The following is a 111,826-nucleotide window of genomic DNA, read 5'->3' as shown; positions in this document are numbered from 1 at the left end:
GTTTATTTATTTTCCAGTTTTATCCCAGAGAAGACCTGTGAGTTGTTTAAAGGTGCTGACACACCAAACCGACATCAAAGAACTAGTGGCGATAAAAGCCAACTGTCGCGTCGTCTACGTCGCCTCACGTCGCCCTGTGTCAGTTGCATTTGAACACACTACACGGACTACATCCGACGGCCAAGTAGCACGTACGTTCTGCGCCTGCGTGAGAGAGCGGAGTGAGAGAGTGGTACATCCTGTCAGCCGAGGGGTTTCCTATCTGTGCAGCCGAGCAGCACCTCCACGGACTATTACATCCAGGCGGTCGGTGTTTCCTCCGCGAGCTCCACTTCACTCAGCTGCCCGATAAACCCGCTGCTTCTTCCCACTTTAACCTGAATAACAAACCAGGGCTCGGTGCTCCGGTTGGATCCAAACGGAGAGCCGGGGCTAGCTCAGAGACTAGCGGAGGCTAACTGGCTGTGCTTCCCTCCGGTCATGCTGCGGCTAACGCTCCGCTAGCCGCTCCCAGCTAGCTCCGGTTTGTTATTCAGGTTAAAGTGGGAAGAAGCAGCGGGTCTGTGGGGCAGCTGAGTGAAGTGGAGCCTGAGGAGGAAGCACCGGTTAGCCCCGGTTTCACTACAGGCAGATTCACTCGCTACAGGGGCGAGGAAATAAAACCTGAACAGCCAATCAGAGTGATCTCTCTCACCGACAAGCTCCGACTTTGGTCGACGGCTGACTGTCGGCTTGGTGTGTCAGGGCCTTTAGTGACATGGACAAGGGAATGTAAATCCAATTGATTTTAACACTGTAACTGCAGTGTCGTCCATCAAATGTGTGATGTTAGATAGTTTAATAAGCTGTGTGGTCAATGTTGTAACTTCTTTACCTCCTGTTAAAGTAAACAAGTAGAGTAAGTTTACTGTGGTATCAAGGTGATTCACATGCAACTGATTTTTGTTGCGATATCTTCTTGACATTTATGAAATTAGGATTTTGACCATCAGAATATAATTTACCTGACTTTAGATTTATGAAGCACACTGTGAACTCTACGTGCAAAACTTGAGTCTCACCCATCAGTGTAAAGTGCAACATAACCTGTGAGCAATGGTGTGATGTTTTATGTGTTTTCACTTCCTTCTATAGGAAGGCCGTCAGATTTCATTGTGCTTGTGCAATAATTATGAAGATCAGTCTGTCAGTCTGTCTAAACTTTTAAAGAGTGGATCTGTCTGCCTGTTTGCTCATTATATCTGTAAGTCATGTTTTTTAGTTTTTACTTTTACAGACGTTCGCCCACGATGATCAAAAAAACCTTTAAATAGTAAAAAGTTTTCAAACCCTTCAATCATGAACCACGCTGTCAATCATTCAACACAGATATGTACATTCATTTAAATGCAGCTCAGATGTACTTACGGAGCAGAGGAGATGTTCGCTTCATTCTCCATCCTCGTCATGTAACAACAGTTCTCAGAAGTTTTCTGTCGAAACACATAACCCTGCCCACTTCCTCTCTGTATGTAACCTCTCTGGCTGTGTGGTTTTCTCTGAGACAGTCAGCAAGAAAACAGGTCAGTTAGTTTGGTTTATTAGCACAGAGGATCTGGTAAAACACAATAACGAAAAACACTTTGACGAGGAAGATGAGCTCAAAACACTCCAGGAGGGTTGTTGGCACCTGAACACTGAGTGTCATAATGTTAAAGCCCTGTTAACACCAGTTGAATACTGATGTTTGATCAGTGACTTCCAGCACCAGGCACCAATGAAAATAGCCGTCCGTTCACATCAGCATGATTCGCTGCTGGTCAGCGTTATTGTGTAACAGCACCCAGCAGCGTCAACAATGTAAGTTAAGCAGGCAAACATCTGAGTAGGGTCGGCAGGAGGGACTTTCGCCCAGGAAGCCGGTGTTCACTTCCTGTAAAACTGTAAAGCCAGACCCTGTTCTTTTGTCCTAAACATAACCACGTGTGTGTTTTGGCTAACGTAACTACATGCGTGTGTTGGCTAAATGTAACCACGTGTGTGTGTGTTGGCTAAACTTAAACACGTGTGTGTGTCGGCTAAACATAACCACGTTTGTGTTTTGGCTAAACGTAACCACGTGTGCGTGTCGGCTAAACGTAACCACGTGTGTGTTTTGGCTAAACGTAACCACGTGTGTGTGTCGGCTAAACGTAACCACGTGTGTGTGTCGGCTAAACGTAACCACATGTGCGTGTTGGCTAAACGTAACCATGTGTGTGTGTTGCCTAAACTTAAACACGTGTGTGTGTTGGCTAAACGTAACTACGTGTGCGTGTCGGCTAAACGTAACTACGTGTGTGTTGGCTAAATGTAACCACGTGTGTGTGTCGGCTAAACATAAACACGTGTGTGTGTTGGCTGAACGTAAACACGTGTGTGTGTTGGCTAAATGTAACCACGTGTGTGTGTTGGCTAAACGTAACCATGTGTGTGTGTTGGCTAAACGTAACCACGTGTGCGTGTCAGCTAAATGTAACCACGTGTGTGTGTCAGCTAAACGTATCCACGTGTGCGTGTCGGCTAAACGTAACCACGTGTGTGTGTTGCCTAAAGTTAAACACGTGTGTGTGTTGGCTAAACTTAAACACGTGTGTGTGTCGGCTAAACGTAACCACGTGTGTGTGTTGGCTAAACGTAACCACATGTGCGTGTTGGCTAAACGTAACCACGTGTGTGTGTTGCCTAAACGTAACCACGTGTGTGTGTTGGCTAAACGTAAGCACGTGTGTGTTTTGCCTAAACTTAAACACGTGTGTGTGTTGGCTAAACTTAAACACGTGTGTGTGTTGCCTAAACTTAAACACGTGTGTGTGTTGGCTAAATGTAACCACGTGTGTGTCGGCTAAACGTATCCACGTGTGTGTGTTGGCTAAACATAACCATGTGTGTGTGTTGGCTAAACGTAACCACGTGTGCGTGTCGGCTAAACGTAACTACGTGTGTGTCTCAGCTAAACGTAACCACATGTGCATGTCGGCTAAACGTAAACACGTGTGTGTGTCGGCTAAACGTAAACACGTGTGTGTGTTGGCTAAACGTAAACACGTGTGTGTGTTGGCTAAATGTAACCACGTGTGCGTGTTGGCTAAACGTAACCACGTGTGCGTGTCGGCTAAATGTAACCACGTGTGTGTGTCGGCTAAACGTATCCACGTGTTTGTGTCGGCTAAACATAACCATGTGTGTGTGTTGGCTAAACGTAACCATGTGTGTGTTTTGGCTAAATGTAACCACGTGTGTGTGTTGGCTAAACATAACCATGTGTGTGTTTTGGCTAAATGTAACCACGTGTGTGTGTTGGCTAAACGTAACCATGTGTGTGTTTTGGCTAAATGTAACCACGTGTGTGTGTTGGCTAAACATAACCATGTGTGTGTTTTGGCTAAATGTAACCACGTGTGTGTGTCGGCTAAACATAACCACGTGTGTGTGTTGGCTAAACGTATCCACGTGTGTGTGTGTCGGCTAAACGTAACCACGTGTGTGTGTTGGCTAAACGTAAGCACGTGTGTGTTTTGGCTAAACGTAACCACGTGTGTGTGTCGGCTAAACGTAACCACGTGTGTGTGTTGTCTAAACGTAAACACGTGTGTGTGATGGCTAAACGTAACCACGTGTGTGTGTTGGCTAAACATAACCACGTGTGCGTGTCGGCTAAACGTAACCACGTGTGTGTGTAGGCTAAACGTAACCACGTGTGCGTGTCAGCTAAACGTAACCACGTGTGTGTTTTGGTTAAACGTAACCACGTGTGTGTTTTGGTTAAACGTAACCACGTGTGTGTGTCGGCTAAACGTAACCACGTGTGTGTTTTGGTTGAACGTAACCACGTGTGTGTGTCGGCTAAACTTAACCACGTGTGTGTGTTGAAGGAGAAAAATGTCAATCCACAGTGTTGTACCAACGTAGTGCTTTTATTTTGAAAGAGACTGTATCAAACTGTACATTTCCTGTGAAAACAGAAGTGTATTTTGAAAACAGACAATGCATGTAACAGGCTGAAGTTGACACGGCGTCCCAGAACGTCAACAACCAACACACCCAGGGTACCCTGGACGTGGATAACTCCGTGGAATGTCTTCATTGCATCTTGCCGGTAAAGAGGCTGAAACTAGTGCGTTCACCTGGGTGTTGTGTTGCCATCAATGCAGGTCAGAGCTGGAGGCGATAACAACCCGTGACCACTGCAGAGTCATTAGACCCAGGTGTGAATGCTGAATCCAATTAGCAGTGATGGAAACACAACACCTGGATGAATGCATTAATTTTAACCCCTTAACTGGTGAGGTGCCATTATGCGCCTCCACAAAATACCGTCTGTTTCCTCTGAAGCGGCGCTCAGACGTCGATCCAGATTAGTCTGCAGAGAGTTTCAAAGAGAGACTGAATACGTAAGTGAGATATAAAAAGAAGTAACTACCATAAGTTTCAATCAGTGAAAACTCTGCAGCTCAGTCGCTGGCTCAAACTAACAGCTGGTCCACAGAGCCCTCTGCTGGACACACAGCATAACTTTCTCTCCACTGTGATAATAATTCATTCAAATAATGAATGTGTCCCTCTTCAAACCACACATAGAATCTGTGACACAAGTTTGGATCAAATGGTTCTGGGTGAAACCTGTTTGTCTGCTGAGGCTCATGTTGTTTCACAGCAGTTTATTACAGTTCATTTCAGATCCAGTGCTGCAGGTCTGACACATTCATGTGTTCACATACAGTGGATCCCCTTTGGACTAAAATCCCCTGCTTATATATCAATAATATGATGATATAGAGTCATCTGTAGAAGAACAGGACTGTGTGTCAGTGTTGCTCTGTAGCTGTAGGAGCTGTGAATGGAAACACATCAACATACACTAACATCACCCGGATGTGTCCATCACCAGGATGAGGACAAAACCAAACCGGAGGCCAGCTCCTGATCCCCACTGTTTCAGGACGCAGACGCAGAACAGGAGATGTTGAAGATGTTGCAGGTGTGTTAATGGAAACACACTGACCTTTATAAAAGCGTAAAAAGAGGGCGCCATCTGGTGAGCTCAGAAAATAAAGACAGTGGTTCATGAGGCTTCGTTTGGCTGTCACTAAATATAGGCTGCTGAATGTGTTGTATTATTGCAGCTAGGTAGAGCAGTGTAAAGTTAATAAGAGACGATCTTCTGATGTCACTAAGACGCCCACACAGTTTATTCAGTCACAGCTCGGCCCTTGAGCAGAGTTCATAAGGTCGGAGGTGGGTAATAAGGTCCTGACCATTAACTCAGAGAAACAGTGCTTTGAACACGTGGTTGGAGCGGAATTTTTCGCTCGGAACGTTGTGCGGAAGTGTAGCAACCCGAGGACCCCGAGTTGACGTGGCATGACGTTACAGCAATGGCCCCCTTCCCTACCAGTGAGTCAAAATACATCTCAAAGACGTCTTTAAGCAAATTGTCCACTGCTACATGTAATTTGAATATTCCTTGTATAATTACACGTAGAATTAGTAACAGTGCCAACACCGTACGTTAGCAAAACATCTTTGACCTCTTAATTTAGCCAGCAAGGCTAACAACGAGCGAAAATCTGCTTGCGGGCATACATGTTTGCTTACGTCCAAGGTCCGACGTGAGGCGATCAACACAATTTTTCCGGAAGTAGGGGCTTTTCATGTCAGGTCCTCTGAAACCTCTGAGCCCTCTGTGTGTTAACGTCTGCAGCCTGTATGTGCTGTACACCTTCTGTCACCGCCTCCTGCTGCAGCCTCCTGATCGTATCCAGGCTCGGAAAGTGGATAAGATGAGCACATACATGCAGGTCAAATGTTTCAGGGAAAATTCAAATTCTGTCACTCATCAACCCGACACTCAGAGATGGGCAAAAATACATCAAAATGTATTTTGATACAAAACACAAAATACCCCTCAAATAAACGTATCAAAATAAAATACATGTATTTTGTATTTTCAAAAACAGAAAATACTTTTTTCTTTTTCTTTGTAGCAGTAACCCGCAGCTCTACAGGTCACTCTGTCTGTCGGTTGGTCGGTTGGTCCACAAAACTTTTTGTGAATAACTCAAAAAGTCCTTGACCAAAAATGCTCAACATTTGCAACTAGAGACCATGAGTAACTATACCAGAAAGAACGATCACTATTCGTCCATAGGTGGCACTATACTAACCGATTCAAATCTTTTCATGAATAACTCAAAAAGTCCTTGACCATAAATGCTCAACATTTGCATACTGCAACTAGAGACCATGAGTAATGCACTAACCTAGACAGTTAGCATAAGCATCGCTAGCTTGATATAACTATCATCCCCATGTATTTATACAATAGGCTATGTAGCCAGACCCAGACATAAATCATGCATCAAGCCAGTTGACATCTGTCACACTCAGATAAAATATTTACCTTGACAGACAGTCTGTTGAACTTGGAAGACGTGAGCAGCAAGGTAGTCTACTGGTAGTGTGGGTCCATCCACGTGAGCAACATGCCTGGCAAGTCTAGTCTAGCTGTGCTGTGAACTGTCACTATTGGAAATATACTCCTTAACCGTGTGTTAACACGTGATGTGGTAGCTGGGCATCCATCCACAGTGGGACTCTGATTAAGGAGTTGACACGGAGGCAGAGAGCGGTTTGTTAACTTTATGCAGGCACTTCAGAGAATGGTACAACGGTACATGGACATATGCGTATGTGTGGTCTCTGAAATACAAACAGAAATACATATATATATATATAACCATGTATGGTTTCATAAATGCCTGTGATTTACTAAACTTAACTAAATAATAACTTAATGTACTCCACAGACACATTAATCATACATTCATCACATCTTCTGACATCATTTCGAGGCAGTAGGTTAGCTTAACAGGCCCTAACAAGCAGAAACGTTAGCTTGCTAAACACAAAGAAATTATCTCCAGCCATGTCAATATTCCTAGCACAAAACAACAACAAGGACACGTGAAGCATAAATAACTGAAAGGAAATACATTATAAGAGGTGCTTACATCCGTCACGAACGCACACCGTATGTAAGTAAGTAAAAAATATTGTTACATCCAATATTATAAGAATGTGTAGCCTATTATTTTTGTTTTTTGATTCGTGGAGAAAGTATTTTGAGTATTTTAAATACAAAATTACTCCACTCAAAAGTATTTAGTTACAGATTACATTTGCTTTTATCAAATACAAATTACAAAATACTCAAATAGGTATTTTAAATACAAGTAATAGAAATGCTGCCCATCCCTGCCGGCCTCAGGAGTGATCAGCACTCAGCCTCAGTGTGACTGAGTGGAAGTGTGAAAGTGTTTCTGCTGACAGACTCTCTGACTTTAATTGTATTGATAAAGGTCGATCAGGGAAACAACAGATAGTTTCTAATAAATAAATAAGTCATTTCTTTCTTTTCTTGTTCAGGTTTTGAATCAGAACAAATCAAATATCAAACCTGTCAGTGACACGCTGAGTTTATTTTGTATCAGATCAGTCTGATCAGCTGTCCAATCAATAATTGATATCCAATCAGGGAGGTGAGTCGGTCGGAAAGCCTCCTCTCTCCTTGACTCCTCAGAATGCATGACGTCCTACAAAATGCTCCTCCTCCTCCTCCTCTTCCTCTTCTCCATGCACAGATCCGTGCAGCTGTGTGTGCGGGTGAAGTCAGTCAGGGGAAGGATCGACTCTCTGCTCTCATCATGGCGCAACTTGCGACTTTGTTAGTGTGTACATGGATGTTTTCTCTGTCTGCAGCAGGTGAGCTGTGTGTGTGTGTGTGTGTGTGTGTGTGTGTTATAATATCTTGTGATGGCAGCAGTCAGGATGTGTTTCTGTTCACAGCTTCATTTTCTTTTATCAAAGCTGTTTCAGATTCTTTTTGCGACGTTTTTTTTTATTTCGACGAATTCTTGTAAACAATAGTTTGTTTTGTAAATAATGACGTCACCAACCGTGAGTGATGTTTGAGCGTGAGAACGATCTTGTGTACAGTAGCGTCAGACAGACATGTCACCACCCTGTGCCTGTCTCTCTGTCTCTCTGTCTGTCTGTCTGTCTGTCTGTCTTCACACTGCTCCTTTATGTGATCTCAGCTCGGACACAAGACTCGAGGCTGTGTCAGGACCAGCTGCACACGTCACTGTGCAGAATGCTTTACTTCCTGCAGTTATAGTCCACTTAATCATATTCCAGCATGTAATTTATTTCTGCGCTCAAATAAACGATTGGAGAAAAGTCTAATCAAACACTGACAGAAGAAATTAATGCAAGGTGTTATGACATCATCAGATCAAATCCTGACTGTAGTGTAAGCAGTAATGTTCACACTGAGTGCAGAGGGTGAGTTTCCAGTCAAACTTATTTATGTAACATCAAGAGCGTTCATAGAGCAGTGTGCAGAAGGGATTCAGGAGAAGGCAATGCTCTTTTCACCTCGCCAAAATGTAGCGTAACTTCAGAGCGTTACTTGCCCTCCTGCACATCATGGCTGCTACCAGACGATGCCTCAGCTCCTCTGCTGCAGGATGATGTCAGCACCTTCACTGTGGCTTTAAAGCTGAGTGTGATACAGCAGGTTTGATTGGCTGTAAAGACTCCAGCTCCAGATCTGCTGCTTCATCCCTTTGTGTGTGTGTGTGTGTGTGTGTGTGTGTGTGTGTGTGTGTGTGTGTGTGCCCTCAAATTACTGTTTGCAATGAGGACTCGTGGCAGATGGCTCAGACGCCAGAGACACGCCTGTGTTTCAGGGTGTGACAGCTGCACCCTGGGAACACTTTGAGAAGACAGCCACACCACGTGTCATGTGACGAGGACCAGCCAATCACAGCCCACAGGTCTCTTTCCTCCCTCAGTAAATATCAGTGTGTGATCAATATGGAGGAGGAGCTGATCATGTCAGTGCAGAGCTGTCAGAGCGTCTCATCTGTCCCACAGACACACAGGAAGTAGATCAGCTCAGACCTCAGGGTTTCAGGTAAACAGGCTGTGATACTGTGACCGTTAAGGTTGCTTAGCAACCGGTTGCTTAGCAACCTGTTGCTGTGCTCTTGAAAGCTGGCCCAGAGACACAAGAGAAGCTCCCAGTGTCTGACCTCATGTTTTCCAGGTGGTTAAAGACGCAGCATGTGTGAGGGTCGTCTCCACATGACGCATCTCTGTCACTGCGGTCAAGTGAGCGCGGTGTTCCAGCTCCTGGACATGTTTACATTCAGACAATATCCAAATGTTTTTCCATCTATCCATCCGTCTACCCACAGAGCTACAATGTAAGAGGAAGTGTAAGAGAACAAATTAACGAATAAAAACCTTTCATACATGCAGCACAAAGGTCTTTACACTTCAACTGTGTCATGATCCTGTTTGTCTTGTCTTTATATCCTCTGGACTTTGATTTGGAGTTTTCTGTCTGTGTTTCATGTTTAAACTGCTTCCTGTTTTATTTTGTATTCTCTCCTCATGTGTCGTGTCTGGTTTCACTTCCTGTCTTTGTGTGTTTTCTGTCACACCTGTTTCGTTAGTCCCTCCCTGTTCCCAGAGTCTTCCCTTCACACCTGTTGTGTATTAGTCTTGTCCTCTCAGCCGTTGTTGTCAGCCAATCCCCACCTCCGTCCTGTTGCCCGTGTCCTCCTCCTCCAGCTGCGTCTCCTCTTGGGATTAGTTTCCTGTGTATAATGGTGCGTTTGTTTTGTACTCGGAGGTCGGAAATTCCAATCCATGTTGTTTTCCGACTTGTCCACCGTCGTCAACTAGAATGCAAAAACTGGAGGTGATGTCATTCCGACTTCAGACCTCCGAGTACAAAACGAACGCAGCATATACCTGTGTGTGTCCTGTTGTTCTTTTGTCAGTTTGTCTGTCTTGATCCTGGGTGTGTTCTGTGGTCGTCCCTGTTCGTCGTGTTTTTCCTGGTTGGTTTTCAGTTTGTTTTTTTTGTTCTTTTGCCTTTTGTTTGAGTGTTTTGTTTGAGTGCCTGTTCCTGTGCGTATTCTTTTGTAAAGCGTCTTTGAGTACCTAGAAAAGCGCTATATAAAACCGATTTATTATTATTATTATTATTATTATCATTATCATTATTATTATCATTATTATTATTATCATTATTATTATTATTATTGTCCTGCTTTCATTTGGACTTTTAGCTGCCTGCCTGTGCTGGATGTTTTCAATCGGCTACATTAAAGCTTGCTTTTTGTCAGACACTCAGACTGTCTGTTTGGGTCCTCCTCTGCACTGACACGTGACAAACTGATTCATAAATCCAGTGAGAGTTTAAAAGAGGTGCAGCAGCATGAAGCGTAAAAAGAGTTTCAGTCACTGACAAAGGCTGCGTTCTTGATCTTCTTCCAATAAACCAGCAGCAGATGATCTCAGTGTTCTTGGAGGCAAACAGTGAACAAGGGAGTTAGTGATGTAGTATGGTCCCAGCCCATGTAGGGCTTTGTATACAAGGAGGAGGAACTTAACATCTAAATGTAACAGCTCAGACTGGCCTCATGTGCTCTCTCTGCTCTTCTGGTTCACAATCGAGCTGCAGAGGTTTCAATCAGCTGACGTCTCTCAGTGGTGTTTTTGGGAGGCCAGTAAAAAGTGCGTAAATGTCCCGCAGGACGTTGCTAATGAAAAATTGTCCTGAACGCGTCGTGCTGTGTCAAATGTCCTCGAAACAGCCAGCCAGGCACAGAAAGGTTGATCCCTTTGTATTGTGGCTAAAACACATCAAACAGACAGCAGATGTTGGAGAGGTGAACACACTAGGAAAAAACAGCACCACCTAGTGGACAGAAAGAGCAACTGATTTTATTATTCTAGGACCAAAAGTTGGATTAAAATGTGTATTTGCAAAAAGTAATGAGGTATAAAGATGGATACTTGACCAATAGAACATCACCATGCAAAATATCACAAAACTATTCTGTATTGATTTTGTTCCTCACCCCTAGCTATGCAGTGTGAATGCACTTAGCGCACTCGTGCACTCAGAATATCGAGTGTTTAGTACAGACGGATGAGATTTGAACCAAATCCCGGTTCGCGTCACAGATTTAACATGAGAACATGAGATGTGTAAAACAGTGTGTGTGTGAATGTGTCGTGTGTGAAATGCTGATGTTGTTTCTGAACAAACTGTGGAGCTGATTCCTCTGGATTTCTCCTCTTCTTGTTCAGACCAGCAGGTCACAGCGACGCCCTCAGGAGACGCCACGCTCCCATGTCAGGCTCCCGCAGATACTCCCACTGACCTCAAACTGTTGAAGTGGAGCAGACCTGATGTGAGTTCAGGTTATGTCTACTTTCACAGAGACGGGCGCTTGTTGAAAGAATACCAGCACTCGTCCTATCGTGGTCGAGTGGAGCTGAGCGATCCAGAGATGAGGAACAGAGACGTTTCTGTTGTTCTGAGGAACATCAGCAACAGCGACGCTGGAAAGTACGAGTGTCTTGTTTCAATTAAATCCGAACAAACAAGCAGACAATACGTGAGGCTGACAGTCACAGATGAAGGTGAGTTTGTGTTTGTCAAGACTAAGTCATGTGATCAAAGTGCAGGAGATGACGTCTGACGTGAGACTGAAATGAATTCTGCTCTTCACCTGTTGGTGCTCTGCAGGTCACAAAGGAGACACTCCTGCAGGAAACAAGCGTGCAAGGATTGGGAAAGTAAAAAACACAGCTGGTGGAGGAAACAAGAATGGATATGTTGGACTGGCGCTCTGTGTAGTATCAGCACTGGTTTTATGATCTTTATGTACGTATACAAAGATCATTAAACCATCATGGTGTTCCTAAAACCTGTGGGGAGCACTGACTGGAGACGTAACAGGTAACAGATGTTTGTCGAGACGTCCGACAGTCCGTCTGTGAACACTTTAAGAGCTCGGCCAGCAGGAACTGTCCTCAAACCAGGTTTTAAACCATGAAACATGATCTTTTCCAAACCATAACTTAACGTTTTTTTGTGCCTAACGCTAACCACTCTTTAACCACAGCGCTGAAATGTAAAGGTTTAATATATCTGCTATGTGTAGCATACAAATGGAACATGTCCACGGCTGCAGAAACATGTAATGGCAACGCTTCTTTTGGCTGACACGGACCTGCACTTCCTCCTACAATGTAAAACAGTCAGTGAAATAAGGAACCGTTATTTTAAGAAGCTCAGATCTGTGCGTGTAAATATATACATATATATATATATATATATATATATATATCTTCTACCAGAGGCCTGGGAGTTTGAGGGTTGTGTGCAGTGTGTCAGGTGTTCCTTGGGGTCACAGCTCCCAGTGCTCCCATTAGCTCTGGCACCACTGTTGCCTTTACTCCCCACATCTTTTCCAGCTCCTCTTTCAGCCCTCGGTATTTTTCCTTCTTCCTGATGTTGCTGTCGTCTCTCACCGCCTTCTTCTGTTGTTCGTCCATCAACATGATGTCTGATTGGTCAGCCATCAGCTGTCTGTCCCACAGTATCTGAGCTCACTCATTCTCCACCACCTTAGGAGGTGTCTTCCACTGTGACCTTGGGACTTCCAGCCCACACTCAGTGCAGACCTTGGTCATGGCGTCCCATGTGCGCTCCTCCTGCTTCCGTCTTACCCCCTGCTGTTACGTGCTGAACTGTCTCAGGAGCATCTCTGCTCAGCACCTGGGGTCCTGTCTGCTGTGGTAGACCTCTGCTTCTATTGATCTGGTACTAAGTTCCTGTTCCTGTGCTGTCATGGTTAGTGCCTCTGTGCCGTCTGTCAGTCCGGCCTCTTCTAAACACTACTAGGACTGTTGATGGTACATGGCGTGATGATGGTTCATCCTCCTCTTCTGCTGCCTGAGGTATTCACTTACATGTAGCGTCTCATCTTTGGGCACCATGTTCCTGATATGTTGCTGGATGTTGGTTGTTTCGTCCTGGACGGGGGCTCTGACACTAACCAGTCCTCAACCCCCTCACTACGCTTAGTTTACAACCAGTAATATATTCAGGAAGTAACTGTTTATATTTGTTTGGATTTTATTTCATTTTATTCTGTACTAATTTAAATATTTGTATTTGTGTAAATATATTTGTAGGGTTTGGTGGAAATGAGGCTTTACAATTCAATGTATAAACCTGTTGTTAGAGCCAGAATGTTCTTTATCTAACCAGACGTTAATTGTTATGAACGATGTGTACGTTAGGCGCTGTTGTGCTGGTATCTTGGGCGCAGCATAGGTAGGAAGGTCGCTGTTGCCTTGCCGGGAAATCAAAAGGTTTTGTTTGTCACACTGTTTGGTTTCAATGGAAACAATGGAAATGAACTTTGTGTCACTGAACAGAGTAAAGAGGATTGTGATTCTGCAGTTCACCCTTCAGAGCCTGTACTGACCACACACCACAACAAAACATAGCGCACGGCATCAAACCAAAGCAAGCGCACCAGTCAGGTCACTCCTGACTCAGATATCTCAGTGGCTTGAAGTACGAGCCTTACCTCCTACAATATGTGACTTTATAGTTTTTCATTAATCTTCATGTTGACGTTTTTATGTTCCTAACTAGCTTGAGTCTGTGGTGCAGGCTCAGATGGGCCATCAGGCAATTCAGACTGCAACGAGGTGACCGGTACCATCTGTGCACACGTCATAATCTAGAAGAGTGGCTGTCAAACTTTTCATGCTCAAGGTACAGCAGAGGTCAAGCCAAACTCTCAAGGCTCACCTGTATCTGTGCACAACAGCTTCTATTATGTGTTATCACTCAAAAACCAACACAGGTAGCTTTCATCATACTGTCTACTGACTATCTTCACCTGTGCTTTGTCGTAATTTTCTCTGTACAACAAAGCGATCCATCGTTCCACTCACAGCTGTCTCCTCTCAAATGTTAAAAGCATTAAATTAAATCACATCTTTAGGTAGAGTTTGCCTCTGTATTAGGAAACGGGCGCACACGACATATTGATACAGACGATTAAACACACAGAGAGGTTTGAATGTTTCAACGTTAACGACACTTCACAGACACGGTCTGACTTGTATGTACATTGTATGTTTGCTGGCTGATCCCTTTCATAACTTGTTGAGCATCTGGAATAAACAGTGAATCAGCTCTCAGATGTCTTTATTACTGTGTTGGCTCCATGCAGGTGTGTCTGTGGATTTGGATCATGGCCTAACTTCATGTGTGTCGTTGGAGATCCTGAACATGTCGTGACATGTTTGACACTCAGATGAAATGTTTGAACTGATGTGACCTGTGAGGTTTGATCATCTCAGCAGGTCTGACAGGAACACATCAGACTGTCTCATCTGAATGAATCTGATCAGTTTTGAATGTTTCTGTGTGACGTTCAGTGGACCTGCTGTCTCTCTTCTCTTAACATTTTCTCCTGTGAGTTCAACCACTTCCAGTGAAACCGATCCCCTGTAGGACAAAGTGAAGCTGCTGTGCTGCCCCCTGCTGGCTGACTGACTGTAACAACATGATGCTGGAACAAGTCATCTGGATGAGTCTGGTTACTTCCTGTCAGTGTGACGTCAGAGAGGAGTTGTCTGATGCTCTTAGGAGCTTCTAATACAAAACTGTGTGTTCAAATCTCCTGACTTCAGCTCCACTTCAGGGCAGGAGCACAGAGTGTGTTTGATCTGATAAATATCTGGGACTGTGTTAGACGACTCAACTATTTGTGAAAAAGCTGAAGCTGAGTTTTTATTTTAGAAACAGGAAGTGCTTCTGTTTCTTGGTCTCTGCTACAGCAGTGACTGTGTTGATTATGTGTGGAAGCGTCTGCAGAAGGACTTAAAGTTGCTCTCACTGGTTCCTCTCAGACGTCTCAAAGCTCTGTTTATTTTGTACACTATCATCTATATGCCAGTGTCAGGGTGTGTTGTAGCCGCTCTTACTAACCCTGTAGTTGCCCCTGTTTGTCTGGTTGTTATGGTTCACTTATAGCGTATAGCTTCACTTATATTGGCTTTTCTTTGTAGTCATCTTATCTTGTGTTTCATACTGCTGGTTTTACAGCTGCATGTTTTTAATTTTGTTGTCTGTCTGTGACTTCATGCTGCTGCCTGTCTCGGCCAGGACACTTCTGAAAGAGATTGTTCATGTTAAGAGATCATTCTGGTTAAATAAAACATGACGACGCCCTGTGGTGCTGAAATGTTGTTGTCACTGTTAAAGGCTGAACATCACTCAGTGTGTTTGGGTCACTGAGCATGCTCAGTGCGGTGCTGTGTTGTCAGACGTTTCCTTCTGTTCACCAACACTGCACGCTTCTCTTTTGGTTCATATGAAGACTGTTCATGGAGGTTGTGTGAAGTGACGCTCCGTGGTGACATCAGTACTTGGTGATCTGCTGTTGGTAGAAGGAACTAAATGTTCTCCAATAGTTCTCTCCTCCATGTTGAATCTTTCTTCTCTGTTTTCAGAACTCATCACACAGAAGTGACTTTTTGTTTCCCTTTATAGTTGTTTTTATGTTTTATGTTAGTTTATATCTTTGCTGAAGGACAGATGACTCGTTCAGTGTCTCTGAGGAAGTTTTTCTTCTCTTTCTGTTTGTTTGTCATCTTTGTGGTTGTTTTGTTCCTCTTTGTAGAACGAGTCTACAAAACCACATGATCACATGAGAATAAGACACAGAGAGAAAAGATGCTCATCATTTTGTTTTATTTCATCTAAAGCGATTAAAAACATGACCTTTACATTAACATGAACAACAAAACAACTCATAGCAGAGTCTGAATAAATATCATCTTTACTTTGGACCAATATCACATGAGAAGACTAGAAGAGTTTAAAGAGAGTCAGAGATCCTGAGTTCAACATCATCTACAAGTCAAACTACAACATGTGGGGTTCCACAGGGAAGCGTTCTGGGTCCTCCACTGTTTCTCATCTACCAAGGACCTGAAACATTTTAGCTTCATTTCACATCAGTTCAGAAGTGATGCTCCGTGGTGACAGCAGTGATGACATCATCGTAGTCATCGTCCAATCCCTCCTCAGCCTGGGTGGGCGGGGTTATCACCATGGAGACAGGCAGGTCATTTCCTACAGTCAGAGCAGGTTAGAAAGAGTTCTGTTAGAGACAAGTGTCAGTCATCAACACCAGAGTGATTGATTGATTGATTGATTGATTGATACCTGTGGGCCGTTGTCGATATAAAGACACCATGATGAAAGTGGAGATGCAGTACGGACAGAACACCACCAGGTAATAGAGCACTCTGAACACAAGGTGGAGGTGGTCTGAGTGAGGGGGCGGGGCTGCAGGTGTGGGCGGGGCCAATGTAGGAGGTGGAGCTGTGGTTGTAGGTCTACCTGAAGAGAGAATCCCACCTGGTCAGGTGAATATCTGGATGAATGAACTCCTGAAATCAAAGGTAACCTCCTGACCTGTGACAGTGAGCCAGCTGGGTGGAGACTCTCCATGACCTGTGATGTCACACTTGTAGAGGCCTTCATCAGACCTGGTTACATGGCGGATGGTCATGTGACCTGCAGGCTCAGTCCTGATGAAGGAGCCATCTTTATAGAAAGCAGCTGGGAGGTTGGAGGACGTCTTTGTTTTACAGTGCAGAGTGACATCATGTCCCTCCATCACAGGGAGGACAGGACTCTGCAGGATCACTGATCCACCTCAACACAGAGACAAACTACAGCATTTCATCCATTTACACACAGCTTCATCAACACTGACTCCACAGTCTGATCTTACCAGTGACACTGATGGTGATGCTCTTACTGGTTGCTCCCTCTCTGGACTCACACCAGTAAACTCCACTGTGCTTTGAGAGGATGTAGCTGATGTTACAGACAGAACCAGCTGATCTTCCCCAGTCAGCTCCACATTCAGTTCTGGTGTCTGTGGTTGTGTTCCTCCTCAGAGTCCATCCAGCAGAGCTGTCGTCCTCCTCACAGCTCAGAGAGACAGACTGTCCTTTAAACATCTGAGAGCTGCTGGGACTCACAGTCAGAGAGGCTGCAGGGAGGAGGAGGAGGAGGAGGAGGAGGATAGACACATTAAAAGCTGAAGCCACTGACAGATCTCAGTTTGTGTTTGTGTCCAACATCATGTGATTAATGTAACGTCTAATGTGTCCTTCAGTCCATGTGAGGACACAAACTGGTCCTTTCCTTGCAGACCAAACACTGGACCAATGTGAAGCATCATGTCCAAACACAACTGCAGCTTTTTCTAAATGCAGCATGTTACAGTCTGTGCCCAGAGTTCTGTCTGACAGGAAGAGAAACCTCAGATAAAACTGATCCTGTCAGTGTTGGCCATGGAGCACAAACTCTGAGGTGGTATTTAGACTTTGTGCAGACACAGGAGGAGGACAGACAGACTCCCCATCAACCTCTCAACCTGTGTCTTTGGATCTTTGTCAGTCTGAAGCAGTGTTAATGTCACCGCTGAAAACTGTGACAAAAATGTTTCGTCAACGACCTTTTTCAACAACGGAAAAAAGACGATGACAATCTAAACGTAGATCTATGTTCAATTTCAGAAAACTAATAAACATTATTGTCTCAAGACTAAATCTAAAATAGATGTCACCAGGGCGTAAAATTAAGCGCCAATGGTGGGTAAAAAATGAGTTTGGCGTGTAAAACAAAAACACACACCCGCCAGTGGCCGATGGAAAATTTTGAATTGCATGTGGGTTTTTATGTGCTTCGACCATTTCTGCCAGCTGTGTCCAGGGCCGGTTTTTGCTATGGGCAATGTGGGCAACCGTCCAGGGCGCAATCTATGTGAGGACGCACGGGCGCCCTCACAAAAACAACAACAACAACAACAACAACAACAAAAAACTCGCCAGTTTTCTAGACTACCGCTCATTTCCACGTCAAGTTAGTAGAGTGGGCGCTGGGACGCCCCTATTATCACGTTTCAACCAGCAGCAGAAAGGAAATGCGAATCCTGGAGGTTGTGGGTTGAACGGGGGTCACAGACAGGAACACGGCGGAGGCTCATAGTGCTCTGCGGTGCAAGATAACGGCTTACTGGTCGTCTCCGACAAAGTCCGACTCCAGGTCCAGTAATTTCCTCTTTCGTTGGTGTCATGACTGCCCAGTAGTACCTGGACAACCGAGCCGTGGAGGCACACAGCTATGTAGCGTGTCAGAGGAGAAATGAGCCGTTCACATTTCCACAAACATCACCGCACTTTAGGGACTGTTCGTTACTTATGGAAGGACTTGTCAGGGGAGGAGGGTGGCTGGTTGATTTTTATTTCATTTTTTTATTTTATTTTGATCCCCCCTATGTTAATCACTTATTGATGCTGTTTTTGAAGTATGAATAAGTCAATAAGTAATTTATTCCATTGAAATATCATTGATGTATTATAGAAAAGTGATTTATCTTTTTATAAATGACAAAAGGCACATCTGCCTCATTTTTGCTGTGGTATCGTGATACTACTACTGCAGCCTTTGCCACAAGCACGCCAAAGAAACACAGAGGACAGGGTTGGATTTTCCTAAAGTTGGATTTTCATACTAAAAACGTAAGGTAATTATTTTTCGTCAAATAAGGCACAATTTTTTTATTTGGCTGGTGAAAAATATGTTTGGCTGGTGAAGTTTTGGAGGTCACTAGCCAATGGCAGATGAGGTAAAATGTTAATTACTCTGAGAACATGTGAGGAGAGACATGACGCCTCAGTTTATACTTGATCAGCGCTGCTTAGTTTTACTGTCTGATCTCAGTGTGAGAGACAGAGAGGCGGCTCTCTCTCACTCTGCTCCCATACTCTTTGTGTCCGTGGTGTCGGCAGACAAACCAAAATGCAGAAGTACAATCTGTAGTTTGAGCCTCAGCCCTGAGATGTGAGCGCTGATTAGATGGAGGGAAGTTTACCTCGCTTCATTTACACATACAGTCCATACTGTTAGAATACAAAGCTGTTTGAACATCAGCAAAGTGTCCCTTTGAATCCTCCCTGTGTGACCTCCAGTGACTCTTCTATCAGTGTTTGTCACACACAGTCAGTGAGTTTGAGACGTGACAGAAGAAGTTTACTGACCTTGGTTTGTTGTGCAGCTCAGCAGTGAGGTCACACCTGAAGACAAAGAACACTCAGGTTAGTTTGAGGCTGTGATACAACGAGACCTTCGACACAACTGACGAACACCTGAGTGCAGCAACACAGAAAGATCTTTGTATCACATACTGATGAACACAGAGAGGAGGAGGAAACAGATGAGAACTATAGATTTCTCTTTGTTCTTGTATTTCTTTCAGTTTGATGATTTTAGAAACATAAACAGATGATACTTACAGAGCAGCAGCAGCAGAGAGGTTTCCTCCATCCTGTTACTTGGTGAAATGAGATCTACGTGTTGATGAGAGGTGTGATCAGTTCATGGTCACATCATGTAAACCCTCCTCCTTCCTCTGTGGCGGGCAGTGTTGTGGTTTCATCTCTACACACTGTTAGATTTCTGTATTCAGTCAGAATAAAACAGATGTGTGTGTGTGTTATAGTTGTGATTGCAGGAGGTGAAAGTTGAAGCTGCTGGTTTCATCACAGAGATTATTTTAATCTTTCGAGAAACATGACAAAATGACTTGATGATGATGTTCAAACAAACAGGCTGTATCTTCCTGTAGGTGGCCGCGGTTTAGTTGACAGGAAGTGGACCAGTTTTATATCTGCATGTGTGAAAGCTTCTGTGTGTTTTACCTAGTGAACTGTGGTCAGACAGAGACTAACATACAGAGTGTAGCTGCACGCTATCAAACTACTCATCAACAATCAGAATCAGGTCTGTTGCTGAGTAAGTTTTAACATACAAGGAATCTGCCTTGTTGTTTTGGAGCATGAAGATGAAAATAAGAAGATGAGCAGTAAAGATGTGCAGTAAAGTCAGGTGTAGTGTCTGTGGGGGCAGGATGAGAGTCTGTCAGAGGTCGTCCCAGGCCTTGTTCATGAGTCCAGCTGCACACAGGAAGAAACTGTTCTCATGCTGTGAGCTGTTGGTCCTGATGGACTGCAGCGTCCTACCACAGACGAGTGTTTCAGAGGGTTTGTGTCCGGGGTTGGAGGGGTCTCAGGGTCCTGGAGGTGTACAGGTCCTGGAGGGAGGGCAGAGTGCAGCCAGTCAGCTTCTCAGTGGAGTGAATGATAGTCTGCAGTCTGCTCTCGTCCTTGGCAGTGGCAGCAGCGTACGAGACGGTGAGACTGGACTAGATGATGGAGGTGCACCATCACTGTCGTTAAAGCTGGACCTGTTGGCTCTGTGGGTGAACTGCAGGGGCTCCAGGAGTGGGTCACTGATGGTTCTGAGGTGTGACAGGACAAGGTGCTCAAAAGACGTCATAACCACAGAGGTCAGGGTGACAGCTCTGCAGTCGTTAAGTCATTAAGTTATGGGGACGAGTATGAAGCTGAGATAACATGTTTCACTTTGCTGCAGCTGAATATATGAGCTACCTACTGACTTAGTGTTTGTGATAAGAAACAACTAAAGCTTGGCCTGATATCACCACATCAGTCAGTAAGTTTGAGTCAGTCTGAACCTCTCAGGTCATTTCCAGTTTCCAGTGGCTGTAGACCAAAATGCCCCTGAACACAATGTGAGAGATCTAAAACCAATCAGGGCAATGTAACATGTGACGTAGCACTGAGCCACAGCAAATGTGAACAGACTACTGAGTGCAGAGATGAGCTGTGATGGTGATGCATCAGTATGTCTGTCAAAGTGTTTTTCCCACCAGAATGTCACTCTGATAAATTCCCTCCCACTCCGTCTAACTTGCATTACAGTTTAGTGATTTAGTGACACATGAAACAGACCGAACACAAATGTTGTTTTTGCTCCCATTTTTCACAGGTTTAAGTTAAACCTAAAGATTCAATGGCCTGGACAAGAGTTGACGCACAACAATAAATCACTGTGTCATCAGCATGCAAATATTCATGTTTATGCTGATGACACAGTGATTTATTGTTGTGCGTCAACTCTTGTACAGGCCATTGAATCTTTGCAAAATGTTTTTAATGTGGTTCAACATGCCTTACTTGAGTTGAAACTTGATCTCACCGCAGACAAGTGGAAACTCATGCTGTTCAGCAGTGCCAGAAATGGGACACTAAATGTTCCTTCAGTGGTCACTCTTGATGGTAACATCATAGAGGTTGTAAATCCGTATAAATACCTGGGCATCTTGATCGATGACTCCCTCACTTTTAAGTCACATGTGATGTGCTTGGTGAAGAAGCTGAGGTTAAAGTTGGGGTTTTATTTTTGCAATAAGATGTGTTTTTCTTTTAATGTGAAAAAGCGTCTTGTTGCTGTCACCTTGTTACCTGTACTGGACCATGGTGGTCTTTTATATATGCATGCCTCTGCACAATGTCTTCAGCAGGTTGATGCAGCCTACCCTGCCTCCTTGAGGTTCATTACGAACTGCACTGATCATGGTAAAAGGGCTTTTAAGCATTCTGCTCCTTCGTCATGGAACACACTGCAGGATGTGTTAAAACATGATAATCTTATTACTTTGACTGCTTTTAAATCTAAAATGAAAGAAATAGAGTCTGAATCCTTACACTATCAGTGTTTTGATGCATAAATGCTTGATGATGTGTATTCTTGAGACTGTTTTTATGAAGTTTTGTGCACTCAATAGATATATTTCTGTCCAATTTTGGTCCACCAGACATTTTGTTAGAATCTGTGTTAGTGAGCACTTCTCCTTTTACAAGTGAATCCATCCACCTGTCACAGTAAGGACAGTAAATGTAATTCCTTCCTTCCACCCCAGATGAGAGATGAATGACAGTAATGTGCAGTACTTAGTGATCTACTGGAGGCAGAAGGAACTAAATGTGCTCCAGCAGTAGTCTTTTGCATGTTGTGTTCCCGCCATTTCCAAAACTAAGTGAACAGAAGTGGTCATTTTGTGCCTCCAGTCTACAAAACCACATGATCACATTCTGGCAACAATTAAATCGTAGGCAACTGGTGGCCAGTGGCCCCATTCACTCCTAACGACTGTCGTTCACTAGTGTGACTCACCTGACCCAAACAATGGTCCAGTGAAACTCCACTAACAAAGTATTGTCTTATGAGGGTGGTGGGTGTACACCTCCACAGAGGTTAAAAACCTGAGTCTTACTCCACTGTTTGTCAGACTAGTGAGGACTAGTCAGACCGATGCGTTGAGAACTGATGAAGCTGCTTGGATAAGAGGCGAAACGTCTTCTAGACAAAATCAAAGTCCAGTTGCCTACGATTTAATTGTTGCCAGAATGGAATTGACCTGGATAAATGAGAATATCCACAGACCCACATGATCACACGGGAACAAAACACAGAGAGAAAAGATGCTCATCATTTTGTTTTATTTGATCTGAAGAGATTTAAAACAAACATGAACAACAATCTCTCGCCTGATGTCAGCTGGGATAGGCTCCACCCCCTCCAAACATTTGAGCTTCATTTCACATCAGTTCAGAAGTGATGCTCCGTGGTGACAGCAGTGATGACATCATCATAGTCATCCTCCAATCCCTGCTCAGCCTGGGTGGGCGGGGTCATCACCATGGAGACGGACAGGTCATTTCCTACAGTCAGAGCAGGTTACAGACAAGTGTCAGTCATCAACACCAGAGTGATTGATTGATTGATTGATTGATTGATTGATTGATTGATTGATTGATTGATTGATTGATTGATTGAGTGCTTGATACCTGTGGGCCGTTGTCGATATAAAGACACCACAATGAAAGTGGAGATGCAGTACGGACAGAACACCACCAGGTGGCAGAGCACTCTGAACACAAGGTGGAGGTGGTCTGAGTCAGGGGGCGGGGCTGCAGATGTGGGCAGGGTCAATGTAGGAGGTGGAGCTGTGGTTGGAGGTCTACCTGTAGAGAGAATCCCACCTGGTCAGGTGAATATCTGGATGAATGAACTCCTGAAATCAAAGGTAACCTCCTGACCTGTGACAGTGAGCCAGCTGGGTGGAGACTCTCCATGACCTGTGATGTCACACTTGTAGAGGCCTTCATCAGACCTGGTTACATGGCGGATGGTCATGTGACCTGCAGGCTCAGTCCTGATGAAGGAGCCATCTTTATAGAAAGCAGCTGGGAGGTTGGAGGACGTCTTTGTTTTACAGTGCAGAGTGACATCATGTCCCTCCATCACAGGGAGGACAGGACTCTGCAGGATCACTGATCCACCTCAACACAGAGACAAACTACAGCATTTCATCCATTTACACACAGCTTCATCAACACTGACTCCACAGTCTGATCTTACCAGTGACACTGATGGTGATGCTCTTACTGGTTGCTCCCTCTCTGGACTCACACCAGTAAACTCCACTGTGCTTTGAGAGGATGTAGCTGATGTTACAGACAGAACCAGCTGATCTTCCCCATCCAGCTCCACATTCAGTTCTGGTGTCTCTGGTTGTGTTCCTCCTCAGAGTCCATCCAGCAGAGCTGTCATCCTCCTCACAGCTCAGAGAGACAGAGTCTCCTTCAAACATCTGAGAGCTGCTGGGACTCACAGTCAGAGAGGCTGCAGGGAGGAGGAGGAGGAGGAGGAGGAGGATAGACACATTAAAAGCTGAAGCCACTGACAGATCTCAGTTTGTGTTTGTGTCCAACATCATGTGATTAATGTAACGTCTAATGTGTCCTTCAGTCCATGTGAGGACACAAACTGGTCCTTTCCTTGCAGACCAAACACTGGACCAATGTGAAGCATCATGTCCAAACACAACTGCAGCTTTTTCTAAATGCAGCATGTTACAGTCTGTGCCCAGAGTTCTGTCTGACAGGAAGAGAAACCCTCAGATAAAACTGATCCTGTCAGTGTTGGCCATGGAGCACAAACTCTGAGGTGGTATTTAGACTTTGTGCAGACACAGGAGGAGGACAGACAGAATCCCCATCAACCTCTCAACCTGTGTCTTTGGATCTTTGTCAGTCTGAAGCAGTGTTAATGTCACCGATGAAAACTGTGACAAAAATGTTTCGTCAACGACCTTTTTCAACAACGGAAAAAAGACGATGACAATCTAAAAGTAGATCTATGTTCAATTTCAGAAAACTAATAAACATTATTGTCTCAAGACTAAATCTAAAATAGATGTCACCAGGGCGTAAAATTAAGCGCCAATGGTGGGTAAAAAATGAGTTTGGCGTGTAAAACAAAAACACACACCCGCCAGTGGCCGATGGAAAATTTTGAATTGCATGTGGGTTTTTTATGTGCTTCGACCATTTCTGCCAGCTGTGTCCAGGGCCGGTTTTTGCTATGGGCAATGTGGGCAACTGCCCAGGGCGCAATCTATGTGAGGATGCACGGGCGCCCTCACAAAAACAACAACAACAACAACAACAACAACAACAAAAAACTCGCCAGTTTTCTAGACTACCGCTCATTTCCACGTCAAGTTAGTAGAGTGGGCGCTGGGACGCCCCTATTATCACGTTTCAACCAGCAGCAGAAAGGAAATGCGAATCCTGGAGGTTGTGGGTTGAACGGGGGTCACAGACAGGAACACGGCGGAGGCTCATAGTGCTCTGCAGCGCAAGATAACGGCTTACTGGTCGTCTCCGACAAAGTCCGACTCCAGGTCCAGTAATTTCCTCTTTCGTTGGTGTCATGACTGCCCAGTAGTACCTGGACAACCGAGCCGTGGAGGTACACAGGTATGTAGCGTGTCAGAGGAGAAACGAGCCGTTCACATTTCCACAAACATCACTGCACTTTAGGGACTGTTCGTTACTTATGGAAGGACTTGTCAGGGGAGGAGGGTGGCTGGTTGATTTTTATTTCATTTTTTTATTTTATTTTGATCCCCCCTATGTTAATCACTTATTGATGCTGTTTTTGAAGTATGAATAAGTCAATAAGTAATTTATTCCACTGAAATATCATTGATGTATTATAGAAAAGTGATTTATCTTTTTATAAATGACAAAAGGCACATCCGCCTCATTTTTGCTGTGGTATCTTGATACTACTACTGCAGCCTTTGCCGCAAGCACGCCAAAGAAACACAGAGGACAGGGTTGGATTTTCCTAAAGTTGGATTTTCATACTAAAAACGTAAGGTAATTATTTTTCGTCAAATAAGGCACAATTTTTTTATTTGGCTGGTGAGAAATATGTTTGGCTGGTGAAGTTTTGGAGGTCACTAGCCAATGGCAGATGAGGTAAAATGTTAATTTTACGCCCTGGATGTCACAATGAACACTGGTCTGAAGTCTGAAACAAGTGTGTCACTGCTGGAAAGATGGCCCTCTCATCAAACTGAGCTGTCTCTGCAGAGACACAAACACTTTTCATATTGGTGCTACATGACCAGAGAAAGCAGAATAAAGGCTGTGGCATTTGCTGTTGCCCAACAGATAGAAAACCTACAACGACCAGAATGCACTGCACCGGACCAATAAAAGCCCCTGCTGGTGGGTGAGGTAACACAAGCTCGTCTGTTTTTTCCACAGGAAGCAACATGGTGGCCGGCTGGCAGCAAACAATCTCATATTAGAGTCAAACAGGAAGTTCAAACATGTTTCTGAGAACATGTGAGGAGAGACATGACGCCTCAGTTTATACTTGATCAGCGCTGCTTAGTTTTACTGTCTGATCTCAGTGTGAGAGACAGAGAGGCGGCTCTCTCTCAGTCTGCTCCCATACTCTTTGTGTCCGTGGTGTCGGCAGACAAACCAAAATGCAGAAGTACAATCTGTAGTTTGAGCCTCAGCCCTGAGATGTGAGCGCTGATTAGATGGAGGGAAGTTTACCTCGCTTCATTTACACATACAGTCCATACTGTTAGAATACAAAGCTGTTTGAACATCAGCAAAGTGTCCCTTTGAATCCTCCCTGTGTGACCTCCAGTGACTCTTCTATCAGTGTTTGTCACACACAGTCAGTGAGTTTGAGACGTGACAGAAGAAGTTTACTGACCTTGGTTTGTTGTGCAGCTCAGCAGTGAGGTCAGACCTGAAGACAAAGAACACTCACTCACTCTCTGAACGTATCAAACGATGATGTAACGAGTGAATTCAGACAGAACAGAGTGAACTTACAGACGAGCCGTTGAAGAGATGTTTGTCCCATGGTAGCTCTTGGTCATGTGACATCATCAAACACTTTGAATGTTTGTCTCAGAGCTGTTCAAACCACCATTTCCTCTGTGGAGGTGGGTGCAGCAGCCGTGTGGTTTCTCTCCTGCAGCTGGTCACTTGTGTTAGTTTCTAATGGCAGAGATGAACGTTGTTGATTGTGATGAAGGATATTTCCACCTGTGTGTATTAGTGAGACTGTAGTTGTCATTTCCCTGAAGTTACTGACTGGACTTGACACTTGGTGTCTGTATCTAAAAGGTGCAGCCAATCCCAGCATGCAGTGGGGTGAGACTCAGGGTCCACCTGGACAGGTCCCCTGTCTCTAACAGGACTGCCACTCACAGACACAGTGTGACAGATGACCTGAGACCTGTGACTCTGTAGAGTGGACAGCTGAGCTCACTGATGTTGAGGAAGTGAATGTGAATGATGGAGGAAACATCAGTGTAGGTGGTGATGAACACCAGCAGGTGGCGCTCAAACACTGAAGCAGACTGAACACAGGAGGACTCTGGGACCACATCTGGTCTCTGATGGTGCAGTCACATCAGGTGGCATCACTGGTTTATGAGCGTCCCTCTCTGTGCCATCCTCAGGTGACTCTCTTATTGACCTGTACAGTGAGTGTCCTCAGGTCTTTGACCAGTTTCTAGTCTTACAGGAGTGGGACGACTGGTCTGATGTATGTCTGTGACCTGTGACCTCCGTCAGGGATCTGTACCACCTGCTAACGGCCCTCTGAACATTGTCACCGTCAGATGGAGCTCAGGAGCCATCAGGGGCCATCAGCAGCCACCAGGGGCCTGAGAGCTGACACACAGAGCTGACTCGACTTTTTCGTCTGCATTCTCTTGTTTACAGAGCTATTCTCGGCCTACTTCCAGCATAAAGATTCAATATGGCTCTGTGTTACAGAACATGTCTTTATTATCTGTACTGAGGGCACGTACAGAGTTTGGCAGACGAGTCTTTCTGTCTGAAGCTTCTTATGTGTGGAAGCGTCTGCAGAAGGACTGCTCTCACTGGTTCCTCTCAGACGTTTCAAAGCTCTGTTTATTTTGTACACTATCATCTATATGCCAGTGTCAGGGTGTGTTGTAGCCGCTCTTACTAACCCTGTAGTTGCCCCTGTTTGTCTGGTTGTTATGGTTCACTTATAGCGTATAGCTTCACTTATATTGGCTTTTCTTTGTAGTCATCTTATCTTGTGTTTCATACTGCTGGTTTTACAGCTGCATGTTTTTAATTTTGTTGTCTGTCTGTGACTTCATGCTGCTGCCTGTCTCGGCCAGGACACTTCTGAAAGAGATTGTTCATGTTAAGAGATCATTCTGGTTAAATAAAACATGACGACGCCCTGTGATGCTGAAATGTTGTTGTCACTGTTAAAGGTTGAACATCACTCAGTGTGTTTGGGTCACTGAGCATGCTCAGTGCGGTGCTGTGTTGTCAGACGTTTCCTTCTGTTCACCAACATGAATCTGTCCTCGCTGTTTTCAAAACTCAGCACACACAAGTGACTTTTTGTTTCCCTTTATAGTTGTGTTTTTTTATGTTAGTTTATATCTTTGCTGAAGGACAGATGATTGGTTCAGTGTCTCTGAGGAAGTTTTTCTTCTCTTTCTGTTTGTTCGTCATCTTTGTGGTTGTTTTGTTCCTCTTTGTAGAACGAGTCTACAAAACCACATGATCACATGAGAATAAGACACAGAGAGAAAAGATGCTCATCATTTTGTTTTATTTCATCTAAAGCAATTAAAAACAAGACCTCTACATTAACATGAACAACAAAACGACTCACAGCAGAGTCTGAACAACTATCAGCTTTACTTTGGACCAAGATCACATTACAAGATTAGAAGAGTTTAAAGAGAGTCAGAGATCCTGAGTTCAACATCATCTACAAGTCAAACTACAACATGTGGAGTTCCACAGGGAAGCGTTCTGGGTCCTCCACTGTTTCTCATCTACCAAGGACCTGAAACATTTTAGCTTCATTTCACATCAGTTCAGAAGTGATGCTCCGTGGTGACAGCAGTGATGACATCATCATAGTCATCATCCAATCCCTCCTCAGCTTGGGTGGACGGGGTTATCACCATGGAGACAGACAGGTCATTTCCTACAGTCAGAGTAAGTTAGAAAGAGTTCTGTTAGAGACAAGTGTCAGTCATCAACACCTGATTGATTGATTGATTGATTGATTGATTGATTGATTGACTGAGTGATTGATACCTGTGGGTCGTTGTCGATATAAAGACACCATGATGAAAGTGGAGATGAAGTACGAACAGAACACCACCAGGTGGCAGAGCAATCTGAACACAAGGTGGAGGTGGTCTGAGTCAGGGGGCGGGGCTGCAGATGTGGGCGGGGCTGTGGTTGTAGGTCTACCTGTAGAGAGAATCCCACCTGGTCAGGTGAATATCTGGATGAATGAACTCCTGAAATCAAAGGTAACCTCCTGACCTGTGACAGTGAGCCAGCTGGGTGGAGACTCTCCATGACCTGTGATGTCACACTTGTAGAGGCCTTCATCAGACCTGGTTACATGGCGGATGGTCATGTGACCTGCAGGCTCAGTCCTGATGAAGGAGCCATCTTTATAGAAAGCAGCTGGGAGGTTGGAGGACGTCTTTGTTTTACAGTGCAGAGTGACATCATGTCCCTCCATCACAGGAGGACAGGACTCTGCAGGATCACTGATCCACCTCAACACAGAGACAAACTACAGCATTTCATCCATTTACACACAGCTTCATCAACACTGACTCCACAGTCTGATCTTACCAGTGACACTGATGGTGATGCTCTTACTGGTTGCTCCCTCTCTGGACTCACACCAGTAAACTCCACTGTCCCATGGGACCATATAGCTGATGTTACAGACAGAACCAGCTGATCTTCCCCATCCAGCTCCACATTCAGTTCTGGTGTCTGTGGTTGTGTTCCTCCTCAGAGTCCATCCAGCAGAGCTGTCGTCCTCCTCACAGCTCAGAGAGACAGACTGTCCTTTAAACATCTGAGAGCTGCTGGGACTCACAGTCAGAGAGGCTGCAGGGAGGAGGAGGAGGGACACATTAAAAGCTGAAGCCACTGACAGATCTCAGTTTGTGTTTGTGTCCAACATCATGTGATTAATGTAACGTCTAATGTGTCCTTCAGTCCATGTGAGGACACAAACTGGTCCTTTCCTTGCAGACCAAACACTGGACCAATGTGAAGCATCATGTCCAAACACAACTGCAGCTTTTTCTAAATGCAACATGTTACAGTCTGAAAACTGTGACAAAAATGTTTCGTCAAAGACCTTTTTCCACGACGAAAACAAGATGATGATGATCTAAAAATAGATCTTAATAATACAAACAAAGACAAAATCTATGTTCAGTTTTCGTTAACAAGATGAGACGTGGTGAAAATGTTGGTGCTGGACAATCGGACAATAAAAGCCGAGGTTATTAATTGAAGTTTTACAGTATCTTCAGATGCCTGATGAGCAACAGGCTGAAAACTCCAGTAAATAGTCTGCACCAGGATGTTTGGGTTGGTGCGAGTTGTGAGCTGTAATTCAGCAGTAAATAATCAGCTGTGTGTGTCTGACTGTGGATGGTGGAGCTGCTGAATGGATTTGTGGAGTTTGTTAGTTGCTGTTAGCAGCTAGCTCCGCTCGCAGCCTTCACAGCTTCACCCCGCAGGACTCCACTCAGTCCGGACTGGAGAAGGTTTGTGGGTTGATGGTGTTTGACAGGCAGGTAGGAGGCTCAGTTATCTGTGAGTGTAGCTGTGCTGTAAGTAAACAGTCTGAACTCAGATCAGTTTTCTCTGACAGAGATGAAAGTTTAGTTTGAATCACCAACTCTATGAGAGGACACCAGTTTAAACCTCCAGACTAACATGTTGCACATGAAGAAAACTAATAAACATTCTTGTCTCAAGACTCAGACTAAATCTAAAATAGATGTCACAATGAACACTGGTCTGAAACAAGTGTGTCACTGCTGGAAAGATGGCCCTCTCATCAAACTGAGCTGTCTCTGCAGAGACACAAACACTTTTCATATTGGTGCTACATGACCAGAGAAAGCAGAATAAAGGCTGTGGCATTTGCTGTTGCCCAACAAATAGAAAACCTACAACGACCAGAATGCACTGCACCGGACCAATAAAAGCCCCTGCTGGTGGGTGAGGTAACACAAGCTCGTCTGTTTTTTCCACAGGAAGCAACATGGTGGCCGGCTGGCAGCAAACAATCTCATATTAGAGTCAAACAGGAAGTTCAAACATGTTTCTGAGAACATGTGAGGAGAGACATGACGCCTCAGTTTATACTTGATCAGCGCTGCTTAGTTTTACTGTCTGATCTCAGTGTGAGAGACAGAGAGGCGGCTCTCTCTCAGTCTGCTCCCATACTCTTTGTGTCCGTGGTGTCAGACAAACCAAAATGCAGAAGTACAATCTGTAGTTTGAGCCTCAGCCCTGAGATGTGGCGCTGATTAGATGGAGGGAAGTTTACCTCGCTTCATTTACACATACAGTCCATACTGTTAGAATACAAAGCTGTTTGAACATCAGCAAAGTGTCCTTTGAATCCTCCCTGTGTGACCTCCAGTGACTCTTCTATCAGTGTTTGTCACACACAGTCAGTGAGTTTGAGACGTGACAGAAGAAGTTTACTGACCTTGGTTTGTTGTGCAGCTCAGCAGTGAGGTCAGACCTGAAGACAAAGAACACTCACTCACTCTCTGAACGTATCAAACGATGATGTAACGAGTGAATTCAGACAGAACAGAGTGAACTTACAGACGAGCCGTTGAAGACATGTTTGTCCCATGGTAGCTCTTGGTCATGTGACATCATCAAACACTTTGAATGTTTGTCTCAGAGCTGTTCAAACCACCATTTCCTCTGTGGAGGTGGGTGCAGCAGCCGTGTGGTTTCTCTCCTGCAGCTGGTCACTTGTGTTAGTTTCTAATGGCAGAGATGAACGTTGTTGATTGTGATGAAGGATATTTCCACCTGTGTGTATTAGTGAGACTGTAGTTGTCATTTCCCTGAAGTTACTGACTGGACTTGACACTTTGTGTCTGTATCTAAAAGGTGCAGCCAATCCCAGCATGCAGTGGGCTGAGACTCAGGGTCCACCTGGACAGGTCCCCTGTCTCGAACAGGACTGCCACTCACAGACACAGTGTGACAGATGACCTGAGACCTGTGACTCTGTAGAGTGGACAGCTGAGCTCACTGATGTTGAGGAAGTGAATGTGAATGATGGAGGAAACATCAGTGTAGGTGGTGATGAACACCAGCAGGTGGAGCTCAAACACTGAAGCAGACTGAACACAGGAGGACTCTGGGACCACATCTGGTCTCTGATGGTGCAGTCACATCAGGTGGCATCACTGGTTTATGAGCGTCCCTGTCTGTGCCATCCTCAGGTGACTCTCTTATTGACCTGTACAGTGAGTGTCCTCAGGTCTCTGACCAGTTTCTAGTCTTACAGGAGTGGGACGACTGGTCTGATGTATGTCTGTGACCTGTGACCTCCGTCAGGGATCTGTACCTCCTGCTAACGACCCTCTGAACATTGTCGCTGTCAGATGGAGCTCAGGGGCCATCAGGGGCCACCAGGGGCCTGAGAGCTGAAATACAGAGTCAGGACCATCAGGTGGACGATCTGGGGGTGAAGCAGAGAGGAGGTGTCAGTCAGAAGAAGGGCAGGAGAACAACCACACAGGTGGGTTGACGTCTGTATCAGCTGTGAAGACCGGACCTCAAACTCTTCAGCTAAACCTAAATCTGACCTTCATCCTGAGGACAGGTCAAAATGTCCTCGCCTTCAGTAATGAGACGACCAGAAACCAAGTCTGAATCCTGACGTGTCCTCTTTCACCTTGTGGGGACTTGTCTCCCGTTTGGGTTCAGGTCCCCACAGTGTGAGTGTGTGAGAACAGATGCAGGAGGTGTGTGTGATGACAGGACACACACACACTGAGTGTAGAGGCTCAGTATGATGTTGATTGACAGCTGCTGTCACCTGTTTGTCTATGGAAGCGAATCGTGACTAATATTTAAATTAAAATGTATTTGCAGAAATGCTTTTTCATTTTAAGAATGTGGCTGCATTATTTGACTCATAAATAAAATGAATAATCAATCAACCTATTTGCATTTTAATTTTCTTCTTCAAGACTGCTCATTTTATGCCATAATCAAAAAGAAAACAAAGAAGACATTGCTATTTCATTTTCGTGGTCTGCCCTGCAAAATAGTGACCATAATTCAAAAATCATTTGGCAATCTCAGCGGCGCAGGAGAGTGACGTCAGGAGCCGCTCTTCTTCAGCTGACCATGGTGCTACCCATCTAATACAGTAGGGGGCGGTGTGCACATTTGATATATGGATGCATCACAGATCATGGCGCTCCCTGAGATTGTGCTTTCTAAACATCGGAATTTCCCAAAACTGAATAAATACCACACATAGCAACACAAAACTGCTTTGCTAGCTCAATCATGTTGTAACTAAGATATCTGCTGGAACAAATAATGTTTTCATGGACTGTTCATTGAGGATACGGAGTTAATACGTCCGCTGACTTGACAGTCATTTAAACTGGTAGCAGGTGCCGTGTCTCTCAGTGTTGGTGGGCACTAGGGTTGCTACGGGTTACCTGCACAGCTGTGGGCGGAGGTGGTGGTCAGTCACATGTAGGTTAGATAGGGGAGTTGATCAGTGTTATGGAATGAGAATCAGGGGAGGCCACACAGTTTTTCAACCATGTCTGTGTGTGTGTCGAGTGGATGGGTTTTCGTTATAATCATACTATTTTTGTCCTTTTGCACGAGCTCGTTTTAAGTCTTTTTTACACTCGGCTTTTTGTAGGAGTTTTTAACGTTTTTATAAGTCAAAGTGTTCAAAGCGCACCGTGGAGGGCCTCGTGTTTGCACCAACATGAGTTAAAAATGGCTTCGGATTCCCTCAGCTGGCATTTTTGTAGTTGGATTGCCGATACACTCATCTTGAGCTTACACTTTGTAGACATTGTGATTTCCCAAAACTAAATAATAGTCCAGCAACTTTTCCAGAGGAAACCCTGTGACATTGACACGCTGAATAATTTTCATACATACTGCCTTGGTTTGATTCTAACCCATACAATATGGCTGTCAAATATTGAATCTGCTGCATCGTGAAATTAATAAATTATGCACAGCTAAGATTAACTGAGATGATATGGAGTACCTATTGTTTAATAGAAATTAAACTGCATCATGCCATCTTGCTGTTCTGCATTAGATTGTTAAGCAAAAAAATATCCATTGATCAAAGGAACTGTTGGACTGTATGTTTATCTATATTATCTATATGTATTTAATATCAATAAATCATTGCATACACAAGTAATCATCTTTAATATTTAGGCTAATATAATTTAGATCTGCCCTGTGAAAGTGTGTGTATAGTGCACTGAATGAGTGTTTGGTGCGAAGATGTTATTACCACTTGTCATAAGAAAACACAATGCGCTCACTTGTAAGGTCCTCTTCACACCTAACACTCATTCAGTGCGCTATACACACACTTTGACAGGGCAGATCTAAATTATATTAGGCAGCTTTGTATGTATGAAAATTATTTAATGTGTCAATATCACAGGGTTTCCCCCGGAAAGGTTGCTGGACTGTGTGGTATTTATTCAGTTTTGGGAAATCACGATGTCTACAAAGTATAAGCTATAAGTACAAGTATAAGCTGCTACCAGTTTAAATGACTGTCAAGTCAGCAGACGTATTAACTCCGTATCCTCAATGAACAGTCCATGAAAACATTATTTGTTCCAGCAGATATCTTAGTTACAACATGATTGAGCTAGCAAAGCAGTTTTGTGTTGCTATGTGTGGTATTTATTCAGTTTTGGGAAATTCCGATGTTTAGAAAGCACAATCTCAGGGAGCGCCATGATCTGTGATGCATCCATATATCAAATGTGCACACCGCCCCCTACTGTATTAGATGGGTAGCACCATGGTCAGCTGAAGAAGAGCGGCTCCTGACGTCACTCTCCTGCGCCGCTCAGATTGCCAAATGATTTTTTAATTATGGTCACTATTTTGCAGGGCAGACCACGAAAATGAAATAGCAATGTCTTCTTTGTTTTCTTTTTGATTATGGCATAAAATGAGCAGTCTTGAAGAAGAAAATTAAAATGCAAATAGGTTGATTGATTATTCATTTTATTTATGAGTCAAATAATGCAGCCACATTCTTAAAATGAAAAAGCATTTCTGCAAATACATTTTAATTTAAATATTAGTCACAATTCGCTTCCATATTTGTCTGCAGAGACACAAAGATAGGCAGAGGATGTCTCACGCTGTTCACCACAACCAAACCACAACAAGCACCAGGACTTTCCATCTGACTCATCTCCAGAAAACACACACACAATATTCACCTGTAGGGACTCCAGAGCACACACACACACATCAGGCGAGGCCTACGACTCACTGCCACACACATGGATACTGGAATGCTTGGAAATGAACACCATCAACAGGACACTAAGAGCCTTCGTCCAGAGCTCAGTGGGGCTGAGGAAAACAGCTCAAAGCCAGCTGCACAAGTTACCATCAAGTGCGGCATATACCGAGATGATGCACTGTCCTCGCTACTGTTCTGCGTGGGCCTGAACCCCTCAGCCAAGTCATCACAAAGAGTGGCTACAGATACCAGTTCATCAGTCACCTCCTCTACATGGATGACATCAAGCTGTACGCCAGGAATGAGCGAGACATCGACTCACTGATCCACCTCACCAGGATCTACAGCAAGCACATAGGGACGTCATTCAGACTAGATAAGTGTGGTCGGATTGTGTCCAAGAGAGGGAAGATGATCAGAACCAAGGGGGCTGAACTATCAGAGGACAGCACTGCAGATGTTCAGGACAGCTGCAAATACTTTGAGGGCCCGCAGGCAAATGGGAACCATGAGGACGCTGCAAGGAAGTCAGCCACAGCCAAATACCTACACAGAGTAAGACAGGTCCTGAGAAGACGTCTGAACGGAGAGAACAAGGTCTGAACCATCAACATGTACGCCCTGCCAGTCATCAGGTACCCCTCTGACATGGGCTGACAGACCTAAGATGTCTCAGCTGTCCCTGTTAAGTGTCTGCAGGCAGCCGTTATGTAGCAACAGCAGGAAGTTAAATCTGTCACACACAGATTAAATCATCTAAGTTAAACAATGTGTCTTGGGTAAACACGTGAAGTGACACACTGAGACTTGAACAGCCCGCAGGTGAAAACCTCAGCAGCTCTGTCCTCAGGGACGGGTGGAGACAGAGTGGAAAGAGTTTATCCTGTTCTGCCAACTGCCCAAGGATATTCATTTATTTATTTAATGGTTCTGTATCATCAGACTATTATTAATATAAGCAGAGGATTTTAGTCCAAAGTGGTTCCACTGTATGTGAACACATGAATGGGTCAGACCTGCAGCCCTGGATCTGAAATGAACTGTAATAAAGTGGAGCTGCTGTGAAACAACATGAGCGTCATCCATCAACATTAGTTCTTCTGATGTCACTTTGGTCAAAGTAATGCAAAAGTAGTGTAATAAGTAACTTGTTACTCAGCATAGAGCGTAATATCGTAAAGTAATTTATTACTTTCAAGTGAAGGTGACCAGTAATTTGTAATATTGTACATTTTGAGAGTAACTTGCCCAACACTGCTCTCTGAAACCCTCGTCTGTGGTAGGACGCTGCAGTCCATCAGGACCAACAGCTCACAGCATGAGAACAGTTTCTTCCTGTGTGCAGCTGGACTCATGAACAAGGCCTGGGACGACCTCTGACAGACTCTCATCCTGCCCCCACAGACACTACACCTGACTTTACTGCACATCTTTACTGCTCATCTTCTTATTTTCATCTTCATGCTCCAAAACAACAAGGCAGATTCCTTGTATGTTAAAACTTACTCAGCAACAGACCTGATTCTGATTGTTGATGAGTAGTTTGATAGCGTGCAGCTACACTCTGTATGTTAGTCTCTGTCTGACCACAGCTCAGTGGGTAAAACACACAGAAGCTTTCACACATGCAGATATAAAACTGGTCCACTTCCTGTCAACTAAACCGCGGCCACCTACAGGAAGATACAGCCTGTTTGTTTGAACATCATCATCAAGTCATTTTGTCATGTTTCTCTAAAGATTAAAATAATCTCTGTGATGAAACCAACAGCTTCAACTTTCACCTCCTGCAATCACAACTATAACACACACACACACACACACACACACACACACCTACCTAGTGTTAGTGTTAGTGAGGTGTTAGTCTCACTGTCAGTGAACGCATCACTGTCACTGTTATTTACATTAATGTTTGTTTTGGTGCTTATTTGTAAACTCAAATTTTAGTATTTCGTGTCTCTTCGCTTCATGTTGAGACTCAGTGCCTCATTTTAAAACTGAATTTATCTGTTTTATTCTGACTGAACACAGAAATCTAACAGTGTGTAGAGATGAAACCACAACACTGCCCGCCACAGAGGAAGGAGGAGGGTTTTGAGCTGATCACAGTTCCCATGAACACGTAGATCTCATTTCACCAAGTAACAGGATGGAGGAAACTTCTCTGCTGCTGCTGCTGCTCTGTAAGTATCATCTGTTTATGTTTCTAAAATCATCAAACTGAAAGAAATACGAGAGAATGAGAAATCTTAATTTGTTTTTTATAGAATTGTCCAGCTACTTTAACATAATATCTTAAAAATGTAAACTATTCTCTTCAGACGGGTGTTTATCCCCACTGCTTTAAGACCGCCATGGTCAAGTCCTATCTGAAGCGAAACAATTCAGATCCCTCACCTCTTCAAAAGTACAGACCATTGCTATTTTAAGGAACATTTTAGAGAAGCTTGTTTTTATTCAGTTAAATGATTTTATGAACTACCACAATATATTTGTACAATACCAGTCTGGCTTTCGGGCCAGTCACAGCACTGAGACAGCACAGGTCAAGGTTGTTATCAACATCAGGTCCTATTTGACTTAAATGCTGCCTTTGATACAACAGACCACTCTATTCTTTTAGACAGACTTCACAATCTGATCAGCATCTCTGGTAGCATTTCCAACTGGTTTAAATCTTATCTTACCGATAGAGAATTTTATGCAACCCTGAAGAAATGTTCATCAAGAAGCCATATAATGGTTCATGGCGTTCCCCAAGGTTCGATTTTAGGTTGGCACTTTTTAATCTCTTCATGCTGCCACTTGGAAACGTCATCTGGAGGCATGGTGTAAATACCAATACCTATGCTGATGACACACCGCTGTACATTGCCGTGTCTCCTGATGACTCAGGGCCGATTGATGCCCCTTTAAACTGTAGTTGACATATCAAGGTAGAGAACATTCTACAACCAGGAACTAATGTCTTAATCATTGGTCCTGAACCTCAGAGACAGAAACTGCAAATATTGGCACTAAAACCCTGTCAACAAGTGAAAAAACTTCAGAATTATCTTTGATTCCGACCTTAGTTTTGAGCCACATCTTAGAAACAACTAAAACGGCATTTTACGGTCAGAATGTGAACATTTCATTCTCCAGCCAACACAGGGACACCAATGCGTGCATTTATTACCTGCATAATCAATTACCGTACTGTTCTACTTTTCCCTAACCCTAAAAAAAAATTCTCAGTTACAATTACTACAAAACTCATCAGCCCATGTGCTGACAAGGACCAGAAAGAGAGCACACATTACACCAGTTTTAAAGTCTCTGCACTGACTTCCTGTGTGCCTCAGATTTTAGGATCCTTTCATTGTTTTTTAAGGTCTCAACCGTCTTAGTCCGAGCTATCTATCATATTTGATCCATTGTATGAAGCATTTTGTGTGACAGTTTTGTTTGTATGAAAACAGTTATATAAAATTCTCAACATGTGTTGATTTGAAAGGTTGTGAAAATATTTTTCAGAAAGTTAGGATATATATCTTTTTCATTTCAAGACTGCTGTTGTTAAATTTCAGTATAATGTTCTGACAGGTTTCCTCCTCCTCTGTGTTCATCAGTATGTGATACAAAGATCTTTCTGTGTTGCTGCACTCAGGTGTTCGTCAGTTGTGTCGAAGGTCTCGTTGTATCACAGCCTCAAACTAACCTGAGTGTTCTTTGTCTTCAGGTGTGACCTCACTGCTGAGCTGCACAACAAACCAAGGTCAGTAAACTTCTTCTGTCACGTCTCAAACATGGCTGAGTCTCTGTAGACAGAAGATGTAGTGTGAGATTTACAATGTGCCAAAGAGTTATTGTGAGAGTTTAGACTTGTTGATCTGAGAGCAGTTTTAAGTAAATCATTTAGAAACCTGAGGCCTCATTGATTCACAGCTATATTAAAGATGTTATATGATCACACTTTGAAGTCAGTTGGTGTGAGAGAGGAGAGGATGCAGAGGATAGGGTTAGATGAAGGCAGATGATTCACTGTTGCAGGGTGCTGATTTACTTCTGTGAAGTTGAAAGCTTGAAACAGCTGTTTGTTTAGGATGGGAAACTGAAAAGGGAAAGTTTGCTGAGTATGAAAGAATATCACATAGGTATTGTGGTGAAGGTGTATTGCTCCCTTCCTCCCTGCAGCCTCTCTGACTGTGAGTCCCAGCAGCTCTCAGATGTTTGAAGGAGACTCTGTCTCTCTGAGCTGTGAGGAGGACGACAGCTCTGCTGGATGGACTCTGAGGAGGAACACAACCACAGACACCAGAACTGAATGTGGAGCTGGCTGGGGAAGATCAGCTGGTTCTGTCTGTAACATCAGCTACATGGTCCCATGGCACAGTGGAGTTTACTGGTGTGAGTCCAGAGAGGGAGCAACCAGTAAGAGCATCACCATCAGTGTCACTGGTAAGATCAGACTGTGGAGTCAGTGTTGATGAAGCTGTGTGTAAATGGATGAAATGCTGTAGTTTGTCTCTGTGTTGAGGTGGATCAGTGATCCTGCAGAGTCCTGTCCTCCCTGTGATGGAGGGACATGATGTCACTCTGCACTGTAAAACAAAGACGTCCTCCAACCTCCCAGCTGCTTTCTATAAAGATGGCTCCTTCATCAGGACTGAGCCTGCAGGTCACATGACCATCCGCCATGTAACCAGGTCTGATGAAGGCCTCTACAAGTGTGACATCACAGGTCATGGAGAGTCTCCACCCAGCTGGCTCACTGTCACAGGTCAGGAGGTTACCTTTGATTTCAGGAGTTCATTCATCCAGATATTCACCTGACCAGGTGGGATTCTCTCGACAGGTAGACCTACAACCACAGTCCCGCCCACACATGCAGCCCCGCCCCCTGACTCAGACCACCTCCACCTTGTGTTCAGAGTGGTCTGCCACCTGGTGGTGTTCTGTCCATACTGCATCTCCACTTTCATCATGGTGTCTTTATATCGACAACGGCCCACAGGTATCAATCAGTCAATCAATCAATCAATCAATCAATCAGGTGTTGATGACTGACAGTTGTCTCTGACAGAACTCTTTCTAACTTACTCTGACTGTAGGAAATGACCTGCCTGTCTCCATGGTGATAACCCCGTCCACCCAGGCTGAGGAGGGATTGGATGATGACTGTGATGATGTCATCAATGCTGTCACCACGGAGCATCACTTCTGAACTGATGTGAAATGAAGCTAAAATGTTTCAGGTCCTTGGTAGATGAGAAACAGTGGAGGACCCAGAACGCTTCCCTGTGGAACTCCACATGTTGTAGTTTGACTTGTAGATGATGTTGAACTCAGGATCTCTGACTCTCTTTAAACTCTTCTAATCTTCTAATGTGAGCAGCTGTGTGTCAGGTTCAGTGGAGCCTGAGAACTCAGGGTGACTCAGTTAAAGCTGACTCATGATTCAGGCCCCTGGACAAATGTCCTGATGTGTTTTCTGTCAACGAAGCAGTCGACATGTTTTAGGTCCAAATTAAAGCTGATAGTTGTTCAGACTCTGCTGTGAGTCGTGTTGTTGTTCATGTTTGTTTCAAGTTTTACATCCCTTTGAATAAAATAAAATAATGAGCATCTTTTCTCTCTGTGTTTTGTTCTCATGTGATCATGTGGTTTTGTAGACTCGTTCTACAAAGAGGCACAAAACGACCTCAAAGAGATGAAGAACAAACAAAAAGAAAAGCAAAACTACTACAGAGACACTGCACAAGTAATTTATTTATTTACACAGATGATTTCATTCCACAGATGAAAATGGAGAAAGCAGATACTTGGAGCACATTATTTTTTACCACCACATTTCACAAGTTTAAGTTAAAACCCTTAGACTTAGATGATGCAACTCATGACTCAAGGGCTCTGACCTTATCTAGTTGACCGATGTACGTTTAAATCTCAGATTTTAGGAAAGTTTGCAGACATCGCCGCCTTCAGTAGAGGACTGTGAAAACACCTCAATAGTGACAAACTTTGCACAGATACAAGTCAGTAGCCTATGGTCAAGGTCAGACATTTAAGGGGACATAAACAGTGGAGGGGACTTTTAACAATTATTTGCAAACATGTACGTTTATATAAAATGCAATGAATATTTTATATATATACAGTACAGGCCAAAAGTTTGGACACACCTTCTCATTCAATGCGTTTTCTTTATTTTCATGACTATTTACATTGTAGATTCTCACTGAAGGCATCAAAACTATGAATGAACACATGTGGAGTTATGTACTTAACAAAAAGGTGAAATAACTGAAAACATGTTTTATATTCTAGTTTCTTCAAAATAGCCACCCTTTGCTCTGATTACTGCTTTGCACACTCTTGGCATTCTCTCCATGAGCTTCAAGAGGTAGTCACCTGAAATGGTTTCCACTTCACAGGTGTGCCTTATCAGGGTTAATTAGTGGAATTTCTTGCTTTATCAATGGGGTTGGGACCATCAGTTGTGTTGTGCAGAAGTCAGGTTAATACACAGCCGACAGCCCTATTGGACAACTGTTAAAATTCATATTATGGCAAGAACCAATCAGCCAACTGAAGAAAAACGAGTGGCCATCATTACTTTAAGAAATGAAGGTCAGTCAGTCCGGAAAATTGCAAAAACTTTAAATGTGTCCCCAAGTGGAGTCGCAAAAACCATCAAGCGCTACAATGAAACTGGCACACATGAGGACCGACCCAGGAAAGGAAGACCAAGAGTCACCTCTGCTTCTGAGGATAAGTTCATCCGAGTCACCAGCCTCAGAAATCGCAAGTTAACAGCAGCTCAGATCAGAGACCAGATGAATGCCACACAGAGTTCTAGCAGCAGACCCATCTCTAGAACAACTGTTAAGAGGAGACTGCGCCAATCAGGCCTTCATGGTCAAATAGCTGCTAGGAAACCACTGCTAAGGAGAGGCAACAAGCAGAAGAGATTTGTTTGGGCCAAGAAACACAAGGAATGGACATTAGACCAGTGGAAATCTGTGCTTTGGTCTGATGAGTCCAAATTTGAGATCTTTGGTTTCAACCGCCGTGTCTTTGTGAGACGCAGAAAAGGTGAACGGATGGATTCCACATGCCTGGTTCCCACTGTGAAGCATGGAGGAGGAGGTGTGATGGTGTGGGGGTGTTTTGCTGGTGACACTGTTGGGGATTTATTCAAAATTGAAGGCACACTGAACCAGCATGGCTACCACAGCATCCTGCAGCGACATGCCATCCCATCCGGTTTGCGTTTAGTTGGACGATCATTTATTTTTCAACAGGACAATGACCCCAAACACACCTCCAGGCTGTGTAAGGGCTATTTGACCAAGAAGGAGAGTGATGGAGTGCTGCGGCAGATGACCTGACCTCCACAGTCACCGGACCTGAACCCAATGGAGATGGTTTGGGGTGAGCTGGACCGCAGAGTGAAGGCAAAGGGGCCAACAAGTGCTAAACACCTCTGGGAACTCCTTCAAGACTGTTGGAAAACCATTTCAGGTGACTACCTCTTGAAGCTCATGGAGAGAATGCCAAGAGTGTGCAAAGCAGTAATCAGAGCAAAGGGTGGCTATTTTGAAGAAACTAGAATATAAAACATGTTTTCATGTTATTTCACCTTTTTTGTTAAGTACATAACTCCACATGTGTTCATTCATAGTTTTGATGCCTTCAGTGAGAATCTACAATGTAAATAGTCATGAAAATAAAGAAAACGCATTGAATGAGAAGGTGTGTCCAAACTTTTGGCCTGTACTGTATATATATATATATATGTGTGTGTGTGTGTATGTGAATACATGTGTATATGTGAATACATATATATATATACACACATGTGTGTGTGTATATATATATATTATTTTGTAAATATATATATGTATATACACACACACACACACATATATATATATATGTATATATACATATATATATGTGTGTGTGTGTTTGTATATGTATATATACATATGTATATAGCTAATGTGCTAAAAAGTTAGCGTTGCAGAGAAATCCAGTCTTCCTCTTAATCCCTCCCCAGTTTCTGATGAGGTGGACATGATAACCCTTAATACACATAACCTTATTCATCCCTACAACAGGAAATACTTTTTCCCTAACCTGATATGAAGTGTGCGCTGCACATGTGAGCATTTTTGATGATGGCAAATGATGGACTGGGGGCTCATCCTACTCTCCAATGTGCTATGTGTGAGCTCAGTCCTGCATGTTCTTTAATGAAGCAATAGGAGAAGATATTCGGTCTCAGTTAATGTAGTTTATTAAGCAGTAAAGGAATAAAATTACAGAGCTCTGGGTCTCAACTTCAAGTCCCTGACGAACAACAAAGGTGTGTCAGTTCACGAAGTCTGACCTCCTGTCCTTTCCCTGACCCAGTATATTTGAGCGTAACAGAGTGTTACTGTGCACGCAAGGCGTTGTCCTCTTCTCATTGGCAGTTCCACTTCCTCCTTCACCACACCACGCCCCTGCCTCGTGTTAATCTGACTCCTTCCCGCTGACAGTGGGGGCGTGGTTCCTGTTTTGAAAGACAAGAGAACAACACAACTCCCTACACGTGCTGTACCTTACTATCTGTACATCACTTTCTATTATTTTTACCATATATGAAACTAATTATCTAAGCATTGCGGTATGTGCTCCTCAGATTTCATGTCTCTTCCTCTCCTGTACTTCTCCGCTTCTGCTCAGGTTTATTGAGGACATTAACTCAAAAGTCAACAAATATAAAAACACACTGTGATCCTGTTATATATTGCATACACACTGTAAAACAACACTACTTCTAAATAACCATTAGGAGCTGTTTGGCTTTAACAAGTGAATTATCAGTAACAGACAGGACTCTACTGTCGTCTACTGTTTGGAAACTTTATTCTCCTCGGTGCTGCTTTTTGGTTTCTACACAGACTTAAAGCAAATCACTGTGCCACAGCTGTACGCAGACTGATGACACACAGCCTCATTCAGAGCATGAATACATTCCTTCTTCTGTATAAGAAACACGACAAATAATAAACAGGCGGAAATTAATAATTAATTGACCAAAAAAAAGACATAAACTTTCTGTAAAAGCCCGACCTGTTATGTTTCCATGAACTTATCATGGCGCACATGTTTCTATGTTGCCACATGCTGTCACAATGTCATCTTATTTTTCTTATGTGTTCTGAGAGAACATCTTCACTGACCCACTTTTATCTGACAACATTTATACACAAGTACTTTTATTGTTACCAGAGTAAAATATTCTAGTCTTTCCATCCCTGGTTAAGGATGAACATTTGAATCACATTCAGTCTGGCCCTCCACTGGGACCAGTTTGCCATGGGAGACCCTACCAGGAGCTCAGAGCTCCAGACAACACAGCTCCCAGGATCAACAGTAATTATAATATTATTACTTTCATTAATGTTGTTGTAAGCTATTACCGTTACCGTCTGTCCTGCATCTCTCTCTCTCTCTCTCTCTGTCTCATTGTGTCATATGGATTACTGTTAATTTATCATGTTGATCTGTTCTGTACGACATCTATTGCACGTCTGTCCATCCTGGAAGAGGGATCCCTCCTCAGTTGCTCTTCCTGAGCTTTCTACCGTTTTTTCCCTGTTAAAGGGTTTTTTTGGGGGGATAAAAAAATATTGTGATATTGGGTTTTATAAATAAAATTGATTGATTGATTGAACACTTCAAATGCAGATATTTAGAAACACTGTTGGCTCATTAGGTGCATCAGTTTTTACTTTAACATTCACTCCTGCAAAAATGAAACTCACTCCAACTGAATCCAAACACTTGTTTTTATTATTCAAAGTGTCACAAAGCATGTGCTCCTCCTCTGTGTATACAATCAGAGCAGTGACATATAATTCCACGTCCACAGACAGTATGCAGTCATCATATGAATTCTGATGAAACTCTCATAATGTTTAATACTCTGAGCTGTGTACACGTGTTGCTGCAACACACAGAGAAGAAGACACGTGTGTGGAGATGTGATAAAAGACGCAGAGCAGAGCTGAGATCAGCTGACAACCAGCCTCTGAGAGACTTTAGAGGAAAGCAACAAAATGTGCACTCAATGCAATTTATCTTAAAAAAAAAATATATACAGTTGAAACCAGAAGTTTACATACACCATATAAAAAGGCACATAACCTTTTTTTCTCACCATCTAACATTAAATCAGATTAAACTTTTCCTGTTTTTTGGTCAATTAGGATTACCAAAATTATTTCTATTTGCTAAATACCAGAATAATGAGACAGATCATTTTTTAGACAATTTTTTATTACTTTCTTGAGAGTCAGAAGTTTACATACATTTCATTAGTATTTGGTAGCATTGCCTTTAAACTGTATGACTTGGGTCAAACATTTTGGATATGCTTCCACAAGCTTCTCACAATAGTTTGCAGGAATTTTGGCCCATTCCTCCTGGCAGAACTGGTGTAACTGAACCAAGTTTGTAGGCCGCCTTGCTCTAACATGCCTTTTCAGCTCTGCCCATAAATTTTCAATAGGATTGAGATCAGGGCTTTGTGATGGCCACTCCAAAACATTGACTTTGCTATCCTTAAGCCACTTTCTAACCAGTTTGGCAGTATGCTTAGGGTCATTGTCCATTTGGAAAACCCATTTGCGCCCAAGCTTTAACTTCCTGGCTGATGTCTTGAGATGTTGCTTCAGTATGTCCACATAATGTTCTTTCCTCATGATGCCATCTATTTTGTGAAGTGCACCAGTCCCTCCTGCAGCAAAACAACCCCACAACATGATGCTGCCACCCCCATGTTTCACAGTTGGGATGGTGTTCTTAGGCTTGCAAGCTTCCCCCTTCTTCCTCCAAATGTAACGATTGTCATTATGGCCAAAAGTTCAATTTTAGTTTCGTCAGACCACAGGACATGTCTCCAAAAATTAAGGTCTTTGTCCCTGTGTGCATTTGCAAACTGTAATCTGGCTTTTTTATGTTTCTTTTGGAGTAATGGCTTCTTCCTGGGAGAGTGGCCTTTCAGCCCATGTCGGTACAGGACTCGTTTCACTGTTGATAATGACACACTCTTACCAGCTTCAGCCAGCATCTTCACAAGGTCTTTTGCTTTTGTTCTTGGGTTGATGTGCACATTTCGGACCAAAGCACGTTCATCTCTGGGACACAGAACCCGTCTCCTTCCTGAGCGGTATGATGGCTGGACATTCCCATGGTGTTTATACTTGCGTATAATTGTTTGAACAGATGAACGTGGCACCTTCAGACATCTGGAAATTGCACCCAAGGATGAACCAGACTTGTGCACGTCCACAATTCTCTTCCTGATGTCTTGGCTGATTTCTTTTGATTTTCCCATGATGTTACACAAAGAAGCAGTGTGTTTCAGGTGTGCCTTAAAATTCATCCACAGGTGTGCCTCTAATTAACCCACATGTTGTCAATAAACCTATCAGAGGCTTCCAAAGACATGACATCATCATGTGGGCTTTCCCAAATTGTTTAAAGGCATACTAATCTTAGTGTATGTAAACTTCTGACTCTCAAGAAAGTAATAAAAAATTGTCTAAAAAATGATCTGTCTCATTATTCTGGTATTTAGCAAATAGAAATAATTTTGGTAATCCTAATTGACCAAAAACAGGAAAAGTTTAGTCTGATTTAATGTTAGACGGTGAGAAAAAAAAGGTTATGTGCCTTTTTATATAGTGTATGTAAACTTCTGGTTTCAACTGTATATATATATTATTTATAAACAAAAAACATAAAGTGAAGTATTAACAGCAACAAGCTGAAGTAAAATGTCTTTATATTCACAGGAGAAATAAAACAACAGGATTCAGCCAAAATGAAAATTTAAGTTAAATTAAGTTTGTACAAATCAAATAATTTAAGTGGGAGACATGATTGTTTTCTGCTCTTGATGTTTTGTTTTTAATTTGCAGAACTTTTACTGGAGTAAAATATTCCAGTCTTTCCATCCCTGGTTAAGGATGAACATTTGAATCACATTCAGTCTGGCCCTCCACTGGGACCAGTTTGCTATGGGAGACCCTACCAGGAGCTCAGAGCTCCAGACAACACAGCTCCCAGGATCAACAGGTACACAAACCCTCCACCACCATAAGGTAGTGATTCATGGAGGGAGAATTATTTACTCCAGTTAAAGGTCTCTAACATTTAACAGCTGACCCGTTTGTCTGTCCTGAGATCAGCACTAAGGATTACAGGGACAGGACTTTCTCTGTCGGGGCCCCAAATCTGGATTTCTCTTCCTCCCACCGTCTGATTCTCCTCCATCACTGAGATTTTCAAGAGTTGTGTTAAAACACACTTGTACTCTATCAGTGTGACTGTGTGTGTTGTGTGACTGGCACTCTGTGGTGACAGGAGAAGAACACGGTACTATAGGTGTGGTAACAGCAGAAGTGATATGATGTCGTCATTACTGATATTATCACACACAGGTTTGTGTTTCTCTCTTCTTCTTTGCTTCTGTTGTTTCTGTGTGTGTGTGTGCTGCAGGAGCACTTTGGATCAACTCTGTTTGTGTGTTGAGTGCTACACAAACAAAGTTGACTTGACAACAAACAAACAAACAAACAGGATGAAGCAAAGATGCACACACACTGCACATGATGAGGCGGGGAGTCATGGAGCAGAGACGTGATTGGTTGAAACAGACCATCATGATGAAGAGTCACAGACAGCAGAGGGACTCATGAGCTCACACACTCAGACAGAAAGAAAAGTGTCTGTGATATTTTAGATGAGTGGATCTTTACTCCCTTTAAGAGAGGACTGCTCTGATCTTTGGTCATTGTGGCTCTTATATCTCCAGACAGCATAAGACACTCCAGCAGCTACAGAAAGCACTGCAGCAACACCAACTCCTACTACCACTCCAATGTATCCACGAGAGGAGGTTGCATTTGTGGGGTGTTCACTCGTTTTGTTTCCACCCATGGAGTGTTCCTTCTCTGCACCTGCAGATAGAAATAAATCAGAGTCAGTAAATGTGTGATTAGTTGAACAGCCTTCATTTGTCTTGTGTATTTCTGATGTTTGACTCTCAGGAATAAACTGCAGCTCCAACCTGATACACAGACACACACACTGAGCTCCACACACTCACCTCTAACCTCCAGGTGGATGACTGTGATTGGATCAGTCTTAATGATGGCTCTCTTTCTGCGTCTTGATCCACCTGTTGCGACTCGACACTCGTATGTTCCAGCATCGCTGCTGGTCACATTCTTCAGAGTTAAAGACACGTCTCCGTCCTTCAGCTCTCTGTCCACCAGCTCCACCCTGCCTGTAAAGGATGGATGCTGTTCCCTTGGGTCTGAGTGTCCGTCTCTGTAAAAGAGGACGTACTGTGGCTCCAGGTCAGGTCTGGTCCACTCTACAGCTCTGATGAAGACATTACCAGCCTCACATGGCAGAGTGGCGTCATCTCCAGGGTGCACTGTCACATGTTGGTCTGAAAAACAAAAACAAACAACAATAAAGATCCAGAGTGAAAAAGACTCCACAGTGTAAACAGAAGGCCTCGTCACACACCAGAGGTGTAATAAGAGTCTGCACGCTGTTTCAGTTGTGACTCATTGTTCTGTAGTGAAGATCCACAGTGCTCACATGAGGCAGGAGAACGTTTAACAGCTGAACTGAGAATACAAAACAGAAAACAAAGCTGCAGGTCAAGTCCTTCAAAATGACCTCTTTCAGTCCACGACTGACTCCATGTCCTGTTTCTGTATCTCCTCACTGTACTACTGTTATTATACACGTCAGTACTGCAGAACAGGATCACACACTGACCTGCCTCACACACACTGACCTGCCTCACACACACACTGACCTGCCTCACACTGACCTGCCTCACACACACTGACCTGCCTCACACACACTGACCTGCCTCACACTGACCTGCCTCACACACACTGACCTGCCTCACACACACTGACCTGCCTCACACTGACCTGCCTCACACACACTGACCTGCCTCACACACACACTGACCTGCCTCACACTGACCTGCCTCACACACACTGACCTGCCTCACACACACTGACCTGCCTCACACACACACTGACCTGCCTCACACACACTGACCTGCCTCACACTGACCTGCCTCACACACACTGACCTGCCTCACACACACTGACCTGCCTCACACACACACTGACCTGCCTCACACACACTGACCTGCCTCACACACACTGACCTGCCTCACACTGACCTGCCTCACACACACTGACCTGCCTCACACACACTGACCTGCCTCACACTGACCTGCCTCACACACACTGACCTGCCTCACACACACTGACCTGCCTCACACTGACCTGCCTCACACTGACCTGCCTCACACACACTGACCTGCCTCACACACACTGACCTGCCTCACACACACTGACCTGCCTCACACACACTGACCTGCCTCACACACACACTGACCTGCCTCACACACACTGACCTGCCTCACACACACTGACCTGCCTCACACACACTGACCTGCCTCACACTGACCTGCCTCACACTGACCTGCCTCACACACACTGACCTGCCTCACATATATCAACACATGTCATATCAACACTAAATATTAATATGTGTCTCAGTGGCTCTAACACACAGGTGGCTGTTTGAGGTTCTACACATGCTCAAAGTCGGTGATATTAACGAGGGTCTCCTGCACCAGGAGGTTCCTACAGTCACTGAGCCAAACTTTAGGAGTCACACTCTAATCCCCACACTGCCACACTATATAGTACGTCAGTAGTTCAGTGAGAGCAGGAACAACCTTGTGAATAAAACCAAACAATATTCCTCCTCATATTTTCTGCACCACTAACGGACTGTATTCCCCATGGTTGTATGACTCTGCCCACCAGCACAGTTTCAAGATTAGAGTCACCATCTGACCAGTGTCTCCCCTTCTGTTCCTGAGATATGACGTTAAAACATGACAAACAGTTGTTCCTACAAAATCTAGTCTCATTATCAAAACACCTGAAACTTTAACCCTTTTCTCTGTGTTTTAGATCCATTAACAGTCATTATAACAACACTGGTCAGAAGTTACAGCTGCATGAATAAATATAAATAAATAAATAAATAAATATCATATTTACCTGAAGCTGCAGCACACAGAGGGAGCAACAGGAGCAGGAACGCTGTCATGTTGGCTCACTGTGTAGTAGACTGTAAACTGATTGTTTGGCAGTCCAGTATCTTTGCAGCTTGAGTGGGTGGAGCTCGTGTAAATCACAGACTGAACCAATCACAGACTGATAAGCACACTTGGTGATGTCAGAGACAGACAGCATGGGGCAGCACAGCAGCTTCACTTTGTCCCACAGAGGATCAGTTTCACTGTGAGGGTCTGAACTCACAGGAAATACAAACAGGAAGTTCACAGTAAAATCCACAGTGGATTATAAAACAGTGGGCTGTAACAACTCTCCTACACAGGAGCAACAAACACACTTTGACGCTTTGCCTCTTTTGGTTGTTATTTGTAAGCTTGACCACAGAAGAAGAGAGACAGCAGCTCCACTGAACGTCACACACAAACATTTAAACTGATCAGATTCATTAAGATGAAACAGTTTGACGTGTTTCAGATCTGCTGATGATCAAACTTCACAGGTCGCGTGATTTGATCTGAATGTCAAACATGTTACGACACATTCAGGATCCTCTGTGTAAACACACACATCCAAGTTACACTGTGTTTCAACCACAAGACAAATATTTAAAACGACACACCCAGTCAGACACAGCTGCATGGAGTCTTCATCATGATGAAGAGACTAATCTGATCTGAGAGCTGATTCAAACTGTGTTTAGTGAGGATGAGGAGGACACTGAATGATGAAGGGGTTAACTGCATGATTTTAGGATGAAGTCTGTGAACACACACACACACACACACACACACACACACACACACACACACACACACAGAGCTTGCTGTCTGTAAACAAGTCAAAGAAATGTTTGAGGACTAAAGTGTCTAACTGCTCAGTAAAGATGCTGCTGCTGTTACCCATCTCTTCCTGCTTCATGAGTCTGTGTCTCTCATTGTCTTCAACACGCTGGGAAAACTCCTGGAATACAGTGTTGTGTAAGTTTAGTTTCATGTCAGCCATTCCAGAGAAATGAGGACACGTCCTCAGTCTGTTGGTTGGGTGTAACTTGGCTCACAGCCAGCGAGAGCTCGTTAAACTAAACTAAAATGGAGACCCACAGTGTGTGTCTGTGTTACAGTAAACACACAGTCAGAGTTCAACTCTGCTGCTCAGCTCAGAGCTCATATTCAGCACTCAAACAACAACAACTTTAGGAAAGGACAGGAGATTTATGATGTGTCACAGTCTGTCTTTGTCCTGCCAGGAAATGAATCTCCAGGAGAGTAAAAGTACCCACTCCTAAGTGCGCCTCTGCCAGTTTGGGTCTGACTGACTGTATACATGCAGGAGGACTTCATTCACATCATAAAGACTGTGTTGTTCCACCCCTTGTAAATACGGGGTTCTGCAGCACTGACCTCCCCCTGCCCTCAGCTGGAGATGTATATAGCTGCAGACACATTTTGTTTGTAGTGTACACAACACACCGCTAAAAACCATCCCGACTACTAGTACAAGACAAAGCCACCAGCCCAACAGCTACACAAATGTAGCAATGATCCACTTTATAAGTCAAAATACATGAAGACATGATTCACTTTATGAAGGATAACGAGATGAGATGTAATCCTTCCCATTATTCTTACCCTCACCTTAACCACCTCTCTTTTAACGTAATATTTCATCGCTTGCTAATCACCAGCTTAGCTTAGTGTAGGGATGGGGAGGCGGGTCATGTAGCTGCTCCTGCTGCAGTTATACCCACCTGCTTGGCTGTCAAGTTCATACAGACATTGGCCGCGTTTCCCACTTAAGAGCGATCTTAGGACTTAAGAGCGCAGTTAAGAACGTGTTTGGTAGGAAGGGTCGCTAAGAAAGGAGTGTTTCCCAGATGCCTTCTTAATGCGCTTCTTAGGATCGCTCTCAACAGGAGCTAACCACTTATGGGGTGCCGTTTGTAAAGTGTCTCACGCTGAAAATAACATCAACATTTTGCCACATTTAGCTTCAAACAATGTTTAAAAAAGTATTGTGATTTTTTTAACGTCACCTTTTACCACATTTACAGCAATATTTGTTAACTTAGAAATATATTAAATAGTTAAATCTAAATATTAAATGTGGCACCTAAATGTTAAATGTTAAATGTTAAATCTAAATATTAAATCTAAATCTAAATGTTAAATCTAAATGCTAAATATAAATATAAATGTTAAATCTAAATATTAAATCTAAATCTAAATGTTAAATCTAAATGTTCTGGGGGAAACTGAATATTTAGCTAATATGCAAATTCACACTGCCGGTCACCGGAAGTACCAAAATAAAAGCTGGAGATGGTCAGACTGTTTATAGAATCAAATAACGAATTAAAACCAACTTATCGGGGGAAATGGACACTTGAACATACATTAGCGTGATAATAACTACCTAAAATAACAAGAAACGTGTTTGGAGAAATTTTATTTGACGTGTACTTTGAGTTGTCAGTGTCCCTTCGGAGGGATTAACAACCTAAGCTAAGCTAACAGCCGTCAGTTCTTAGCCCCGTTAGCAGTGTCTGTAATGACTCATTAACTCTTAAACGGTCCGTGAAAAAATTATTTTTTTCCAGCGGATGTCTTAGTTACAACATGATTGAGCTAGCAAAGCAGTTTTGTGTTGCGATGTGTGGTATTTATTCAGTTTTGGGAAATCACGATGTCTAGAAAGCACCAGTGGCTGCAGCAGCAGCAAAGCTAACAGGACGTCATCTGTTAAATGTCTCCCATTGTCGGATACGACATTAAACTACTCCAGTTAGCTCAATCATGTTGAAACTAAGACATCCGCTGGAAAAATATTTTCTTCACGGACCGTTTAGAGTTAGTGAGTCATTACAGACACCGCTAACGGGGCTAACAGCTAACAGTTAGCCTCGCTAATCTACGATAACCATGTTATTAATTTCAGACCGTGATAGTAATGTTTGTTCAGTCATAGTGTTTATAGGCTTTACAAACACCAGATTAGTCTAAACGGTGATACAGTGACGTGAAAAATGTGAGATGTGCATATATATATGTAGCTAAACTCCGCTGGTTTTCTACCCGGAAGTATTTGTCAACAACAAGGTGATTCCCTCAGAAGGGACACTAACAACTCAAAGTACACATCAAATAAAATTTCTCCAAACACGTTTCTTGTTATTTTAGGTAGTTATTATCACGCTAATGTATGTTCAAGTGTCCATTTCCCCCGATAAGATGGTTTTAATTCGTTATTTGATTCTATAAACAGTCTGACCATCTCCAGCTTTTATTTTGGTACTTCCGGTGACCGGCAGTGTGAATTTGCATATTAGCTAAATATTTAGTTTCACCCAAAACATTTAGATTTAACATTTAGATTTAGATTTAGATTTAATATTTAGATTTAACATTTATATTTATATTTATATTTATATTTAGCATTTAGATTTAACATTTAGATTTAGATTTAGATTTAGATTTAATATTTAGATTTAGATTTAGCATTTAGATTTAGATTTAATATTTAGATTTAGATTTAGCATTTAGATTTAGATTTAATATTTAGATTTAACATTTAACATTTAGGTGCCACATTTAATATTTAGATTTAACTATTTAATATATTTCTAAGTTAACAAATATTGCTGTAAATGTGGTAAAAGGTGACGTTAAAACAATCACAATACTTTTTTAAACATTGTTTGAAGCTAAATGTGGCAAAATGTTGATGTTATTTTCAGCGTGAGACACTTTACAAACGGCACCCCATACTAATTCCCTGCTGCACGTGTGTAATTACAGATAACAGGTGTATCCAAGTAGCAATTACATCCGTTTACGCAGATACACAATGACCTGTGGGTATAGGTGCACACATTAAGACAGAATGTCAGAAGCAGGGCGCAAGCGGGCCAAGCGGTCACCTGCATTCACCCCAGAGGAGATGACCATCCTGGTGGATGAAGTATGGCAGCAGCGGGACACACTCTTCGGCGGAACAAAAGGGAAAAAAATTTAGTGGCCAAGAACCGCATTTGGCACGCCATCGCTGAAAAAATGGCTGCCTCCAGCTCCTGCGGCCTGTGAGACTGGGTGGCGGTGAGAAAGAAGTGGCAGGAGTTTTAGAGCCGAACGAAAAAGAGGACTGTAAGTGCCAGGCGAGAGAGCCAGGGCACAGGTGGTGGTGAACCTGGCGACCCTCTTCTCGCCCCTGACGAGGAGAGGGTCATGTCAATAACTGGCAAGACCGCCTCTGAGGGCACTGAGGGGGGGATAGATGTCAGTGACAGTGACTCGGGTGAGGATGAGCCATAATCGGCAGCGGGGCCAGAGCAGTTCAACCAACCTCCCTGCCCCTCAGCATCAGCCTGCCCGATGAAGACGTCCCCTGCACACTCTCAAGCTCAAGGCCTGTCCCCGTGCGCCAACCCACACCAGCAAGGCCCAGCGTCTGCATGCTGGGTGGCCTCACCCGGCGGCCCTCTATTATCACCTGCACCTGCACAACCTCCCTTCATTGCAGCTGATGCAGAACCCATGTGACGGGAGCGGTCCCACCGCTTTAGGCTATCTTATGTTTGAATAAACTTGGTTTCCTTTTCAACCATGTGTTGTGTGAATCATTGCACATTGTAAAGTAAGGGTGTCAAATCTACACACAGATGGTCCCACTCATGTCCATGCTCATGACACATGTAAAGTGAACACTTTTGCACTTGACTGAACACACTGCAGATGTTTTACATTATAAAAAATAAACCTCACTGCCTCTGTGCACTGCTCCTATCGGACTCAGACTTTGCTTTTGGGCACTTAATCATGATGTTTTCTTCTAACTAGATCTTGCTTTGTTGTATTAACACTCAGATGTACGTCGCTTTGGATAAAAGCGTCTGCTAAATTAAGTTGTAACATTGTAAAGTGTGCGTAATGTGCGCCTCAAGCATGACGCACGTGCCTCTTCCAGCCTGATGTGCACAGCACATACAGGAACACACTTGTTATTCCTTATACTTATTTTTCTAATCATTATTTTTCTTCCGCCAGATTTCGGTGCGTAACTTGTGCCACAGCTCTGAGCACACAGGGTCTTCATAAAACATAGATTCAAGATTCAATATGCACAGTAGGGACAAACGTTTCCCTGCAGGATGAAATTTGTCATTTTCTGTCACCAGTTAATGCTAAACAATATAAATCTGAAGTTTGAAACAGATCAAAATATATACGCTGCGCACTGTTTTAATGTTTGCTTAGTGTAATATTAATGTGCCTGCCGCGGCTGGATCTGTGAGCGTTTGGTCGCTAAGAAGACTGTTAAGAGTGGGTCAGCTCGATCCCACAACTCCTTCTTAGTGAAAGATCTTCTTAAGCTAAGGGCGATCTTCACGGGAGGCGTAAGAGCGTTCTTAAGAAGCTCTTAGCGCTAGGAGCCATCTGGGAAACGTGGCCATTGTTTTGTTGTTCCAGCCTCCATTCCAAGACAGAGGTGAAACAACTCTGCCCCCCCCATTCCATGATCGTACCTTTTATACAGAAAAGCTAGACAGCATTATGGCACGATATTCCTGCCCTGAACAGTGTAAAAGGGGCTGATGACAGTCCCTTCACTTGTTGTTCTGTTCAGTGTTCTGAGGAGTCACACTTTGGTGTCACTTCTACACAAGTTATTGGGGTGACACAGCAAATCACACTATAACCCATCATATCTTTGTAATTTCACCTTATGTCATGTAATGTATGTATGTATGATTGTATGTATGTATGCACTTAGGTATGCACTTTATGATTGTATGTCTGTATGGAGTATGTGGGTATGGACTTTAGGTATGCACTTTACGACCGCACTTTATGTCTTTATGTCTGCACTGTCAGCACTTGTGTTTCTTGTTTATGTTATGTGTTATGTCCTAGGTAGCAGCCTGTGTATGTCCAACACAAATTTCCTTCGGGACTAAATAAATGAATCTTGAATCTTGAATCTTGAAATACGTAGAGTAAAACTCACATTATATGATGTTGACTGACGGTTTTTATGCCTCCATGCTGGCACTAGCTGTGATAGGAGGAATTATGTTTTCGGGTTGTCCGTCCATCCATCCGTACATCTGTACGCCCATCTGTACGCCCATCTGTCCCACCCTTGTGAACTTGGTATGTCAAGAACAGCTCAAGGGAATTTCTTTATATTTGGCACAAACGTCCACTTGGACTGAAGAATAAACTGCTGTACTGAGTTTTTCCATGGAAAGAGCTCCCTTCTTGTGTCATCTACCTTGGTTCAGGTGCTGGTTCTGTCAAGAGAAGTATTCAATTGCCTGCTCTGGCCACCAGGGGGCGAGTTTCTGATGCCCCAATATCCAGATTTGTTCTAAATATATTTGTCAACACATCTGCCAAATTTGGTGCTTTTATCACAAAAATGAACGATTCTATAGCTGTGCCGCCCCACTATCAGAGAAGATTTACTCATTTAACTTTTTTATAGCTTCCTAAGGCTTCACAGAGGTGGTGTATATGTAGGCTACAGTTTTGTTGGATGCCAGCACATGAGGAGCTGAGAGGGAATGAATGCGCTGACAATCCAGCGAAAGGTGGCATTACAAAATACAAAAATCAGTTGTAACAAAGATACATAAAGACAGAAGGGAGGAGGTCATAATATACAGAATTGAATAGCACCATGTATGTACTGGGGAAATGGAAGAGTGACAGGTGTGAGATCGGGGCGTAGCCATCATTTCAGAAGTGAGGGGGACAAATTGTTCAGAGGTCTATTGAGTGATTTATCATCCTCTCGCATCCAGTTGCACCTCTCCTTACCGGCTAAAGACCCACATAGCCACAGTACAGCACCAGGGGACCGACTCTAGTTCTTTAAAATTATATACTATCAAAGTCTAAAGTTTTAGCTGCCAAACTCTAGTTGAGTTGACACAGAATGACCCTCGAGCAGCTACAGGGTCAGTAGCCAGATAGCTAAGTGCCAAATGACGACACTGAACATGAAAAATTCAGTAAAACACCATTTCTGTTAGCAAGTTATTAGCACACAAAATGGAATGGAAGTGACAAGGTAGCGGGGTAATAAGCCACATCATTTGATTTAATGGAATGAAGACAGAAAGTGACACAACACTAAACATATCAACATCGAGATGTTTTTCACATTTTAGTCAAATATGACAACACACATGTGCAAAATTAAAGTTATTAAAGCTCAAACTGTGTCAGTTCTCTTCAGTTCTGACCTCATTGCTGAGCTACACGAGAAACCAAAGTGAGAAAATCATCTCTCATCAGTCGCTAACACAGCAAAGCCTCTAACGCCATCTACTGGCAAAGTAGAAGACCAACATAGATCTGCTTACCCTTAAGATCAGGTGAGATTTCTACTGTCTTCTGCTTGACACAAAGCTTTTAAGAAATAATGTGGGGATCTTAACATTAAAACAATTAAAACTGCAATCATCAAATCATGTGATTTAATGTGAGGGGTGGTCTTTAGTTGTGACCATCCCGACACACCTGTGCAGTGAAGATGCTGTTTAATCAGCCACACCTGTCAGGTGGATGAATTATCCTGGAAAAAGGCAAGTGCTCATTAACACAGATTTTAATGAATTTGTGACCAGAATTTTACGAATATATAATATAAAGTCTGCGATCATTAATTTGAACCTGCGAGAAATGAGGATAAAACTAAATATACTCTAACAGAACACATCGTCCTCCTCAGTGCACAGACGTGGTCATTTGGTGTCTTTCTGTAAGTTTTTATTGTTTTATCTGTGCTTTTACAGTCATTTATCATCTGTGGGAATGGATGGATTACTTGTTACATTGAGTGGCCGTGTGGTTTCTCTCCTGCAGCTGGTCACTTGTGTTAGTTTCTAATGGCAGAGATGAACGTTGTTGATTGTGATGAAGGATATTTCCACCTGTGTGTATTAGTGAGACTGTAGTTGTCATTTCCCTGAAGTTACTGACTGGACTTGACACTTGGTGTCTGTATCTAAAAGGTGCAGCCAATCCCAGCATGCAGTGGGCTGAGACTCAGGGTCCACCTGGACAGGTCCCCTGTCTCTAACAGGACTGCCACTCACAGACACAGTGTGACAGATGACCTGAGACCTGTGACTCTGTAGAGTGGACAGCTGAGCTCACTGATGTTGAGGAAGTGAATGTGAATGATGGAGGAAACATCAGTGTAGGTGGTGATGAACACCAGCAGGTGGAGCTCAAACACTGAAGCAGACTGAACACAGGAGGACTCTGGGATCACATCTGGTCTCTGATGGTGCAGTCACATCAGATGACATCAGTGTGTGTGTGTGTGTGTGTGTGTGTGTGTGTGTGTGTGTGTGTGTGTGTGTTAGGTGGGGGATAAATACTGATCACTAATGTAATGAAAGTTGTTACGGAGTGACATCAATAACAGACAGTTTGCAGTCACCAGTTCAATATCTGACCAAATGTCTCCCCTTCTGTTCCTGAGATATGACGTTAAAACATGATGATGTCACAGTCAAGCTGACCTTTGACCTTTTGACCTTCATTATTTCATCCTGTTAGACATTTGTGTCAAGTTTTGTCATAATTAGTGAATGAATTCTTCAGTTATGGACAAAAACATGTCACACTGACCTTTGACCTCTGAACACCAAATTCTAATCAGTTCATTCTTGAGTCCAAGTGAATGTTTGTGCCAAATTTTAGACAGTTCCCTGAAGGCCTTCTTGGGGTATTGTATTCATGAAAATAAGATGGACTCAAGGTCACAGTGACCTTTGACCTCTGATGACCAAATTCTGACCAATTCATTCTTGTATCAAAGTGGACGTTTGTGCCAAATCTGAAAATATTCCCTGTTAGAGCCATTTCCAGCAAGCTCTTCTAGTTTGCTATTATTTTTTGAGTCGCTCTAATGCACCACCTGACCTGGCGTCTCGGGAACCTTTGATTAAAGGCAGCTGCTGTCACCTGTTTGTCTGCAGAGACACAAAGATAGGCACAGGATGTCTCACTCTGTTCACCACAACCAAACCACAACAAGCTCCAGGACTTTCCATCTGACTCATCTCCAGAAAACACACACACACACACACACACTATCACAATATTCATCTGCAGGGACCCCAGAGCGCACACACACACACACACACACACACACACACACACACACACACACACACACACACACATCAGGCAGAACTACCAAAACAAACACACCAAACTTTATTGACAATATTCAGAGTGACACAGAATCATCGCACTGATGGAACAGGAAACTCTGTCTCTCCTCTGTTCAGCTCAGAAGTGATGCACCGTGCTGACCGCCGCTATGTCATCACAGTCCTCAGCCAATCTCTGCTCAGCTTGGTTGGATGGTGCCGTTGCCATGGAGACGGGTAGGCCATTTCCTGTCAGAGGGGATAAACAATATTAAAAGAAGAGACAGTGATAAATAACAACAATCAACATCAGATGATGTCACAGAGATGTTGTGCAATACTGATTAACTAATTGATTGATTGATTGATTGATTGATTGATTGATTGATTGATTGATTGATTGGTTGATTGATACCTGTGGGCCGTTGTCGATATAAAGACACCATGATGAAAGTGGAGATGAAGTACGGACAGAACACCACCAGGTAATAGAGCACTGTGAACACAAGGTGGAGGAGGCCTGAGTCAGGGGGCGGGGCTGGAGATGTGGGCGGAGCTACGTCAGAGGTCAGGGCTGCAGATGTGGGCGGGGCTGCAGATGTGGGCAGGGTCAATGTAGGAGGTGGAGCTGTGGTTGTAGGTGTACCTGTAGAGAGAATCCCACCTGGTCAGGTGAATATCTGGATGAATGAACTCCTGAAATCAAAGGTAACCTCCTGACCTGTGACAGTGAGCCAGCTGGGTGGAGACTCTCCATGACCTGTGATGTCACACTTGTAGAGGCCTTCATCAGACCTGGTTACATGGCGGATGGTCATGTGACCTGCAGGCTCAGTCCTGATGAAGGAGCCATCTTTATAGAAAGCAGCTGGGAGGTTGGAGGACGTCTTTGTTTTACAGTGCAGAGTGACATCATGTCCCTCCATCACAGGGAGGACAGGACTCTGCAGGATCACTGATCCACCTCAACACAGAGACAAACTACAGCATTTCATCCATTTACACACAGCTTCATCAACACTGACTCCACAGTCTGATCTTACCAGTGACACTGATGGTGATGCTCTTACTGGTTGCTCCCTCTCTGGACTCACACCAGTAAACTCCACTGTCCCATGGGACTGTCACACTGATGATACAGGACGAACCAGCTGATCTTCCCCATCCAGCTCCGCACTGAGACATCTTCCGTCTGGTTGTGTTCCTCCTCAGAGTCCATCCAGCAGAGCTGTCGTCCTCACAGGTCAGAGAGATAAACTCATCTTCAAACAGCTGAGAGCTGCTGGGACTCACAGTCAGAGAGGCTGCAGGTAACAGATGGTGACATGTATCCGTCTTTAGTTAAACTAAATCATAATTAATATGAAATATTTTATAACCATTGACCGCTGCGTTACCAGCTCAGGGTCTTTGCAGCTTAACTGAATTCTCTGGTGACCTTGAAGGAGATCCTGGACTCTGTCTCTATTATACTATCATTGCATTGTTAAATCCACGTAGCATTGAATTTTTATCATAGAGCAAATAACGTTTCTTTTCAAGAACTTCCGGGTAAAAAACCCTCGTACATAAAATCATTGATGGAAACACAACACCTGAGTGAACCCGTTAACTTTAGCCCGTTAACCCACAAGATGCAATAAACACAAGAAGCTTGTGCTCTAGAGAAAGGATCAGCACTCAGTGAATAACCTCCTAAGCCCTACGATAAGCTATTATGGCAAGGCTTAACTATACAGACCAGTGAGCAGTGATAACTAACATGTCTTTGGGGTCATCGGGTGGGAACCTCCTTTCACCAGTGTTTCGTCTAGTTGGTCCCACGACACCTCCAGGAGGCTAGACAGTGATCTCTGGCGTCCCAGAGACACTCCCCTAATGCCAGGTCTCACTGCTCCCCACACCAACCCAATAACCTCCTTTACCTTACTTACACATGGCTTTCTCAGCCCAAACAGCACTGCCACCTTCAACCAAACCCAGGCTCCGTTCATGCGAGCTCCAGGTAGAGACAGGGCTGATACTACCTTTCCTAGCACATTCACCATACTCTATTTCACACACTACATAGCATAACTACAATATAAGCTAAAGTTAAAGGAGCTAACTGGACTTACAGGATCAGCAAGCACACTCACCTTGCAGCATGGCCTCAAACAAAATGGATTCCAATAGGCCACTCCCACACTTAAATACTTCCTCTTCCTGGATTTCCTCCTGACAGGAAGTGGATCTCTCCACCTGATCTCAAGAAGTTATGTGCCCTGCTTAGTAGTTCCCCCTGCTGGCCCCCAACTGACATTATTCCTCCTCATCCAAATCCACTGGCTAGCTCTGGCTGCTTCATCTGATATTTCCTTCACTGTCTTCCTCAAACTCTGTCCCTGCACTCCGAGTTCCCCCAGGAGCGAGACAGCTGATCTTGCTATGAATCCCCTACACCCCACTTCCACTGGACAAATCCCAGTCTTCCATCCTCGCTGCTCAGCTTCTGCTCCTACGTCTGCATATCTAAGCTTTTTTTCTTTCATATGCTTCTTCCACTGAGTCTTCCCAAGGAACTGTCAGCTCAATGAAATAAACTATCCGTTGACTCACTGACCACAACACTACGTCAGGCCTCTGCCTGGTACAGACTATTTCCTGGGGAACAACAAGCTTTCCCCCTAAATCTACTTGCATTTCCCAACAAAATATCGTCTGACTCTGTGGAAGCAGAGCTCAAACATGATCCAAATGAGTCTGCTCTGCGTTTGAAAGAGAGACTGAATAAGGAAGGGATTTAAAAATAAGTAACCACTGGAACATTCTCACTGACCTTCATGCAGCGTTTTACTGTTTACTAACCTGTTTTCCAGCCCGTTCATTAGGGGTGTGCCATATCAAAGCGTTTATGACAATACCGAATGAGAAAAAATGAAATAAAGAAAAATTCATATTGTGATTTTTGGCAACATTCTGACTTGTTGACATGATGACGTCATACTGTTGCACATGCCAACAAGAAGCTTGGCTGAAAGCAAACTGCTACTGGCTCAGCTTCAGTAGTGTGGAATAAACTGTGGCGTCATGAATGTTTGACTTCTCAGAATCTTTTAGTGACTTAGCGCTCAGAGGGAACTCATTCAGTGGCTCCTCTGGCAGCAGCACAGCGTCTCTCCCTCTCCCCTCTCGCCATGCGCACACAGGAGTCACTGTCGTTAGGTAATTTTGTCAAAAGCCTGTCCTGATTTAAGCTTACATGACGCTCAACAAAAAAATAATTATGTGAATGTGGGATAGTCATCCTATCATGGTGCTGAATGACACAAGTAACAGCAGAAAGGTTGGTTGGTTCCAAAGGTGCTGGACTGAAAGGGTTTGGTGGAGACAAGGATTAAACTACAGCGAGTGTGTTCATGGTAATGAAGGAACACGTCACCCAGTGACACAGGGTGGCTCACTGACTACAGCACAGAGGAGGAGGATATGTTAGGCTGCAGATACACACACTATACGTGTTACGAGAAACATTCATGTTGCTTTGAGTCTGAACCTGAGATTCACTGACAAGAAAAAAATACTCTCAAAAAATTACAAATCTTAAACTTTAAAGTTTCATTTTCCCAGAAAGTGTCAGTCACGATGTGACAGCAGAAGTTTACTGACCTTGGTTTGTTGTGCAGCTCAGCAGTGAGGTCAGACCTGAAGACAAAGAACACTCAGGTTAGTCTGATATGTGTGTGTGTGTATGTGTGTGTGTGTGTGTGTGTACATGTAACAAGACATCTGAGAAAATCAAATTATCTTTAAAAAAAAAAAAAAAGTCTGTTCATGGGTCAAACTCCAAAAAACACAGGATACTACATTTAATGCATTTTACAACTGTTTTGACAGCTGTAACTGACATGATGTTCAGTTAGATCACAGTGTTCTTGTCATTACTGGTAAAATGTAGCTCAGACACATGATACTTACAGAGCAGCAGCAGCAGAGAGGTCCCCTCCATCCTGTCACTTGGTGAAGTGAGATCTACGTGTTGATGAGAGGTGTGATCAGCTCAAAGCCCCCTCCTTCCTCTGTGCCTGTGCTGGCAGTGTTGTTGTTTCCTCTCCACACACTCTTTGTTTGTTCAGTCCAAATAAAACACATAAATTCATTTGTAGAAAAAGACACTGAACCAAAACATGACGAGAAAAGAGACAGAAACAAAATCAAAATAACAACAGAAACCAGAATCTAATATCGTTACCTGCATGATGCGTTCACTGACAGTCGGACAGACTCTGCAGGATGTGTTTGTGGTTTGGTGCTTTTATAAACTGAGGTTAAACTGCTCTTTTGATCAGACTTTGATTTGAGTTTCACAGTAAGATGACTGATCGTTATCTTTAAACACTGCTTTGATAAATGATGTTAACGTTTGTCAGACACAGACTCAGTGTCTCTGCAGGCGGCAGCAGGAAGTGAGAGGAGGGGATGCTGTACCTGCAGGTGTGAAAGCTTCTCTCTATTGCAGCCACTGAAATGTGTGTGTCAGACACATTAACAACACACACACATAGACTGTATAAATAATGGAGGTAGCTGTCCTGTTGCACCCACTGGTTTGTGGGTTCTGTTTTGAAGCCTGGAGTTCGGCATTTTAGCCGTCACCATTTTGTTTTTCTGGAGCCAGTCGTGACCATATTTGGGGGAGAGGGTGGAGCTGTGGAGGAGCGAGGACACTATCAGCAGACAGTCTGTCACTTACAGCAGCCCGGCCTTCATTATGTGTAACTTTAAACCTTAACTAAATGGAAACAGGTCAGTTATTTATAAATTCAGCCCCTGTACAGTCGGACATTTTCACATGGAGGTCTGTGGCAGTGATGTTTAACCATTTTCTAATTCACAGGGACATAAACCTCATCATGTGGCATCAACCCTGACAACTGTCTACCTGCAGGAGCGTTCCATAGAAGCAAAGCGTTCCTACATGCACTTGCTGCCGCTACAGTCCAGGGCTGTGAGGATGAGCAGCTGCTTCAGTGAACGTCACTGACAGAAGTGTGAGCTAGCTTGGTGCCATGTCAGTAACTGCATGCTGTAGGAGGACACTGAATCACTGAAGTCACCAGAGATTTCAGCATGTTTGGACCAGTCATCTGAAGTTTGGTGCAAATGTTACCACAGGCCCAGTTTATCTCCGCTGAGCTGTACAACTGTTCACACAGCAACATTATCGGCTCAGCACAGCAAATCTGTTACCACACGGTGGCATGAGAGACGCTAAAGATGCCAGAGGACATAAAAAGCATCAACATAAAGCTTGTATAAAAAAAAGGGGCCAAAGAAGGATCCCCTGATGGACGTCCGAATTAAGTCCCAAATGTCCTTAAATCCTGAAACACCATGTGTGGGGCCCCTGACCTCTTGTCATTTTGCAAAAGTGGCCCCTGGGCAAAGCAAGTTGGGCGTCCCTGATCTGTGGGGACTGACTCGCTCTTCAAGTGGACACTAGAGGACATTTAGGGCCCGTCCCAATACCCCCACTTGGCCCTACCTCTTAGCTCTACCCCTACATTTGCGTGTTCCCGCGAGGGGTAGTGGTGTCCCAATTCCTTTTTGCGTGTAGGGGTTAGTGTTGCAAGGTATACAGGTACAAAAATAGTACCGCGGTACTAGAGTATTCCAAACGGTACTATACTGCATTTGGAAAATACCGGTACTTTGAAATTGATTCAATTCATTAATTTAGTTAATTTATTTTACTCATTTATGCACACAAACGCCTTTCTTGTTCCTATTGGAGCACAGATTGCGCAAGTGGTGTTTATGACAACACCTGTATCAACATTCGCTGCTGGCGCACGTGAAAAAAGCCAAGAGAAAGTCTGCCTCGCAAAGGGAGACAACACGAGACAACACAAACTTGGTGGAACATTTGAGATACCAAACTGTGATGCCCGTACCAAGGTACTTACAGAACCATGATTTTTTTGGTACCATTACACCCCTACTATTTATTGTTCTAAAGGTTTGTGTCCAAAAGGACTTTTCCTTAGGAAAAGTACCGAAGAATATCGAAAAGTATCGAAATTCATATTGGTATCGGTACCGAAACAAAGATTTTGTATCGTGACAACTCTAGTAGGGGTAGGGGGCATAACGAGGGGTAGTGGGTATGAAACTAGCCCTTTGGAGCGAGGGATTTCAGACGTCGTCATGGCTACCACCGAGCAAGAGACGGGGAAAAAAGTTTGTACATGTACGTATAATTTCTCTAATAAACATGGAACTTTTGTAAAAATGTTTTTGAATAACTGTGTATTTGTGTAGAGAACGGTATAACAATTTTTTATTGCTATTCATGATGTCTAGATTGGAGTTGACTAACAAGCTAGCTAACGTTACCATCGTCAGGTTGCTTGTTAGCTAGCTAGCTAGCTCACACTATCTGGCGTCTGTCATCTGGGTCCATGTCATTGGTTCAACATCCCATTAGTCCGACTGTCCGCGATGCTGAACGGCTCACGGCAGGCGTATGGTGCACCGCGACCGGCTTGAAGCGGAGCAGGCTCACGGCTTATGTGTTTGTCACTTTCTTTTTCATTTTAACCCACACCATGATCTTTGCCTGACCCTAACCAAGTGGTTTTTGTGCCTAAACCTAACCAGACCTTAACCACAGGGTGTCATGATGATTTCGGAACGGACTTCAGAAAAATGAGTTTAATATGGTCGGAACAATGGGCTGTCGAACCAATGGGCTGTCGAACCAATGGGCAGTTCCCCTGTCATCTGTCCTGTTCTGCAAAATTGTCAGATTTTTCACATTACGATAACACGCCAGCTAGTATAACAATGCTGCCTCGTAATGTTAGCTGGTTAGCTAGCTAGCTAGCAGAAGCCCCCTGTTGTCTGTCGTTCATCAAATGAAGCATGATGAATAAAGCAAATGCGATTGGTAGGATGAACTCAACCGGAGACTCGGTTGGAAATGTAGATGGCTCACAGCTTCCTGTTTAAAATAGTTACGTATGCGTGAATGTAACCCACGCGGTGACGTAGTGAGTGGTGTCCCAATTCCTAGGGAATGATTTCAACCCCTACCCCTCGCTGCTTCATTTCAAGGGCCAACGGGTAGTGATGTGATGTTCGCGAACGAGCTGAGTCTTTGAACCGGCTCTTTGAAGTTCCTAATTTCTTTGTTTTTTTGCTTTAATTTACTCTGTATCCATTAATTTCATATTATTTGATCTAATATACATATATATATATATATATATATATATATATATATGTGTGTGTGTGTGTGTGTGTGTATATATATACAAGTCAGGGCTTGTTGTTTATAAAGGGCGTTGCTACAAAGGAACGAGCCGAGTCTTTGAACCGGCTCTTCAGAAACAAGGGGTGTATTGGGCCTTAGTGTTGGCTTCATTTATCAGCCTGGAGGTTGCAGCTTTCAAGCACACATGAAACATTATCTGTGTGTCACTATGGGAGGTCTCTGTCATACATGTCCGTATATTCGTTCATCAGTGAATTCAGATGTCACAATGCTGCCATTTAAGTTGTGTTTTTAATGTACTTTGTCCTCAATCTGACATTTCTCCATGTAGTGTTGTTGTTTCCTATTTTCCTGAACACATCAACAAGTTCAACCCAGGAACAGGAAGTTTTGGATATAGTGCCACAGCTGGGAGCATGGCTATACGCTGTCATCGTGGAACTGCTCTGATTATTGGAGTCGTTGTGATGACTGCGGGCCTCTGGCTCGGTGAGTTATTTGTGTGAGACAGATGAAAGTGTGAGAGTTAGTGTTGCTCACACAGGGAGGCGTTTCTCTCCTCTGTGTGTGTGTGTGTGTGTGTGTGTGTAGACACATGTATAACGTTACAGTACCGGGCCTGTTGGAGGTGACTCAGCAGATTTGATCACTGTGATTTCCTGGTTCATCCCAGCACCTCAGCTCCTGGAAGAAATAACGAAATATGTCTTTAGAGAGATATTACATACTGATACAGGTATCACATCATGTTATATATATATATACACATATATGTACATATGTAATGATCCAGGTAACAGCAGTGTTTCCTCTCTGTATTACAGTCACCTGCACATGAACAACAACCTGCTGTATTTATAATGCTCACAGTCACACTGTTTATATGGTTTATTAACATCTGTATTTATTAATATTCTGATTGTGAGTTCATTATTTAATAACCCAGAATATGATCATGTGTCTTTCAACACTGGAAATAATTTATTAGGCTCTCTGATCGTCTCCATAGCAACAGCTGATAAGAGAAACAACAGATCGTTTCTGATCAATGCAGAAAGTTGTTTGTTTCTTTTCTCGCTCAGATTTTGAACTCGATGAATCAGAAAACAAATCAAATATCAAAACTGTCAGTGACACACTGAGTTTAATCTCTTATCTGTATGAAGCTGATGTATCAGATCAGCTGTCCAATCAATAACTGATATCCAATCAGGGAGGTGTGTCGGTCGGTAAAAGACTTCCGTGTATCCTCGCCTCCCTCTCCTCTGAAAGCCTCCTCTGTCCTCGACTCCTCCAAATTGAGGCGTCTCAATCGACATCCGGGTCAAATGATCGAGGACAAAGGACGGAGGAGTCGAGGAGGGATAATGGGATTAATCCCCTGTCTTGGACAGCTACCTACGGCTACTCCAGCTGGACAAACCACATGACACGATCTGAGTTTAGCCCCTTTTACACTGCCAGATTTTCGGTGAATGTTGGGCCGTTTTGCCGCCAAGCTGCGAGCGTTTAGACACACAGAGCCGGATTGGCGAGTTGATCCGAGGTTACCAATGTTCCACCTCGTAGGGTAGACATATTGGTGGAACCTTTTTGGCTGAAACAGACCGAGGCGGCCTTCTGCAACGGGAGGAGCTGTTGATGACTTGTGGGAGGAGCTGTTGATGACTTGTGGGAGGGGCTGTTGATGACTTGTCAGAGGGGCTGTTGATGACTTCTGGGAGGAGCTGTTGATGACTTATGGGAGGAGCCGCGGCTTCCCTCCCACGTCACTGTTTACGTCACACGCTGAGCTACACGTTTTGTTACTTGCTCACGCCCCCCATTGCCCCGAAAAAGGCACATTCTGTATAAACAAAAGTAGGTAGGCGGCATTTTGCTGCACTCCCCGATTTTGTTTTTATACTGCCAATGCTGAAAAAAGACTGATTGGGCTTTCCTGCAAATTTGCACAGTTCCTGTTTAAAAAGGGCTAGAGATGCAAGTCAGACATCTTTCACAGCATTAAAGGAAATATCCACTTTAGAATGAAAACACAGACAGTACTTACTGACCCTCATGCCAACAAGAAGTCCAGTGTAGTTTTTTAATCCACAAAACTCGTTGGGGGTATCGGAGGATAACAGCTAGCTGGAATAACAGCTACACTCGTACCCACATTTTGAAAATGTAATTAAACTCTGCTAATGCATTTCAATAATCCAAGTGTCCTGAAGCTGCGGCATGCAACACTGACTTGAAAAGACGTAATTTACTCCACTTTTGTAGCATCATTTCTCACCGTGCTCAGTTAGCCTGCAGGAGTGCTGTGTTTACATGGCAACTCAGGCGAGACTCGAGAACTAGCACCACCACTAGCCATCAGCTAGTCTCGCTTTTATTTGTCAGAGATCCACTCTCTTTGTTTGTTTGCAAACTGAACATGTGTCTCTGCTGTTCCAGCTGTGAGGCCATCTGGGGCACATGAGCAACAGGAGCAACAGGAGCAACAGGAGCAACGGGCACTGGCAGCAAAGCAACATGCAGGTGACAGCATCGCTTCAGTTTAATGACACTAAGATAGACTCCAATATGGACATGATATTAATAAAGATATTATAAACTCAATGTTAAGTTGTTACAAAAGAAGCTAGATACAGACAAAGATAATATTGCAAAACATGCAGGTGACAGCATCGCTTCAGTTTAATGACACTAAGATAGACTCCAATATGGACATGATATTAATAAAGATATTATAAACTCAATGTTAAGTTGTTACAAAAGAAGCTATGATAAATGAAGACAAAGATAATATTGGGTGTAAATACAACAGCAAAGTTATTACATGAACATTTGAAGTGATACAAGAAATGATTGATTTCTACATAATGTTTTTGGTTTGTATTTCTCAGTAAGCTTTTGTCTCTGTAGTTGTTGTTCTGTTGCCATCATGGATGGTCAGGTAAGAAGACAACATGGGATGCCTGGAACGCTGATGATATGGTAACAGAGATCTTCGTGACCTCCTCTGTGACCTCACCAGGAGCCAGCTCAACATTGACCGAGCTCATCTTGGTGTCAGAGGATTATGTCTGACTCTCTGTGGCGTCCCTCACAGATGGAATCACTTTTTGAAACTTTTTGTTTGTTTGTTTGTTTTTCAGACCAACATGTGACAGTGCAGCCTGGACATGACGTCACTCTGAGATGTGAGGCTGGTGATGTCTCCATCTTAGCTGTAGAGTGGACCAGACCTGACCTGGAGCCACAGTACGTCCTCTTCTACAGAGACGGACACTTTGACACAACCTTCCAGCATCCATCCTTTACAGGCAGGGTGGAGCTGGTGGACAGAGAGCTGAAGGACGGAGACGTGTCTTTAACTCTGAAGAATGTGAACAGCAGAGACTCTGGAACATACGAGTGTCGAGTTAAATCAGGTGGATCAAGACGCAGAAAGAGAGCCATCATCAAGACTGATCCAATCACAGTCATCCACCTGGAGGTTAGAGGTGAGTGTGTGGAGCTCAGTGTGTGTGTCTGTGTATCAGGTTGGAGCTGCAGTTTATTCCTGAGAGTCAAACATCAGAAATACACAAGACAAATGAAGGCTGTTCAACTAATCACACATTTACTGACTCTGATTTATTTAATCTGCAGGTGCAGAGAAGGAAAACTACATGGATGGAAACACAGAGAGTGAACACCCCGTATATGGAAACATCCCTCGTGGACACATTGGAGTGGCAGCAGGAGGTGTTGCAGTGCTTCTTGTAGCTGCTGCAGTGTTTGTTGCTGTCTGGATATATAAGAGACGTACAGACCAAAGATCAAAGCAGTCCTCTCTTAAAGGGAGTGATGATCCATTCATCTAAAATATCACAGACACTTCTCTTTCTGTCTGAGTGTGTGAGCTCATGTGTCCCTGTCGTCCACGACTCCCCGCCTCATCACGTGCAGTGAAACTGAATCTGTCAGTTTTTACTGAAAGATGTGCTCTGATTTTATTTTTTGTACAGAATTCAGTTATATTTTTTTATCAGTCCTGTTGTTTTATATATAATGTTCCTACAGAGACATTTTACTGGAGTAAATAATTCTCCCCTCTTATCGCGGTGGAGGGGTTGTTAGGCTTTTTTAAAAAGTAAAATATATATATTTTTAAGATAAATTGCATTGGGTGCACATTTTGTTCCTTTCCTCTAAACTCTCTCAGATATTGGATAATTTAAATGTGGCAGCTCCACAGCTGCTCTGACTGTGTATACACAGAGGAGCACATGCTTTGTGACACTCTGAATAATAAAAACAAGTGTTTGGATTCAGGGGGAGAAGTGAATGTTTAGTAAAAACTGGTGCTGCAGTATGACTCAACACCAGCAGGGGGCAGAACATTAAGATGAGAGAAGGCCTGCAGGCTGCAGAGCCACAGACACGAGTTCAGGGTGTGTTTTTCTGATCAGTCAATAAATGTGTGACAGCAGCAGATGTGTGTGTGCTGTGACAATATCAAAGAGAAACAGCTGCAGTCTGTTTCCGGCTGTGCTCTGGCTGTGACCTGGCTGTAACCCGGCTGTGATCTGGCTGTGCTCTGGCTGTGTTCTGGCTGTGACCTGGCTGTGCTCTGGCTGTGTTCTGGCTGTGACCCGGCTGTGATCTGGCTGTGACCTGGCTGTGACCTGGCTGTGATCTGGCTGTGACCTGGCTGTGACCTGGCTGTGATCTGGCTGCGACCTGGCTGTGCTCTGGCTGTGATCTGGCTGTGTTCTGGCTGTGTTCTGGCTGTGACCCGGCTGTGATCTGGTTGTGACCTGGCTGTGATCAGGCTGCGACCTGGCTGTGTTCTGGCTGTGTTCTGGCTGTGCTCTGGCTGTGTTCTGGCTGTGTTCTGGTTGTGATCAGGCTGTGACCTGGCTGTGACCTGGCTGTTTTCTGGCTGTGTTCTGGCTGTGTTCTGGCTGTGCTCCGGCTGTGTTCTGGCTGTATTCTGGCTGTGTTCTGGCTGTGCTCTGGCTGTGACCTGGCTGTGATCTGGCTGTGCTCTGGCTGTGTTCTGGCTGTGACCTGGCTGTGACCTGGCTGTGACCTGGCTGTGATCTGGCTGTGCTCTGGCTGTGTTCTGGCTGTGACCTGGCTGTGCTCTGGCTGTGTTCTGGCTGTGTTCTGGTTGTGATCAGGCTGTGACCTGGCTGTGACCTGGCTGTGTTCTGGCTGTGTTCTGGCTGTGTTCTGGCTGTGCTCTGGCTGTGTTCTGGCTGTGTTCTGGCTGTGCTCTGGCTGTGTTCTGGCTGTATTCTGGCTGTGTTCTGGCTGTGCTCTGGCTGTGACCTGCTGTGTTCTGCTGTGATCTGACTGTGACGTGGCTGTGATCTGGCTGTGACCCGGCTGTGATCTGGCTGTGTTCTGGCTGTGCTCTGGCTGTGTTCTGGCTGTGTTCTGGCTGTGCTCTGGCTGTGTTCTGGCTGTATTCTGGCTGTGTTCTGGCTGTTTTCTGGCTGTGACCCAGCTGTGTTCTGTCTGTGTTCTGGCTGTGTTCTGGCTGTGCTCTGGCTGCGACCTGGCTGTGATCTGGCTGTTTTCTGGCTGTGACCCGGCTGTGATCTGGCTGTGTTCTGGCTGTGATCCGGCTGTGAGCTGGCTGTGACGTGGCTGTGTTTCGGCTGTGAGCTGGCTGTGTCACTTGTTGCTTCAGATGATAGTTTAGAGTCAAAGATGTCTAATTTCTCTAAAAAACAAAAAGTTCCCTTGTTTCCTTTCTCCCCAGTTCTCAGTAGGACAGAGGAAAAGGAAAATGTTTTAAGAGAACTGGGATGTATCCATGGAAGTGTGTGTGTGTCTGTGTGTCTCGGTGCTGCTGTTCTGATAACTTGTGTGTTGCGATAAATCTTGGTGGTGCAATAATAACAGGAGTCAGAAGGTGTAGCACTAGAGCTGTTGTCATGGAGCAGCATCCTGTTGAGTCAGACTGACGATAAACACTATCAGAGTCAGATATATGAGAAATTAATCACTGGATTTCAATAAACCAGACTGCTGACGGCTCATTTTAACTGACCGCAAATGTCTGACTGTTCTTATGGACACAATAATGGTGAAGCTACCCTGAAAATGTGGCGATCACTTCATAATGTGGCTGTTTGTTTGGGTCTGAACTGAAAAACAGGATCTGATGACTTGTGTCATTTAAACTTCTTCATACCTTAAAGAAACTGAATAGTTATAATAATCCGTCGACTACAGAACCAAACCTCTTCACACGCGCACAGAGTGGTGTGAGTTTCCAGCTGCTGGCTGATGTTGGTGCTGTTTATAGTCTGCGGTGTGTTTGTTCTGTTGTCTGCACCGAGCGGTTAGCCACAACCAAACCAGAACAAGTCAAATGTTCCATGTGTCAGCTTAGTGAAACCCACAGCAGCACACGAGGAGGACAGGCAGAGATACCAGAGTTTATTGATCCTGCAGAGACACCACTTGATATCAATATCAGAGCAGTAAAGTTCATTATTATCAGTAGCTTCTGTTCAGTAGAAACATGTCGGTGTTCTTCACCCTACTGAAACACTACCACCTAAACAAATAAGTATTTAACAAGTTATTTATCCAAAGAAAAGTAAAACAATAATGTGTAAAGTGAAGCTGTTTGTCTCTCTGTAGCTGCACCAGTCTCATTTAACTTTCACATATATAAATAAGAAATAAATCCCATGAGTATCCTGAGGTGTGAGGGGCTGTGGGGACCAGTGACAGGCCAGCTGGACTTCACTGGTTGGACTGGTGTGAAGGTGTGAAGGTCTACCTCAGTGAAGAGTAGACGACCTGTGGCTCTGCTGGAGGCTCTGAACACACACACAGTTTAAACAACATGAGAAACTGTTGGAGACAAAGACACAAACACTTTATATATTATTATTATTCTATATGATCTACAATCTGTGTGTAAACAGGAAGTCGGTGTCGCATCATAAGCTGTAATATAACCTACACAAATAACATTAGTCTAATGTTTATAATGTGAGGTGAAATATAATCTAAAGTCTTGTTATCAGACAGCTGCATGCTAACATTAGCAGCTAATGTCTAAAACCAGAGTGTTTCTCAGCAGCATTCATTCTGTTCTCTGAACTCTGCAGCTTTGTGGGGTCGAAGAAATATTTCAAACGTGTATTTTCTGTACGTACATTTCTTGCAAACGGTTGAATCACATTAGTGCTGTTTTATCTAAGACATACCTACATAGTAAAATAATAAGTCAGGAAATGGATATACAGTGTGTAGGGTTAAGGCCTCCATCAAACAGAAAGCATTTTGCAGGTTGCAAGATGCGAGGCGTGCCGCACTGCCTTTGTCTGTTTGTTTGTTTGTTTTAACTGAATGCCAAACTGTTTGCTGCGCCTTTTTATTGTTGCCCGGCAACCACAAACTCACCTCCTCACCCTAATCTTCCTGTGTAATCAATCTACTGTTTATTTATCCTGCAGTAATCAGTATGTACTGTAGTTCCATTTTTTTTGACAATTACATCCTTTTGTCTGCGTGTCCAGAGTAGATATTGGCGTAACAATAAAGCAAACATATATTTCAATTTTTCTTTGTGAGAGCTTATTTTAGACTTAGCTACGTCACTGTCAGCTATGAACCCGCGACAAATTCAAATAATTTAATGTTAGCGCACAGCTCAAAAGAGGGTGGGGGGGAGCGTCAGTCCTGTGATAGTCTGGTGACCTGAATGAATATTATTGCGATTTTAAATGTGTTGTGTTATGCTGAGTACAGCGGTGACATGTTGTGATACATTGTGATTTGTTATCGTTTTTCAACTGCAAACTACGTCCCAAAGGGAAAATTTCTGTTTCTGTGGTTTTATCAAATAAGATTAAGTTTTCAGTCAGTTTTATTGCAGCAAAATGTATCTAGTGGAGGAAAGAAGATACTGATTTCATTATTCTAGTAGGCTACAAACAAATTTGAATTTTGTAATAATAAAAATTTATATTGAAAAAAATTATATCTATCTATATATATCTCTATCTCTATCTCTCTCTCTCTCTCTCTCTCTCTCTCTCTATATATATATATATATATATATATATATATATATCTATATATATCTATATATCTATATAGATATATATATATACAGTACAGGCCAAAAGTTTGGACACACCTTCTCATTCAATGCGTTTTCTTTATTTTCATGACTATTTACATTGTAGATTCTCACTGAAGGCATCAAAACTATGAATGAACACATGTGGAGTTATGTACTTAACAAAAAAAGGTGAAATAACTGAAAACATGTTTTATATTCTAGTTTCTTCAAAATAGCCACCCTTTGCTCTGATTACTGCTTTGCACACTCTTGGCATTCTCTCCATGAGCTTCAAGAGGTAGTCACCTGAAATGGTTTTCCAACAGTCTTGAAGGAGTTCCCAGAGGTGTTTAGCACTTGTTGGCCCCTTTGCCTTCACTCTGCGGTCCAGCTCACCCCAAACCATCTCCATTGGGTTCAGGTCCGGTGACTGTGGAGGCCAGGTCATCTGCCGCAGCACTCCATCACTCTCCTTCTTGGTCAAATAGCCCTTACACAGCCTGGAGGTGTGTTTGGGGTCATTGTCCTGTTGAAAAATAAATGATCGTCCAACTAAACGCATGGGATGGGATGGCATGTCGCTGCAGGATGCTGTGGTAGCCATGCTGGTTCAGTGTGCCTTCAATTTTGAATAAATCCCCAACAGTGTCACCAGCAAAACACCCCACACCATCACACCTCCTCCTCCATGCTTCACAGTGGGAACCAGGCATGTGGAATCCATCCGACACGGCGGTTGGAACCAAAGATCTCAAATTTGGACTCATCAGACCAAAGCACAGATTTCCATTGGTCTAATGTCCATTCCTTGTGTTTCTTGGCCCAAACAAATCTCTTCTGCTTGTTGCCTGTCCTTAGCAGTGGTTTCCTAGCAGCTATTTGACCATGAAGGCCTGATTCGCGCAGTCTCCTCTTAACAGTTGTTCTAGAGATGGGTCTGCTGCTAGAACTCTGTGTGGCATTCATCTGGTCTCTGATCTGAGCTGCTGTTAACTTGCCATTTCTGAGGCTGGTGACTCGGATGAACTTATCCTCAGAAGCAGAGGTGACTCTTGGTCTTCCTTTCCTGGCTCGGTCCTCATGTGTGCCAGTTTCGTTGTAGCGCTTGATGGTTTTTGCGACTCCACTTGGGGACACATTTAAAGTTTTTGCAATTTTCCGGACTGACTGACCTTCATTTCTTAAAGTAATGATGGCCACTGGTTTTTCTTTAGTTAGCTGATTGGTTCTTGCCATAATATGAATTTTAACAGTTGTCCAATAGGGCTGTCGGCTGTGTATTAACCTGACTTCTGCACAACACAACTGATGGTCCCAACCCCATTGATAAAGCAAGAAATTCCACTAATTAACCCTGATAAGGCACACCTGTGAAGTGGAAACCATTTCAGGTGACTACCTCTTGCTCATGGAGAGAATGCCAAGAGTGTGCAAAGCAGTAATCAGAGCAAAGGGTGGCTATTTTGAAGAAACTAGAATATAAAACATGTTTTCAGTTATTTCACCTTTTTTTGTTAAGTACATAACTCCACATGTGTTCATTCATAGTTTTGATGCCTTCAGTGAGAATCTACAATGTAAATAGTCATGAAAATAAAGAAAACGCATTGAATGAGAAGGTGTGTCCAAACTTTTGGCCTGTACTGTATTTAGAGCTCATGTAACGATATGATATTGCTACGCAAAATATGGCAATATTGGCAATTTTGTTTTGGTTATACGACAGCCGCCGTAAAAGCAGATGGAAAAGAACCCGTCCGATGATGTACTGTAGTGGGGGTCACATGATGTGTTAATGCACTAAAAGTGCATTACACTTTTGCAACATGCATCTGTTACAGCCATTTATCGACGTGTGTGTTTATTTTTGTTGTAAAACATTTTGTACTGTGTGGCACTGTGGCAACTTCCGGTGAAAGTTCATTTATTCAGCCAGGTTAATGAGGCCAGGTGTGCGTGTAGAGGCAAACAGTTTTTTGACCGTGGCTGAGGCACGGCTGAAGTGTCTGCAGACAGGAGCAGTATTAAATAATAGGCTTCCAAATTGCTACGAAGCAATGTGCTGTACCTTCTCGCGCTTAAATGTATGGAAGAAATAAATGGAGCAAAGCGACGGGAAACGTGTGGACATTGTTTCTGAGAGCCAAGCCTAGCGTGCATCAATTCATTGCACCGACACGCACCTGCAGTAAGTGACAGTGGAAAGACACTTACAGCATCTGTATCGACACGCCTGAAAAACCACCTCATGAGAGCGTAAAAATGTTTTGGCGAAATTTTCCATTACCTGTTTTCTATTGCGCTATTTAGATTTTGCGCATTTCTAAGGGTAATGGAAACCCAGCTACTGTTCCTTGAAGTAAATGACCTCAAAACTTCACAGAAGTCAAAAAATAAAATGGGGAACATAAACCTCTTCTGCTTTTATTTTGGCAGTTAGTTCAGACACAAGACTGTTTCCAATGAAAAAACTGAAGTGTCAAAAATAGGCTGATGTTAATTTTTGCAGTAATGAATAATTTCAGTGTGAGACATGTCATGTGTGGTGCCATAGAAGAGTTGTTTTGTTGACAGCCCATAAAATGTATACAAAATACATCAACATGTCATGTTAAGACCATGTGGTGACAGATATGTCAATGATCCTCCTGATGCAAAGCCAAGTTTTAACACTGGACTACATCTGGTGTTGGTAGCTGGAGAGGTGCCAGTTCACCTCCTGAGCACTGCCGAGGTGCCCTTGAGCAAGGCACCAAACCCCCCAACCGCTCTGAGTGCCTGTCATGGGCAGCCCCACTCTGACATCTCTGCACTTAGTGCATGTATAGGTTCTGTTTGTTTGTCTGTTTGTTCATGTGTGTGTTCGGACCTGTGTGTTATTGACAACAGAGTGAAAAAACTGAATTTCCCCTCAGGGATTAATAAAGTATATATATATATATATATATATATATAAAAAAAAAATTTAAAAATCATTACACCTGTTACAAAGCAGTGCACAGCGCAGCTCAGTGGTCATTGCTAGTTTCAGATTGATACAGGTATCATTTGCACAACCAGTGCCCACGCTGTGTAAGTGGCAGATGTACTTGTTGGGGAGAGTGTAGGTCTTAAATGAGGTGGGGTCATATGCATTGTTGGCGTATTACTAGTTTTAGTCAGCAGAGAGCAATTGCATCATTGACCAGTAATAACCTGCAGAATTTTCCTATTTAAAGGACGCATTATTCAGATCGTGAGATGCGCCTACAGAGGCGGGTTCACAACATGCATAAGCTCTGCTTGTTATGCACACATTATTCTGGAAACCCATCGGCGGACCCCCGATTTTTTGGCATTCCGGTTTGATTTGGGCAGAGGAGGCAAATTTCCGTTCCCGACTTCCGTTTATATATAAGTAAATATGCTGAACCATTGCGATGGATTCAGAGTTTGCACTGACACCAATTATGTTCCGCCTCGTTAGTTCACTGCACAGACTGTTTAACCTGGCAACAACTGCAGCCAGCTCAAACATGGTTGGTCAATATCACGTGGACTACAAACAGCCTACAACCGGAAACCAGGGCTCTTCCGCTCTTCTTCCGGAGGCAAGATCTTCGGGGTTTGCCTACAGACTCTACGTTCACTGAATGTAGAATCTGTATATAGAGACTATGCACACATGGACGAGCAGATAGGTTGTAGGTGGGTGAAATAATCCATCATTAATGAGGAACATATGAATGACATTCTGTAAAATGTGAACATAGCAGAGAGCACAACAGAGCTGCTGTCCAGCTCCACGTTAAGTGAAACGCTGTGCACATTTAGACACGAGGAGGAGCACAACTTCTATTATTTCTAGAAGCTATAGGTTTAATTCTGGCAGGTTTATAACCACAGTTTTTAGTTTTGATATTTGCTGCAATGACATTCTGTAAAATGTGAACGTAGCAGAGATCAGAGCAGACCTGCTGTCCGACTCCACGGTAAGAGAAACGCTGTGTACATTTACACACGAGGAGCAGCGTAACTTTTATTATTTTAGAAGCTTAAAGTTTAGTTCTGCCAAGTTTACAACTGTATCTTTAGTTTTGATATTTGCTACAGTAACATCACTGCTCTGCTCTGGCTGCATTACTATCAGCAGAAAACTGCTCTGTGCTCCACTTTGCTGGATCCGTCATGTAAACAGCAGTGCAGCAGGTGCAGAGTCATCTGTCTTTTAAAGGGAATGGGAGATGACGCTCTGATTGAATTGATGTTAAGCCCAAAACACACTTAAGATTAATTCACAGACTAAAAACAACCCCTTTGCCCCTCGTGCCTTTGCCTCCAGATTATTTACATTACATATTTTAAATCAGACCCACAGACCTTCTGACTTAACATCCCTGTTACACAGATTTCTTTAAAGGAACATTTCAACACTTTGGTAAATACTCTTCTTTCTTTCTGAGAGTGAGAAGAGAAGATTGATATCAGTCTCATGTTTGTGTGTTCAGCTTAGCTTAGCACAAAGACTGGAAGCAGAGGGAAACAGCTAGCCTGGCTCTGTGGTAGAGTTCAGTAATAAAGAGCAGCTGTACCTCTCCTCCTGTTTGGACTGATCTTTATTTGTCCATAACTGACGTCATCTTTTCTTCTCACTGCTGAGTAAACTGCGGCTGGTTCCCTCTCTGAAAAATAAAATACATTCAATTTCAATTTTATTTATAAAGCCCAATATCACAAATCGCAATTTGCCTCACAGGGCTTTACAGCATACGACATCCCTCTGTCCTTATGACCCTCGCAGCGGATAAGGAAAAACTCCCCAAAAAAACCCTTTAACAGGGAAAAACTTATATTACATGCAACTTATATTAACGTACATTATTGCAGGTAGTGCACCTGATACTGTTACTGTTAGCTTAGGACTGCTAGTGTTAGCACCAGCTACTGATAGCAATATAAAGACGATTAACACTACTGCTGTGTGATTATTGTTCATGTTGCATTATAATCAGATTGTTACGCACTCTAAAATGGCTGCAGGTTTTTGGCGCTGCTGTGAAGAAAGAGACCAAACGTAACTGGAGGGTATTTATCAGAAACAGGAAACTGGACCACCACAAAGCTGCTCGCTGCGATTAAAAAAAAAAAGGCACATTAAACCACAGGGTACAAAAGGCGTCACTGTCATCTACAGCAGAGGAGACTAGTGAGAAACCTGACCAGTGTCACGCCACAGTTCACTGGAATCAAGAGGAGGAAGTAGCTGCTGTGGTTTAACATGCACAGTGAAAAAAAAAAGTCAGTTTGAGGTGTAGGAAACTTTGGTCCTCTGAGTCCGTCTCCTCTTTTATAGATGCCTCAAATCTTACTTTGAGTTAGGATACGCATTCCTGTTCTTTGTTTTATTCTTAAACTTTGTTTTAGTCTGGAGTTATTTCATGTCTCTTCTTGTTAAAAAAAAAGAAAAATCCGATGTTCAGACTCAAACCAACAGTGAATGTACCTACAGCCGGACATGTCTTCTTCGTCTGTACCACAGAGCTCCACTGTTGTTAAAAGCACATCAGTGAGTCACACTATTGCACTCAGTAACATGTTTCTTTATTACCATGAACACACACACACACACACACACACACAGTGCTTCTCAAAGTCAAGAAAGGATCCTTAAATAGCCGAATACCAAAGAGACTACGTCACTGAATCCCACTGAAGGACTGTTCCAGTGTCAAGGATCCTTCAAATTCTACTGAGGACAGATTCCTTCCTTCAGAGAGTGTTCAAGGATGGTTGAAGAGAAGAACAAGGGAGGCTGTGTTCACACAGTCCAACAAGTCTGTGACAGGTGGAAGCCTCTGACAAATAAAGAAGCTAAACAGCACAAGTGGCTCCAGCTACTTTTCCATATTTTAACGTGAAGAACGACATGCTAGGACATGTCAATGGAAGTATACACAGCTGCACGTACATGGTGTTGAGACCACTGGACTACATAGGTGACTTGTTGATCTGTGCAACCCTAAACTGTAAGACATGTCCTGCATGTCCTGTAAGTTCAGCCCACCTAAAATGGCTGCTGAGGGTGTCAGATATTCAGATAAAGGGCTGCTAAATTCTCTTGGCCCCTACTTTTTCACACCTTCATGTGGAAACTTGCCCATTCAATCACCATTGGTCACTGTAGCATGTGACCCTGCGATGTCATGGGTGTTGGGTGCTAAAGGACCCGCCACGCCTCGCCCCCACTTTTCTCACCTCTCTGCACGCTCACAGCAGAGAGGACTCTCTGACCTACATGTGGCCTCTCGCAGTAGATGCAAAAACTCTTCTCACAGGTTGAAGAGACCAGACAAGTTAGTGCTCCAGGCACGAAGTCTGCAAGCTAACTTTCCAAGCACAGGAGAACAAAGCCCAGTTAGCACCCAACTGCTAACTCGGTACAGACAAAGAGTGACCAGTTCTTTACTATTAACATCTTATTTTAGTAGTTATTTCAAATATTAATAATATTGTATGAGGCTGAATTGTTAATCAGATGATATTTTGTCCCACGAGGTGATTTAATTCAAATTAAATCATATTATTGAATATAATTAATAAGTGTATAATTATTAATAATTATTTCTGATTTGAATACGTTGAACCACTTGTTCCCACCACAGGAATATTAGTGGAATAATTACTTTCACGAGCCATGTCAGCAGCTTAGTAGGAATATAGTTTTTAAATAAGGATGAAAAACAGAATATTTTGTGCATGTTAAGTCACCGTAGTTAATTTTGACCCAACCCCAGATACATGTCACTGCCACTAGAGCACCAGATGTGTATCAGTCCACCGCTGAAAATAGTCCCAAACAGATGCATCATGTCCTCCTGTTGGTTTGATATAAACTGCAGTGACCAGCTGAACTTTTCTGTGTTCTACAGTTGGTCCGTGACGGAGACAAAGACAAACAGCCATACCTCTTTTCCTGTTTGATTTGATGTCTTTGACGACTATTTGTCCGTAGCTGACGTCGTCTGCTCCTCTCACTGCTGAGTAGACGGCAGCTGGATCGCTCTCTGGGAAATAAAATACAGATTATGTTACTGCAGGTTCTGCAACTGATACCAGAACAGTTAATATAAGCACTGCTGCTGCTGTAGTCACCATTAGACACAAAGAATTCAGGGTATTTAAGCTCCTGCTACAGTCAATAATAATAATGTATTTCACATAGAACTAGAAAAGGAAGGAACTGATCAATTAAAGCAGCAAATATCAGGACATATTTTAAAGACAGACGTGTAAAAGTGCAATTAACATTTTGACAGTTTTTTTTTCTATTTAACACTTCTGCTGCCGTGAAGGCTGAAAACAGCCCCGAACTATGAGACGAGGACTTAACAACAACAGAGCTGTGAGCTTCCCTAAAGATATGTCCACATGTTGACCGCAGAACAAACATGTCAGGAAAACAAGATCATATTTCTCCTGTTTTAGCTTCTCTGCAATGGCTCCCTGTAAAATCCAGAATTGAATTTAAAATCCTACTGTTAACTTATAAAGCTCTAAATGGTCAAGCTCCGTCATATCTTAGAGAGCTCATAGTGCCATATTATCCCACCAGAACACTGCGCTCTGAGAACGCAGGGTTACTCGTGGTCCCTAAAGTCTCCAAAAGTAGATCAGGAGCCAGAGCCTTCAGCTATCAGGCTCCTCTCCTGTGGAATCATCTTCCTGTTACGGTCCAGGAGGCAGACACCGTCTCCACATTTAAGACTAGACTTAAGACTTTCCTCTTTGATAAAGCTTATAGTTAGGGCTGGCTCAGGCTTGCCCTGTACCAGCCCCTAGTTAGGCTGACTTAGGCCTAGTCTGCCGGAGGACCCCCCTATAATACACCAGGCACCTTCTCTCCCTCTCAATTTCAATTTCAGTTTCAATAAGCTTTATTGGCATGACTGTAGATTAACAATATTGCCAAAGGCATTAAAAATTTACAAATAAAGTACAGTAATAAAAGTAAGTCAGAAAACTATAATAAAAAAAAGATTAAATATATGATATATAATACAAAATACACCAATCTACAATACAATACACCAATATATAATATAGAAAAAAATGAATAAAGAAAAATGTAGATGGTGAGTTACAAGGACTGTAAATATAGACAGGTGTGTCAGGTGTTGTGATGGTTGTCCCTCAGGCTGTGGCATAACCTGACATATGTTGCTGCTGCTAAGCTGCTGACTCTGTTCTCTCCAAGGATGTGTTGCATTTTAGTTTGATCAGGCAGAGAATCAAAGTCAGTGACTTTATGTTTTATTTTTGAGAGGCTCTGATGTGTTCATACTTGCTGCAGTGCAACAGGAAGTGTGTCTCTGTCTCCACTTGTCTGTGTGGACAGAGCTCACACAACCTGTCCTCTCTGGGCAGCCAGGTCTGCCTGTGTCTGCCCGTCTCTATGGCCAAGCTGTGGTCACTGAGTCTGTACATGGTCAAAGTCTTCCTCAGTTTCTCATCAGTCACGGTGCTCAGATATTCTGCCACCGTGTACTGTCTATTTAGAGCCAAATAACACTGAAGTTTGCTTTGCGTTTTTGTGGTCGATGTCCAATAGTTAATGTAATGTTCTTTTTGTTTCTCTATAATTTGGTGGGTCCAGATTGTGTGAGGGCTGTGCTGAGGTCTTGTGTTGTTAGAGGAGCTGAGCCTCAGGACTAGCTGGCTGAGGGGGCTCTTCTCCATGTTCTCCTCTTGGCATTGCAGAGCTTTGTAGTGGTAGGAGTTGGGGTCACTTGTTTTAAGGTGTTTATAAAATTTGATGGCTCTTTTTTGAATTCTAATTAAAAGGGGGAATTGGCCTAGCTCAGCTCGGCACCCGTTGTTGGGGGTGTTCCTGTGCACTCTGAGGATGCTCTTGCAAATCTCTGTATGCAGGATTTCGATGGGGTGTTTGTCCCATTTTTCAAAATCTTGATTTGCAAGAGGACCCCACACCTCACTACCATACAGAATAATTGGTTCAATTATAGATTTGAATATTTTGAGCCAGATTCTAATGGGCATATTAATGTTTGAAGATTTCTTTATAGCACAGAAAGCCCTTCTTCCCTTCTCTCTGAGATCATCAACAGCCAGGTTAAAGTTTCCCGTGAACGTGATGTGTAGTCCTAAGTACGTGTAGTCATGTGTGTGCTCCACCTCATGAGAGCCCAGGAAAAACCTGGTTTGGTTTCCCAGACCCCTGGGTCATTTCTGGAATATCTGAGTATCCCTCCTCAGTTGCTCTTCCTGAGGTTTCTACCTTTTTTAGTGAGGGTCATAAGGACAGAGGGATGTCGTATGCTGTAAAGCCCCGTGGGGCAAATTGTGATTTGTGATATTGGGCTTTATAAATAAAATTGATTGAACTTGGCCGACCCGTAGTAACGACCTATAGAGATGGTTTCTAGTCCCCGTTGAATCAGCCAGCCAACGTGAGCTAACGTTAATGCTGTGTACAAAACAAGGGATTTCCCAAACTGAATAAATACTGCACATAGAAACACAAAACTGCCTTGCTAGCTCAATCCTGATGTAACTAAGGTTTTAGAAAAAATAAAATAAAAAATTAAATAAATAAAATAGCACACACAGATTGAGCTTCTACACCTGGAAACTTCACATGTAGATTATTGTTGAAGATGTTACCAACTAACGGCACAGCTGATGTGATCCAAACATTTCTAATAAGAGCTGTAAAGTCCAAAAGTCAACACTTATTACAAAAAGACAGAAGTAATCATTTCCAACTTTTCAACTTTTTGTTTCTAACAAAATATTCTGCTCCAGTCCGTCTTTGTTGGTGTTCAGCCTTTTGAAAACAAACTGTGGTCACAAAACATTTTACATCCATTTTGTTTTCGTATTGAAGCTCGATGGGTTTCGGATTCAGCTGCAGAAGTGACAATGTTGCCATGAAAAGGTGGACCAATATTTTTAGTGATGAGGAAGGTGTGCTGTCATGCTGATCACATTTTAAATGTCTAGCTGACCAATCAGATTGCCTGATCTGACCTAATTCTGTGTAATTATTAATAATTAATACTTGAAAAACAAATGTAAGTCAAAGTTCAGATGTAAATATTAAAGCCTCTACAAGGAACTTTCATTTTGAGTTGATTTTGGCGACCCTGTGGACAAAAGCGGTAGTGTTTTGCCGGAATGAAGCCTACATTTCCCATGAGCTCTAGCGCGTATTGTCGTAAAGATGCTTACCTGGCTCGCGCATGTGTTTGTTTTGGGGATGAATGAAACAACAAGATGGGAAAACTTTGCCCCCACTCCCATCGGGGATCCCAGCTCCACCTCTCCGGCGTAAGCACCACCGCCACCAGGCGAGCACTTCCACGGCTTCTTGGGCTGAGTATAGAGCGGTGCCTCGCCTCTTTATTTCTCGGCACTCGCTGGACCCTGTCGGCGCCTGGCTGGTACCTGTCGTCGGCCCGGATGAGGTGTTCCAGCCCCGCGGCCCCTGCTCTCCTCGTCCCCGCTGGCGCAGGGTGAATCTGCGCAACCTGCGGCCTCTGTGTGTGGCTCCCCAGACAGCTAACGCCGTGGACCCACCGGCTCCTGCCAGGATTGGGCTGGTAAATGCTAGATCGCTAGCGAACAAAACGTTTATCCTGAAGGATTTCCTGACTTCCCGAGGATTGGATTTTCTCTGTGTGACTGAGACGTGGCTGACTGTTGGTGAGTCCAGTGCTTTCACAGAACTTTTACCCGATGATTGCTGCTATTTTAACTCCCCGCGGACGTCGGGTCGAGGAGGAGGAATAGCGACTATTTATAAGAGTCACTATAAATGTAAGCAGCTAGGTAAGATGACGTGTGCCGTCTGAGTGCCGTAAATGGCTTCATCCTGGAAGCGACCTGGGGCGGACCCGGAGACAGTTTCCTAAAGGTATGGATATACACTATATAGAAATAGCTTATCCTCACACCGATGGTCTCATTTGCTGTTGTAGGTCACGCACAGACATCAGCAGAAACCAGAGACTTTTGCATATCCAGTTAAAAGTTCCTTGTAGCAGCTTTAAGATTCATAGAAAGCTGGGTGTCGGTGGCTTAGTGGTAGAGCAGGCGCTCCATGTACAAGGCTGTTGCCGCAGCGGCTCAGGCTCGAATCCAGCCTGTGGCCCTTTGCTGCATGTCATTCCCCCTTCTCTCTCTCCCCCTTTCACACTTACCTGTCCTGTCCATTAAAGGTAAAATGCCCAAAAAAATATCTTAAAAAAAAAAAAAAAGATTCATAGAATGCAAAATGTTGGTGTAGCATAAGTATGGACAAAATCTGCATTCATATTTACATTAAATAAACAGAACAATTGTTGACTAAATCACAGCTCCTTATTTTAAGATAAATGGTGTGTGATCAGAATGTAGACAGATGTGTAAATCTGCACATTTATATTTGGTTCATGTTGTTTCTTTGTTTGTTCACAGTCCTGCAGTGAAATATGTGCAGGTCCACATTTAGCTCAAGTGTTTTGATCAGAAACAGGAAACTGGACGACCACAGAGCTGCTAGCTTCTGTTAACCACAGGGTGCAAAACGGACGCGTGCAAAGCACAACGCAGACTGCCATCAACTAAGATACCCTCCTACAGCCTGACACTTGATAGGCTCACAAGAATAGAAGAACAAGAATACACACACACAAACACACACACACACACACACACACACACACACACACACATACACACACACACAGAGTCAACGTCCCTAAAAGTCCCCTTAAAATGAATAAGACTGTCATTACCTCTGCTCCCTCTGATTGGCTGTTGCAGGTTACGTGATATTTTGACATCACTGTATGTGATGTCATCTCTGATGTCATTATCTCCAACTTCAGTGGCTGAAATGAATCAGAATAATTACGATCAATTTTACCATCAACGTTTGAGACGACACAAAAGGGAAATGCTTACAACACATTAGGAATTGAGCATCTACAGTTTCAGACTTCATCTGCTGAGGAAGACCATGTGATACAGTCAAAAGCTCCAGGATGTACTAAATGGACCTTGTGGTGAGGATGTTAACAACAGAAAAGTAATTTATGGAAATCTTCATCGACGTTTGACTTCAGTTTATTAGAGTTGAAAACTGCAGCAGAAGGATAAAAATTAACCTGTGAAACACTGTTTGTCTTTTTTGTGTCTGACCTTTATGTTTCCTGTGGCTGCATCGTATCACCAGTAGAACCAGCAACACCAGCAACACCAGCACACAGACAGATGAAACCACAGCCCACAGGATGGACTTAGGAAGAGGGGGACCAGAGCGAGAGCTGGGTGAGGAAGAGGAGGAACCAGAGGTATGGGTGGTTGTGGGAGAAGGTGTAGTGGGGGGTCTTCCTAAAAAAACAAAAACAAATATAAGATCAAAGGCACCAAAATAAAAATAAATAGAAAACACGTTCACTCATTTTTTCCTGTGTAAATCAGATGTTCTCAGCTTGGTGCAGTTTAATATTTGATTTTTAACAAAAGCTCATGAATGCAGCACTTTATAGCAGCTGGTTTCAAATCATATCTGAAAATAATTCCTGAGTTCACTTTAGACAGAGACAAAAACATCCCATAAGCGTGGGCTGAACGCTGACACATTTGACATGTTTCTGTGCTGAATGCAAAGTTAGACATGTTGTCACATTATAAATGTATTCATAAAGTTTGACCTCCTGACCTGTGACAGTGAGCCAGCTGGGTGGAGACTCTCCATGACCTGTGATGTCACACTTGTAGAGGCCTTCATCAGACCTGGTTACATGGCGGATGGTCATGTGACCTGCAGGCTCAGTCCTGATGAAGGAGCCATCTTTATAGAAAGCAGCTGGGAGGTTGGAGGACGTCTTTGTTTTACAGTGCAGAGTGACATCATGTCCCTCCATCACAGGGAGGACAGGACTCTGCAGGATCACTGATCCACCTCAACACAGAGACAAACTACAGCATTTCATCCACTGCATGTGAGTGTAACGTACAGTTGCAGCCTGCAGCAACTGGAGACACAGCAACTGTATTTGTCTGCACTTTATCTACTGATTAGTTTATAGATAACTGTACATCGTGCCCAGTCTTTAACATTTGATTTGTTTGTTTACAGCACATTTATGTTTCTTATTGTTTTAACTTCTACAAGTCGTTTAATACCAAGCTCAACTTACAAAGACACACAGATGAAAATAAATCCTCATCAATAACACAAATCATGCACAACATTTAATTTAGAATTATTTAAATTAAGGGCACACTTTCCCTACAAATGTAGCTTAAAGAGCAACACATGAGTATGAAACATTAGAACAGAAGTAATAAACAATGTGGACACCTGGTCATTTCCAACCTGCAAACACACTCTGTGTTCACACCCTTTGGGACTGCTCTGGTTTTGTCTTTTGGTGTTTCCGCAATCACCAGCAGGGCAGTATTGAGTTAAAAAACAACGATAAACAAAATGACTCTGCGGTGTGTTCTGGAGGCAATGTGCATTCTGATGTGAGTGCAAACAGAAGCAGGAGAAAATGGGAGGTGGAGAGTCCAGTGGGGACACTGAACGCCCCGGAGACAAGAGTCACGACAGAGATTCGGCTGCATGAGGGAGGAGCCAATGCCCTGGGTGTTACTAAAATGATGCTGGTGGCAGCCTTTTGTGTTGTATCTTGATGCAGAGTGGCTCAGTGGTTAGGGTTAGGCAACAGACTACTTGGTTATTCACCTATCTATACCTATATGTCTAATCAGTTTCATATATCCTTAAATTATTGGCTTGGGAATTGCCTTAATGGAGGAGCAATAGTTAGGGGCACTGAGGGGTTTGCACTCAGCATCTATTTGTGCCAGGCACAGGCTCTTACAGTTCACAGTTTACCCTCTGCTATAATAACTCAATAACACCTACTGTGAGATGTCATAATCACCATATCAAGCAGCTGTGTACCTTTAGTGATATTTACACTGTTTATTTACTGTGCAGGTCCTGTTGTTCTTTATGTGTCTGTATATGTGAATTCTCTACTGTTTTGTAATTGTATATAATTTGTATGCAGCATTTACTGGATTTTCACCAAAATATTAATTAACACACATTTAAAAAACCAAAACAACAGTACTTAGTTATGGCCAGCAAAAGAAAGTGGATGTCACAAAAATCACTCAGTGCAAACGCAAATGTAAAAGCAGCAGTGTGTCTCTAAAAAAAAAAGCCCAGCTTTGAGAGCCAAACACACCACAACCGGTGTTGTTTGTTGGTCTTGAGTGCCGCTCTCCTGGGGCAACGTACAGTGTTTGTTGGAGTCATCCTCTCTGTACATATTTTTATGCTCTCCAAAGTACAGTTTGCTCTGAACATGTAATAATAACGTGGACAGTTACATATTTGGTGGAAAGCCAAACTGCATTTGACAAGCGCTTTATGTTCAAGCTGTGTGAGTGAGATCAGGCTGAAGGACAACTCTTTTTGTCTGATGATGAAAATGTGAACGTGACTGATCTGATCATCCCTCAGTAAACTCTTTACTGCAGATATTACAACAGTCTGATCTTACCAGTGACACTGATGGTGATGCTCTTACTGGTTGCTCCCTCTCTGGACTCACACCAGTAAACTCCACTGTGCCATGGGACGGTGAGGCCGATGTTGCAGACAGAACCAGCAAGTTTTCCCCAGTCAGCTCCACATTCAGTTCTGGTGTCTGTGGTTGTGTTCCTCCTCAGAGTCCATCCAGCAGAGCTGTCGTCCTCCTCACAGCTCAGAGAGACAGAGTCTCCTTCAAACATTTGAGAGCTGCTGGGACTCACAGTCAGAGAGGCTGCAGGGAGGAGGAGGAGGAGGAGGAGGGACAGACAGATGCTGTAAGAGATGATCATTTTGATTTTCTACAAGACACACTGTCACATTGCTGATATTCCAATTTACAGCAGAATATCTGGTGACATGTGTGCTACTCATAAATAATTTATTTCCTGATTATTGATCTCTGATCAATACTTTCATTCAGCTCCATCATCCTCCTGTTATCATGTCATCTAGCTTCAAACCTGACCTTCAGCAGAAGCAGTTTTTCTCCTCTGTTAGCCGGAGCATCATGCCATGCAGGTTTGTGGATAACTAAACCTTTTAAATGATCATTTTTAGCTTCGGCTGTTCAGTCTGTGCAGACTGCAGCCACCAAAACTGCACTCAGTGTTTCATTGTATTCACTAATGTCCCTCCTCTGACACTGTCCTCAACACTCATGTGTCTGTCAGAGAGTAAAGAACTTTTCAGACGTGACAGAAGAAGTTTACTGACCTTGGTTTGTTGTGCAGCTCAGCAGCGAGGTCACAACTGAGGACAAAGAACACTCAGGTTAGTTTGAGGTTTCACATGTAACGAGACATCTAAACTTTGTTTGTCGTACGCAGACACACAACCATGCATTGATCAAGTGTCATGAAGTCTTCCTCACCCAGCAGCCACTGTAACGATGATTCCTCCATTTCATGTCTCGGTCATCTGAGATCAGTGCATGAATGTTAACTGTTCACACCAAGTAAAGCCCACCTCCTTCCTCTGTGTGTGTCTCTGTTGTGGGTTGGCGTTGGCAGGAAATAGGCCTTTTTGTATGTCAGTGGTATGTACAGCATTTAGATAAATGTTTACACAGCTGATCAACAATATTTCAGTCCAGTAACAGTTTTTACATTGATTTAATACCAAGGATTTGATAAGATCATCTATTAAACATAATTATACATGATAATAATGATATAATAATAACAATAATATAATTCTAGTTATACTATTAAAACTCTAAGAATGCAGCAGCTGGAGCAGTCGTACCTTCCTCACTGTCCAGTCCATTGATTACACCTTCATAGTCAGCTGACTGATGGAAACTGTCAAAGTACGATACACCCTGATATTAAGAATAATGAAGGACACCTGACTGAACCCAGAGGACAGTTTGGGGACGTCTGAGTGGAACTGTGCACTGACCCCTGATGGCTGCTTGACAGAGGTGAACATGGAGGTGAACAGTAGAAGCAGTGTGACTCTGAGTCCAGCAGAGGGCGATGTTGACTCTGGTTCATATGTTACACAGAGGGACAGTGAATGCACCACTTGTCTCTAATCAGACACAAGGTACCATACAGCTAAGTGAAACTGATGCAGTCTAACAGTCCTGTAATAATCATGAAGGATATAATGTTCACATGATGTTGATTCACCTTGATGATGATGATGATGATGATGATTGTGCTGCTGTTGAACTAAGTTACAAAGCATACAATGTATTTGACAACTTATTTCTAGTGAACATGTCCCTCCCTCTTCAACTTCACTTGTGGCAGCCTCATACAAATCCAGCGTCCTACAGCGCAGCATCATGTCTTCCTGACCTGCCTTCATGGACAGCCAGGTCACAATAGTGTTTGTCCTCAGCCTCGGCATGTGACCTTAAACTACTATTAAACATCTTAATACAGCCAGTCTAATATAAGCAATGACACACCATTAACAACATGTAAGACTGTCTGGAGTAAAACCACTCCGTCTCCCTCCAACTCTCTGACACATTCAGGTTCACCAGCTGCCTGCTGTGAGCAGAGACAGATACTGAAATGCTGTATCTCCTCCATGTGTCTGTCTAACCCAAAACTCAGTTTGAAATAGTGTCTCTGATGATTAATTTAAAGGGGAAGTTCCGTTTTTTACAACCTGGACCTTATTCCTGGCATTACATTTACTCACCCAGATAAGTTGGGTGTCATTTGGAGTCCTTCGGAAGATATTTAGATCCGTGAGAGCCGCGTACATCCATATAGTGGGAATGATCGGGGCACCAACAATGAGGCTCTAAATAACACATTATCTGCCTCGAAACTCGTTCATTTCACCAATATGTTTTTATGAATCGCTAGAGTTGCCTGTCATCATCATCCGGGTCATTTATACTGACCTACTAACCTCTGACCTGGATGATGTCAGAGGCAATTCGTAAAGACAGTCCTCTTTACCACCGAAACATTCACCTTTCTGTTTCTCACTTTTTGTCACTGAGCACTATGTAATAATAAATTCATGTTTTGCATAAGAAGTGCCTCTGCTTTTTGTGCAGTGTGTGGGCCGTTCTACACAAGCGATGAGGAGAAACTAAAGAAATGTAAATTCTCATAGTTATTTACTTATCAAGCAAACAAATTCAAGGAAAATAAACAATTTATGCATGCGTGTAGGCTAATGTTAATTACTCTATCGAAAGTTGCCCGTTCGGTCCTGCAGGCTTTGGCTGGGTCTTCAGTTTACTTTCGGGATACGAACAAAAGTCTCTACAACAGCCCGGTTGATCATAGAAGTGAAATCCTCTGTAGTTGTGAGACAGTCATTTCTGGAGACATCCAGACGTGTATCTCCTGGCCTCAAATCCTACTCGGAGCAACAAAGGCATTCCTCCTCTTTTGGCATAGTGGAACATTGTGTTGGATATTGAATATTTGATAGGGTGAAGGAAAATGTAAATAGTACATTTATTGAACGCACACCCGTTCCTACTAACAGTTGCATAAAGTACTAGTTTGCATAATAAGAGGACAAGTGCAGAGGAACGTGGCTGCTTGAGTGGAAAATATCAGTAGATGCACCAGAGATGACCTTTCGGTAGCAGATGCCCCAGACATGACCTTGTGACAATGTGCAGGTGAAAGGAAACAAAGAGCGTCTCGTGAAATGTGTGTAGCAGAAGCAACTCACTCACAGCGGCCTTGTGGGCAGCTGTGTTTCCTGTTCTTATATGTGTTTCAGAGAAAAGGGGAGCTGGAGCAGCAGATAAGAACAGAGTCAGCAGAAAGGAACGAGGTCTCCCCAGCAACACCAGTGGCAATGCTTGCATCACAAATAACTGTATACGCTTAAAAGACTGGGTCAGGAAGAGATAGGTTGTCAGACTTCGTGCCCTGACTCGCTGATGTTGTTGGTTAGGGCAAGAAGAAATAGACCCAGAGCTCTGTACATCGTGATCTGAGAAATAAAGAAGAGTTAAGTTGAAGTCATCTACTCTCCTGTAATTCTTCATCAAACGAGCACGCAGAGAGAAGCTTGTTAATTTATAATTCGGTCTTAAAGGTAATACAAGAATTGGACGTGTTAAGCTCTCTCTACAACAATTGTCCACAAGAACACCACCAGTTAGCATCTATTCTCGGACGTGCAGCAGTTTGTTGTTCTCTGGCCAGCTGTTCCTCCCTCTGCCTCCGCATCTTCCTTTCAAAGAGCTCCTCATCCGTATACTCTGGCTCAAAACGGTGAGGACGTCCATCATATTCAAAGTCGTCATCCACAACCTCAAAATCTGACAAATATTCAGCCATGTTTCAGCATAAACAGAGCGTAAACAGAGCCTTGCCGGGTGTGCGATGGCGCGATGACATCATCCAGGTCAGAGGTTAGTAGGTCAGTATAAATGACCCGGATGATGATGACAAGCAACTCTGGTGATTCATAAAAACATATTGGTGAAATGAACGAGTTTTGAGGCAGATAATGTGTTATTTAGAGCCTCATTGTTGGTGCCCCGATCATTCCCACTATATGGATGTACGCGGCTCTCGCAGATCTAAATATCATCTGAAGGACTCCAAATGACACCAAACTTATCTGGGTGAGTAAACAACCGTATTTAATGCCAGGAATAAGGTCCAGGTTGTAAAAAACGGAACTTCCCCTTTAAACAAAAATGACATGTGGTGTGGGGCTGCGCTGCGTAAAGAGCGCAGAGGAGGAGAGGAGGAGTGCAGAGCAGCTCGAGTCTGTGAGTCTTTAAGAATATCTAAAGATTATTTACAAGATAATTATAAGAATTAGCGCATGACTATTTCAAAAAGAAAGGAGGAGAGTAAAGTGAGGAGAGGAGAGGCATCTTTGCTGTTGTCTGTTATAAATACATGATACATGTAGAGAGTGAATGTGTGACAGCTGCTGTGTGTATGTGCTACATGCTCATATGTCAGCTAGACAAACATGTTCCTGTTCATAACTGTGCATGAATGTACTGTGTGTTCTTAGGCCTCAAGAAACCCTCTGGTGCTGGCAGACAGAAACCTCCTGGTAGGGTGCACAGCATTGCTTCAGGGTGACAAGTCAGTCCTGCAGAGGGTGTACTTTAACTTTCACTTCTCTTCCTGGGCTGATCTCATGTCCTTGTGTAACCAGCAATGTGAGCTCCACCCACTCAGACATTAACAGCCCTCCCAACCGGTTTCAGCCAGTTCAGTTCACACACGGCATGTAGAGCGAGTCAGGGACACAAAATACTGCTTCAGAATCACCATCCTCTCAGCTCTCATGGAAACATTACCGCTCCTGCTGTTCCTCCTGGCTTCAGCAGCTTCAGCAGCTTCAGGTAAATATCAGCTTTTATTGTGAAGAGATTCATGGAGATATTATTTCTGACCTGAGTAATGAAACAATGTCTTGCTCTGGAAAATGAATTTTGACTATATTTTTAATGTATTAATTCAAAGGTATATATGGTATAGGTATATATATGTTTGTCGGTTGCCTCGCACATAGAGGAGTGATCGTGACTTTCTGACTGCGTAGTTTGGAGAGAGGTTTGTAGAGGAGGGGTGAGACGGGGGAGGAGCATCAGGCTGTGCTGTGCTGTGATTGGCTGAAATAAAATAAAGCGGTGGCGTATCAGATGTGGTTAAACTCAAGCAGCATCATGTCAGCATTGTGCACACTGGGCGGGTTTTTGGTTGAAGTGTGAAACAGTCAGAGAGATGTTTATTAAAGACACACTGAATGAACTGAATGAAGTTTAAGTGTACGTCCAAATGTTAAAGCAGCTTCATGTGTCCCAACAAATCTGACACTATCAAGTGTGTGTGTGTGTGTGTGTGTGTGTGTGTGTGTGTGTTTAAACTCTCTGTACTTTACAGATGGAAACACTTTGTGACTCTGGATGGTTATTATTGTTTTTCAGACCAACATGTGACAGTGCAGCCTGGACATGACGTCACTCTGAGATGTGAGGCTGGTGATGTCTCCATCTTAGCTGTAGAGTGGACCAGACCTGACCTGGAGCCACAGTACGTCCTCTTAAACAGTGATGGACACTTCGACACAACCTTCCAGCATCCATCCTTTACAGGCAGGGTGGAGCTGGTGGACAGAGAGCTGAAGGACAGAGACGTGTCTTTAACTCTGAAGAATGTGACCAGCAGAGACAAGGGAACATATGAGTGTCGAGTTAAATCAGATGGATCAAGACGCAGAAAGAGAGCCCTCATTAAGACTGATCCAATCACAGTCATCCACCTGGAGGTTAGAGGTGAGTGTGTGGAGCTCAGTGTGTGTGTCTGTGTATCAGGTTGGAGCTGCAGTTTATTCCTGAGAGTCAAACATCAGAAATACACAAGACAAATGAAGGCTGTTCAACTAATCACACATTTACTGACTCTGATTTATTTCTATCTGCAGGTTCAGAGAAGGAAAACTACATGGATGGAAACACAGAGAGTGAACACCCCGTATATGGAAACATCCCTCATGGACACGTTGGACTGGCAGCAGGAGGTGTTGCAGTGCTTTCTGTAGCTGCTGTCTGGATATATAAGAGACGTAAGGACCAAAGATCAGAACAGTCTGCTGCTGATGAAGCAGGAAACAATCAGCTCATGAGTCCCTCTGCTGTTTGAGACTCTTCACCATGATGGTCTGTTTCAACCAATCATGTCTCTGCTCCATGAATCACTGCCTTATCGTGTGCAGTGTGTGTGCATCTTTGCTTCATCCTGTTTGTTTGTTTGTTTGTTTGTTTGTTGTCAAGTCAACTTTGTTTGTGTAGCACTCAACACACAAACAGAGTTGATCCAAAGTGCTCCTGCAGCACACACACACAGAGAAACAACAGAAGCAAAGAAGAAGTAATCCTTAGTGCTGATCTCAGGACAGACAAACGGGTCAGCTGTTAAATGTTAGAGACCTTTAACTGGAGTAAATAATTCTCCCTCCATGAATCACTACCTTATGGTGGTGGAGGGTTTGTGTACCTGCTGATCCTGGGAGCTGTGTTGTCTGGAGCTCTGAGCTCCTGGTAGGGTCTCCCATAGCAAACTGGTCCCAGTGGAGGGCCAGACTGAATGTGATTCAAATGTTCATCCTTAACCAGGGATGGAAAGACTAGAATATTTTACTCCAGTAAAAGTTCTGCAAATTAAAAACAAAACATCAAGAGCAGAAAACAATCATGTCTCCCACTTAAATTATTTGATTTGTACAAATTAATTTAGCTTAAATTTTCATTTTGGCTGAATCCTGTTGTTTTATTTCTCCTGTGAATATAAAGACATTTTACTTCAGCTTGTTGCTGTTAATAGTTCACTTTATGTTTTTTGTTTATAAATAATATACATATATATATTTTTTTAAGATAAATTGCATTGGGTGCACATTTTGTTGCTTTCCTCTAAAGTCTCTCAGAGGCTGGTTGTCAGCTGATCTCACATCTCCACACACGTGTCTTCTTCTCTGTGTGTTGCAGCAACACGTGTACACAGCTCAGAGTATTAAACATTATGAGAGTTTCATCAGAATTCATATAACGACTGCATACTGTCTGTGGACGTGGAATTCTATGTCACTGCTCTGATTGTATACACAGAGGAGCACATGCTTTGTGACACTTTGAATAATAAAAACAAGTGTCTCATGAGCCGACAGTGTTTCTGAATCTCTTCATTTGAAGCGTTTAGCAGACGATCAATTGTTAAGACAGTCTGAAAAGTTGGAACTGATAAACTGATGTAATTATGCTGAGTTAATAACGACAGACATGTTATGGGATTATTTTACAGCAAAGACGGAGTTAAATTTGCATTCAGCAGCTGAAGAACACGGATGAACAGGTAAAAGTTATGAGGACTGGAGACGAGGTTTTTTACTGTAACAACTGATCACTGAGGTTTTTAAGGCCAAACAGCTTCTAAGAGTCATTAATGTGAAAGAGGTGATGTTTGTACAGTGTGTATGCAGAATGAGTCAGACATGTGACTGTTGAACTGAAGGGAGCGTGCCTATGTTCCCACAGCCTTATGTGCTTTTGTTGCATAGGGCCTAATTTTAAGAATAATCTTAGAAATGTGGGAACATAGGGCTGACCCCAAACTGGGAGCTCTATTCACTCACCACCAAACCTCCAGCAGCCTGCAGCCTATGACTGTGTTTAACAGGAGCTCTGTAACTGATGTGAAATTCAACCTGTAGGCTACACCTCCACAGGCCTGTCTGGCCCTGTCCCTGTTAACAGACGCGACAAAATGGCGGGTTAAACATGCTCCAAACCAGTTTTCACTTTGCACCTCCCCCACCATCTCAGTCGGAGCCAGGATGTGGTTTCAACTTCTCTTCAGTGTCGGTGAGTAGAAACTGACCTCGCGTCTTCTTTATACACAATTCAGATAAAGCTACAGTCAGTTCAGCACTGTAATATAATCCACTGATTGTGACTGACTCCTCTGAGTCTGTAGCTGTGGGCAACAAAACATAATGAGCTCTCTCATGACACACAAAAACCCCTCTGTGTCATTCTGCCCACAGCGTGACAGTCATCACTTCAAATAAAATGTTCCACTGTGACGAATTTCCAGAACAAGAAAAAGAAGATGATTCAAAGTCCCAACTAGAACTGAACTAGAACTAGAACATGTTCTGACTTCTTTTAAATCACTGATGAAACTAAAAACCTTCATGTTACTGTCAGAAGCCTCTGTGTTACACTGCCTCTTCAAGACGGGACTTTCACACAGTTATTCTGCTTCTTCGTTCTGTATTAAAGGTACAGTCACAGTGTGGAGGGACGGAGTCATCTCGTCTTTAAAGGCCCTGACACACCAGCGGCCAATGTCGGTGAGCGTCTGTCGCCCTAGTTTTTGCGGTGTGTCCCGCACAGTTGGCACTACTCGGACCCCTGTCTGCAGCTTTTTGTCCGGTTGAGCATGTTGAATCGGCGGTGGAGCTTGTCGGTGAGAGAGATCACTCTGATTGGCTGTTCAGGTTTTATTTCCTCGCCCCTGTAGCGAGTGAATCTGCCTGTAGTGAAACCGGGGCTAACCGGTGCTTCCTCCTCAGGTTCCACTTCACTCAGCTGCCCCACAGACCCGCTGCTTCTTCACACTTTAACCTGAATAACAAACCGGAGCTAGCTGGGAGCGGCTAGCGGAGCGTTAGCCGCAGCATGACCGGAGGGAAGCACAGCCAGTTAGCCTCCGCTAGTCTCTGAGCTAGCCCCGGCTCTCCGTTTGGATCCAACCGGAGCACCGAGCCCTGGTTTGTTATTCAGGTTAAAGTGGGAAGAAGCAGCGGGTTTATCGGGCAGCTGAGTGAAGTGGAGCCTGCGGAGGAAACACCGGGACCGTCTGGATGTAATAGTCCGTGGAGGTGCTGCGGAGCTCGGCTGCACAGATAGGAAACCCCTCGGCTGACAGGATGTACCACTCTCTCACTCCGCTCTCTCTCACGCAGGCGCAGAACGTACGTGCTACTTGGCCGTCGGATGTAGTCCGTGTAGTGTGTTCAAATGCAACTGACACAGGGCGACGTGAGGCGCATCGTCTGTATAAATGGGACAGGTGGCAGGACATGGCGGGTGTGACATTTTGACGGCATGTTACGTGTGCGACCTTCTCGGAGATTTAAAAAGTAGCTGTTAGCAGTCAGCAGCTAACTCAAAGAGGAACCGCAGCTGAAAATGTCCACAAATAGTGAAAACAGTGAGGTCCAGGTGGTCCTTACCGTCTGAGCAGAGGACGAGGTCAGCCGCCATGTAACAGGGACTCTAAGTGATTGTTATTGTTTAGAAAGAGCTACGGACACATACATATGTCGTGAGTCAAAGAGGCATGACTGGTGTGTGTGTGTCATACCAGTCATGCCTTTTTTAGTTATGCGTCAGTGAGTGACGTGATGTGTCGTCGTTTGGTTCTGTAAAATGTAAAGGAGGTGTAAAGACTTGGTCTCGGCTCCATAGCGCCACCTCTGTGTAGAAAGGACCAGAGATTGTCTCCTGAGAAGAGTCTCATCTTGTGTGTGTCTCTGATCAGGTTTCTCCTGATCAATAACTGCTGGATCAGGATGCTCTGATCAGAGTGTCTCAGTCAGACTTCAGCTTCATTTCTCTTCTTCGTTTGTGTTAATTGTCTCTAAAGATGGAAACTGATGTTATCATTTTACTGTTTATCTATCAACATGTTTCAGAGGTCACCTGTCAGTGCAGTTTGTTGTGTAAATAAGAATCTGCGTGATAAATCATGACCTTGGACTTTCGTCTTTGTCTCATGACCTGTGCTGCAGGTTTTATCATCAACCAGTGATCATGTTCATTCTGTATGAATGTGCTGATTATTTCCTCCATTAATGGACTGATTGTTTGGTTTGTAAAAGCAGTGAAATGAGTGAGAGATGTTGGTCACACTGAGCCAAAGATCAAAGGGACACCTTCACAATGTGGCGCAGTAAAATATTCCCCTCTGACATGAGGTGAAGCCGAAACAGAAAGAGCCATGAAGGGAAATTGTTTATTTATTTTACAGAGTAAATGAGTCACAGTGTTGGCTGTTCCTGTGAGTCAGGGATTTTCCACAGGAAGCTTTCTGTTTCTATTACAGTGATAATGTTGATATATCTGAAGCTGCTGATAGAGAACTGAACTGAACCACAGTCCGAGGGAGTTACGCTATGTTTTGGGGGAAAACCTTAAACTTAGTTTAGACTTAAATTGAAAGCAGGTTTTATTCTGTTCAGTGAATCATGTGGTGAGCTCACTCCTCTTCACCGTCTCTCTGGGTGCAGCAGCAGCATTAACCCTTCCTCCTCCCTCTCATGAACACTCAACCTGTAACTCGATGATAAGACTGTTTTTAATTCCAGATATGAAGGCTGAGTTTACCCTGAGCTCTGAGCTGAGCAGCAGAGTTGAACTCTGACAAACTGACTGCTGTTACAAAAAAAACACGCTGTGGTTCTCAGTTTTATTTCCCGTTTTTCGACTTCTCTCTGGCGGTGAGCTGAGTTTCAACACATATGAGTAATGACAGAAGTTTCATCAGTGTTCAGGAGCATCACAGAAAACTAAACTGAGACTGTGCTTTTATTCAGGGGTCTTCACTGTGTGTTATTCTGCAGGTTGAAGGAAACATTATTCTGGACGGGCTCATGAAGCAGGAAGAGATCAGTATCAGGCACAGAGAGCAGCAGCAGCAGCATTAACTCCTCCTCCTCCTCCTCCTCCTCCTCTTCTCTCTGATAAACACTCTGCACTCTGCACTCTGTGACTCCATGATAAGACTGTTTTTCAGTTGCAGATGTGAAGTTAAATATTTCACCATGAACTCAGAGCTGATCAGGAGAGTCAAACTCTGACAGCAACAGCAACTCTTAATGCAACAAAGACACGTGATGCTGTTCTCCATTTTATTTCCTGTTTACGAGTTCTCAGTGTCTCTCTGGGTGTAGCCGCAGCATGAACTCCCCCTCCTCCTCTTCCTCTTCCTCTTCTTCTCTCTGATAAACACTCTGTACTCTGCAGATTGTGACTCCACGATAAGACTGTTTTGAATTCCAAATGTGAAGTCAAATATTTCACCATGAACTCAGAGTCAAACTCTGACAGTGTGTTTACTGTAACAAAGACACACGCTGTGGCTCTTAGTTTTATTAGTTATATTTACAACGTCTCTCTGGCTGTGAGCCAAGTGACAACTGCATACAGAAATAAAAGAAGTTTCATCAGATGACTGTAACTGTAACTCACTGCAGACTAAACTGAGACTGTGGTTTTATTCAGGAGCCTTCGCTGCAGCTTATTCTGCAGTTTGAAGGAACACGTATTCTGGACAGACTCATGAAGCAGGAAGAGCGATGTTACAGCCTCAGAGAGCAGCTGCTGCACCTCTGATAAACACTCTTATCAGTCTTATCAGTGCTTCAGCCAAAGTCCAAATGTGAGGTCAGGTCACTGTGAACTCTGAGCTGAGCAGCAGAGTCAAACTCTGACTGTGTGTTTACTGTAACACAGACACACACTGTGGGTCTCCATTTTAGTTCCTGTTTAACGAGCTCTCGCTGGCTGTGAGCCAAGTTACACCCAACCAACAGACCGAGGACGTGTCCTCATTTCTCTGGAATGGCTGACATGAAACGAAACTTACACAACATTGTATTTTAGGAGTTTTCCCAGCGTGTTGAAGACAATGAGAGACACAGACTCATGAAGCAGGAAGAGATGAGTAACAGCAGCAGCATCTTTACTGAGCAGTTAGACACTTTAGTCATCAAACATTTCTTTGACTTGTTCACAGACAGCAAGCTCTGTGTGTGTGTGTGTGTGTGTGTGTGTGTGTGTGTGTGTGTGTGTGTGTGTGTGTGTGTGTGTGTGTGTGTGTGTGTGTGCGTGTTCACAAACTTCATCCTAAAATCATGCAGTTAACCCCTTCATCATTCAGTCTCCTCCTCATCCTCACTAAACACAGTTTGAATCAGCTCTCAGATCAGATTAGTCTCTTCATCATGATGAAGACTCCATGCAGCTGTGTCTGACTGGGTGTGTCGTTTTACATATTTGTCTTGTGGTTGAAACACAGTGTAACTTGGATGTGTGTGTTTACACAGAAGATCCTGAATGTGTCGTAACATGTTTGACATTCAGATCAAATCACGTGACCTGTGAAGTTTGATCATCAGCAGATCTGAAACACGTCAAACTGTTTTATCTAAATGAATCTGATCATAGTGTGTCTTTAGTGTTCTGATGTTTCTGTGTGATGTCGCGGCCTGTTCTCGCTTTGTCGGTGATGTCGGCGTCAAACAACGATGATAAAAGCCCCCTTTTGCAGCAGTATGATACACCGCTGGCGGCGTCAGTTTGTGACACAGCTGGACGGAGCCTTTCAGGGTTACGATACACCGCCGGTCGACTGGAAAGCACCTGTCGCAGCAGTATCATGCCACACTGAAGGGTTTCAGTCTGAGACACTGCTGTGACCGGCGTTATTTAAGGAGCTGGAGGTGCCCGCTGTACGAATGCTGAGCCAAACTATGTTTGTTTCTAAACCTGACAACATGGTTTCACTGCTGATTTTCATCATGGAGGAACTGCTGGACACAGGCCCAGGGGTGTTAAGTGTCATGTCCCCCCGTCCTGGCCTTCACTTGCAAAATGTTACCAAATTAGATACAGATCAGGACGAGAGTCAAACTGAGCACAGAGATGCAAAGAGGCTGCAAGAGACACAAAATAACTGCAGAACCAGACACAACAACATAAAAGACACAGAAGAGACAGAGAAAGACGACACAAGAGGCAAAGCTACAAAGTGTGTGTGTGTGTGTGTGTGTTGCTCCTCTGTAGGACAGTCGTTGGGTCTTATATGTATGTTGTAGTGCAGATGACGTGACTGACTCTCACCAAATCTTTGTACGTGCTAACAGAGGAGAAGCAGATCAGATCTGATCTGTCTGATTGACAGGAAGCAGCAGTTTATGCAACAGAAAGCTCCTCTTAATGTGTGTGTGCATGGGAAGGCATGCAGGAGTGTTACATATCTGTGGTCTGATACTGCTATAAATTGTCATGCTGTATAAATTATTTGGCTTTCTCATGAGTTCTCACATGTTCACTTCTGTGTGTTTTCAGCCTCTTCAGTCCACGACAATCTGTGCCAAGAGGGCACACTGTGAACTTTCTGTCTGTACTTCTTGTAAGTGCAGCCCATTTCCGAGAAATCGCTCCTCTGTAGAGCAGAGTGAAGCTGCTGCTGCTGCCCCCTGCTGTCTGTATCACTGCTATGACATCATGCTTTCTTTCAAACACTGTACAATGTGCGTCTCAGCTTATGATTGGCTGAATGTTCAGAACAGCGATCAGTCAGTGATTGGTTCAGCTGCTGCTCTGACAGTCCACAGACAGGAAGCTGCAGCAGCAGTGTTTCCCCCCAGTAATAATGATATATTTAATGAATCACACATGTTGTTGCACATTTAAACAAATCATGATTATTTTTTTATTAATTCACTGATATAAATAACGTTTGCAGCAGAGGGGGCGTGGCCCTGCGGTGTTCTGATGACACACACGTCTCTTTCTGCAGACACACAGAACGTGGCACTGAACAGATAAACACGGTGCATTCAGAGGTCAGAGGAGACCAGTTAGTGAGCCGTCACTGGTTGGACTGGTGTGAAGGTGTGATGGTGGACCTCAGGGAAGAGTAGATGACCTGTGGCTCTGCTGGAGGCTCTGAACAAACAAATAAACAAACAATATAACACATTTGTTGACACATTTGCTGGTCAGTCGTCTTCCTCTGACAGTCTTGTGTTTGTGTTAGAAATCTGTGGTGTTTGACAGGAAGTGAGCTCAGACACCAAAAGACCATCTGTGGATCAGTCACTGCTGGGGGTCAAGTTTGCAAGTCTCGAGTCTCTGCACTGAAGTCCCAAGTCATATCCCAAGTCCTGCACCTTATTTCAAGTCCCGAACCAGTCCCAGCGTGCTCTTCAACTACTGTGATGCTATTTTAACTAAAGCTATTTTAACTAACTAAAATTTACAAATATCATAAATCCTTTTAAAAAATTGTATTGATTTGTTAAAACAAATTATATTATATTATATTATATTATATTATATTATATTATAGGGCTTAAAATTTGATTAACTTTAAAAATAACATGTTAAAAAAAATCAAATGAATGCATATAATTTAATGATCTAGGCTAATATTGATGAGCTAATATGATAAGACCAACATGTCTGTTTATATTTAAAAAATATTGAGAGAATTTGGAAATAAAAAAATTATAATAATAATAATAATTTCCAATGCAACATTTTGGTATTTCTGTTCCATGCTTTACTCGTGTGCCACAATAATGTAACTTTTTAATGTAGTATATCTTTATTTAAGGGCTTTTCTGAGCTAACATTGATATATGCAATTGTTTGCACGGTGGTGCAGTGGTTAGCACTGTCAGCTCACAGTAAGAGGGTTCCCAGTTCAATCCCGGGTGTGGGAGCCCTTCTGTGCAGAGTTTGCATGTTCTCCCTCTCCGGCTACTCCAGCTTCCTCCCACAGTCCAAGGACATGCAGGTTAATTGATGGCTCTAAACTGTCTGTAGGTGTAAATGTGCACGTGAATGGTTGTCTCAGGGTTCCCGCTCTTTTCTAGAAATTATTTTCCAGGACGTTTTCAGCTGCGACAGTATGAGTCAAGTTATCACACCGTACACTAATACATCCCAAATCAGATCTTATCCTGCGGTGCAAAAAGCTCAATATAAAACAAAGCAATGTCACTGAAATAAAAATGAGTTTTTATCTTTTATTCCTTATCTTGCATTATTTCATCTACTCATATTTTATTGCTCAGTGTGCATTAGTTACATTTTTACTTTATTTCCTATGTTGTTTTTGTTGTTTAATCAACCTGCCAAGCCCTTTGAATTATATTTGATTTGTTTAAAAGTTGATTGATAGCTGTAATGCTAATTTAGCCATGTTGAATCCCATTCATTTATGCTAACAACATTAGCAATAAGAACTGCCAGCCAAGTCTTTAGTTTTCACTGCCTCCCCTCCCTCTCATTTAAGGGCTGCCTCTTCCCTGTGGTCTGTGTGCATCTCACTTGGCTGTTGACAACTCCTTTGATTGGAAAGTAGCTAGCTAAAAACTGCATGAAAAGTTGCTAATCTCTAATTTCTTCTCTCCTCTCTGTGCACATAAGTTGTACAGTATTTTAATAGAGCGTGGCTAGAGTGGCTGTGGCTCTACTGAAATCAGAGATGTTTGATCTCACAGCCAACAGTATTAAATGACACGCCCACTACAGCTCTCTGCTGCTCCTCTGTCTGTCACTCAACAGAGGAGCAGCAGAGAGGAGAGAAACACTTCACACTCGATATACAGCAATGCAGCAAAACAGTTTTTGGCGCTTCTTTGGAAAAAATAAGTCCTTACTGGGGTCTGAAAAGTCGATAAATCTAGCGACAAAGTCAAATGAAAACACAGCAAATTTGATTGGCTGGTAGCGTCACATGGGGCGCTGTGCTGGCTCGAGGCACAGAAGCACTGCAGCTCAATTTTGACAGCCGATAGCAGACATGTATGCGCACAATTTTTAACCCGTTTGTGTTCACTCACAACGTAGAGAGAAGCAGAGGGAGGAGAAATCATTTTCCAGGACATTTTACTTTTTTTTTCTCATTTTCCGTATGTCTTCCATGACTGGTAAATTGATCAATTATTTTCCAGGTTTTCCAGGTTTTCCAGGATGCATGGGAACGCTGTTGTCTGTCTCTGCGTGTCAGCCCTGTGATAGTCTGGCGACCTGTCCAGGGTGGACCCTGCCTCTCACCCAGTGTTTTCTCTCTCATGCATCGAAGGTGAACAGAGAATTTAAAAAAGGCAAACATTTTTTTCATTACTGGAGTAAACTCGGGCCACATTTAACAACAGTGAAACTATACCTATACAGCCTTTAACAAACTCTCACGTAATGTGGAGGCATCACATCCTCCCTGTGACCTCGTCACATGTCCACGTTTGGTCATGGACTTTCCACGTCCACATATGACGTCCAAGGTACCCTGGGTGTGTTGGTTGTTGACGTTCTGGGACGCTGTGTCAACTTCAGCCTGTTACATGCATTGTCTGTTTTCAAAATACACTTATGTTTTCACAGGAAATGTACAGTTTGATACAGTCTCTTTCAAAATAAAAGCACTACATCGGTATAACAACATAAATTGACGTTGTTTTCCTTCAACAACACACACACGTGGTTGGGTTTAGGACAAAAGAGCAGGGCTTGGCCTTACAATCTTACAGGAAGTGAACACTGGCCTCCTGGGTGAAAGTCAGTGGTTGTTGGCCCCATCCACTAGACCTCCCGCCCACCCCACTCGGACAACCGTCACCTTTCGTTGTTGTCCGGCCCATTTCCCCCCGACTCCACTAGGAGGCAACTGGCAGTGTATCATGCCGACATGAAAGGACGGCGTTTTTTGTCTGTTACGGACACCAGAAGTCACTGAAGAGCCGGACTTTGATGACTTTGGAGTGAGACCAGGTTGATGGAGTATAATCCAAGTTTAATATATCTAGTCAGATGCTCAGGACTTCACAAACACATGACTTTTCACTAAAACATAATTTAAAACACACTCTAATGCACGGCCGAAGAGCATCGGGGGCACTGCTCGAAGGCAAAGTGTTTTAAATTATAACAGTTTTGTGTAGAGTTGTGTTTGTGACGTCATGAGGATTCAACTGGATAAATGAGACGTGCATTATACTGCATGAGTTGTGTGAGAGTTTGTAAACAGATGTTTTGATATAGTTTGCAGTTGTTAAATGTGGTCCGACTTTAATTCATGAATTCAGGACGACACGTGGTGCGTAACTGATACACAGATGGTCATTTTGTGGGTGAAATATTCTCTAAGTACACAAACCATCCGAGGATTTTGTTGGAACGTTTCAATAAATGCATAATTCACAAAATAGATTAGCTGTACCTCTCGTCCTGTTTGGTTTGATCACTATTTGTCCATAACTGACGTCTTCAGTTCTTCTCACTGCTGAATAAACTGGATCCTCTGGAAAGAAAAGAAACGTGATACCAGTGATGTAACAGTACTGTTGGTATACCGACAGCTGGCGCTGTAACACAAAAACAGTACCTAGAATATCAAAAGTACCACATTAAAACTAAATGTCATTATTTATATGATGAAATATACTGTAGGAAGTTGATGACCTGAAGCCTCAAATATACAGAAAGTCTGAATCAAACAACAGTTTTATATTTTGGCTTTTTAACGTCAGTGCTGTGAAAGAGGAAGGAGACGACATTTAGCTGGAGGTTATATATGAAACAGTGGACGAACACAGAGCTGCTTGCTTCTATTAAAACCAGCTGACACATTTCACTGCAGCAAACACTGTTCGATCACGTCACCAACTTCAAAGTGGACAAAAAATCTGTAAAGGTAAAATTCAAATTGAATTTAAGTTGAAATTTAAAGACGAAGATGCTTAAGCTAAAAGAGCAACATCAGCAACTTAATGTCACTCCTGACGCTACGAGTTAGCATACAGTTAGCTAACATTCACTTTCTATTAACTCTTTTTTTAAAGGTAAATGGTGTAAAAATGTGAAAAGTGCTACAGTGACTCAATGAAAATTCGTCCATATGCAGACGATACTGTTTTATATCACGAAGCTGATTCTTCCAGTTGACCATAAGGAAACTATCACACTGCTTCAACACAACACAGGATGAACTCAGGAGGGCATGAAACATTTAAACACAAAGAGAGACGTACTGTATCTTCTCCACACAGCTGAACAATCAATGCAGGAAACAATACCCACATTTACGGGCACAAAATACTCTTTTTTTTTCTCTTATTCCACAAAGACAATATTCTTACTAACCTGTTTAAATGTCTAATGAAAATAAATATTCCATTGATATTCTGTTTACACACAGCTGTGCATACTCTGACTAATGTGCCCTAACATGATGTTCAACACATCAAGATGTTGAAAAGTGGAACAACTGGAACCACTTGTGCCGTTTTGGTTCTTTGCATCAGAATAGGATTTTAAGTCTTCCCCCGGTGGTGGACGTGTTCGACCATGCAAACACAGCCTCCCGCTTTCAAGCCTTCAACCACCTTTTTAAGAAGGTCAGTGTTGTGATATTTGTGCATATCCAAGAACTTGTTGATATCCAAGTCTCTCATGATGTTTAAAGTTGGTGTGTTTTTCCTTCTGAACAGAAATCTGGGCCTTTTTGGGGGCATACGTCTCTACACAGGCCTTCCAACTGTTGGCAAGTTGGTTTGTGTGCAATAAACAGAGCTGTTTACATGTCAAAGAATGTTCCTGAAACCTGAATAATGTCGTCATGTCCCACATGTCTTAATCGGAAAATGCCACATCTGAAATCAAATCTGAAATACTGTCATACTTGAGATAACAGTAGAATATTAGTGTGCATGTAAACGTAGGCATTAATGCTGTTAGCACTGATATAAATGTATTGATTGGTCGCAGCTGTACCTCTCGTCCTGTTTGGTTCATTACTGGCGGCTCTTCTTACAGCTGAGTGGACAGGAGCCGGGTCACTCTCTGGAAAACAAAGTTACATATGAAGTATTATTATTACTGCAACTACTGCCACCAGTTCAGCATTTGTAGTATTAATATCCATCGTCGTCAGGCGGCTAATAATGTTTTATATATGCATGAAAATAACAAAAGAAGGGAAGACAAATTCAGTAAAAACTAAAATAGAGTAGATAATAATTACATTGGATGAACAGATTATTATTTTCTTAACAAATAAACACATAACAGAGAACATACAGAGATAAGAAAATCTGCACATTTATTAATGTTTTTCAAACGACTTGACAAGTTATCATGTCAAGAATCAATGTGTTGGAGATCAAAGTCAGCCGAGTGTTTCAGCAGAAAACAGGAAACTGCAGAAACAGCAGCAGAGCTTCTGTTAACCTCCAAACACTTTGACCACAAAACTCACTTCAACACAGGAAAACAGCTTCTGATCATCCGGCCAACAACCTCATGCACCAAAGAACCTTTTATTTGTGTTAGAATTAAAAAACTAAAAATAATCTTAATCCATGAATCGCCACAGATGATTAGATCAGATTAACCTGGCCCTCTCAGGGAAGGGACAGATAAACACGCACTCACTGCACGTCATGGATGTGAATTAATATAAGTAACACAATTTAAATAAATACTATCCGACATGTTTTAAAACATTGAACCTATATGTGAAATGTTGAGGGTCTCACCTTCAGGTTGCCGTCGGACACATCGTCTCACCAGTAGAGCCAGTACAACCACTAGCACCACACCGCAGAAGAATGGAAAGGAGAGCAACACAAAGACAGCAGGAGAGGAGGACAGAGGAGGAGAGGAAGAGGAGGAGGAGGAGAAACCAGTAGTGGATGGCGATGGAGGAGGTGTGATGGTAGGTTTCCCTGGAACAATCAAATAAACACAAATAATTAAAAGCACTCTTTGTAGTCGTTTTGCATCCTTGTGGTTTTGTGTCTCTTTGCAGTTACTGTACGCTTTCATTTTGTATCTCTTTGTAATTTTTTTGCATCTTTTTGTCGCCATTTTGCATTTTTGTTAAGTGTCTCTTTGTAGTTGAATTTGTTCAATATTTCGCATCTTTATGGTTGTTTTTGCATCTCTTTGTTGTTGTTTTGCAACTCTTTGTAGTTTTGTTAAAACTTTGAGGTTGAGTCTGTTCTTAGATGTTGTCTCTTTGAAGTCGATTTCTGTCTCTTATAAGGCGTTTGGCAACTCTTTGTAGTTGTTTTGTGTCTCTCTGTCATCATTTTGCATTTCTTCAAAGTTGTTTTGCAACTTCTGGTCATTTTCCATCTCTTTGTTGTCAGTTTCCCTGACACAATGAAATAAACAGAAATAATTAAAAGCACTCTTTCAGGTGATTTTGTGTCTCTTTGTAGTCATTTTGCATCCTTGTAGTTTTTGTTGTGTTTTCGAGGTTGTCTTCGGTCTGTTGACTTTCTGTGTCTCTTTGTAGTCGTTCTGCAACTTTCTGTAGCTGTTTTGTGTCTATTTGTAATTTTTGTCTCTCTGAGGTTGTTTCAAGTCTATTTGTTGTCAGTTTGTGTTTCTTTGTATTTATTTGTCATGGTTCCTTTTTAGTTTCTTCGAGGTTGTGTTGTGTGTTGCGTATCTTTGACCTCCTGACCTGTGACAGTGAGCCAGCTGGGTGGAGACTCTCCATGACCTGTGATGTCACACTTGTAGAGGCCTTCATCAGACCTGGTTACATGGCGGATGGTCATGTGACCTGCAGGCTCAGTCCTGATGAAGGAGCCATCTTTATAGAAAGCAGCTGGGAGGTTGGAGGACGTCTTTGTTTTACAGTGCAGAGTGACATCATGTCCCTCCATCACAGGGAGGACAGGACTCTGCAGGATCACTGATCCACCTCAACACAGAGACAAACTACAGCATTTCATCCATTTACACACAGCTTCATCAACACTGACTCCACAGTCTGATCTTACCAGTGACACTGATGTTGATGCTCTTACTGGTTGCTCCCTCTCTGGACTCACACCAGTAAACTCCACTGTCCAATGGGACGATGTGTAAGGTACAGACAGAACCAGCAGGTTTTCCCCAGTCAGCTCCACATTCAGTTCTGGTGTCTCTGGTTGTGTTCCTCCTCAGAGTCCATCCAGCAGAGCTGTCGTCCTCCTCACAGCTCAGAGAGACAGACTGTCCTTTAAACAGCTGAGAGCTGCTGGGACTCACAGTCAGAGAGGCTGCAGGGAGGAGTTTATTATATTTTCAGCAAAATGTTCAGTGTTAAAAAGATGTCGATAAACCTGCCAACCAATTTGCCATCATTCAAATAAAAACAGAGACCCTGTGGTCTGGATCATTGTCACTTCAGTCTGTGGCCGATGTCATTTCAATCTGAACACAGTGTGTTTTCTCACGAAACATGTACTGACCTTGGGTAGTTGTGCAGATCAGCAGTGAGGTCAGGACTAAAGAGAAATCAGACTGTGGTTGGTTTGAGGTTTATAATCACAAGGTGGCTCTGAAGAAGAAAAACTTTTGGCTGCAGGATCAAATGAAAAAGTTCATTTTTACATTGAATTAAAGTTCAGCTGCTTAGATAATGAATCGTATGAGATTTATGTGTAAACAGCAAATATTAGCCTGTCATGGATCAGAGCGCTGACCACAGAGCAGCTCTCTGTTTTATGTCTAAGACAAAGACCTCGAGAGGCAGGAAGTGTTGTGTGGTGGGAGGTGAGAATGTCGTTTAACACTGTGGAGGTTTTTCCATTAAATGTCACATTTACTTTGTTTCATGAACAGTGTGGAGACCTTTCCAACTTCCTGTCTGATATAAGTTGATATAAAGCCAAACACACCTGAATCATTGTTTCTGAAATCAGATTTTTTTTTTCTTATAAACTTTTGACCTGAGCAAAGCGTCATCATATCTGCCAGTGAATGTCGTATCTTCCGCTCTGTAGATCGTTCTTAATAGTATACAAAGCTCTAAATGGCCTTGCACCTCAGTATATATAAGACATGCTGACTGGATACAGAACAGCAAGAGCTCTCAGGTGCACAGGCAGTGGTCCTTTAACCATCCCACGTACTAACTCTGAAGCAGGAGACGCTGCCTTCTGCACTTCTGCCCCAAGAAGACCTGAGAAAGGCCCCCACACTGAACACCTTTAAAAGCAGGTTAAAGACCTTACTTATAAAACCGCCTGTGGCTAAATTCCTTCCCAAGATTGCATCTTGTACTCACCGAGCAGCCACAGAAGAGGTGCGTGTCCCATGGTACCATGTAGTGATGAAGACGTGTCTCTCTCACAGCGGTTAAACCCTTGTCTCCCTGAGCAGGGCTGAGCTCACTGTCTCTGTGGTTTTGCTCTCAGCAGTAAACAGAAAAAAAAGACGTGTTAGTTCTGAAGTATGGGCGAATGAACGCAAAGAAAGTAGGTCAGCTCAAAACATCCTGCGAAAAATAATCATGCAAAAAATTCTGTCTTGTTTGTTGTGAGGAGGTCAGCTCAGTCACCTGAAGAACATCTTGGCACTGTGGGCAGTTTAATACAAATCATATCATTATGGCTAAAGTGACGTAGAGTATGAGCTGACTTTGTCCCAGGAGGTGGATGGCGTTTTACCTCAGCGAGATGCGTGCCGAGCTGCAGACCACTGTCATGACTGTGACAGTGACAGACAGCAACACCGGTTGGTTTTCAGCAACCTGTGGCCACGTGTCCAACGACTGCTGTGCTAAACATTGCAGCTTTTTCAGTGACCTTTGTGCCACCAAAGGTCAGTGGTTTTTAGCGACCCATCACCGTGTTTCCAGCCACTTTTGTGCCACCAAACATAGGGGTTATTTAGCCAACTGTTGCAACTATTTCAGTGGCAACAGTTGGCTTTTGTGCCACCAGTTCTCAGTGATTTTAAGCAACCCATCGCTGCGTTTCCAGATTCTTTTGTGCAACCAAACGTGGGTGTTTTTTAGGGACCCATTGCAAAGTTCAGCTGCTTGTGTGCCATCAAACGTTGGTGTTTTTTAGCCAAACATTGACACTTTCTCAGAGGCTTTTGTGCCACCAAATGTCAGTGGTTTTAAGCGACCAACTGCTGCGTTTCCAGACACTTTTGCGTCACAAATGTGGGTGTTTTTGGGCAAACTGTTGCCAATTTCCTGCCGCTTTTGCACATTCAAACTTGGGGGGGTCTTTCACTGACCCGTCGCTGTGTTTCCAGCCACTGTGTGCCACCAAATGTGGGTATTTTAAACCAAAACGTGATCTTTCCCTGACCAAACCAAAGTGTTTTTTGTGCCTAAACATGACACACGAGGAAGTTTCAGTGTATCTGCTGCTAACGTGCAGCTGCAGCGTATCCATGGTTTGCAGAAATATACAACGTCA

The 111,826-nt window shown here is 43.3% G+C and overlaps 10 protein-coding genes across 25 annotated transcripts; 4 read left to right on the top strand and 6 right to left on the bottom strand.

Annotated features, from left to right (window-relative positions):
- Positions 1 to 7,631: 7,631 nt before the first annotated feature.
- LOC125883796 (nectin-4-like) lies at positions 7,632 to 14,106 on the top strand. Its single transcript, XM_049568379.1, has 3 exons — positions 7,632 to 7,782; positions 11,191 to 11,526; positions 11,633 to 14,106. The coding sequence occupies exons 1-3, from the start codon at positions 7,725 to 7,727 to the stop codon at positions 11,761 to 11,763; spliced, it is 525 nt and encodes a 174-aa protein (XP_049424336.1). The 5' UTR covers positions 7,632 to 7,724; the 3' UTR covers positions 11,764 to 14,106.
- Positions 14,107 to 15,678: 1,572 nt separating this feature from the next.
- Positions 15,679 to 19,333, bottom strand: LOC125883785 (Fc receptor-like B). Its single transcript, XM_049568357.1, has 6 exons — positions 19,291 to 19,333; positions 19,036 to 19,071; positions 16,719 to 16,982; positions 16,397 to 16,639; positions 16,145 to 16,321; positions 15,679 to 16,051 (listed from the first exon to the last, which is right to left on the bottom strand). The coding sequence occupies exons 1-6, from the start codon at positions 19,319 to 19,321 to the stop codon at positions 15,939 to 15,941; spliced, it is 864 nt and encodes a 287-aa protein (XP_049424314.1). The 5' UTR covers positions 19,322 to 19,333; the 3' UTR covers positions 15,679 to 15,938.
- Positions 19,334 to 22,363: 3,030 nt separating this feature from the next.
- LOC125883778 (Fc receptor-like protein 5) lies at positions 22,364 to 63,028 on the bottom strand. 11 transcript variants are annotated; one of them, XM_049568335.1, is made up of 6 exons: positions 62,891 to 63,028; positions 62,582 to 62,617; positions 59,977 to 60,237; positions 59,655 to 59,897; positions 59,349 to 59,579; positions 22,364 to 22,581 (listed from the first exon to the last, which is right to left on the bottom strand). In XM_049568335.1, the coding sequence occupies exons 1-6, from the start codon at positions 62,919 to 62,921 to the stop codon at positions 22,469 to 22,471; spliced, it is 915 nt and encodes a 304-aa protein (XP_049424292.1). In that variant the 5' UTR covers positions 62,922 to 63,028; the 3' UTR covers positions 22,364 to 22,468. The 11 variants fall into 11 exon arrangements, with proteins under 11 accessions (XP_049424292.1, XP_049424302.1, XP_049424294.1 ...); XM_049568345.1 differs by lacking the exons at positions 59,349 to 59,579; positions 59,655 to 59,897 and adding exons at positions 22,708 to 22,884; positions 22,960 to 23,202 and having other exon boundaries at positions 22,382 to 22,581; XM_049568337.1 differs by lacking the exons at positions 59,349 to 59,579; positions 59,655 to 59,897; positions 59,977 to 60,237 and adding exons at positions 22,708 to 22,884; positions 22,960 to 23,202; positions 23,282 to 23,545 and having other exon boundaries at positions 22,382 to 22,581.
- On the top strand, positions 36,715 to 39,412 carry LOC125883799 (Fc receptor-like B). The gene is made up of 4 exons (XM_049568382.1): positions 36,715 to 36,780; positions 38,319 to 38,354; positions 38,774 to 39,037; positions 39,117 to 39,412. Exons 1-4 carry the CDS (start codon positions 36,747 to 36,749, stop codon positions 39,410 to 39,412), a joined length of 630 nt encoding a protein of 209 aa, XP_049424339.1. The 5' UTR covers positions 36,715 to 36,746.
- Positions 46,405 to 49,903, bottom strand: LOC125883803 (hepatitis A virus cellular receptor 2 homolog). Its single transcript, XM_049568385.1, has 3 exons — positions 49,750 to 49,903; positions 47,748 to 48,095; positions 46,405 to 47,598 (listed from the first exon to the last, which is right to left on the bottom strand). Exons 1-3 carry the CDS (start codon positions 49,796 to 49,798, stop codon positions 47,378 to 47,380), a joined length of 618 nt encoding a protein of 205 aa, XP_049424342.1. The 5' UTR covers positions 49,799 to 49,903; the 3' UTR covers positions 46,405 to 47,377.
- LOC125883770 (low affinity immunoglobulin gamma Fc region receptor II-like) lies at positions 62,911 to 89,798 on the bottom strand. Of its 4 annotated transcripts, none has more exons than XR_007448594.1 (9): positions 89,727 to 89,798; positions 89,570 to 89,605; positions 88,824 to 89,087; positions 86,963 to 87,205; positions 86,440 to 86,631; positions 86,034 to 86,129; positions 81,204 to 81,302; positions 66,803 to 66,872; positions 62,911 to 63,034 (listed from the first exon to the last, which is right to left on the bottom strand). XR_007448594.1 is itself a non-coding variant. In XM_049568320.1 (9 exons), exons 1-9 carry the CDS (start codon positions 89,755 to 89,757, stop codon positions 72,963 to 72,965), a joined length of 1,095 nt encoding a protein of 364 aa, XP_049424277.1. In that variant the 5' UTR covers positions 89,758 to 89,798; the 3' UTR covers positions 72,601 to 72,962. The 4 variants fall into 4 exon arrangements, 3 of the variants coding, with proteins under 3 accessions (XP_049424279.1, XP_049424277.1, XP_049424278.1); XM_049568320.1 differs by lacking the exons at positions 62,911 to 63,034; positions 66,803 to 66,872 and adding exons at positions 72,601 to 73,006; positions 78,831 to 78,920; XM_049568322.1 differs by lacking the exon at positions 62,911 to 63,034 and having other exon boundaries at positions 66,693 to 66,872.
- LOC125883783 (uncharacterized) lies at positions 66,296 to 70,341 on the top strand. Its single transcript, XM_049568354.1, has 4 exons — positions 66,296 to 66,677; positions 68,631 to 68,714; positions 69,335 to 69,682; positions 69,831 to 70,341. The coding sequence occupies exons 1-4, from the start codon at positions 66,449 to 66,451 to the stop codon at positions 70,043 to 70,045; spliced, it is 876 nt and encodes a 291-aa protein (XP_049424311.1). The 5' UTR covers positions 66,296 to 66,448; the 3' UTR covers positions 70,046 to 70,341.
- LOC125883760 (filaggrin-like) lies at positions 70,630 to 72,536 on the bottom strand. Of its 3 annotated transcripts, XM_049568299.1 has the most exons (3): positions 71,301 to 72,536; positions 70,839 to 71,146; positions 70,630 to 70,805 (listed from the first exon to the last, which is right to left on the bottom strand). In XM_049568299.1, exons 1-3 carry the CDS (start codon positions 72,119 to 72,121, stop codon positions 70,630 to 70,632), a joined length of 1,305 nt encoding a protein of 434 aa, XP_049424256.1. In that variant the 5' UTR covers positions 72,122 to 72,536. The 3 variants fall into 3 exon arrangements, with proteins under 3 accessions (XP_049424256.1, XP_049424255.1, XP_049424254.1); XM_049568298.1 differs by having other exon boundaries at positions 70,630 to 71,091; positions 71,246 to 72,536; XM_049568297.1 differs by having other exon boundaries at positions 70,630 to 71,146.
- A 3,537-nt stretch (positions 89,799 to 93,335) lies between the features above and the next one.
- Positions 93,336 to 95,975, top strand: LOC125883801 (immunoglobulin superfamily member 2-like). The gene is made up of 3 exons (XM_049568384.1): positions 93,336 to 93,659; positions 94,245 to 94,592; positions 94,742 to 95,975. The coding sequence occupies exons 1-3, from the start codon at positions 93,602 to 93,604 to the stop codon at positions 94,957 to 94,959; spliced, it is 624 nt and encodes a 207-aa protein (XP_049424341.1). The 5' UTR covers positions 93,336 to 93,601; the 3' UTR covers positions 94,960 to 95,975.
- A 6,319-nt stretch (positions 95,976 to 102,294) lies between these two features.
- On the bottom strand, positions 102,295 to 111,204 carry LOC125883775 (high affinity immunoglobulin gamma Fc receptor I-like). Its single transcript, XM_049568331.1, has 8 exons — positions 110,680 to 111,204; positions 109,862 to 109,897; positions 109,409 to 109,669; positions 109,087 to 109,329; positions 108,152 to 108,340; positions 107,388 to 107,456; positions 105,835 to 105,915; positions 102,295 to 102,554 (listed from the first exon to the last, which is right to left on the bottom strand). Exons 1-8 carry the CDS (start codon positions 110,708 to 110,710, stop codon positions 102,478 to 102,480), a joined length of 987 nt encoding a protein of 328 aa, XP_049424288.1. The 5' UTR covers positions 110,711 to 111,204; the 3' UTR covers positions 102,295 to 102,477.
- Between the last annotated feature and the right edge of the window lie 622 nt (positions 111,205 to 111,826).

Source organism: Epinephelus fuscoguttatus, linkage group LG23 (assembly GCF_011397635.1).
Source record: "Epinephelus fuscoguttatus linkage group LG23, E.fuscoguttatus.final_Chr_v1".
NCBI lineage: Eukaryota > Metazoa > Chordata > Actinopteri > Perciformes > Serranidae > Epinephelus > Epinephelus fuscoguttatus.
Note: the sequence above shows the minus strand (reverse complement) of the source record. Positions and strands in the feature narration are given on the sequence as shown.

What these genes read in the sequence shown, in the direction of transcription:
- LOC125883775 (XM_049568331.1), bottom strand. Translation starts at nt 110,710, where the DNA reads ATGGGACACGCACCTCTTCTGTGGCTGCTCG. An exon ending in TGTCCGACGGCAACCTGAAG is followed by an intron (nt 107,457 to 108,151) that starts GTGAGACCCTCA and finishes TTTGTTTTCCAG; the next exon opens with AGAGTGACCCGGCTCCTGTC. An exon ending in TGAACCAAACAGGACGAGAG is followed by an intron (nt 105,916 to 107,387) that starts GTACAGCTGCGA and finishes TTTTCTTTCCAG; the next exon opens with AGGATCCAGTTTATTCAGCA.
- LOC125883783 (XM_049568354.1), top strand. Translation starts at nt 66,449, where the DNA reads ATGTCACAATGCTGCCATTTAAGTTGTGTTTTTAATGTACTTTGTCCT. An exon ending in GGCAGCAAAGCAACATGCAG is followed by an intron (nt 68,715 to 69,334) that starts GTGACAGCATCG and finishes TTTGTTTTTCAG; the next exon opens with ACCAACATGTGACAGTGCAG. An exon ending in CATCCACCTGGAGGTTAGAG is followed by an intron (nt 69,683 to 69,830) that starts GTGAGTGTGTGG and finishes TTTAATCTGCAG; the next exon opens with GTGCAGAGAAGGAAAACTAC.
- LOC125883799 (XM_049568382.1), top strand. Translation starts at nt 36,747, where the DNA reads ATGGAGGAAACTTCTCTGCTGCTGCTGCTGCTCT. An exon ending in TCTGCTGCTGCTGCTGCTCT is followed by an intron (nt 36,781 to 38,318) that starts GTAAGTATCATC and finishes CTTTGTCTTCAG; the next exon opens with GTGTGACCTCACTGCTGAGC. An exon ending in CATCACCATCAGTGTCACTG is followed by an intron (nt 39,038 to 39,116) that starts GTAAGATCAGAC and finishes CTCTGTGTTGAG; the next exon opens with GTGGATCAGTGATCCTGCAG.
- LOC125883760 (XM_049568298.1), bottom strand. Translation starts at nt 72,121, where the DNA reads ATGCTGCTCCATGACAACAGCTCTAGTGCTACACCTTCTGACTCCTGT. An exon ending in CACAGCCAGGTCACAGCCAG is followed by an intron (nt 71,092 to 71,245) that starts GTCACAGCCAGG and finishes GAAAACAGCCAG; the next exon opens with GTCACAGCCAGGTCACAGCC.
- LOC125883796 (XM_049568379.1), top strand. Translation starts at nt 7,725, where the DNA reads ATGGCGCAACTTGCGACTTTGTTAGTGTGTACATGGATGTTTTCTCTG. An exon ending in GTTTTCTCTGTCTGCAGCAG is followed by an intron (nt 7,783 to 11,190) that starts GTGAGCTGTGTG and finishes CTTCTTGTTCAG; the next exon opens with ACCAGCAGGTCACAGCGACG. An exon ending in GCTGACAGTCACAGATGAAG is followed by an intron (nt 11,527 to 11,632) that starts GTGAGTTTGTGT and finishes GGTGCTCTGCAG; the next exon opens with GTCACAAAGGAGACACTCCT.
- LOC125883778 (XM_049568335.1), bottom strand. Translation starts at nt 62,921, where the DNA reads ATGGAGGGGACCTCTCTGCTGCTGCTGCTCT. An exon ending in GAGCTGCACAACAAACCAAG is followed by an intron (nt 60,238 to 62,581) that starts GTCAGTAAACTT and finishes TGTTACCTGCAG; the next exon opens with CCTCTCTGACTGTGAGTCCC. An exon ending in CATCACCATCAGTGTCACTG is followed by an intron (nt 59,898 to 59,976) that starts GTAAGATCAGAC and finishes CTCTGTGTTGAG; the next exon opens with GTGGATCAGTGATCCTGCAG.
- LOC125883770 (XM_049568320.1), bottom strand. Translation starts at nt 89,757, where the DNA reads ATGGAGGAATCATCGTTACAGTGGCTGCTGG. An exon ending in ATCGTTACAGTGGCTGCTGG is followed by an intron (nt 89,606 to 89,726) that starts GTGAGGAAGACT and finishes CTTTGTCCTCAG; the next exon opens with TTGTGACCTCGCTGCTGAGC. An exon ending in GCCAATCAGAGGGAGCAGAG is followed by an intron (nt 81,303 to 86,033) that starts GTAATGACAGTC and finishes TTTATTTCCCAG; the next exon opens with AGAGCGATCCAGCTGCCGTC.
- LOC125883801 (XM_049568384.1), top strand. Translation starts at nt 93,602, where the DNA reads ATGGAAACATTACCGCTCCTGCTGTTCCTCCTGGCTTCAGCAGCTTCA. An exon ending in AGCAGCTTCAGCAGCTTCAG is followed by an intron (nt 93,660 to 94,244) that starts GTAAATATCAGC and finishes ATTGTTTTTCAG; the next exon opens with ACCAACATGTGACAGTGCAG. An exon ending in CATCCACCTGGAGGTTAGAG is followed by an intron (nt 94,593 to 94,741) that starts GTGAGTGTGTGG and finishes TTCTATCTGCAG; the next exon opens with GTTCAGAGAAGGAAAACTAC.
- LOC125883803 (XM_049568385.1), bottom strand. Translation starts at nt 49,798, where the DNA reads ATGACAGCGTTCCTGCTCCTGTTGCTCCCTCTGTGTGCTGCAGCTTCA. An exon ending in TCTGTGTGCTGCAGCTTCAG is followed by an intron (nt 48,096 to 49,749) that starts GTAAATATGATA and finishes TTTGTTTTTCAG; the next exon opens with ACCAACATGTGACAGTGCAC. An exon ending in CATCCACCTGGAGGTTAGAG is followed by an intron (nt 47,599 to 47,747) that starts GTGAGTGTGTGG and finishes TTCTATCTGCAG; the next exon opens with GTGCAGAGAAGGAACACTCC.
- LOC125883785 (XM_049568357.1), bottom strand. Translation starts at nt 19,321, where the DNA reads ATGGAGGAAACCTCTCTGCTGCTGCTGCTCT. An exon ending in CTCTCTGCTGCTGCTGCTCT is followed by an intron (nt 19,072 to 19,290) that starts GTAAGTATCATC and finishes CTTTGTCTTCAG; the next exon opens with GTGTGACCTCACTGCTGAGC. An exon ending in ATATCGACAACGGCCCACAG is followed by an intron (nt 16,052 to 16,144) that starts GTATCAATCAAT and finishes CTCTGACTGTAG; the next exon opens with GAAATGACCTGCCTGTCTCC.